This window comes from Impatiens glandulifera, chromosome 9 (genome assembly GCF_907164915.1).
Source record: "Impatiens glandulifera chromosome 9, dImpGla2.1, whole genome shotgun sequence".
In the NCBI taxonomy this organism is placed as follows: domain Eukaryota; kingdom Viridiplantae; phylum Streptophyta; class Magnoliopsida; order Ericales; family Balsaminaceae; genus Impatiens; species Impatiens glandulifera.
Window position 1 is genome coordinate 26,947,125 of NC_061870.1, and position 105,469 is coordinate 27,052,593.

General features: G+C 29.2%; 10 protein-coding genes across 11 annotated transcripts; 2 read left to right on the plus strand and 8 right to left on the minus strand.

Annotated features, from left to right (window-relative positions):
* Positions 1-11,680: 11,680 nt before the first annotated feature.
* LOC124914445 (probable 1-deoxy-D-xylulose-5-phosphate synthase 2, chloroplastic) lies at positions 11,681-15,160 on the minus strand. The gene is made up of 9 exons (XM_047454994.1): positions 15,026-15,160; positions 14,774-14,947; positions 14,034-14,198; positions 13,527-13,949; positions 13,163-13,436; positions 12,767-13,074; positions 12,405-12,686; positions 12,031-12,315; positions 11,681-11,939 (listed from the first exon to the last, which is right to left on the minus strand). Exons 1-9 carry the CDS (start codon positions 15,131-15,133, stop codon positions 11,793-11,795), a joined length of 2,166 nt encoding a protein of 721 aa, XP_047310950.1. The 5' UTR covers positions 15,134-15,160; the 3' UTR covers positions 11,681-11,792.
* Positions 15,161-16,893: 1,733 nt separating this feature from the next.
* Positions 16,894-19,159, minus strand: LOC124914184 (probable glycosyltransferase At5g03795). Its single transcript, XM_047454683.1, has 6 exons — positions 18,880-19,159; positions 18,542-18,811; positions 18,108-18,394; positions 17,803-18,035; positions 17,510-17,667; positions 16,894-17,420 (listed from the first exon to the last, which is right to left on the minus strand). The coding sequence occupies exons 1-6, from the start codon at positions 19,057-19,059 to the stop codon at positions 17,319-17,321; spliced, it is 1,230 nt and encodes a 409-aa protein (XP_047310639.1). The 5' UTR covers positions 19,060-19,159; the 3' UTR covers positions 16,894-17,318.
* Positions 19,160-19,373: 214 nt separating this feature from the next.
* LOC124916110 (rhamnogalacturonate lyase B-like) lies at positions 19,374-41,011 on the minus strand. The gene is made up of 19 exons (XM_047456844.1): positions 40,663-41,011; positions 31,533-31,599; positions 31,337-31,442; positions 31,086-31,172; positions 30,910-30,987; positions 22,212-22,336; positions 22,091-22,138; positions 21,888-22,010; positions 21,682-21,801; positions 21,461-21,596; positions 21,208-21,378; positions 20,957-21,115; positions 20,741-20,879; positions 20,604-20,680; positions 20,381-20,522; positions 20,133-20,289; positions 19,924-20,040; positions 19,709-19,835; positions 19,374-19,607 (listed from the first exon to the last, which is right to left on the minus strand). The coding sequence occupies exons 1-19, from the start codon at positions 41,009-41,011 to the stop codon at positions 19,374-19,376; spliced, it is 2,562 nt and encodes an 853-aa protein (XP_047312800.1).
* A 9,239-nt stretch (positions 41,012-50,250) lies between these two features.
* On the minus strand, positions 50,251-52,924 carry LOC124916111 (rhamnogalacturonate lyase B-like). The gene is made up of 13 exons (XM_047456845.1): positions 52,889-52,924; positions 52,692-52,814; positions 52,486-52,605; positions 52,252-52,387; positions 52,018-52,188; positions 51,778-51,936; positions 51,583-51,692; positions 51,417-51,507; positions 51,198-51,339; positions 50,965-51,121; positions 50,761-50,877; positions 50,566-50,692; positions 50,251-50,484 (listed from the first exon to the last, which is right to left on the minus strand). Exons 3-13 carry the CDS (start codon positions 52,596-52,598, stop codon positions 50,251-50,253), a joined length of 1,557 nt encoding a protein of 518 aa, XP_047312801.1. The 5' UTR covers positions 52,599-52,605; positions 52,692-52,814; positions 52,889-52,924.
* A 3,106-nt stretch (positions 52,925-56,030) lies between these two features.
* LOC124916112 (geranylgeranyl pyrophosphate synthase, chloroplastic-like) lies at positions 56,031-57,853 on the minus strand. The gene is made up of 2 exons (XM_047456846.1): positions 57,198-57,853; positions 56,031-56,472 (listed from the first exon to the last, which is right to left on the minus strand). The coding sequence occupies exons 1-2, from the start codon at positions 57,851-57,853 to the stop codon at positions 56,031-56,033; spliced, it is 1,098 nt and encodes a 365-aa protein (XP_047312802.1).
* A 795-nt stretch (positions 57,854-58,648) lies between these two features.
* On the plus strand, positions 58,649-61,457 carry LOC124916623 (senescence-associated protein AAF, chlorolplastic). Of its 2 annotated transcripts, none has more exons than XM_047457362.1 (13): positions 58,649-58,770; positions 59,106-59,477; positions 59,554-59,661; positions 59,736-59,809; positions 59,887-59,963; positions 60,034-60,105; positions 60,187-60,255; positions 60,333-60,379; positions 60,441-60,564; positions 60,648-60,716; positions 60,800-60,903; positions 60,976-61,051; positions 61,129-61,457. In XM_047457362.1, the coding sequence occupies exons 2-13, from the start codon at positions 59,131-59,133 to the stop codon at positions 61,288-61,290; spliced, it is 1,329 nt and encodes a 442-aa protein (XP_047313318.1). In that variant the 5' UTR covers positions 58,649-58,770; positions 59,106-59,130; the 3' UTR covers positions 61,291-61,457. The 2 variants fall into 2 exon arrangements, with proteins under 2 accessions (XP_047313318.1, XP_047313319.1); XM_047457363.1 differs by having other exon boundaries at positions 61,119-61,361.
* A 157-nt stretch (positions 61,458-61,614) lies between these two features.
* Positions 61,615-66,893, minus strand: LOC124916622 (DNA repair protein RAD4). Its single transcript, XM_047457361.1, has 13 exons — positions 66,723-66,893; positions 66,250-66,350; positions 65,664-66,035; positions 65,465-65,557; positions 64,952-65,044; positions 64,676-64,777; positions 64,496-64,545; positions 63,682-64,413; positions 62,988-63,198; positions 62,733-62,927; positions 62,503-62,658; positions 62,210-62,419; positions 61,615-62,141 (listed from the first exon to the last, which is right to left on the minus strand). Exons 1-13 carry the CDS (start codon positions 66,763-66,765, stop codon positions 61,761-61,763), a joined length of 2,739 nt encoding a protein of 912 aa, XP_047313317.1. The 5' UTR covers positions 66,766-66,893; the 3' UTR covers positions 61,615-61,760.
* Positions 66,894-72,035: 5,142 nt separating this feature from the next.
* LOC124915729 (ADP-ribosylation factor-like protein 8c) lies at positions 72,036-73,444 on the plus strand. The gene is made up of 5 exons (XM_047456494.1): positions 72,036-72,230; positions 72,415-72,496; positions 72,593-72,625; positions 72,703-72,986; positions 73,069-73,444. The coding sequence occupies exons 1-5, from the start codon at positions 72,193-72,195 to the stop codon at positions 73,190-73,192; spliced, it is 561 nt and encodes a 186-aa protein (XP_047312450.1). The 5' UTR covers positions 72,036-72,192; the 3' UTR covers positions 73,193-73,444.
* Positions 73,445-73,680: 236 nt separating this feature from the next.
* On the minus strand, positions 73,681-76,089 carry LOC124915728 (probable inactive receptor kinase At1g48480). Its single transcript, XM_047456493.1, has 2 exons — positions 74,605-76,089; positions 73,681-74,523 (listed from the first exon to the last, which is right to left on the minus strand). Exons 1-2 carry the CDS (start codon positions 75,914-75,916, stop codon positions 73,883-73,885), a joined length of 1,953 nt encoding a protein of 650 aa, XP_047312449.1. The 5' UTR covers positions 75,917-76,089; the 3' UTR covers positions 73,681-73,882.
* A 5,164-nt stretch (positions 76,090-81,253) lies between these two features.
* LOC124915730 (nudix hydrolase 18, mitochondrial-like) lies at positions 81,254-82,616 on the minus strand. The gene is made up of 5 exons (XM_047456495.1): positions 82,421-82,616; positions 82,216-82,333; positions 82,046-82,129; positions 81,829-81,957; positions 81,254-81,739 (listed from the first exon to the last, which is right to left on the minus strand). Exons 1-5 carry the CDS (start codon positions 82,489-82,491, stop codon positions 81,584-81,586), a joined length of 558 nt encoding a protein of 185 aa, XP_047312451.1. The 5' UTR covers positions 82,492-82,616; the 3' UTR covers positions 81,254-81,583.
* Between the last annotated feature and the right edge of the window lie 22,853 nt (positions 82,617-105,469).

The following is a 105,469-nucleotide window of genomic DNA, read 5'->3' on the forward strand; positions in this document are numbered from 1 at the left end:
ATGATCAATAATGCATTAGATGAAAAAATTGAATAGTTTAAACATAAGGAGAAAAGTATTTGCAAAGTTTAATCAGTTAATTATATATAATTGATTTAAATAACATATATATAAGAAAAATAAGGCTCCATGAGGACCATGACCATGATTATTCAAATAGCACGTGCCTGGTCCCGTGCTTTAAACCCAGACTGTGATTCTTCAAACTTAATTGGTCATTTTAAATGTCTTTAAATAATTGTTTGAATGAAGTTGGTTGTTAAATTATTTGACTGTAAATTTTGTTTGATATGTCCTCCTGTATTATTGATATAAACCTAAATTGATAAAAGTATTTAATTTTAATATTAACTTTGGTAAAATTGGTTTATAGAATAATATAAATTTTTATTTGAAAATATTTAATGTATAGATAAATTAAATATAAGTAAAATAATCACAATATAATACATATCATGATAAAAACAAAATCTCAGGTCTGAGGTGATTTGAATTTATCTAAATAACCACTTTTCTTATTATATATTATTTTATTTATTAAAATATTTAATTTATTAACTAAAATAAATTCTATTTTATAATATTTTCAAATATAAAATACAAATAAGCTGTAGCTATTAAAAAATAAATATTTTTAATCAAATAAGGATTTTTACTAAAATATCCATTCAATTTATTTCATCAACAATAAACATAACCTTTGTCAAACAAGTTAATATCATACCCAAAAATGTAAAGTGGTGAACAATGATTCAGATATGGATTGTCCTAATACATTTCTTTTAAGTTGGAACTTTTCAGAATTCATATAATATTCTTATCCTCATTTTGTCATTATCTTATATTTGTTCATAATCACTTTATTCTTATCTATATTTAGCTCTTATCTAGATTTAAATAATCCTTATTTAAATTTAATTTGTTTTTATTTAACAAATTTAATATGATAGTTTAAGTGGGTGCATTTTGTTAAAATAAGAGAAAATAAAAATAAGAATAAGAATGTGATTAATAAAGGTGTAGAATAAAAATTGATACGATTGATTGAAGTGTACCACTTGATTGAAAGTTTGCTAATAGTGTTTGGTTAAAAGAGAAATATTTATATTTATTTGTGGTATATATTTTTTTACTATTTAAATTATAATGTTAATTCATTTTAATTATGATTATTTTATATTATTTATTTATTTATTAATAATAATTTTGATTTATTTTTTTATTTTAGTATACTAAAAATAATAAACTAAAATTATAAATTTTTAAAATAAAAGTTTTATAAAAAAATAGATAAATGTATAATATGTCATTTACATTTAAGAAGTGCAGTTTGTTGCTATCCACGATAGGATACATTCATCATGCGAAATCGAGTTAAGACTTACTCGAATATAACAACTAAAATAAAAGAAAAAGTGGTTGAAAATGACATCAATCTTTTAGAGAATGGACAAACAAATCTACCAAACTTCATTCTTTTATCATGGTATCGACAACAACCTGAATACATTTTTTTTTTTTTACTTTCTTAGAAAGTTCGTTTTAAATGTACCTATAGGTGAAAATATGACCCTCCATGATCAGCTAACTAGCATTCCCCATGACAAATCCATCAACCAATTTGCTTGTCTTATTCCTCCCACTTTGTTTTCACATCAAACAATGTGTAAATCAAACAGAAATAAAGCAGCCTAACAAGTTATATAAATAGATTCAAGACAAAATGCAACACAAAAAAGTAGAAAAAAAAAGAAACTTAAACGGAAAAATTGATTATAAAATTAGAATCGACCTTAATCATCAATGTAAAAAATATACAAAATCACATTAGTTACTTTCACCACTACATTCACCACAAAACATAAAAAAATAGTGAAATGATGTAAATACAACAAAATCCAACATTTGATTTAGATGCAATTAATTGTTTTTTAAAAATGAACCAGTAATTACATTAAGTTGGAATGTGCACAAAAACCAACAAACAAAAAACTAACATAAATCGTCGATTTCATACATAATTCAAGGATTAGAAGATGGATGAACAAACTCAAGCACAAAAGACCGTCTCAAATGACTATGCAATGCGAATATAACTTCCACTTTCACAGGGTCCTTACAACAAATTTCAAGAGTTTTATCAACCTCCATTTTTGAGATATGTCGATACTAATTCATTCATCAACAATGCATCTTTGAAGCACTTAAAATTTCAGCAAGCATTTATCACAACAATATTTTGTGATGTCATTTGGTCACAAATGGACTCAAATTTGGAATTAAAGCTGTCTAATTTTGAGTCAATCCTTTTTGTTGAAAAGTTTTTAATTTTTTCTTCTTGTGCAAAGATTATAAATTTATAATTAAATTTTAATTTTTATGTTTAAAATTATAATAAAAATAATTTAAACAAATATTATCTATATTATTAAGATATAAGTTCATCACAACTTAGTGGGATAGTTTAAGGTCTTGTTTGGATAAGGGTTATTTTAACAAACTTAGGTTATTTGAAAAATAATGTTTGTTAGGTGATTTTGAAGAAATGATGATATTTTTAGGTAAAAATATTAAAAATGTATTAAAATAAAAAAAATAGTAATTTAGAATATGAATATTTTAATATTTTAGTTAATGAATTGAGTAATATAATAAAAAAGTAAAAAAAAAAAAAATTTAGATTTGAGTTATTCAAATAATTCAAACAAGTCTTAAGTCTTTAAAAATAAAATAAAATACTATTACAAGTTGATCAAGTTAAAAAAAAAAAGTAAAATTACAAATTACAAAAACTATATTGATTTTATTTTATTATAATTAAAAATTATTAATTTAAAAAATGGTCAAAAGGAATTATTAAAATTAAACCTTTAATTCAAATTTACAATGATGTTTACCTAACCCAACTTTATGTTTTTCATTCTCTTTAGAATAGTCTTATCATTTTAGAGTTTATTTATGTAGTTTAATCTCTATATAAACTTTTTATATTTATTCTTAACTAAATTCTAACCTTCTTTGATAATTTATTATTGATATTAAATTTATCCATGTTTATCTAAATTTTACATTATTCATATTTATTCTTCCCGGTACATAATTGTTTAATTTTTATTATATTCATTCAAAAATTCCAAAAATAATTTATTATTATTAAAAGTCAAAAAAATAAGTAAAATATATGTGCAATTATATTAAAAAATAATACTAACCATCTTTTTTATGTTAACACCATAAAAATTCTTGTTTCAAAACTATATATATATATATACTATAAGTGTTATTATATATATAATTGTTATTTTATTTTTTTAACAATAACATTAATTATTATTTTTATTAAAAATAATAATAATTCAATTTTATAATATTTTATGTAAAATATTTATTATAATATTATAAATTAAAATAACAAAAAATTATTCATTATTTAAAATATATTCATATTATTCTTTAAAATATAATTTTACTTATAATTTTATTATAAAATATAATATTATGTTGGGTTATACAAAAATAAAAAAATAATTATTTTTAATTTTAAAAAAGCTTATTAAAAACTAATAATTTTTTTAAAAATTAATATTGATCTTTTTTCATTAAAAATAAATTTAGACTTAATAATTGTAATGGTATGATATAACTAAAACCAATTCTCAATTGACCTCTCATTAATAATATTGTTACTTTTTATTATTAATTTATAATGAACACTTATCATCGTTTATTATTAATCTTCAAGTCCTTTATAATATCATTTTACTTATTAAATTTTTATTATAAAATATCTTATAAATATTGGATGAAAAATAAATATTAATAATAATTAAATAAAAAGAGTTAAATTTTTATTTTAAAAAAAGTTAATATTCATTTGTATTTATAAATTAATTGATCATTTTTTTGTCACCCAAATTAAGTTTCAACCTACTTTTGTTATCTTACTTCAAATATTATCTAATTGATCTTATTATTAATTTCGTTACCTCATTTTTTTTCGAACACTTACTATATTTCATTACCAAATTTTGAATTATTTAAAATATTATTTTATCTATTAATTTTTTATTATAAATATATTATCATGTTATGAAAAATAATATTAATAATAGTTAAATAAAAAAATAGTTAAACTTTTTATTTTTGAAAGAATTTATAAAAAAAACTAATATTCATTCTACTTTAGAAAATGATATTGATCATTTTTTGAACACTAAAAATAAAATCAAGATTTACTAATTTTGTGACATCGCTTCAAACATTTCTCAATTAATCTCATATTACTCGTTATTTCACTTCGAGTATTTTGTAGTGACATTTACCCTCGCTCATTACTATTATCGAGTTCTTTAATATGTTAGTTAATAATATGATTAAACAATAATATAGTTAAAATTTTAATTTAAAAAAAAATAATAATTCATTAAAATAAACTTCGACTTATTTGTGACTTCAAAGTTTAAGCAATCTTCAATTATCTCTCATTAAACTCCACTTTGAGCATTTTTTACCGATTTTATTCTTACTTTTGACTTTTCTTAATCGACATCTCGTATTATTAATCTCGTAACTAATACTCACTCTCACAATTCGAACTATAATCCCATATTCCTCAAATTCTGACTCACACATACTATTATAACTTATCTTTAAAAGATAATATTGATAATGGTTAAATAAAATTATAGTTTAATTTTTAATTTAAAAACAACTAATACTCTATAAAAATAAATTTCTAACTTACTAATATTGTAACCTCGTTTTAAGGACTCTTTAATTGATCTCTCATTAGGTTTTACTTCGATCATTTTGTACTGGTTTTATCCTTATTTTTGACATTCCCCAATCGATCACTCATATTACTAATTTCATGAATAATACTAAATAAAATATATTTAAAATTTAAATTTAAAAACAACTAATATTCCACCAAAATAAATTTCGACTTAATAATATTGTTACCTCATTTTAAGAATTATCTAATTGATCTCTCATTATAGACATCCCTTCGAGTAATTTGTACAAATACTTTTGACTTTTCCAATCAACCAGAAGCTCACACACGCATTTGTGTAGGAACTCACATATGTCATCCTACCCTTACTTCTAGTCTTCTCCATCAACCATAAATTCACACACGCATTTACGTAAGGACTCACATATGTTATATTATCCTTACTTTTGACTTTTCCATCAACCACAAATTCACACAAGCATTTACGTATGGACTCACATATGCCATCAAATTAAGTATGCATTCACTCTCAATATGAACAATCATTCTCCCATCCTTCAAATTTGTAATTCACACCCACATGCACCATCATTTTCATTTTAATATTTATAAATTCACATCACTTCACTTGAGACTCGAATTTTACTCTCAGATATGAAAGATAAACACTTAATTAGTATACCACATGTGGTTATTGAATTTAATTTAAATATATATATATATATTTAATCATTGTTATTGAATAATATATAAAATATATAATGAATAAGAAAATTAATTAATTATATAGATAATAAATATGAATAGAAATATTTTTAAAATTTAATATATAATTATACTAAATTAATTAAACTATTTAATAAATTATTTGAATTAAAAACTAAATTAACAATATTTTTAAAATATAAAATATAATTATTTTAAATTAATTAAAATAAAGGTTAAAATAATGGAATAATAGATAAAAGATATAATAAATAAAAGAAATTTAATTAATTATATAAGGTATAAAGTTATTTAAAAATTTTAATTAAAGACTAAATAAAAATATTTTTAAAATTTAATATATAATTATATTAAATTTTAAAAAAAAGTTAAAATAATGGTGTATATAATAAATATGGAGAGAAAGTAAAATATATATTTTAACCAAAATTAAATAATTATATTTAAAATAAATTTAATAAATAATAAATATGAATAAGAAAATTAATTAATTATATAAATAATAAATATGAATAGAAATATTTTTAAAATTTAATCTATAATTATATAAATTAATTAAATTATTTAATAAATTATTTGAATTAAAAACTAAATTAAAAATATTCTTAAAATATAAAATATAATTATATTAAATTAATTAAAATAAATGTTAAAATAATAGAATAATAGATAAAAGATATAATGAATTTAAGAAATTTAATTAATTATATAAGGTATAAAATTATTTAGAAACTTTAATTAAAGATTAAATTAAAAATATTTTTAAAATCTAATATATAATTATATTATATTTAAAAAAAATTAAAATAATGGTATATATAATAAATACAAAGTAAAAAATATATTTTAATTAAAATTAAAAAATTATTTTTAAAATCAATTTAATAAATATGGAGTAATAATCTAATTTTTTTTTATTTCTTTTAATTTAATTTTTTAGTTGGTGATTCTTCCTATTATTTTATAACTCGTTGGTATGATTCGCGGTTAACGGATTCTTAAATTTGTCACATAAAATGAGTTGTGCGTTGTGGTGCGAGGACCCGCTAATTTAGAGCTTTTAAATTTAAGCGTTATTATATATATATAATAAATATGGAGAGAAAATAAAAATATATATTTTAACCAAAACTAAAAAATTATTTTTAAAATTAATTTAAAAAATAATAAGACTAATAATCTATAAAAAACTTTTCATCTCATTTAATTTAATTTTGTAGTTGATGACTCTTCCTATTATTTAATAATCCGTTGGTATGATTCGCGGGTTAACGAATTTTTTAATTCGATCAATTTTGTCTTAAAAATTGGGTCGTGCGTTGTGGTGCGAGAATCTGCTAATCTAGAGTTTTTTAAACATAAGCGTTTACGCTTATTATATATATATAGATATGTGCTTAAATATAAAATATAACAAAATACCATGTTTTTAAATAGTTTTTCCTTAGTTTCTTTAATTAGTCTATTTTTTCATTTATCAATGGTGTAAGTCACATAAATAATCAGATAAAATGTAAAATATGATGATAAGAGTTAAAAGAAGAAAAAAGAAGAAAAATGTTGTCTTCTATCCGAGCATGCCACTTTCCTCATATCAAGTACTCCCGTGAGTGAAATTCTTTTCAACTCATGATCAAAGAAATTATGAAATGTCCATTCAACATGGAGAATGAAAAATATAAAAGCATTGTGCTTAAAGTATGATTTTTTTTTGAAAAAGTCTATGTACATTAAAAAAAAATAAAGTATGAAATTTGTAAGACTAATCTCTAACACTAATAAGATTAGGTCTTGTTTGGTTTTGAGTTATTCAAATAACTTAAAAAAATTAAATATTACTCTCTCTATCCTCTATCAAATCAATCAATTTATTAACTAAATACTAAAATATCATATATTTTAAACTTTTATTCTTTTATTTTATTTATATATTTTAATTCTTTAAGTATTTTTACCAAAAACAAATATTATCATTTTAAAAAAATCATTTATAGGTTATTTCAAAAACCCAACTAGTTTAATTCTTATTACTTGTGTTGATTCAATTTATGTTTCTTTATTTTTTGAGAACTTGATCTTATATTTATTTTTGTATATTTATTTTTGTATAGTTTCTCATTTTGAAATTGTTAAAACACTATTTTTAAAGAAGATGAATGTGGAATTGACGTCTAGATTGAAGATTGGGATTGATAATCAATCATTCTTACTCTTATCATTATATTAATCAAAATGTTTTATTTTTATAAATTATCTTTTAATTAAATATTAATACTTTTTAAATAATTTTCTCAAATAAACAAAATTATTTAAATATTAATTGTGTCAAGGCCTACTCCTAAGATGTATAGTTTACTACTTTAGTTTCTGAACTCTCCTTTATATTTTGTTTTGGGTGGGATGAGTTTAGTTCAATTTGTTTATTTAAATAATTCAAATATAAAAAAATAAATTTTTATTTTCTTATCTTTAATCACAATACTCAATTCATTAAATAAAAAAGTAAAAGATCTTATATTTTAAATTATTTTATTATTATATATAAATGCATTTGACATTTGAGGTGTTTTTATCAAAAATATTTTATATCTTCATGTTATAACACTAACCCTAGACCCAAATCCGAACTAGCTCAAATTATTTGAGAAAAAATATAGTTAACTCTTTATTACTATATTAATGTGTCCTCACTAAATTTTTTTCTTTCTATGTAACTATTATTTTTTCACCATTATTAAGTTCTTTAAGGATTACAGAAAAATATTTTTATTCAGATTTTTAATTGGACGTGAATTTTAGTCTTTTAAGCCCTACTTTTTTTAGTCTTGATTTTAAAAGAAAGCCTAACCTAATCCCCAAAACATTATTTTTTATTTGTGTCGGGTGTTTTAGTTCTAAGGTGAACAACATGATCATGTAGATAAGTACTAACATTTGGTTACTGTTGGCTCACGCATGCAAGTTGATATTGATAAGACTTAAGTATCTCTATCTGTTTTTAATAATTGGGTTGATATTTAAAATAAAAATCAAATTAATCATATTTTCATTATCTCATTTATTATATAGTTTTATAAAATATTTTATCATTATATATTACTATTATTAAAGATATTTTTAACCAACAAAATTATTACAATAATTCACTTATTATTAACTTTTATATTTGAAGGTAGAAAGTTAAAACGACACCCTAAAATTATGGTCTAAGCGGAAATCGAACCCGTGATATTTAATCTCTTAATAACCACTATTGACACTTAAATTATGTTTGGTGGATATTATTTTTAATATAATTCAAACTTATTTTTATAAATTCTATAATAATACTATAATAGTAGTAATAAAGATAATTAAATAAATTAAAATAAGAAGACTTTATTTTTACATATCTCAATTAAAGTAACTCAAGTGATAAAGAAAATTATATATAAGACATAAGTGATTCAAAAGATAATTGAATAAATATCACAAAGTTAATTCTCATTTAACACATTTTAACGTGTTAAATTAAAATGAAAGTAACTGTTACGGTGTGTTTTACTAACTTTCCATGTTCAAAATTAAAAATATATATTTTCATTATTGTAACAAGGCTAAAAAATAGTCTAAAAAATTAAATATTTTAAATTTATTTCTCACTACAAAAATAAAAAACTTTTTCATACAATAAACTAACTAATGAAATGTGTTTTGAAAAAAAGACTAGTATTAGATTTCTTGAAGTATTTGTTATATACACATTCAATATTATTATTTTGTACTAATTTAATTAAAAGAGCTTACTTTCTTTTGAGAAAATTATTTCAAAGTATTGTTGAGCTTTTAGTATGACATCATAGAACACGCGTGCATTATATTGAACATACAAATAATTATTAATTTTATTTACAAAACTTAAATAATTAGAGATGGTAATTGTTACAATAAATAAGTTATCCATATAAGTAAAATCAAATATACACTAATATTTAATAGATAAATTGAATAATTTAAAACAACTAAAAATAATAAGATGGAGTTATTAATTAAACTTATAAATAACAATTTTATATTATTTAAACAAATTAATATATATATATATATATATATATATATATAATAATAATAATAATAAAACAAGTCTATATTTTCAACCATATTATGTCAAGTTAAGTTATCATCTTGTCAAATTTGGTTATCTCAATAATTCATGTAGGGAAGGAAAATGACATGTCAAATTTGGCTAAAGTCAAATAATTTAACAACCGGCTTCATTCAAACATACAATTCTACATTTGATTGATATGTTTTTTTAAGGATTTTATGAGTATTAAAAAAAACATTTGTTAAAATAAATGGTTATTTGACATTTTGATATTGATGAATTACTAAAATATTTTTTATATTTAAAATTTAAATAAAAATAAAATAAAATATTTTAATATTTTAATTAATAAATTAAGTTATTAAATAGTTAAAATGGTAATAATGTAATAAAAAGATTTAAAAAAAAACTTATAAATAACATAAAAACCAAGTTCAAATGAGTTCTTATTCTTTTTTAAAATGGTCAATAAAGCTATTTGATTATTTTACTAGTTAATTATCTAAATCAATTATATATATATTTGATTAATTTTTTTTAATAGTTCTTAAAATTCCAAATTTGAGAGCTTGTTTGATCTTTGGTTATTTAGTTTTTTTTTTAAATTTTTTTCTTAAGAAATCATGTTTGATATTTAAATAGATAAAAGAGTGATTAAATTGTTGAAATGATAATTGAGTTTTGATATAAAAAAAAACTACTTATCAAACAAGAGCCCTGAGAGCTCATTTGATGTTGTTTGTTTAGGGATAAAAACTAATTTTAAAAAAATGGTCATTAAATATATATTACATAAATACTCTTAATTTGTTTAATAATAAAATTACAAAAATATTTGAATTAGAATAAAATCATCCCAAAAAAACTTATAATTAAATTATATAGTATAAATAGGTATAACACTATTGGTACAATACCATCTTATTATGATTCAATATATTCAATATATTTTATTTAATTTTAATGTTATTTTTATTATTATATATAATCATTTTAATTATATTTGTATACATATTTCAATATTTTTAATTAAAAAATATATATTTATTTTTATAATGATAATTTTATTAATTTTATTTTTCTATATTTATTGGGAAATTTGATGAGAGGATCATAATAAAGCCCTTATGTGGGGAAATGACTTAATAAAATTTATGGAAATAATCATTTTCCCTGTGTTATGACGAAAATACTTTGTCGCGTGACGCAACTGCACAGACGCGTCTCCCGACAGCACGCTCGTCAAGCGACAACACACTCAACAAATTAAGGTTCCTTCGCGTGACGCGACGCAGCGTGACGCGACGAAGGTATTTTTGTCCAAATATTGGGAAATAGTCATTTGCATTTGCATAATTTTTATTAGGCGCTGACCATCCCATTAAAGTCATTATTATAGTCATTTCATCAAATTTTCTTATTTATTTATATTATAAATAACATTATTTATTTTATATATTATTTTTATTTTAAGTTTGTTTTATACTTTATTATAATTATTAATAATATTTAAATTAAATAAATATAATTTACTATTCATATTATAATTAACTTTTTATAATTTAATTAAAATTATATTAATTATTAAATAATAACAATACAATAATTTATACTAATAAACAATATTATTTATAATAAATAAATAATAATAATAATAATAATTTTAAATTCATATTTATAAAACTTATACTACATTCTTATATTATATATCAATCACAAAATTATAAACTATATATAACTTATGCTACCTTATACTATTTATTCTTAGTTACAATTTATACTTTTATAAAACTTATACCCTATATAATTTGTAGTTTTATATTACGTACCGAACGCTACCCTAAAATAAAATAAATATAATTATTTATCGCTATTATATCAAAAATAAAATGAAATATTATTCGAATGTTTCCCAAAATGAAATATTATTAATATAATGAGGAAAAGCAATGGAAAAACTATTATTGGAATAGTCAGTTAGAATGTTGCTATTTCTTTTATTGCTAATTTTTATTGTAAAACTCTTTTCTGATCTTATTTTAAAAATTATGTTTTAAAGAAGAAGAAAAAAAAGCATGTACAATAGGATGATAATTTATAATATATGTTATTATATTGTTTAATTTGTAATCAAGGGAAAACCAAAATATGGTTTTAAACATTATTAAAAGTTCTCAATAAATCTAGGCCAACTCTTCTTATTCTACAATTCAAGAGATAAACAAGTCATTTGATCAAGACTACTCATTTGAACAAAAGCGCTTCTCTGGGCTTGCCCAACAATGAAAGAATCGTTGCACATATATGTGCAGCCGAGAGCCCTGCTTGGTCAAGCTGGTCCTGGGGCGACCCATGGTCGATGTATCTATCTGGAAGGACCATTGATCTTAACTGCAACAACATTCCAATACTGAATTAGAAATCGACCAAACAAACATGTGTGCTTATTGAAGTGAAAATGAAAGTTAGGTAGTTAGTTTACCTTTAAAGATCCATCAAGAAGACCATTTAAGCATAAGTACTGAGTAACATGAGATCCAAATCCGCCTATAGAACCTTCTTCGGCAGTCAACAATATCTCGTGTTCTTGAGCCAAACTCTTTATCAGATTGGTATCTAACGGCTTGCAGAACCTTGCGTCCGCTACAGTCACGAATATGTCTTGGGATCTTAGAATGTTGGCTGCTTCTACACATTGTTGAACAATTGACCCGAATCCTAGAATAGCCACTCTGGTTCCCTCCATCAATATTCTTCCCTTTCCAATCTAATTCAATTCAGCCAACCAAAACAAGATTAAGTTTTTATTTTACAAATTTAGATTTAGGGGTATATATGAATATGTATGCTGCTAACCTCAAGGGGAGTTCCTTTATAGTTATGAGGAAGATCAACTCCTATACCATTTCCCCTAGGGAACCGGAAACAACTGGGCCTATCATCAATTGCAGCCGCGGTTGCAACCATGTGCATCAGCTCTGCTTCATCGGCTGGAGCCATGACCACCATGTTGGGTAGACAAGCCATGTAGGTGATGTCAAATGCCCCACAATGGGTTGGCCCGTCCGCTCCAACCATCCCAGCTCGATCCAATGCAAACCGAACTGGCAGTTTCTGAAGGTCCACGTCGTGCACCACCTTTTCATACCCATAACAACATAAAATCAGTTCATTCCATCTTTCAGACTATAAACAAATAAAAATTGATGCCTAATTACCTGGTCATAACCTCGTTGAAGAAATGATGAATAGATGGCACAGAATGGCTTAAGCCCTTCAGCGGCTAAACCAGCAGCAAAAGTCACAGCATGTTGCTCGGCAATGCCTACATCGAAGCAACGATTTGGAAACTTCTTCTGAAAATAATTGAGTCCTGTGCCACCACCCATGGCAGCATGAATGGCCACAATCTTGTTATCTACCTCGGCTTCCTTTATCAAAGACTCGGCAAAGTACTGTGTGTATGAAAGTGTAGGGGATTTAGCCTTAAACTGCTTTCCCGTCTCAGGATCAAACTTCACAACCCCTGAAATGAATGAAGAGTTGTAATCAACCCAAACCCAAGAATGTCAAGATGAGTAAATAACCAATATAAGAGTAATGCCAACACTTACCATGCATTTTATCAGCTGCAGCTTCGGCTGGAGGATAGCCTTTTCCTTTCTCGGTTACAATATGGATTAAAACCGGACCTGGTGCAGGCATTTCCTTTACTCTCTGAAAAATGGTGACCAAATCTTCAATGTTGTGACCATCCACTGGACCGATGTAGTACAACCCAAGCTCTTCGAAGAGGGTTGATCCAGTTGCGCTAATCATACCCCTGGCGTATTCGTCAACTTTGGCAGCAACCTCGTGCGCTCCAGGTCCAATTTGTTTAGTCAAACTCTTTTTTTTTTTCAATATATAAAAAGAATAACATAGTTAGCAAATGGAGGTGATGATGTGTAATGTCACTATAAAGTTCGGGTTTCTTACTTTTGCAGCTTCACGAAGCTGTCTGAACTTGGTGCTAGCTTGGATTTTGGTTAAAGCACTACTTAAAGCTCCAACAGGAGTTGCAGGACCATCAAGAGTTGCAGTTGGCAAAGAGACTTGTTTGTTGTCATTAAGGATAACAATAAGGTTAGAATCTAGGAAACCCGCATTGTTCATAGCCTCGTATGCTTGTCCAGCCGTCATGGCTCCATCTCCAATCACAGAAATGACATGGTTGTCTTTTCCAAGCAGATCTCTTGCAACTGCCATACCAAGACCAGCAGAGATGCTAGTTGAACTATGCCCTGCCCCGAAAGCATCATGCACACTTTCATCTCGTTTAGGGAAACCTGCAAGTCCTGATGTCTTTCTTATTGTGTCCATTCTTGATCTCCTCCCTGTCAGAATCTTATGTGGATATGCCTGCACATTTTCAAATTTGTTCTTAGTTTTAACATTTTTTTGTTCAATTTTGGATGATGAAAAGGTTGGGCTGGGGGGGTTAACCTGATGACCAACATCCCAAATGATTTTATCATTTGGAGTGTTGAAAATATGGTGCAAAGAGATAGTCAGCTCTATCACTCCTAAGCTTGAACTAAGATGCCCGCCTGATTGGGAGACACTATAGATTATATCTGCTCTTAATTCTGCTGCTAATTGTTCAAGATCCTGAATCAAAACAACAATACCATAAATCATGATTCATGGTTTAAATCTATAACCCAAAACTCAACACAATCCAAACTCAAATTGAATACTTTTGAAAATGACATTTTGGGTTGTGTTCAATTCGATTGATTTGGATCATGTCAAACTACCCAATCAAAACAATTACTCTTGATTTTTTTTTTCTTAATAAAGTTTTTTTATCTTTCTTAAAATACTTTTTGATTTTTTTGTTTTGTTTTTTAAAGACCAAAATACCCTTTTTTTTCTCCCTTAAAAATAAAAAATATTTTAATAAATAAAAAGAATAATTATATAAAATTTCTTTAAAATCTCTACAACCCAAAAATCTACAAACTCTATGTAGATATGATAAAAAAATATTGAAAATAAATACTAATTATTCAATTCTTTTATGATGAGTTTACTTCCAAAATTGAATATGAATGTAATTTTAGTTTGGTTTGATTTTGAAATGTGCTTTAATATATATAAATAAATATATATCACACAACACAATCGGCGTGATTTGAGTCAAAATTCAGATTTCCTACAGAAAATGAGATCATGATCTTTACCTGAATGGAGAGATTCTTCATGTGAAGAGGAAAATTAATGGTGTCCAGTAAAGGTGTAGCTGGTTTATCACTCGAGAAATCAATCTTCCATCCATCTTTTTCTTTACTTATCATCGTCATCTTCGACCTTTCCTCTCCATGATTAACCTCACCTGCCGAAGCTCTTAATCGAAACTGAAACCATACACGATTCATTCATTAAAACCGATCAAAACATCACAATCGCTACAATAAAAACCGATAATGCATTACCTTTGTTCCATCTACACTGAATTGACTCGACCTACTTGAAAGTGATAGTGGCGAAGGAGATATCAATTGATTTAACCTAATCGCAGGGCACGAAACCGCCATCGCCATGTCTGAACTCTGATGAACCAGAGAAAGACGAACTGTTTATTGAGAAATAAAGAATTTGATTGTAATCAGAATAATTTATAGGACTTTTTAGATAGTTATCAATAATTATTTTTTTAGTTGGATGTCTATCACTATATTAATTATTTTTTATCTTTTTTTTTTTACCTTTTCTCTAAATTCACTGAATATATTATAAAATTATATCTCATTCTAAATCTATTCATTAATTAACTAATTAAAGTGAAAAAGGTAAAAAAATAAGTATAATTCTTTTCTATTTTTAAATATTATTTTATTTATATTAATATTTAAATCATATATATATCTTTAAAAAAATATAAATATTTGTCTTGGTGTCAACTGTTGTTGATTTTGATAATAAAAAAAATATTTTTTAAATAAAAAGTATTAAAATATAATAAATAATAATTTAAAATATGTTGTATGTGAAAGAGGGAGATGATGTTTGTATTATTTAAATAACTTAAATCAAATAGTGTATAAATTTAATTTCAAATTCTATGTATTTTCAAATAAAACTGTATAAGAGAATATAGTTGGAAAAGGGTTGGCATCTGAGCATCTGATAAAATCCAAAGTATTCGGAAAAAATAAATTAATATAAATATAATTGATCAGATAAGACGACGAGAAACTGAACAAGAATTTCCAATGTTTTGATGCTCTCCGACCTTTACTTTGGAATCTTCACTTCACTTGTGTCAATTAATTATAATATATATATTTCTAAGTCATTATAATACAATGTATGAGGAAGAGTACAGTCGATTTTGAGGATTCCTAAATACAATTTTAAATAGAACGTTTTATCACACAACTTAGTTCAAGCGAAATCGAAAAGAATCATGCTTATTGAACATTATATAACCGGTCACCATAAAAACGAACCTATAATGAGACTAGTTACAGGGATACTGAGTGGCTAAACATTTCGATGACCTAGGCCTCTTTATAAATAGCAATAGAACAAGTACGGAAAAGCATTAGTCAGGCTTAACTTGTTGGTCCAATCATCCTCTCGAATCTAACTGAGTTATGTCCGGAATACAAATAAATATTGATCTCGAAAAACCTTCTAAGATCCAGAAACAATTCAACTGGGACAATTTGATCATTTAGTGAGCGAGTGAATAAATATTGATCTCGAAAAATCTTCTAAGATCCAGAAACAATTCAACTGGGACAATTTGATCATTTAGTGAGCGAGTGAGAATAATTCGGTTCATTCTTGCTTTTAACTAAGGAAACCATACTCTCCCGAAAAAATTGTAACACTAATGAGATAACATAACATTATTAAAACGTTATTATAGACTTTTCGCACTATCACAATATATTTATATATAATTTTTTTTATCATTCCTAAAATAAATTACACATTAATCTCTCAATCTTATCGTGACATCATGCTAAATCTAATAAATAGTTCAGAATAATAATTAAAGATCATTATTTTTATTGTCATTATCTTCAAATAATTAATCATTATTTATATGGGGTTAGATTTTACAAGATTCTAGTCTATCTCCAAAGCTTGGGAAGAACTAGAATTTTCCTTCAAAGGGAAACATAGGAGAATGATGCAAGTGTGTACGATAATACAACCTTGTTGGTTTTAGAACAAAAGTTCATAATTTAAACATGTTCTATTTTTGAAATGAACATTTGGATGTAACAAGTGGATGATTGTCCATACCTTTCATGTGTCACGTGACACTCGTTGTTTTGAAGATGAATAATTGCAGTATCCATCCCACCTTCCTATAATGCAATAATCTTTTTTCCAACCACTTTGGAAAATCACACAAATTATAGAAAATTTCAAATAATCTTGAGTTTTTTGGATCACCCATGTGTAATATAATACATTTGATAGATACTCAGTATCCGCCGACAGGTTTTGAATGTAATATAAGATTGAAAGAAAGAAGAATAAGTCTTTATCTCGTGTTATATGAAAACATTGATTACGGGCAGAGGAGAAATGGATTTGAACATAGGGGGAGCTTGAGTTAATGTTTAGAACACTTTTCTTAGCTCAAAAGTTATCTGAAACTTTACTTTACAGGCCGCCCCCAACCCATAAACTTCAGTTGACGACTAATTAATGAAAGAATTTATAACTGAGGTTTATACACGATCGATACTTGTGCTTTCAAGTGAGTCAGTATTTGATGACATGATGTCGAATCCAGAGGTCATACATAACCATATGGAATGCATCGTATTTCACAGGAGGTGTATTCCATTGGTAATGTTTCTGAATCTGCCAATAAAGTACAAGACCAGTCAGTTGCTTCACTTCACTTCGCTAATTTCGACTAAGTAATAGATTATGACTCAATTGCTCTTTACCTTGACGAGATTATTGTGCAAGATAACAAAGTTTTCATATGGTATGTTCTTTAGAATCTGCTTCAGCTGATATACATCACTTTCCTTTAGCACAACAGCAAACTTTCGCCAGTCAAGTATGTCATTGAATGGCAGGTCATAGTAGTTGGACAATATTACTGTCACATCAAAAAACAGATAAACATTTGGAACATATATATATATATATATATATATATATATATATATATATATATATATATATATATATATATGGAAACAAAAGATTGTGCCATAAAAGAAACATAAATTACCAGGGATACAACCATAGTGGATTGAATCAGTAATGCGAGCACTATTGACCTGAGAACCACCAGGGCATATGCAAAATTTTGTCCTGTAAAATCTCTTTTGGTACACAAGATGCCCTGTAGCCCTGTTTATTCTGTTATTCGATATATCCAGTTCTGTATCGTTTTCCCATACACGTGCTAATATGACTCTAATCCTAGAATTTCTATGCCCGGCCCAAAAACCCAAAGATGTCCTGCACAAGACGTTCAATTTTTTTAGTTTTTAAGCCATAGACTCTAGAATTGTTTCACTTGTGTCTGAATACCTGTTTTCAGTATCATTTCCTCCAGCTGGAAGAGCAAATGGCTGCAAGACTTGAGGTAGAGCAATATCCTTGTGTGGAATGTATCCTACATCATAGCTTGGCGAGCACACCACTCGAATTGCATTTTTCACAAGAAGTGGCAATCCTTCAGTTGCTCTAACACCAACATCATGACAAGTCACAAAGAAATGATCTGCACCAAGGGTTCTGTTCCAATATGGATATTTTGATATCAAACTCTCCACATAAGTTTGAACAATTATAGTCATGTTCTCATAAGATGTTCCCTACAAAAGATCACACAAGTAGTATAATCATCTCAACAAACCCAAGTAAGACACACACAATACATAATATCTAAATAATATTATCAGATGTTCTAATATCAAATTCCATTGCCATAAATTCATCATATGGGTCGAGAACAAACCAACCTTTCCTCTCATTTTGTGACAGGATATGGGAATAAAGAAGAGATCAGCCTGATCTGGATCTTGAGTTCGAAAACTAGATTCTCGAATGTTCTGAAAGAAGTAGCCTTCACTAGCATATTTACCAGTAAGCTTCCTAGGGGTCTGATAAAATGTCTTTGGATCTCCATCAGTGTATATATAGACCTTGAATCTCTTCTCCATTTCAGCATAATTGAGTCTGAATACCTCCGGCGAATGATAAACGTCCGATAATTGTTCCGAATCAGCAACCTAAACAAACTAATTCAATAATTAGCAGCAGGAAAGAAACTAATTAATAAAAAGAAAGTAAATTTAACCTTAGGGTCGGACGCAATGAGTGTTCCTGAAGGAGATTGTGAAGTGTAGAGCGGAGGAGTAAGGGATCTAAGGGAAAGGTACGTGAATGAAACTAGGGTTAGGAGAGCGATAGCGAGAAGAGACCCTCGAAGAGACAGGACACCTGATGTCGGAAGTTGGGGGAATTTCACCGCCGACATTGACGGAGATCTCCGCCGGACGTAACTTTGTTTCTGATAAAGAAAAGATCGTATAATAATAATACACAACAGAAGAAAACAGAGTTCTCACTTGTTAGATCTGAACCTGTTTTGTTCCATTTTTATTTAAAATATTAGATTTAAAGAAGCTTGATACATTTAAAAAGATTTATTCAATAATAATAAAAATATGTATTATTTTATAATACAAATATAATAAACCAATATTAATTCTTCTATACATTATATATCTACCTCCTAATTGATTCTATATATAAACAATAAATAAATAATATGAACTTGGATGTGTGGTTTTATGCAGGGCCTTCTAACCGAAGATAGTCATACATGAATCCACTGAAAGGATTGTTGCCTACTGACTGAGTAAGATAAAAGGCATTTCTACCGGACCAAAGCTTCCATCCGGGTATCTTAAAACTCAACATCCTGTAAAGTCCATGAATCCCGTGTCTCGCTATCGCGTTATCTCTCCCAATCATTCTCGTCGAAAGATCTGCTTGTGCCAAGTTCGGATCATTGATACGAACCTTCAAAATCAATCAATCAATCAATCATTGTATTAATTAGCTAGACATTATCCAATTAATCAAAATTAAACACTTGTTTGTGTTTGTATCGTACTAATTACCTCCAATCGTGCTAGACAGGACGCTGCGAGAGCTATACGAAAGTAATAAGTTCCATCCTTATTGACATTCACAAGATCAAATAAAATTGTCCATGTTGCGGGCACATGTGAATTGTCAGCCTTTCTCCTGCATACATACATATATGTATAATAATATTATAACATATTTTTAAACAAAATATAAGAGTTAATAATATATATTGTTGTTACTTTACCTAGTAACATGAGCATAAAACCAGTCTTTAGAGTAATCACTGGTTCCAACAGTGTAGACGAGATCCTTCTCAGGGTATAAGTCACTGTAACGTTCCCATAATCCATATTGTCTAAACCTGTAAACAAAATAACATCAATCAAAATTGATCTTATAAAAAAAAAACCTTTTAATTTAATTTAATTTAATTTAATTGCTCTTACTACTTACTTGTCTTCTTGTTGTCCAAAAACAGGGTTGATTCGCTCCGGTCTTGGATCTGGCACGTAGAACTCAGCCGCGGTTCGATCTGGAACACCAATTTCCCACAAGGTCGGACCTGCCCGAACCGGCCAATACACAATGTCACCAAGCCCGATCATCCCACCTACAAGTAATTACAATTTACAAACATTTGAATTATGTTTGAATATTTGATCATCGAACTAATATTGTGGTCTAGCTAGATCAAGACATGCCTGGAGTAACATCGACTTGAATTTCGTAACGATAATCTCCTATGAATCCGGGGACCCATGCAAACAGATTGTAGTTCCCTGGTCGGACATTCTTTATTGAGAATTGACCATTGGAGTCGGCTTCTGTCCAAAATTGATATCCCTGTTAAGACAAAATATCATAAATTCTTAATTTAAATAAATAGTTAGCGACATCAAATGCATTATTACAAGTCCAATTAACCTTATTTTCTGTCTGCCAGGAGGTAGGTTCCCCTGGTGCAGCCAGACCCACATAAGCATAGCTTCCATTCATGATCCCTTGGCTCATATACCTAAAAATGCCAAGAATAAGATGTCTTAAAAAAACAAAAACAAAACATTGTTTTGAGATTGAATTAATATGGTACCAATCATGGACGAGTAATCGACCCCAAACCACCCCACGCTCCTTAGAACCGGGAAAACCAGACTCCAACCGCGGGAAATTGTATGGCCAGTTATTACTTTCTTCCAGCAACTGATGATGATCATCATGGTTATAATTATAAAAAATTTAAATAAAAAGTTATGTTTTAATAAAAAAAAAATACATACCCTGTTTTTGGCGTCCTCCCAAAGGGTCCAACCAGGGTTCTTAATGTCCTGCGAAACAGAGTTAAGGTAGATGAAGGTCGGGCCGAAGACCTTCTCCCATGGCTCTCCATCTGCAAACATCATTGACACTTCCCCAGCATAATGTGAACTAAAGAACACCTACACAAACATTAATAATTAATTATACAAATAATTAATTCTATTGATTTATTTCAAATAAATAAATAAATTAATTAATTTGATTTACTAACTTCTAAGCTAGTTGGTCCAACATGAGAACTAAGCTCTTGCTTGAGAGGTCCGCCCATTTTGTACTCATTGCTTGGCCTTATGACCCAAAAGCCAACAGCCGGGTTTGATGATACCCAACCGTGGACCCGGTTATCTTTTATATTACTTGAATATTGGTACTTGTCATCCACCTAATTAAAATGAAAAATGATATTTTAATATGCATTTATGGATTATAATTACCAATTAGATGAAATAAATAATCACATATACCTTGTCTTTAAAAAATGGGTTAGATGGATTGGTGAGAAGAACAGCCTCTGGATAATCAAGAGGAATTCCATGAGTTCGATCATTTTCAGTTGGCATAATTCCTTGTCTTGCATCCGATACGGCCATGTAACTGAACCTGAATGTCATTATTTAAATCGATACGATTAATTAATTAGGAATTAATTAATTTAATTAATAATGATTAAATTTCGTATACTAACAGTTGTTGGTTAAGTTTGAAAGCAACCCTTGTTTGGTCAATGCTCATAGATGGCCATCCTTGAAACCTTTCATATTTTGCATATGTATAAAACCCATCAACTCCTCTCATCATCACATACCTGTAATTAATTAAATTAATTAATCATTAGAAATATTCATTATTAATTAACATATATATTAAAAACTAATTAATTAATTTCCTAGCCTTTTGTCAATATTAAGAGGAAGAGTAACGCCATTGTCATTAGAAGGATCCCATGTCTTAGTAAAAGAAATCTCTATTTGATTATCATCTTGAAACACAATTTTATAACTCGTGCATTCCAGTCTGCATGTGCCATGCAAGTACAATAAAATAAGATTAATCAATTACAAATAATTTAATGATTTATATGTTGATAAACTTACTGATCGTATTGTCTATGTGTTGGTCTATTCCAAACCATATCCCAATAACTGAAAAAATAATAATTATTAATATCGTCGTCGTGAATTATGACTTTGTTATATATAATTTATTAATGCGTACCCTCTATTAGTGTCGGGGTTATTAATATCGTGTAGTAAATTGGAAATGTCATGGTACTGAATTCCAACAACTCTTCCACCAGGAGTAGTTAACGTCACTTGAACGTTGCCATTGTCTAATACAATCTACATATATTCAACATATTAATTAATTTAATTTGTTTGAGATAATGGTAAAGATTTCGATAGAAAGATTTGATTAATTACTTACGTAATCATTGCCGATATTGTGATAGCTTAGTGAAGGGGTGTTTGATTCTTTTTCTTCTTGATTTGTAATATTTTGACAGCTCGGTAAATTACTGATATAATTTTATAAGTATGATAAATTCAGAAAACTATATATAGAGAGATCAAAAGAGAGAGATCGAATTGGGAAAAAAGTACCTTGATTGGGCAAGCATGAAGAAATGAGACATAATAAGAATAGAACCTATTATAAAGATACATACTCTTTGATCTCTCTTCTTCTTCTCCATCTACAAAAAGTGGATATTATTGGTGATATTCATAAATGAATTGGCATATATATATATATATATATATATATATATATATATATATATAATCATAATAATGGGACTAGTGGAGAAAGAGGTCCAAATAGGAATTTTAAGTGCTACAAATTAAGTAAATACATAAAAGAAACAACTGCGTTCAAACATGGAAACCTTAGAATTATATGCATATTGAATATATATAATTTTTCTAGTTACCTTTTTTTCCCTTTTTTGTAAGTGGATTAGAAGTTTAGAATAGCTTCCTTTTTCTTTAAATGATTTAGGCTACTTCCTTTTTTAGTATATATATATATATACATATAATAACATTAAAAAGATAAAATTAAAGGTTGATACATGCCAATTATCATATTATTATCTCTTGAAGATCTATTTTTCTCTCTCATCATATAAAGATTTTTTTATTTTCCTTAATTAATATATTTTTTATTTTATTTTTATATATTATTCTTTTATCTCATAATCATTTTTATATTTATATACATAATGTTACATATTTAATTATTTTAATATATAAATATTTATAAATAATAACATTCTATAATATATTTTATAAATCACGTACATATCTTATAAATTAATAATAATCATTCATTTCATTTCATGAGCACACCATATTAATTATCTCTACTAAATCTATTTATAATTAATTATTTTTATATTTTCTCTCTCATTATATATATATATATTTTACTTTTTTTTAATTAATATATTTTTTTACTTTATCTTTCATTATTATATATATATATATCATTATTATATATATTTCTCTTTCATCATTAATTTTATATAAATATTTTTTTCAATAATCATATACAAATATATATGGTCTCACAATCATTTTTATATTTATATACATAATGTTACATATTTAATTATTTTAATATATAAATATTTATATTTATAAATAATAATATTATATATTTTTTTTTATAAATCATGAACATAACTTATAAATTAATAATAATCACTTATTTTTCTTTTCTAATTAATTTATCTTAGAATTATCATTTTTGTTGTGGTGTCTAAAATTTGTAATACTATTTTAATATTTTTATCATAGTAATAAAATTTATAGACATGTTGTTAGGTTTAAAAAAAATCGAAGAGAGAGAAAATGAATAATAAAAGTGCAACAAATAAAATTTATGTTTATTTAAATTATTAATTTAGTGAAGTTAACTTCAATTTTATTAACAATGTAAATAAAAATGAAACAAGCGCAAATGAGTGAATATAGATTCACTTTTATTTATAATATAAAAAAAAAAAACGCACATGAGTAAAACATGTTTCACTTCTATTTATAATGTAAAAATAAATTAAACAAGCGCATATAAGGCCTTGTTCGGATTAGGGTTTTTAAAAAAACCTAGAGAGGGAAAAAAGTAATGATTGGTGATGATTTTGAGGAGGTGATGATTATTTTGGTAAAAAGACTTAAAGGGTATTGATATATATGAATAAAATAAAAAATAATAATTTAAAATAGAGGGTATTTTAGTATTTTGGTTAATGAAACGAGTGATGTGATTGTTGAGAAATGATTGATGGGAAAACTGATTTTGGATGGGTTTTTTAAAAAACCTATAGAGAACAAGGCCTAAGTGAAGTTTGATTCACTTTTATTTATAATATAAAAAAAATGAAGTAAGCGCAAATGAGTGAAACTTGTTTCACTTCTATTTACAATGTAAAAAATGTAGTGAAACAAGCGCACATGAGTAAATGTTTTTTTACATGAATGTATAAATGAATTTACATAAATGTGCTTCATTTTTTATATTATAAATAGAAGTGAAACAAACTTCACTCATGTGCGCTTGTTTCACATTTTTTACATTATAAATAAAAGTGAATCTACATTCACTTTCAATTTTATTTACATTGTTAATAAAAATAAAGTTAGCTTCAACAAAGTAATAATTTAGAAAATTCCAGATAGACACCTTATTCCCAAAGGTAATTACACTTGATCATCCTCACCGATTTGAGCTCCCACCCGAAATTGAAGAAAAATGTGTCAAGGCATGGGAGTTTGTCATAGTTGGTCATTTTATGGGCAACATGAAAGCACCATTTGCTGAGGTTAAAAGAACGTTGATGGGTCAGTGGGAATCCTCTGGTCTAGAGAGGATCACAATCAATGATCACGGATTCTACTTTCTATCCTTCAGGAATGGAAGCGAAATAAAGTCGATCATAGAGAGCGAATATACTTTTATCAGGGGAAAAAGATTCAAGTTGTACAAGTGGAGCGAAGAACTTAATACTAATCATAGACCGCCTGAACTTGAACAAATCTGGGTAAATCTCAAGAATGTTCCACCACACATGTGCAACCCGATGGGCCTGGCCTATATTTCAAGCATTATAGGCAAACCACTTATGTTTGACCCAGCAATGGAAGGTTATGAGCGTGCATCTGTGGCCAGAGTTAGTGTCGAAATCCATCCAAGTAGCTCTCTTCCAATCAAACTTGAACTTAAAGATAGACTGAGAAATTTATTTGACATTGGAGTACAATACGAATGGAAACCAAATCGATGTATATGGTGTAGCACTTTCACACACGCTACGAATAAATGTCCAATCAATAATAATCTAAAATCGAAGGCCAATAACAACACTCAAGTAAGCGATATCAATGACTCTAACCAGGCTCAGGCTGAGAGAAATGTGAACAGGTCTGAACTTAACAGCAATGAACGCACTAAGGATGATAAGATGGGCAACCAAAAGCAAGAACAGATAAGGGTAAGGAAGAAGATAGGAAAAAGAATGAAGTGGGTAAGGGTACAAGCTGGCCCTACTAACGTTGATCATATTGGTCATGTTCAGGGCACCGGTCCTAGGGATTCTGTTTTCTCAAGAATAGGTCCTATTCAAAATGTCAGTCCTGGTCAGGGTATCGGTCCTGATAAAGCTGGACATAGACACACCGATCCTAGAGCTTCTCATAAAGCTACTGTTCCTAGCCATATTGACCATATTAAGTCTGGTCTTGGACTTGTTGATCATGAAACTACTCAAGCTACCGGACTTGCTACTACAGGTCCTGATGAAAAGTGTGCAACCATTGCTGATCCCGGCTATATTGGTCCTAATACTGGCACAAGTCCTATTATTGTGGATGATACTATTGTTGGTCCTAACTCCACCGATCCCAATACTGATCAAAGAACTGGTCTTGAAGTAACTACATGTCCTAGTTCTAAAGTTTCTGAAATTCAAAGATCTATGGGACGGGGAATACTTGGCCCATATGAAACAAGCAAAATTGGATCTGAAGGCACTCCAATAGGTCGTGAGTCTACTCTTCACAGTTCTAGGAATGCAAGCAGGAACCTAAAAAACAATGTCATCAAAATTCGAAATGACCTGACCCTTGGGCTCAGAGCCACCTTTCGAGATGATGAACAGGAGAATCTTGGAATAAATAATAAAGAAGCTCTTGAAAATGGACTGGGAAATCTTGGGTTTTGTGAAATCAAAAGATCAAGTGCAGAAGAAGACAATTTGGTCTTGAATAAGGCAGTGAGCCTTAACTCTGAAGTAGGGCGATTAAAAATCGATAACAAACATGAATCTAGTAGTGAAGAGGTTCAAAGTCAGAAAAAATCTACTAAAGCAGAACAAGATGAAAATCGAAGACAAAGCAGAAAGATCCTGGATCCAGAAGCTACTAAATCTATCACGGGAGAAGATGAGATCTACATGAGGCAACCCTCACTCAATGGCAATAGTATTCCATGTAATCAAACTGTAGCCATTGAGGATAGTGAGGCAAGTGATGCTTATGATTTCTCTGATGAAGAGGTCCAGGACAGTCTGGAAAGTCAGGAACCCAACACTTATATTCATTCATTAATATAGTGACATGGAACATAAGGGGACTCAATGACCCTCTAAAATGTAAAGAAATTAGGAGGATCATTGAGAATCAGAAGATCACTATTATGGGTATTATTGAGACAAAAGTCAAAAGTCGGAACGTTGAGAAGGTTAGCAAACTGTGTATTGATAGTAGCTGGGAAATCATTCATAACTCAAATGACAAAACGGGCAGAATCTGGGTTATTTGGGATAACAAAGTTGTTGAGGTGATGACTCTTTTTTCGAATGATCAAGCAATCCTGGTGGAGGTCAAAGACAGAATCACAAGAATCGTGTTTAATCTTGCTATTATCTATGGTAGCAACTCAAGCACAGAAAGAAGACTCCTCTGGAATTGTCTTAGAAACTGGATCGGTATTGATAAATCTTGGGCTGTCCTCGGTGATTACAACGTAACTAGAAACGAATCTGATCGTAGCCCAGAATCTGAAATTACTCGGGATATGATTGAATTTAATGACTGCATCAGAGATATGGGTTGTATCGAGCCTACCAATTCTGGGAACTTCTTCACTTGGTCTTCTACGAGAGGGAATGAACAAATTAGAAAAAGTAGAATTGACAGATGTCTGGTAAATGAGAACTGGATTAACCAATTTCCGAGAAGTCAACTTCATGTTTTGAATCCGGGTATATCTGATCACTGCCCGATTAAATTGTTCTGGGAAAAGGAAGAAAGGTTCAAAAGGCCCTTTAAATTTTTTAATTTTTGGATGGATAACGATAAATTCAAGGGTATCCTCGAAAGTGTATGGTCAACAGATGTCAGAGGTTCCAACATGTACAGGGTTTCTGAGAAGCTTAAGCTCCTGAAGAATCATCTCCAAAGCTTTGACAAGAAGAAGTTCAGCAATATCTCCAATAGAGTTCTGGCTGCTAGAGAAGAACTGGAAGAGGTTCAGAAAAAGTTATTAAGGGATGCTAGTGATGAACAACTCAATGAAACAGAAAGATATGCGCTTGAAAACTTCAGGAAGCTGAGTCTGCTTGAAGAGAATTTTGTTAGACAGAAATCAAGACAGAGCTGGCTTTCGTTGGGTGACAAAAACACAGCTTTCTTCTACAGAAAATGCAAGGCTAGAAACATGAGAAACAATGTGTACAGGCTGAAGAATGATGATGGTGAATATGTTCAGGGTCAAAAGGGTGTCCAAGATCTGGCTATTGATTTCTATAAGCAGCTTATGGGTACAAGAAAGCAGTATCAAAGTCACCTGAATACCTTGTATCAAATTATTGATAGGAAAATCTCTGCAGAAGATAGTCGCGAGTTGATAAGGGTGGTCACGAAGGTTGAGGTTAAAGAAGCTCTGTTTAGTATTGATGGGAATAAAAGTCCGGGTCCTGATGGGTTTAATGCACAGTTCTTCAAAGATAATTGGTCGGTTGTGGGTAAAGATATTACTGATGGGGTTCTGGAGTTTTTCAAAAACAGGAAGATGTTAAAGCAATGGAATACAGCGGTCCTAACCTTGATCCCCAAAACTGCGGTACCTGAGAAAGTACAAGATTTCAGACCAATTTCCTGCTGCAATGTGATTTATAAAATAATTTCCAAAATCATTTCTAAACGTTTTAAAAATGTTATAGGAAAAATAATAAATCTTAATCAATCTGCATTCATCCCCGGTAGGACAATCTCTCATAATATTCTTCTCATGCAAAGCCTATTAAAAGGCTACGGGAAAAAGAAAATATCCCCGAGAGTGGCTTTCAAAATAGATATCAAGAAAGCTTTTGACTCTGTTAGATGGGAAGCCATTCGAGACTTTCTGGTTGTTTCTGCTTTTCCTATGATTTTTATCGATTGGATTATGCAATGCGTTTCATCATCCTGCTTTGTTGTTAGCGTCAATGGAGTCCACAGAGGCTATTTCAAAGGTGAAAACGGGGTAAGGCAAGGGGACCCCCTCTCTTCTTACCTTTTCGTAGCTATCATGGCGATCTTTGAGAGCATCTTCGCGATGTTCCGAAAGAATCGTCCATACATCTTTCACCCATTCTGTGAGGTAGAGGAGGTAACACATTTATGCTTTGCTGACGATTTGTTCATTCTAGCGCACGCGGACGTTGATTCCATTAAAACTATTAGGGCTGCACTAACGTTCTTTTCTGAGGTAACAGGTTTAACTATTAATGAAAGCAAAAGTGTGGCATTTTATGGAGGCGTGAAGGACGAAACAAAACAGGACATCTTCAACATCATGGGCATCAAGGAAGGCAGATTTCCCATAAGGTACTTAGGAATTCCGTTAACTGCAAAACAGATCGAGATCTCACACTGCAAGCCGCTGATTGAAAAGGTAAAAAACACGATATCTAGCTGGGCAGCGAAAAAACTTTCTTATGCAGGGAGGATCGAACTTATCAAAACCGTGGTTATGGGCATAGTTGGCTATTGGGCGCAGCAAATGGTCATTCCGAAGAAGGTAATGAAGGAACTCGACACACTGATGAGAAACTTTATCTGGGGAAATAGTGGAAGAGGAGGAAAGAAAGTCAAATGGACCGCTCTCTGCAAACCGAATGACGAGGGAGGCATCGACTTAAAGAACTGTATCGAGTGGAACAAGGCTCTAACCTTCAAGCATCTGTGGGCTTTAGAGCGCAATCAGGAGTCACTATGGATCAAATGGGTGCATACGAGATTTATGAAACACGAAACCAGCATCTGGACCTGCAAAATTCACGAAGGTATGAGCTGGTCTCTAAAAAAGATTCTTAAACTAAGAAGCGATATTGCAGATCTTTATGACATCCGACTAGGGGACGGGAAAGGCACTCTATTCTGGCACGACCCTTGGTTTGAAAACCAGCCCATCATCGACAAGGAGCAGTTTCAAAATACTCGTATCAGAAGGGACTGCGCAAAAGCGAAAATCAGAGACATCAAATACGGGAATTGGAACTTGCTCTTGAGAAGAATTCCAGAAGGAAAAAGGATACTTGATCATATAAGTAACATACAACTACACGATAGACCGGATATTCATGAATGGAAAGCTGAGGACAATGGGAAGCTGGTATTGAAGAAAATATGGGAGGTAATCCGGGAAAAAGCGCAGAAAGTAGAATGGGCTCCTCTTGTATGGTCAACGAAGATTATCCCTCGACACCAGTTCATCCTATGGCTCGCCTTCTGGGAAAGACTCAACACACGTGATCGTATCAGTAAGTATATGAGCATCCCGGACGCGAGCTGTCTTCTATGCATAGGAAATGAAGAAACCATAGATCACCTATTCGGGAGCTGTTGTATTGCTTCGGAGCTTTGGGACAGATTCTATAAAAGCCTGGAGCTGATCAGTTTCCCGAGCGAATGGAATGAAATCAAAGAAGCGGCACTACTCAAAGCCAAGGGAAATAGATTTGCAACAAGCGTGTTCAAGTGCGGCTTTGGAGCAGTGGTGTATAACATTTGGCAAGAACGGAATGCAAGGGTATATGACAGAACCCGCAGGAGCATTGACGAGTTATGGAAAGATATTGTATCGGATTGCAGCGCCCTCGCGGGAACGTGGAGAGGAATTCCAAGCACGGAACAGAACTGGAATATCTGCAGGAACTGGAATTTACCGTTTTTTAAACTCACTAGAATTAAAAGCATTGTAAACAGATAATTCATTTACGTTTTTAGCTTTTATTCAGAATGTTACAACTTCAAAATCATTCTAGGCCTGTCTAGAATGATCTCTTAAACTCGTGGTTTTTTTTCCCGTTTTTGGGAATTTTTAATGAAATGACGCTAAGTCGTTTTCCCAAAAAAAAAAAAAAAAAAAAAAAAAAAAAAAAAAAAAAAAAAAAAAAAAAAAAAAAAAAAAAAAAAAAAAAAAAAAGTAATAATTTAAATAAATAGAAATTTTATTTGTTGCACTTCTATTATTCATTTTCTCTCTCATCGATTTTTTAAACCCTAGGAACATGTCTCCAAGTCTTATTATTATGATAAAAATGTGAAATAGTACTACAAGCTTCAGACACCACAACAAAAACGATAATTCTAAGACAAATTAATTTGAAAATAACTACTAAGTCTTATTCGTAGTAGCAACAACAACATTGTGCACTTATTGTAGAAAATCTCTTGAAGTAGTAACGAAACTAGTCATATCCGATATCTTTAACCGAGAGAGCCTTGTAGTTTTTCCTTGTCTAAATTGGGACGCTGGACCAATCGGAGGCAGTCATGTCAGAATCAAGAACACAAATAGCAGACGATTACTGTTTTAGACCTACACGACCATCATATCAGACATACGCAACCAACTGCACTTAGAATACCAGCAAAACTGCACCTACACCAGTACGAACTTGCAGCTTACACAAAAAGCTAGCAACCGCACAATCTTTGACTACAATCTTCAACCACATTGAGGCAACCAACCGTAAACTGCAGCTAAAATTAGACTATAAGTAGACTTGCACTTGCACTAGAAAGCCTGCAGCCTACATAATACCAACAGCCGCACGGCCTGCAACCGCACCTGCACAGTCTCACATAGTATATCAGTAGGTACTTCCATAAGTAGATGAAGAACCAACACCTACAACAGACCACAAATAGTAGGGATGAACTACGATTGCATCAGCAAAGTATACGACCTGCACAATACACAACAACTGCACAACCTGCAACCTACATGAGCAAACAACAGATATCAGGGATGAACTACACCTGCACATATTCAATGAGGGACTACTCCAGCACCAAGACGCCAGCACCTGAAACAAAACTCGACCAGCTGTAGTAGGCGAAATCTACATCTCTAGGAAAGGCAGTCGGATTGTAGGCTACACCCTCTAAAGATTTGTACCTGCACAGCACCAAAGTACAGACCGCACATGCACTAGGGCAAGACATAGACTATCACAATAAATTGTAAGAGGAAAGGCGACAAACAGACGGGTGTAGGAGTCTTTCGACCGCGCTAGAGGTAGGGCGACGAACCTGATGTGTCAAATGTGCAAGACCTGCGAATACGTAAAGAAATAATTGTTAAAGAAAACCGACATTGTAACTGTTAAGAAATATGAGAAGATCTTTTAGGGTTTTACCTGGTTAACAAACGGCTTCATCCGGACACTTTGTGAAGACGATTAAAATCAGAAAAGAAGATGAACACTCTCTTGCAGATCTGATTAACCCGAATCTCCAAAAGAAGACAAAAACTCGACTGACAATTTCTAATAGAGTAATCGTAGATGTATAACAACAAATCGCTACACACTTCAAGGGGTCTAATATTGCATTAACGTCATCCTAAATACCACAAAGAACTTTAGACGCCGCCCCATCAAATGCTATTTTCGCGAGAAGATGGTAGAGTAGAAGATTCGTTATAAAGTTTGAAAAATCGATGAGAGAGAAAATGAATAAGGAAGTGCAACAGGAATTTTTTTTTTTTTAATTATTATTTCAGTGAAGTTAGTTTCATTTTTATTACCAATGTAAATAAAAGTGAGAAAATACCATTCCGGCACAATATAAGGCGGAAGCAAGCTTAAATGAGTGATTGATTAATGTAAATACCTAATGAAAGTTGCTTCACTAGGTAACGTTTGCTTCACTCTTATCAGCGCTGTAAATACCTAGTGAAGCACCAGTGATTGATTATCAGGTAGTGTTTGTTTCACTCATTTGAGCGTTGTAAATACCAAGTGAAGCAAGTCTCACCAGTAAGCGTTTGTTTCACTCATTTGAGCGCTATAAATACTTTGTGAAGCAACCCTCACTAGGTAGCACTTGTTTTATCTTTTTTTTATTCTCTTGTAGGGTTACATTAATGTATAAATACTTTTACATTAAAGTATAAATATTTTCATATGAATGTGTTAGTGATTTTACATGAATGTTTATATATATTTAATATATAATTATATAAAATATAAATACCTAGTGAAACAAGTCTCACTAAGTAGCGATTGTTTCACTTATTTGAGCGTTATAAATACCTTATGAAACAACCATCACCAGATAGCGCTTGTTTCGCCTTTTTTTATTCTCTTGCAGGATTTATATGAAGGTATAAATACTTTTACATTAACGTATAAATGTTTCACATGTATTAGTGATTTTAATGAACGTTTATATATATTTAATATATAATTATATAAAATATAAAATATAAAATATAAAATAATTAAAATAAATTTATTTAAATATCTTGTAAATAAATTTTAACATATTTTGTTTTATAAATTTATTTAAATATTTTAAACATAATTTTTTTTAATATATTGTTATATATATATATATATAATATATAATTATATAAATTATAAAATAATTAAAACAAATTCACTAAAATATCTTACCAATAACATTAAAAAAATATATATATATATATTTAATATATAATTATATATTATTTATTTATATATATATATTTATATATATATAAAGTATGACATAATTAATACAAATTAATTTAAAATATTTTATTTACGATGTCAAATAAAGCCAACTACATATTAATTATTTATATGAACAAATGAAGCAAGCCTCATTCAGTATTACAATCAAATTTTGTTCAGTATTACGTTGTAAAATTTATATAAAAACAGAATTGTAATGTAAAATGGAGTGAATCAAAAGAACTTGAATTCTTTGTACTTCTCATTGACCCGGACATAAATCCGGATTCCGAATATCTCTAGCTTCTTTTCCACTGCTATTTAATTTAATAATAAAATAATAACATGTTCTGGTTTGATATATTTTCCTTTTATTACATAAATATTTTTTTCTCAATAATTATATAAAAAATATATATTATCTCATAATAATTTTTATATTGATATACATATTTAATTATTTTAATACATAAATATTTATATTTATAAATAATAATATATAATATTTAAATCAAATGTTTTAAATTAATAATAATCACTAATTCCATATGCACTCAACGGGAAATTTGATGAAATGGCCCCCATAACAGGGGAAATTCCAAAAAGGGCCCCCGCCTACTAAAGTTGGCAAAAAGGGCCCTTTTGCCCTGCGAAATGTCGGAAATACCCCTTCGGCGCCAGTTTTTACGCTCAAAGACGCGAATTACCAATCACGCGATTTAATCTAAATCGCGTGAGTTCATCACCGCGATTTAGAAGAAACGCGTGATTGGTAATTCGCGTTTTTAAATGTACGTGAATTACCAGCCACGCGTTTCATCTAAATCGCGGTGATGAACTCACGCGATTCAGATTAAATCGCGTGCATGGTAAATCGCGTCTTTAGTCGTATATATAATTTTTCGGCCCTAATTTTAAACAAAACCACCCCGATTCTCCCTCCCACTCCGACTGCGGCCGACTTTCCATTCCCACATCCATCAAGATCATCGTTCATCAACATCAGCGTTCCTCAACATCATTGTTCCTCAACATCATCGTTCCTCAACATCATCGGGATCCTTCCAACATCATCGTTCTTCAACATCATCAGGTCAGTTTAGGGCTTAAGGTTTAGACTTAGGTTTTGATGTATATTTACCGTTTATATTCATGTATATGGATGTATTTAGGGTTAAAGGTTTGTTTTTGATGTATATTATGCCGTTTCCTATGTATATCGAAGTTTTTGGGTTTATGGTTAGGTTTCGATGTATATTATACCGTTTATATTCATGGATATTGGTGTATTTAGGGTTAAAGGTTTGTTTTTGATGTATATTATGCTGTTTCCTATGTATATCTAAGTATTTGGGTTTAGGGTTAGATTTCGATGTATATTCTGCCATTTATATGGATGTATTTAGGTTTAGGGTTTGGTTTTGATGTATATTATGCCGTTTATAATGGATATTGATGTATTTAGGTTTAGGGTTAGGTTTCGATGTATATTTTGCCTTTTATATTGATAGATATTATAGTATTTATGTTTAGGGTTAGGTTTCGATGTATATTCTGCCATTTATATTCATGGATATTGTTGTATTTAGGGTTAAAGGTTTGGTTTTGATGTATATTATGACGTTTCATATATACTGATTGATTGTTGGTTTTCCTATATATACTGATTGATTGTTGATTTTCAATTACATGAATATTGTATGGTTAGCTATTGATGTATATTCTGCTGTTTGTAATGATGGATATTGTAATATTTAGATCAGGAGCTGCCGTTGTGGTTTTCTCAGTTCGTTCAACAAAATGGTATGTAATAAAATGGTTGTTAATAAAATGGTTTTCTCAGTTCGTTCAACTCCTTTTTTTTATAATATGCAGGCAACAAACACTGTTATGACCTTATGTCCCAATCAATTATCACCTGAAAATAATGTATGTTCTATTCTCTCTACTATGTCCATATTAACTAGTTTTGTATGTAATAACCATTATATTATTGTTTTACACAGTTGTTGATAGTTGAATTTGCTCGCACTTTTGGTGCAAGGGTGTCTCCGAAGTGGAGAGAAGATGTAACTCATGTTATTGCTTACACTGATCCCAATGGTGCATGCGGCCGAACTCAAAAAGTATTGAAGGCAATTCTGAACGGGAAATGGGTCCTTACTATTGATTGTGAGTCTCTGTTAACACGATTATTTTCATACATATGTCTGTTAAATTAGTTTAAAAATTGTTTTGTTTAGGGATAAAATCATCATTGAAAACCGAAAACTGTGTTGATGAGGAACCTTATGAGGTTAAACATGATAATCATGGAGCCCAAGGGGTCCTAGAAAAGGCAGACTTCTGTTGTTGAATAATGTGAGTTTGGTATTATTCCTCCTATCTGTACTTTTTCTTATTTTGCATGATAACTGAAATTATCTTCTTTGTTGGTTTTTCAGCGTTCGAAACTGTTCGACGGTTACATTTTTATATTTGTAGGGAATTTCAACACACTTTACAAACAGGATCTCATTGAGTTAATAGTTGCTGGAGGTGGTAGTATTAAAGAATCGGATAATCCAGATTATCCATTTGCTGAGCCAAGGGATGCGAAAACTATAATAGTATACTTCGAGATAGACAGTAGGTATCGATCAATTGAAAAGGATTTTGATGTTCTCCCCGACAATTGGCTTTTTGAGACAGCGGCTGCTATGTCATGCATATTGGATGAACATGTTGTTCCTCATACAAAGTTGCTTCAATCTGTTGCTGCTTGTGATTTGCAGCATTTGCTTACTTAATTTGGAGTTGTTTAGACTTATTGTTCTTCTTCTATTTATGGGTTATTTATGATATTTATGATATTTATGGTTTATAACAATACTTAATTTGGATATTTATGATTTATGGTGGTTTATATTACTGAATATTCTTCTATTTATGCTTTATTACTTATGTTAACAATATCATAACTTATCCTCATAACTCACGCGTATTGTGTATAATCAAACAACAAGGAACAAGGAACAATGTTGTTATTCGCCACATAACTCAAACAACAAGGAACAATGTTGTTATTCACGCATATTCGCCACATAACTCAAACAACAAGGAACAATGTTGTTATTCACGCATATTCACGAATAAACTCACGCGTTTTAGATGAAACGCGTGAATGCATTTCACATTAAAACGCGTGAGTTTATTCACGTGTTTTAGATGAAACACGTGAATAACAATTCACGTCTTTCATCGTATATATTATTTTTGTGCCCTAATTTATAACAAAACCACGAATCCTTAATTTCCCCTTCTCTCTTCTCTCGCTTTCGCCACTCCGACTCGACCCTCCCCTGAAGAACTCGACCACGAGCAGCAGCAGCGGACGACTACGACGACACCACGATACCCTGAAGAACTCGACCACGAGCAGCAGCAGCTTACCCACTACTCTTCGTTCTCAAAATGGGTATGTTTATTTAATATTTAAAATGCTATTCAAATAAAGTAAGGGTAATTTGTGGATGATTGAAATGATTTGATTAAATCTAAATAACCCTTCCTCAAACGAGGCCTTGATTTGGGTATTAGCTTTGCTTTAGTTCATAGAAAGTCTTATTGAGTTATTGTCTTGGAATTTGTTTATCAGTACGTTGTTTAAGTTCCACAGTTCTTATAGTTACAAGACCTTTTTGTTTAAGTTCCACAGTTCTTGAGTTATCTTGTTATTCTAGTATTAAGGTTTAGGGTTTGCATGCTGGCATAGTGTAGCTGATTTCACTCAATACTATCTTGTTATTCTAGTATTGAGGTAGAGTTTACTGGTATGTTTCGTGGAGATACAATGTTCCAAGAATTAACCACAAGTTTGCTTCAATGGACCTATTGGATAGGGAGCTCTTATCCCATTAGATTCATTGAAGCAAACTTATGGTAAAAAGTTGCGGCATTGGATTTCCTGAAACTCTACGAGCAAACTCTCCTCGGTTATGGTAATGTTGTTGAACTTTTTTCAATTCTTGTGATGTTGTTGAACTGTTTTCAATTCTTGTGATGTTGTTGGACTGTTTTCAATTGCAGCTCAAGTACCTGTACTTCTTTACTTTGATGGAGAGTGGAAAACTACGGATGATCTTACTCATTTTTCTGCAAAGTCAAACAGCGGTATGATTGTTCCCCAAAATTCTACTTATGCCCAATTAGTTGATCAAATTTATTCTGCTACCGATGTTGACAAATCTAGATATGATTTATTGCTTCAAGCCAAGTATAATGCTCCTGGCATGATTGCCAAATTTTCTTATATAACTGATATAAAAAAAGATGTGGATGTGGAGTTCTTTTTACATGAAGCAGTTTCAGTCCACAACCGCACTCCATTGTGTGTATCCTTAGTAGAGAAGTCACTACCAACTCAAGAAAGTGTAGCGGTTCCAGAAATTGATGACCCCGACGTCTTCCCGATGCAGCGTGAGGTTTTCTTTGAAAATGACATTGAAGATGAACATTTGCGTCTGAATGTGGGGGATGATGCTGATGATGATTGGGTTCCTATTACCCAACCTAGTAGTTCTGATTGGGTTCCTAGTACCAATCCAAATCCAAGCGGTTCTTGGGTTCCTAGTACACAACAAAACAATGTTGTTGTTCGTACTCAACCAAGCTGCAGTGAATGGGTTGCTAGTAGCATACCAAGTAGTGAAAATCCTTTACATGAGGCAGTAAGTACCGGAATCGGATTGGAAGTCGGTTCTTTGTTTGAGAATAAAAAAGAACTTCAGCTGAGGTTATATAAATATGCCATGACTAATCATTTTGAATTCAAAGTGGTGAAGTCAAAAAAAGAACTTTGGGTTGTGAAATGTTTGGATAAGAATTGCAAGTGGAGACTGCGTGCTGTCAGAGTAAATTCCTCGGAAATGTTTGAGATTCGTAAATTCGTAAAAGATCATACCTGTTCAATTGTGACGAGGCAAGAGAATCAAAGGCCAGCACCAGCATGGGTGTTTGGCGAATGCATGAAGAGCAAGTACATGGACCATCACCATGACCACATGCCCAAGAAAATAATGGAAGACATACAGACTACTTATGGAATAAAGTTGTCTTATAATAAGGCTTGGCGGTCTAGAGAAAAGGCCCTAATGGCGGTGCGAGGAACTGTAGAAGATTCTTACGGTAAATTGCCATCATACCTGTACATGTTGGAGAAGAACAATCCGGGTACCATAACAGACATCCAGACGGATGAGCACGGTCATTTCAGGTATATGTTCATGTCCTTAGGCTGCTCAATTAGGGGTTTCAAAAACTGTTGTCGTCCAGTATTGTGCGTCGATGCCAGTTTTCTTAAGCACAAGGTTGGAGGTCAACTATTGGTGGCGATAGCATTAGATGCGAATGAACAACTCTATCCTGTTGCATTCGGCGTTGTTGATTCTGAAAATAACAACTCCTGGACTTATTTCATGCAAAAACTTAGAGATGCAATTAGATTGGTTGATGATCTCGTGTTTGTATCTGATAGACACCCAAGCATCACCAATGCCTTGTGTGCTGTTTTTCCAGAAGCTGACCACGGTGCGTGCACATATCACATCAAGATGAATATTATGGCCAAATTCAAAACCGATCACTGCCACGCCGAGTTTGGTTTGGCTTCTCAAGCATACACAATCTTGAAGTTTAATCAGCATTTTGACAAGATCAATGCTAAGGACCCTCGTATTGCTATGTATTTGGCAGATATTGGGTTTGAGAGATGGAGTCGTGCATTTTTTTCCGGGTAAACGATACAATCAAATGACAAGCAATTACGCTGAGAGCTTCAATAGTCAAAGTAGGGAAGCTAGAAAGTATCCCATATCAATCTTAGCTGATTATTTAAGATTCACATTACAAGATTGGTTTAACAGTCGAAGAGAAAAAGCTTCCAATCACAATGAACGTTTATCTTCTTATTATGAAAAGTTCTTACGTGATCAAGCTGAGAAGGCCAGATTATATAACGTTCATCCACTTAACCGTTTCGAGTTTTATGTCCATGACGGTGAATCTGATTATAAAGTTGACTTGAGAGGAATGAGTTGTAGTTGTAGGGTATTTGATGTATCTGGTCTTCCTTGCACTCATGCCCTGGCTGCTTCCCGTACCCATAGATTGGATGCCTATGAGTTCTGCTCAAGGTTTACTTTAGATTATTTGCTATTGAATTGTTCTAACTTTATTTCTCACATGTTCAATTGTTATCTTTCAGGTATTACTCAAGTGAAATGTGGGTCAATGCTTATGCGGAAACAATATATCCAGTTTGTCATGAAGAGTATTGGGATATTCCAGAACATATCAAGCAACGAGTGTGCCTTAAACCACCTGTTAAGGTTAAGAAAGGGCGACCTCAAACAAAGCGTAGGTCATCCCAAGGTGAAATTCGTAAGGTGCCGAGAAGATGTAGCTCATGTGGTGGTCAGGGTCACAACAGGGCAACATGCAAATCAGTAATGCCTGCACCCTCTACTGCAAGAGCTGCAAGAGCATCATCATCTCAGCCGCCATCATCTCAGCCACAAACATGAATATTGTCTGTGCAATTTTGAATATTGTATACTGATTATTGTTGTTGGTTTTCGAATATTGTATGCTGATTGATTGTTGTTGGTTTTCGAATATTGTATGCTGATTGATTGTTGTTGGTTTCGAATATTGTATGCTGATTGAAAGTTGTATACAGATATTTCCATACAGGTTGGCCATACAGTGAGTGACTCACACATATATATTGCACAATGCTAATTCACGTGTATTGTAATATAATTCACGTGTATTGTAATATAATTCACGTGTATTGTAATATTACAATACGCGTGAGTCATATTGTAATACACGTGAGTTATGAATCACGCGTATTACAATACACGTGAATTATATTACAACCACGTGAATTATATTGGGATATTCCAGAACATAATACACGTAATACACGTGTTTACATAATTCACGTGAATTATATTACAATACACGTGAATTTCATGATACCTATTACAACCACGTGAATTATATAAACACGTGAATTTTATGATACCTATTACCACGTGAATTATATTACAATACACGTGAAATAATTCAGTGTTTACAAAACAATATACAACAATAATTCAGTGTTTACAAAACATGTTACAACAATAATTCAGTGTTTACAAAACAATATACAACAATAATTCAGTGTTTACAAACAACTTCATGGCTCTAAAATCTGGTGGTACAACCTGACTGTCCACTTTTCTCTATATACTTGCATATTCTTTGATATGCAATTTTCTAGACCAAGTTTAGCAGTCAGGTACTCTAAATACATTAATACAAAAACGCCACAGTCCCCACTCCATTCTGCTTTTGGTACTTCAGGGTGTGGGATTCTCTGAAATCTAAAAGTTTCATTTATCATGTTAGGATACCTGGCCATTTCAACTTCAGACATTGCTTTATGAAGGAAGGGCGGCAACATCTCACAAATGACTTTCATGTATTTTCCTAATTCTTCATCATTGAAAATTGTCTGATCGCAATCATAAACATCAATTCTCCATTCTTGCAATCGAATAACACATAGTACCCAGTGTAGGTTGTTGAGGTTGAGGGGGAAGTAAATAACATCAACACTGCTCCAACCGGGCATATGTTTATCTTCTCTACCCCAGTGGTAGTGGTAAATGACTTCAGAGAAAGTATGGCCAGCTGGTTTTTCTGGATCAACCGAGTCAGCAACAAAATCGTCATAGTATGAAGTAATCAAAGGGCCAAACTGGCAATCTAAGATGGTGAAATCCGCCGGGTACGACTTAGGGTAGGCGAATGCTCTTGCTCTTAGCAGACAAATTGCTGCATTCATCTCCACATCAGTTAGCCACTTATTTAACCTCAGAATTGTAGTGAAGAACTTAAGGTCTCCAATGCCATCAGAGAGTTGAACATTTTTAAATCTAGCCCCTTTCGCAAATTCTTTCTTGAACTCTTTCCTCAGTTGCTCATTACAAGTCGACATAGGATCGAGAACAATCGTCTTCTTTCTTGGACGAGGGACGATGTAGGGACTAAATAAAGCTTTCGACGTCGTCCTCTTTCTCTTAAATAGGATGTGGGATGCATCTTCCAGTACCACCACATCCTCATCTATCCGCTTGTCCTCCTTCTTCTCTTCCTTCTTCTGCACAACGAAATGATCGTCCACCTTCTTCTGCACCACCCTCCTACCCCTCTGCACCCCCTTCCTACCCCTCTGCACCCCCCTCCTACCCCTCTGCACCCCCTTCCTACCCCTCTGCACAACGAAATCATCGTCCACCTACAAAGAAATCATTGAATTAGGCAACAAAAGCCCTTCAATTAGTCCAAATGCAAGAATTGCATACCTCATCTTCATTATCCTCCACCCTCTGCACCCCCCTCCTACCCCTCTGCACCCCCTTCCTACCCCTCTGCACAACGAAATCATCGTCCACCTACAAAGAAATCATTGAATTAGGCAACAAAAGCCCTTCAATTAGTCCAAATTCAAGAATTACCTCATCTTCATTATCCTCCACCTTCTCTTCCACCTTCTCTTCCACCTTCTCTTCAACCTTCTCTTCCACCTCCTCTTCCACCTCCTCTTCCACCTCCTCTTCCACCTTCTCTTCAACCTTCTCTTCAACATCATCTTCATTATCTTCCACCTGCTTCTCCACCTGCTTCTCCACCTGCTCCTCCACCTGCTCCTCCACCTGCTCCTCCACCTTCTCCTCCAAATTCCCAACATTCTCCATTTCCTACAAAAACCAGAAAAGCACTTCAATTAGTCCAAATGCAAGAAATAGGCAAAGTGCGCGAATTGCACCAAATGCAAGAAATGCATACCTCAGTATTGTTTTCCCCATCTTGAACTGTCTTCTCCATTTCCAACAAAAGCCCATCCTACAAAAACCAGAAAAGCACTTCAATTAGTCCAAAAGCAAGAAATGAGCAAAGTGCGCGAATTGCACCAAATGCATGAAATGCATACCTCAGTATTGTTTTCCCCGTCTTGAACTGTCTTCTCCATTTCCAAATTGCCAACATTCTCCATTTCCTACAAAAACCAGAAAAGCCTTTCAATTAGTCCAAAAGCAAGAAATAGGCAAAGTGCGCGAATTGCACCAAATGCAAGAAATGCATACCTCGAAATTTTTTTCCCCATCTTGAACTGTCTTCTCCATCTCCATCAAAAGCCCATCCTACAAAAACCAGAAAAGCACTTCAATTAGTCCAAATGCAAGAAATAGGAAAAGTGCGCGAATTGCACCAAATGCAAGAAATGCATACCTCGAAATTTTTTTGCCCATCTTCAACTGTCTTCTCCTCCAAATTCCCAACATTCTCCATCTCCAACAACGGCCCATCCTACAAAAACCAGAAAAACCCTTCAATTAGTCCAAATGCAAGAAATAGGAAAAGTGCGCGAATTGCACCAAATGCAAGAAATGCATACCTCGAAATTTTTTTCCCCATTTTCAACTGTCTGCTCTTCATTTTCATTGTCCTCCCCAACAGTGGTTTTCTCCAAGAGCCCAACAATGTCTTTTTCCTGTCCATCCTACAATAAACAGAAAAGCCCTTCAATTAGTCCAAATGCAAGAATTAGGAAAAGTGCGCGAATTACACCAAATGCAAGAAATGCATACCTCAGTATTTTTAACACCATCTTCAACTGTCTTCTCTTCATTTTCATTGTCCTCCTCAACATTATTTTTCTCCACAAGCCCAACATTGTCTTCCTCTTGTCCATCCTACAATAAACAGAAAAGCCTTCAATAAGTCGAAATGCAAGAAATGCACCAATTATACAAATGCAAGGAAATGCAAGAAATACATACCTCAACTTCATTATCCTCCACAAGCCCAACATTGTCTTTCTCCAAAATCAGCACATCATTGTCTTCCTCCTGTCCATCCTACAATAAACAGAAAAGCCTTCAATTAGTCGAAATGCAAGAAATGCACCAATTATCCAAATTCAAGGAAATACAAGAAATACATACCTCAACTTCATTCTCCTCCACAAGCACAGCATTGTCTTTCTCCAAAATCACCACATCATTGTCCTCAGTGTTCACCTCAAAATCCCCCTCGTCCTTTTCTTCTTCATTCTCCTTCTTTTTCTCCCCTTGCTGTAGTTGCTTTAACATCCGTTTAATGAGAATTATGTCATCTCTCATTTCGGTTTTGATGAGACTTATTTCATTTCTCATTTCAGTTTTGAAGAGAGTCATTTCGTTTCTCATTACAGTTTTGAATTCATTTAGCTCCTTCGAAAGTTGATCCAATCTACATCTATCGTGGGGAGTTGTTGCTGTTGGAGTTGGGGGAGAGGATTCTTCGTCTTCGTCTTCGTCTTCGTCTTCTTCTTCTTCTTCGTCTTTTCTACTCGTGGCGCTCTCGACAGAATAAGAGCTGCTGGTGCTGGTGCTGGTGCTGGGGGTAGGGTTGCGGGTTCTTCTTCTTGTGGAAGGTTTGACTTTGGCTGGAGTAATTTGTCTTTTCTTCCTCATGACAGTTTTTTTATGAGGAACTCCATCGTCAATATCTCCAAATTTCCTCTTTCTGCAGTCAAGATCAAAAAGGACATCATAAACATTACCTCCCATATCTTCAAAGTCATCCCCAGCATATAAGATCTTCTCTTCTTCAGACAATTCCATTTTCTTAACAATCGTGCCTTGCAGGGCAGTGTGAAGATCAGAGGCAGTGCTCTTCCTCTTTGATTTGTACTGTATTATTCTTGGGCAGACAGGCTCTTCAGTTTGAAGCGTCGTTTTAATTGCAAGATTGGGGACAAACGTTTGGATCACCTCATAAGTCCACACTTGTAAGGCTAGTGCGAACCCATATACGGTATAAGAAACATCGACATCTTTGTCTTTGTCTTTGTTCTTCTTCCCCGAGGCGGCATCCTTCTTCTGCAGATACAGCTTCCTGTAGCGATCAAGGTCTTTGGTCAAACCCTTCATGGTTGCTCTAAAGGCCACCTTTCCCCATGGAAAATTGAGGAAGGTGTCGATGTCATCGACCATGCTGAAGAGTTTCATATTTATTATCCTCCTCGGGTCAAGGGCAAAGAGATAATGGGAAACAAGGTATACCAGCCCCAATTTCCATGCATCTTCCCTATCAGAGCAGGACAGGAATTTTGAATGAATGTCTCCTATTCTAATAAGTGGAATACGTTTAAAATATTTAAGAACCAAAGTTGGAGATGCTTCAACCTGGTTGAAAATTGTTTGCTCAGTAGGGAATCTCCCAAAATTGAGACCTGTAACCAATGCAAACTCCCTCATCCCGAAGCACAGCTCTTCTCCATTCACAAGGAACTTCATCTCCATAGAATTTGAGCTGGACTTCCTGAGGAGCATGTGGTGTATAATCATTCCTGAGAAACGCAGTAACGGGTGCCCTTTGAATAAGAATCTGAATTGGGTTTCCTCTACCCTTTCAGTTAGATTCATCTTGGCAAACTTGGCAGCAATATTTCCCATATTGGTTTTCCAGGATACCCTCCCAGCAAACTCGGGTATTGTAGTGGACTCCATCTACAAAACAAGGAAGAAGATGGGAATAAGCAAATCGAATTAACCATTGAGAAATGCTTGCAAATTTCTTAATAGATTAAGGTGCAGTAAAGGTGCAGTAATACATTAAGGTGCAGTAATGGACAGTTCTAAAGACATTAAGCATATGATGTGTCATTTCTTAGATCAACAACTCATCCTGTCTCATTGGCATTCAATTAAACGTAAAGCAGTAAAGCAGAATAAGAACAGACGAAAATGAAGCAGTAAAGCAACAAAACAGATAAACCCTAAGCCTACACAGTCAAAGAAAACACAGAAATACCATTTCTTCACAAGAACATAACAAACACGGAAATGTCATTTCTTAAACGAGAAATGAATGAATAAGCGTGAAATGCATGCATGCAGAATAAGAACATTCATACAATACTCGTCATATACACACTAAAAGCATTTACACACATCAACGAAACGAGAACCAAACCCTAAACCCTAAATACATCAATATAAATCAATATAGACGGCATAATACACTTATAAACCCTAAACCCTAACACTGAAAGCCCTAAACTTACCGGAATATGTCGAATAGACGGCGGAAAAAGACGATGATGTCGAATAGAGTGGAAAGTCGATGACGTTGAACGAGGAACGATGTTGAGTGAACGATGATCTTGATCGATGTTGAAGGAAGTCGGCAGTTGAGAAGACGTGGTTTTGGAAGTCGGAGTGGGAGGGAGAATCGGGGTGGTTTTGTTTAAAATTAGGGCCGAAAAATTATATATACGACTAAAGACGCGATTTACCATGCACGCGATTTAATCTGAATCGCGTGAGTTCATCACCGCGATTTAGATGAAACGCGTGGCTGGTAATTCACGTACATTTAAAAACGCGAATTACCAATCACGCGATTTAATCTAAATCGCGTGAGTTCATCACCGCAATTTAGAAGAAACGCGTGATTGGTAATTCGCGTCTTTGAGCGTAAAAACTGGCGCCGAAGGGGTATTTCCGACATTTCGCAGGGCAAAAGGGCCCTTTTTGCCAACTTTAGTAGGCGGGGGCCCTTTTTGGAATTTCCCCTGTTATGGGGGCCATTTCATCAAATTTCCCTACTCAACGGGTTCTCTTCCCCCTCAATTTATTTTTTTTATTCTCTTATTATGTATATTTTTTATTTTTCTTAATTAATATATTTTTTATTTTATCTCTTATGTACTTCTCTTTATCATTAATTTTATATAAATATTTATTAGTTTTTTTAATTAAATTTTTTTTAATATTATAGTATATTCTCTTTTATTATTAATTTTATATAAATATATATAATTTTTTCCATTTTCTATCTAATCATATATATATATATATATATATATATATATATATATATATATATATATATATATATATATATATATATATATATATATATATATATATATATATATATATATAATAACTCTTAAGATTAAAATGAAGAATTGATACAAGTTATTAGCATATTGATTCTTTCTCATAAATATATTACTAATTATTTTTATTTAATTTCTTTTTCATTATATATATATATATATATATTTCTTAATTAATATATTTTTTTATTTTATCTCTTAAATATATATATATATATTTCTTTTACATTATTAATTTTATATAAATATATTTTTTCTCAATAATGATATAAAAATATATATTTATCTAACTATTTATATTTATAAATAATAATTATATTATATAATATTTTTTATAAATCACGTACATATCTTATAATTACCTTTCACCTATATGAGTCTCTCTAAATCTATTTTTAATTAATTATTTTATTATTTTCCTTTTTTAAATATAAATTTTTTATTTTTCTTAATTAATATATTTTATTTTATTTCTCATCATATATATATATAATATTACATATTTAATTATTTTAATATACAATATTTATATTTATAAATAATAACATTATATAATTTCTTTTCTATGTTCTATCTCTTTTTATATATATATATATATATATATATATATATATATATATATATATATATATATATATATATATATATATATATATATATATATATATATATATTCTATCCCTCTTAAATAAGTTTTTTTATATATATTATAATATATTTTTATTATTAATTTTATATAAATATATATATTATTTTCCATTTTCTATCTAATCATATATATATATATATATATATATATATATATATATATATATATATATATATATATATATTCATTTTCATCATTCATTTTATATATAATTTTTTTTCACTAATAATACAATATAATTAAAAAAAAAAACTTTTTATAACTTATTAAACACTTATTATCTTATCTTAGAAGATGAATAATAATCATTAATTTTCATTTCCAATACTTTTTTTTTCTTTTTTATTTAAATATATATATATATATATATATATATTATATAATTATTTTTTTCTCTTCTTTTTTTATTATTTTATTTTTCTACCGTATATTATGTATTTATATATATTTATTTATTTTAATAAAATACCTTACTTTTATTTAATCATATAATATATATTATGTTCAAATATGTCATATAAATATATATAATGATATAATTTTAAATTTCATGTACCAAAGTTTTTTTTCTACCTAAATATATATATTTTCTAGATTTAACTATGGTTTAAATTTGATGGTACAATGGAAATGAAAGGGAGAGTGGGGGGATGCAAGATCTAAGTAGACATGATAACAAGGGGTTCCAGGGAACGAAGAATGCATTTCTGTTTTTATTTTGGAAAATTTTTTAATATATCTTTGTTCCGTTTAATTTTGGGAAATTCCCACAAAGCACCGTTTATAAAATATTTAAAAATAAATTATATAATAAAATTATATAAACAATTTTTTTTAATATAATACATTGAAACTTTACATTGTTATAAAGAAATTAACTTTTCACTCTTATAAAATATAATGAATAAATATATTAAAATATAATGAATAAATATATTAGTGATTTTATATATTTAATTGTGTTTTTTTTGTGTTTAAGGTTGAATTAGAGTAAGATCAAGACGAAGACACTATCCCGCAACGTCCCTGTTCAGTTTCCGAGAAAAACCGCCTCAACCGGGACAAGTTACTACGGGTGGTTTTAAATTGTCGTCCTTAGACCTAAGTCTTTGAGAGTGGTAACTAAAATGACAATGATGATTATATAAATGAGGATGTGAGACAAGATAATTAGAAACATTAAACAAATAAAATTCTAGTTTATTAATATAACATAATTCATTTATAACACTTATTTTGAATTAAATATTTATTATTTATTTATATAAACACTTATTTTAGATTGAATATTTACAGTAATATTTAATTATAGTAAATTTTTTAAACTATATCAATTTTTTAATATAGTATAATTAAATATAAACAAAATAAAACTATTAATATTTATTAAATTAAAATCAAAATATTAAAAAACTTTATAAATAAATAATAAAAATTGAAATTAGAATTAGAAACTCATATAATATATTTTATTTAAATATTATAATTTTATATAAAATAATATTTAATATAAAATTAATTTAATTTTTTTATAATATAAAAAAAAAATATGATTTAAAATGACATAACTTTTATTTAATTATGTATATACATATTATTTTTAAACAATTGTCATATATATATATATATATATATATATATATATATATATATATATATATATATATATATATATATATAAATATAAAAGATGCAATTTTAAAAATCGCATCAAATTTTTTTTTGTCTCAAAATAAAAATATTTTAATTTGTTTTAGTTTTTTTGTTATTAATTTTTATGCACATTTTCTATTTTCTTAATAATTTAGTTATCTTTCTGATATTATATATATATATATATATATAATTCTCATATTATTTTTCTTTATATATAAATATAATTAATAAAAAAATCTTCCTTAATAATTTAATTATTTCTTTCTCCTTATTTTTCTTTATATATAAAAACACATCTGTAACATATATTAAAAACATTTTATATTATAAAACAAATAATGATATGAAATTATATAACTTCTATTTAATTATATATATATATATATATATATATATATATATATATATATATATTATGTTTAAATATTTTCAAACATTTGTCATATAAATATATATAATAATAATGCAATATTAAATTTAATACACTAAATTTTATTATTCTCTCTAATTAAAATTACACAAAATATTATAATATTAAATTATTATAATGCTATAAAAATAAAAATTAATGTTAATGATACATTTTAATATATATATACAAATTTGAGATTTAGTGAAATGTGATTTAAATGAAGAATGATAATGTAGTATTATATATGTGTTATGAATTTTGAGATATGCAAATTATGATTTGAAAAATTAAAAAAGCAGTAAGAATATATTTTATTGTCTTCAAATTTTAATATTTTAAAATTATTAAATACTTATATATATATATATATATATATATATATATATATATATATATATATATATATATATATATATATAATAAATAGGTAATATATATTTAAAACATAAAACCAACCAAATATATTTAACATTATATTTTGATATTATTTAAATAATTAATAAATATTTTTTATTTTAATTTATTTATAATGTTTTAATATGATTGGTTCGTGTGTAACTTATTGTTTATATATTTAATTTTTTTCTAAAGTTTTCTAAATAAACAAAATAAATTTTAATCTCAACAAAATAATTTTTTGTAACTTTAAATATTTGATGATTTTAAAATATATGTTAATATTAAATTTTGATTTTTTTTATAAACTAAATTCATTCAAAATTATTAAATTTGAATATAATATTATTTTTATCTAAAATATTTATACTGAAATAATATTTTATTTATATATATATAGGGGTAATTTAAAGTAATATATATATATATTGGAGTATAATAGATTTTTGTCATTTTTTCACAATTTAATTAGATGATAATAATAATAAAAACAAGAATGGAAAGAATCTAAATCACACTATAATCTTCTAAGCAAACTCAAAATAAATATGGATCTTTTAAATAAAAATAGTTAAAAAGAACAAATTATGAAAAATTTTGATATAGAAAAAGTAATAATGAAAGATGGTTATAGATATAGATTAGATTAATCGAAATTTCTAATTAGTCAATTAAGCACAAGAAAAAAAAAGAAGAAAATAGTATATATGATGCTGATGTTAGGCCAAATTCTCTCTTTCTCTCCACCTGTATGTTATTTTTCCATATTTGAATAATCCATTATAAACAGTACTACTGTTTTTTCTGGTCATATTAACACGTTGAATTTATCTTTTTCAAAAAAAGTAACACGTAGAAGTTGATTATTTATTATCATGAATATAAGCCCTTGTTAATTTGGCACTACATTAATTTATCCTTTTTTATATTAATGTCAGGCTAGCATGAGTAAGAATCTTTATATAAGAGATGAAATGTATTTATTTTAGAATCGAAGTATAAAAAACAAATACTAGTTCTTCTATACATTATATATATACCTCCTATTTCTCTAATCATTAGCATAACAAGAGATACAAAAATAATGTATCCTCCTATTTTATTCTCTATATAAACAATAAATAAATAAAACCCTAAATTAATAAATAATATGAACTTGGATGAGTGGTTTCATGCAGGGCCTTCTAACCGAAGATAGTCATACATGAATCCACTGAAAGGATTGTTGCCTATTGACTGAGTAAGATAAAAGGCATTTCTACCGGACCAAAGCTTCCATCCGGGTATCTTAAAACTCAACATCCTGTAAAGTCCATGAATCCCGTGTCTCGCTATCGCGTTATCTCTCCCAATCATTCTCGTCAAATAATCTGCTTGTGTCAACTTCGGATCATTGATTCGAATCTTCAAAATCAAACCATTACCCAATTAATTAATCAAAATTAAATTAACAATTGTCAGTTTTTGTGTTTGTATTGTAATTACCTCCAATCGCGCTAGAGAGGACGCTGCGAGAGCTATACGAAAGTAATAAGTTCCATTCTTATTGACATTCACAAGATCAAATAAAATTGTCCATGTTGTGGGCACATGTGAATTGTCTGCTTTTCTCCTGCATTATAACATATTTTTAAAACAAGACATGATAAGGGTTAATAATATATATTGCTGTTACCTTACCTAGTAACATGAGCATAAAACCAGTCTTTAGAGTAATTACTGGTTCCAACAGTGTAGACGAGATCCTTCTCAGGGTATAAGTCACTATAACGTTCCCATAATCCATAATGTCTAAAACTGTAAACAAAATAACATCAATCAAAATTGATCTTATAAAAAAATTAACCCTCTTAATTTACTTTAATTATATATCTTACTACTCACTTGTCCTTTTGTTGTCCAAAAACAGGGTTGATTCGCTCCGGTCTTGGATCTGGCACGTAGAACTCAGCCGCGGTTCGATCAGGAACACCAATTTCCCACAAGGTCGGCCCTGCCCGAACCGGCCAATACACAATATCTCCAAGCCCGATCATCCCACCTACAAACATTTTTTTAGTTTAGAGCCTCAATATTATATAATTAATTCTTCTTAAACATTTAAGACATAAACATGCCTTGAGTGACATTGACTTGAATTTCGTAACGATAATCTCCTATGACTCCGGGGACCCATGCGAACAAATTGTAGTTCCCTGGTCGGACATTCTTTATTGAGAATTGGCCATTCGAGTCAGCTTCTGTCCAGAACTGATATCCCTGTTAAAACAAAATATGTTTTCTTAATTTAAATAAATAGTTAGAACAACAAATGCATTATTATAAGTCAAATTAACCTTATTTTCTGTCTGCCAGGAAGTAGGTTCCCCTGGTGCAGCCAGACCCACATAAGCATAGCTTCCATTCATGATCCCTTGGCTCATATACCTAAAAATGCCAAGAATAAGATGTCTTAAAAAAACAAAAGCAAAACATTGTTTTGAGATTGAATTAATATGGTACCAATCACGGACGAGTAATCGACCCCAAACCACCCCACGCTCCTTAGAACCGGGAAAACCAGACTCCAACCGCGCGAAATTGTATGGCCAGTTATTACTTTCTTCCATCAACTGATGATGATCATGGATTCATGGTTATAACTTATAATTATACAAAATTAAAATAAAAAGTTATGTTTTAATAAAAATTGCATACCCTGTTTTTGGCGTCCTCCCAAAGGGTCCAACCAGGGTTCTTAATGTCATGCGAAACAGAGTTAAGGTAGATGAAAGTCGGGCCGAAGACCTTCTCCCATGGCTCTCCATCTGCAAACATCATTGACACTTCCCCAGCATAATGCGAACTAAAAAATACCTACACAAACATTAATAATACAAATAATTAAATTTATTCAATTATTTCAAATAAATAAATAAATTAATTTGATTTACTAACTTCTAAGCTAGTTGGTCCAACATGAGAGCTAAGCTCTTGCTTGAGTGGCCCGCCCATTTTGTACTCATTGCTTGGCGTTATGACCCAAAAGCCAACAGCCGGGTTTGAGGATACCCACCCGTGGACCCGGTTATCTTTTATATCACTTGAAAATTGGTATTTGTCATCCACCTAATTAAAAAGAAAAATTATTTAATATGCATTTATTGATTAAATAAATAAATAATAACATACCTTGTCTTTAAAAAATGGGTTAGATGGATCGGTGAGAAGAACAGCCTCTTTATAATCAAGAGAAATTCCACGAATTCGATCTTCTTCAGTTGGCATAATTCCTTGTCTTGTATCCGATACCGCCATGTAACTAAACCTGAATGTCATTATTTAAATCGATACGATTAATTTATTAATTAGGAATTAATCAATTAATCGTGATTAAATTTCGTATACTAACAGTTGTATACTAACATTTGTTGGTTAAGTTTGAAAGCAACCCTTGTTTGGTCAATGCTCATAGATGGCCATCCTTGAAACCTTTCAAATTTTGCATATGTATAAAACCCATCAACTCCTCTCATCATCACATACCTGTAATTAATTAAATTAATTAATCATTAGAAATATTAATTATTAATTAGCATATATATTACAAACTAATTAATTAATTTGCTAGCCTTTTGTCAATATTAAGAGGAAGAGTAACGCCATTGTCATTAGAAGGATCCCATGTCTTAGTAAAAGAAATCTCTATTTGATTGTCGTCTTGAAACACGATTCTATAACTCGTGCATTCCAGCCTGCATGTGTCGTACAATGAAATAAGATTAATTAATTACAAATAATTTAAAGATATATATGTCGGTAAACTTACTGATCGTATTGTCTATGTGATGGTCTATTCCAAACCATATCCCAGTAACTGTAAAAACAAACAATATTAATTATTAATATCGTCGTGAATTATGACTTTGTTATATATAATCATTACGACGTACCCTCTATTAGAGTCGGAGTTATTATTATCATGCAGTAAATTGGAAATGTCATGATACTGAATTCCAATGACTCTTCCACCCGGAGTAGTTAATGTCACTTTAACGTTGCCATTGTCTAATACAATCTACATATATTCAATATATTAATTGATTTAATTTGTATGAAATAATATTTGTAAAGATAGATAAAGAGATTTGATTAATTACTTACGTAATTATTGCCGATGTTGTGATAGCTTAGTGAAGGGTTCCGTGATTCTTTTTCTTCTTGATCATTTGTAATATTTTGACGGCTGGATAGATTCCTGGCTTGATTTATGAGTTAGATAAGATCGAGAAACTGTAAATCGAAAGAGGGAGATCGAAGAAGGAAATAGGTACCTCGATTGGGCGGGCAAGAAGAAACGAGACATAATAAGAACGAAACCAATTATAAAGATACATAATCTTTGTTCTCTCTTCATCTTCTCCATCTACCAAAAGTAGATATTATTGGTGATAGTAATATTCATAAATGAGTTGGCTCTATATATATAATAATAATAATGGGACTAGTGGAAAAAGAGCGGTCCAAATAGGAATTTTAAGTGCTACAAATTAAGTAAATACATAAAAGAAACAATTGCATTAATCGAAGTTTCTAATTAGTCAATTAAGCACAAGAAAATAGTATACATGATGCTGGTGTTACTTGTTAGGCTAACGACTTGTTTAGGTCGTTTGCCCAAATTCTCTCTTTGTCCGTATATATGTTATTTTTCCATATTTGAATAATCCATTATAAACAGTACTGGTCATATTAACACACGTTGAATTTATCTTTTTCAAAAAGGTAACACCGCGTATACGTTGAATATTTATCGTGAATACAAGCCCTTGTTAATTTGGCACTACATTAATTTATCCCTTTTATATTAATTCAAATACATTCGACGTCAAGGATTTTTATGTTTGTATGATATGAATAGTTTATTTTTAAACTTTATGGACATACCTTTACATTAAACTATTAATGTCTACTATATAATATCTCATAACTTTCTTTTTTTAATGGTTTCTTTTTTAATTTTTCAACTTTATTTGAGACTTGAATTTAAGTTATTTATATTAAATTGATCAAGATTAAGTTTTGAATTTTGACATAAGAGACTTGAATTATCATAATTTTAGTTATTTAAAACTTTCTTTTAAATGGATGATTCTTATACGTGATATTTTCTTTCGTTTTTTAATTAATTTATCACGTTTATAAATTAAATAATATTTAGATAAGAAAACAAAGAAAAACTTATTTCTCTATAAATGGTGTAGGTTTGGGGAATGTGATAATGTGGTATGATGGCAATTGGGTAGAAACTCTTCTTCATTTTATTTTTTAATATGAATATTTTTTAATTTATAGATATGACAAATTAATTAAAAGAATAAGGTGACAAGTCAAGAAAAATGATGTATAGTTCGTTTGGAATAAAATCTTAAATGATTAAATTTATGATAAATTAAGGCATATACGATACAATTTAACGTTAACACATATTGTAAGAACAGTGTCGGCCCTGAGATTTGGGCTGCCCCAGTCAACTGAAAGATTTACGTACTTATCTTCCACCACTAAGGTACAACACTTTTTGTTTAAAATTATAACAAATTTAATAAAATATCTTACTAATTTAATAATTGGGTTGCTCTGGGAGTAGGCTGTCCTAGCCCAAGGACTTACCCAGAGCCGGCCCTGGGTAAGAATAATTAAGTTCTATTAAATGGCAAAACATAACAAAAAAAATGAAATCATATAAAGAATCGTATAAATACCTTTATTGTATTCAAGAAGCTATGTATTTGAATTTCTCATATGAAGGAGCTTCAATTTTTCAGATGACATTCTATTTGTCAAAGTAGCAATTTTAAGTAATTGTAGAAAGAAAATGGATCAACAACTTCACCAAAATGTTGATCTAAAATTCAATTTTATGTGGGAATTTAATTTGTATTATGTTAGTGATTTTTATTATGTGTTGTTATTAACATAAGAAGTTAACATAATATTAATTAATGCATAAGCTTACTTCCTCTTTTTAAGGACCTCCAAATATATTACTTAGCAAAATAAATAAATAAAAGAGTCTCAAATCTCAATAGTACTGTTATATAATTTAATTAACATTTTTCTTGAAAAAAAACATTAAAAACAATTGAAATTTATGTGCGACTAAATATGACCTTGATAAAAAACTTATTTTGACTTTGCAAACAGTTATGAAAGAAAGAATGAGCTTTTATTTGACCACAAAAGTTAGGCAAAAGACCAGAAAATTATTGTATTTTACCAGCATGCATATGCTTACAAATAAACTTATTTGTACAAATTAAAGAAAGTTCAATGTGTTTTTTTATCAATTGTTAAATAAATCTAGCAGACAAAAATTGGTGATATGAAGATGAACTACAAATAAGTGATTAAATAGGTGAAATAAAAATATATTTTTGTAAATAAAATATAAAATATATTTTAATTAATAAAGTTTAAAAGAAAAGATGTTGAATTATTATTTGTATAATCAAATCTGAAGAAGGTCTAAAAGTTCCATCATGCATGTTAGTTGGTTCTCCTGATTTATTATGGTTCTATTTGAAACTAATTAATGGAGTTGGATTTGAAAAAAAAATATTTTACTTACAAATTATATATTATTTTTAATAATTTATTGAGTTATTAATTTAAATGAAACAATGTTTTGATTTTTTTTTTAATTTAATTATGTATATATTAATAAAATTAAAAACATTAATGTTCCACCTCCAACTTTAATTGTTTTCAAATGCCATTATTTTTCTTTCATCCTTTATATCTCTTTTGTTTTTAATGTTTTTCTTTAATTTTTTTTTGACATAACTAAAAATAACAAATTTTGATAATATTAAAAAATATTTATTTTAATGGGGAGGAAATATATATATATATACATTAATGATTGATTATATAAAACCCCATAATATGCATTTAGTCATCTAATTAAGTTAATTTTGGCGATAAGCAATATAATTGGCCAAATGATACAATGGCGCCGCCTTGGCCGGATCAAAGCAACCCAGCTCGTCGACGGCCTGCCTAGCCAGCTCTCCGGCGAACTCTCTTGCCCCCTCGATTCCCATCAACTTTGGGTATGTGGCCTTGTCGCTTACCAAATCTTTTCCGGCAGTCTTTCCCAACTCCGATGATGACTTGGTGATGTCCAATATATCATCCACCACTTGAAACATCAACCCCACACACCTTGCATACTTCCTCACACCCTCTACCGCAGCCGCATCCCCACCACCTAAAATCGCCCCGCAAACCACCGCTGCTTCTAATAGCTTTGATGTCTTGTGAATGTGAATGTATTCCAAATCCTTTAAATTCACTTCTTTTCCCTCGCTACCTATATCAACTATTTGCCCAGCCACCAGACCTTCTGACCTACACTTACATATCATAAATTACATCAATATAATTTCAAATTAAGATTTAATAACTTTTTTTATATATATTTTAACTAGGTCACCCGCCCCGAATACTATAAAAATCATGTATAGGTAATATAATTTTGAATTCTAAGTCGACCCATTTAACTTGTTTAATAAACATGTGAAAATTGAATCGAATTGAAATAACTTAAATTAGATCCACTAACCTATTTACAAATTATAGGATTTTGTGTTTAATTTTTCATACTTATTTAAAGGATTTGTAATTTAACTTTATTACTATTTTGTGTTAATGTCATTTTAATCTAAATTAAAGAGACTGATATTATCACTACCGAGTTAAATTAGGTTGAATTCGAGTTTAGTGAAGTTAATCGGATCAATCAAGTCGGACTTGAATCAATTACAAATAAATAGTTCAGTTTCATATTAGAGATTTTAACCCGAATCATTAAACATGTCAAATTGATATTGGTATTGTTTAACCCGCTGCAAACTCGTAATGACCTTATTAGTCGACCCTAGTTCTTAAAGAAAAGAAAAATAAGGATTTGATTCACACTTTTAACCCTTTAATTAAATTGAGGTGGATATTACGATTATGGTTCGTGTATTCTTATATTAAATAAAAAAGAGAACTTAGTTTAAGGAGTTCTTCGGTTTTGTATCATATAAGCTAGGATGAGTGGGTAAATAAGATTTGATTAGAGTACGTACCCAACCGAAGACGCAAGCTCTACGATGGCTTGGACGACCCGTTCGGATGGTACATAGCGGGTGTGTGCCGCCACATGTTGGAAGGCTAGAGATAAAAGAGCGTCGCCGGCGAGAACAGCGGTTTCCTCCCCATAGACTTTATGGTTGGTGGGCTTTCCCCGTCTTAGGTCATCGTTGTCCATGCAGGGGAGGTCATCATGTATTAGAGACATGGTGTGAATCATCTCCAAGGCACATGCCATCGGCATGGAAATGGTTTCGTTTCCTCCGACCAATTCGCAAGCGGCTATGCAGAGGATGGGTCTTATACGTTTCCCTCCGGCAAGAAGGGAGTATCTCATGGCATCGTGAATCTTGAATGGCTCTTGAAGAGGAATTGATAAATCAAGGGCCTTGTTGATTTTTAGTCCTTTGGATTGGATGTAATCTTGAAAATGAAACTCATGATGATCATCTTGAGGTAGATTTAATAATGGCCTCCGTAATTCTTTCAATTTTGAAGTTTGAGAATTCGCAACATGAATGGCCTTAATGTAGAATTTTGAGTTGATGATATTGAGCATGATGCTGGAGCCTTTTCGGGTTCTAATGATGGGATCATGAAGAAATATTGAGCTCTTTTTTCCATACAAGTTTGGAATGAGAGTTGAGGCCATTTTTTTTTATCTTGAAGAGGAATATTTGTGAGTGATCATGTTGTAAAGATTTTGTATTTATATATGCTAGCTGTTTGATGAGAATAATTATGGAAGATGCATGATTATGCCATTCTGGTCGGTTTGTATTTTTGTTACTTATATTTTATTTGAATATGGTCCTTAGATTCCCATTTTGTTGTGGAATTTTTTAAGGTTATATTCCTCTGCAGAAATGCCAAATCTCCTACTCAAGCCTGCATTTTTTTTATTTATTAATATAAGTTATATTCAAAATATATTCATCCCATTCTTAATAATGACATCTATATCTAAATATTTCTCAAGGTTTTAATCATTAGAAGTTTAAAAACCAAAAATAATAAGAGTAGAAATTATAACTTTATAAGGTAACTCAAAGTTATAAATGAAAAAAAAAGTAGTTTTTAAAACAGCAAAAGTCAATTATTAACAATTAACTCTTTAAATAATGATGCTCTTGTTCAATTATTAAACATGGTAATCAACGACCAAACAAAACCCCAAAATGGAAACTAAACAGGCTTGGTTTGGTTTGGTTTGGTTGTGAGCCACTTCAGCATCCTTATCTTATCAGCTGTTCATGTTCATGTGATGTATTTTGGCTGCAATAGAACCCTCTACAGAGGAGCAAGAACTTGTGAAATTTCATTTTCATCTTTCTTTGTTTTGTATCTGTTGGCAATTGAGGGGCCACGGGTTAATTTGTGGATGAAATTGGTCTGCATCATTTGCATGGTCCCTCCAGGCTCCATCTCTTATGTAAGGTCTACATTTTACTGTACAATCTCTCTCTACCCTCTCACTCTCTACTAAAAGTCTAAAATAGTTAGCTCCAATCTCACGAAGTGGGTTCTGGTATCTTCTACATTGTTGTTCTTCGTATATTCCCCTTACGGGTAAGTCTCATCACTATAAATCTGCTTCCTTTCATATCCCCCGCCCTTTCCTGCTGATTTTCCACATGGGTTTTTCTTCTTATATTCTCAATCTCAGAGTTTTCAGATTGCTTACATCCTTTACTTGATGATGATGTGCCCTTTCTTTCTTTGGGGGATCTTTTGTTTTAGAATTTGGGGTTTTCATTTGATTGAATGTGCTGTGGTGAATCTTCAGTTTCTCTATTATATTGCAACATTGAGTCTAAATTACTCAATTGAAAACGTGGGAACTGTCTTGTATCATCTAGAATTTGACCTTCCCATTCAATTTGGGGTTTGTTTTCTGATTTCAGAAGCTTGTGTTAAATCAAATCATCCATGGCAATAACTGCTGCAACCAGTGTCTCTAACAGTTCCTTGGTTACTGAGAGTACACAGATGAGTAAATTAGGAGGTGGAGATCATAACCGTGCATTTGCTAAGTCACCACGACATATAAACTTTCAAGGCTCATTCCATGATGGTGATCAGCTAGGAAGAAGAAGAAGAAGACAAAGCAGTGGACACTCATTCTTAAAGTTTTCTAAAACCACCTTATGGCATGTATGTGGGAAGCCTAGGATTTCGTTCTTTTCACGATTGCCAACTATAATATGTCGCCAGAACACCACCGAAAAACAAGAATGTACAAGAAGTTATAGCGATTCAAATCCAGACTCGAAAAGGTTTAGCATCATTCTATTATAAAATCAAACCTATATATTATCAAGTTCACACTAATCCTTATTCAATGTTATATAGAGCACAAGATTCCGATGTCTTTAGATTAGAAGATGCATGCCAATTTATCTACAATGACGCCAAGTTTGTAAACGAAAGGGCTCGGAGTGATATTTTCTTGCTTTCTCGGTATTTTTCAGTACCCTTTTCGATATGCAGAGTACTCTTTTTGTGGAAGTTTGCTGTAAATCATTCTTTATCAGGAGTATAATGAGTATGGATGAACGGGCGCGTCAAGATGTTGCCATAATTGGGTCAGGGTTTCTCAAGCTCGACGGTATTTTGACTATCTTAATATTAATTACATGTTTGAAATGAAAACATTGGTGATTGTGTTGTTGCATTGTTTGTTAGCTCGTGCGAGAAAGGATACTGAGAAAATCGACACCAATGTGAAGAGAAAAGCTGAATTTCTTCATCATATCGCGATGGTATGTATGTATTATCAATATACTCTTGATCTTTTCTCTCTTCCTCATTGGATCAAAACCGCATGGACAGATCTTGAAAGAGAAAGCAGAGTCCAGATTGAAGAAAGCTGCTGACAAACACTGGAGTGATGGAGCATTGGAGGTTCTTCATTATCTACTCATTAATTGCTGATTATATATATAGTTAGTTAGTTAGTTCACCTGAGAATTGAAATCACTACAGGCTGACTTGAGACGAGCAGACTTCTTTGCCAAACAACGTGCTTTGGAAGATGCACTGACAGCATTAGAGGTAAGTTTCGATTATTCTAGTTATCAAGGATTTATGAGCACAAAGAAAAAACATGATTATTCTTGTACATGTTACAGTTTGTGAAGAACATCCATGATATGATGGTGACAGAGATGTACAAGTTGTAAGTCACCTTTCTTACTCGTTGTTTATAATATGGTTGCTTAACTGAATCCAATTTCCAGGAAAAGGGATTCATCTTCATCATCATCAGAGAGCATTCAAGGACATATAACTATTGAAAAGAATGGAAAAACACACGATTTCTTTCCTGGAGAAGTTTCATCTGATCGGATAAGTGCTATTCAGGTCTTCTTATGTTCTATTATGTCTTGAATGAATGATAAGAACATAATAATCAAAGGAAGGATTTTTTTTGGGTGGATTGGCAGGAAGCTTACTTGAGCATGGCATCTGCCTTTTATGAAGCTGATGGAATTGACTACACTGATCCAGAAGAGGTAAATTCGCAGAATATATATATATAGTTCGCTTTGGAAACAGAAAACCCCGAGAATCTCTATTTACCCTTATCTTGAAACAGCTTGAATTACTAGTTGCAACACTGATTGATCTGGACGCCATGGATGGAAAGAGCAGTGTGTCTCTACTGGCTGAATGTTCAAGCTCTCCTGATGTAAATACCAGGTAATAAGAACCATCTATAAAAACCGCCCAAAGAATAAAAGTGAACTGATATTTGTATATTTTTTCCTGCAGAAAGGCGTTGGCTAATGCTTTGGCAACAGCACCCTCTATGTGGACTCTTGGAAACGCTGGCATGGGAGCATTGCAGGTATTCTTATTAGGGTGTCTTTTTTACGTTCACTTGATAATAAAGTGCGATGAGTAAGAGTTGACAGGTTTGTGCAGAGATTAGCTGAAGATAGCAATCCATCGATTGCTGGAGCAGCGTCGAGAGCAATTAGTGAATTGGAGAAACAATGGGAAATAGAAGAGGGTGATAGCTGGAGGTTCATGATGAACCAGGAGGAGCTGGGAAAGGACTTAGATAGTGACCAAGAACGAACATGATCCGCTGGCTATATTCGGAAACTTTGTAGATAGCAGAAAAGCTTGCCCTATATAATTGACTATACTACCAGTGAAAAAATAAGCTCCACTAATCATACAAGTAATTAAAATGAATGTAACTTTTGCTTCTTTTCTTTTTAATCTCAGTAATGAATTGGTTTTCATCCTAATCTAGTGTTTTCTTGCTAATATGTATGGTCCAAGTAAAATATGCATTATTTTTACCTTAATTGTCTGTTCATTGGCCCATTTGAAAACAGAATGTTTATTTAGATTAATGAAAATTCTAAAACTTAACTTTAACTAGTGCAAACCTAGAAAATCTCAACAAACTATCAGGTAAATTTCTCATTCTATATTACTATTAGCTTTCAGAATTTGATGGTAAAAAGTCATGAAACATTGTTTTTATTCCAACAAAACACTGACTATTTCACATACATCAAACCAACCATGGCGTAGAATTGAGCTCACAACTCCTCCACTTGAATAGAAAACCCACAGTAACATCGCTTTGTTCGCATCCAACTCGTCTCATCATCCAACTCCTCATCTAAAACAAAGGCATGCTCATGTTCGTGCTCCTCTCCCATTTTCGCTAACAAATCACCTGTATTCGACTCCATCTGCCTGATTTGCTTGTCCTTGCATCCACCGTCATCGAAAACTTCGGGCTTTTTTGCAGAGATGTGTGTAGAGGTAGTATTATTATTATTGTTATTTCCATAGCGATTGTTGAGCTTTTGACGCGTTATGATGGATGAAAGAAGCTGATACCATCTAGAAGCAGCTTGAGCTTCGTTCCTCTTCTTTTCTTCCAGCATTCTTCTTTCTTCTTGTTCTGCATATGCCTGAACAAAAGATCCACCTCATGAATCAGTCTTTCCTAAAAGGAAAAAGGGTTTAATTTTATGCGTACCTCCAAGATTACTTCTTTGAACTCTGCACAAACCACAATTCCTTCAAATACAGGAAAAGAACGGCCATTACGGAACTCGAACCCAACCATAGCAGGCGCATAGTCAATTTCAAACCTCTTTGCAACAAGATGAACAAACCGCAGCCTCAAGTGCACAGTTCCTGGGGGTAGACACTTTTCGGACCAGACATCGACTTGGCCACGTTCATTCTAGATTAGGAAATATTAATGTTTTCTCAGGTATAGCCTATAGGTATATAGAAATAGGTTAAAAACATAAATAAAATTTTCACCTTTGGGACAATCCCATTGACAGCATGAGGCAGAATCAAAGGTTCAGTCTGCCACTTCCCATAGAGCATAACTTCTCGTTTACTAGTCTCTTCTTCATGGTCACCGCCTTCAAATGCTTGTGGCGGCTTGTTCAGTCTCCTTGAACATTTCAACACCTAAAAACATGTAAAATCGAAATAAAACAAATTAAACTTAAAAAATTACTCAAATAAAATGAAGATTATATAACCTTGGCAGGAAGCTCATTGGCTTTGAGTTGAAGCCCTTCACACAGCCATCTGTTTTTGGTATGTAGTATTTGCACGGTAGCCCGTGGGTAAACGGGCTGACCAGAACAGAACCCTAATACTGGACCCTTAGGATGTAGTATCTGATATTTGGTAAGCCATCTCTCAAGTGCATATAAGGGATGGTTTTTGTAAGCCTGCATAATGAATGGAAATCAAAGAAGATATTAAATCAACTAAACCACGAGTAAACCTACTTGCTGGTTAGATGGAAGAGGCTCAGTTAATGCTCGGGTTTCCAACTCCATGTCCTCAAGGGCGTTCCGATTCAATGCGCTTTCTTTTTCATGTCTAACTGATTCACCACCTGTTGCACGTGACTCCAGCTCCTTTAGTGGAGCCAATACTGCATTCCACCAATCAGAATCAACTCTTTGTGGTGCTATCTTGTACCATTTCATGCAATACCTGAATAATAAAGTATTCACAATATTGAAATGAGAATATTACTTCACAGCTTCATTACTTATCAATATTGAAGCTGCATATTGATTTTCGTAGGCCTATTTATTATTATATTTTATGATCCACCTCTTGATCCGTAAAAAAATACGTTTGTTATGTTTTCCAAAAATCACAATAATGGAGAAAAATATTTTTTATATCAAATGAAGTAAAAATCACACAAATCCAAAAAGTAATCTTTTAGATGGAATGGAACAAAAAATTACACTATAATCTAGATCATGACATGATCAAGAAAACAATCTTTATACAAAACGTTAAAAAAATAGCTTTAAAACTGGCTATTTTCAAATGGGATTGAAATTGTGATGGAGAATATATATTGTTTGTTTTTCAGAATTTATGAACTTAGAGAGGTGATGCAACAAACCAAATTTTGAACACATTAGTATTATCTATAAAACAAACAGATCCAAAATCAAGAACCTGCGAGTTATATCTTTGGCCCCAGATCCTGCAAAAGCAACAACATATCTCAAAGACGTTTTGCAAGCTGCAGCTGCAGCTTCTACTTTCTCTTCTCCATCTATAATGGCATTAACTACATCAATATGAACCCACTTTCCTGTCATGTTTTCTCCAGGGCAATAGACTTCTGCCCAATGTAGAGGAGCTCCAACTTTTCTTGATCCAATAGCAGTAGATATCCCCTGAGATAACCGCGTAGAATCTTCATTTTCATCCGTTCTTATTCTTTTAACAAGAGCAGCGGAATTTCCTGAGGGGTTTGAACTGCAGTCTAAACCCCCCACTGCTGTAGCAGAGAGAGCCATTTCCAACTGCATCTGATATTCCAAATCACCTTTTCTCTTTGGATCCCCAGATTTCTTGACAGGGAGTTCATCATCACAGCCTTCACAGGCTGCATTTGAAGCTAGTTTTTGCTGATTAACCACACAAGGTTCTTTAAATTTATTGGAGTTGCATAACCTCTTATTGTTCTTGGATCCACAAGTGTCTTTTGAAAAAGCTTCACTTGCATTGGTCCTATCATCTAATGAAAATTGTTTAACAGAAGAAGCAGATGCCTGATCTAATCTAGACACCATCAATGTTGCAGCACCAAATATGCCTTTACGAGCGCTTGCATGCTCATCAGTTGATTCAGACTTAGTAGTTTCAGGTTTCACTGGAGATATGTCCAGGATTGTCACAAATCTGAAAATTGGGTGCAGAATTAGGAAAGGGAAATAGAATGGTAGAATCTTCTACCTGATTCTGGGCAAAAAGAAAAAAGTACCTGGTTGTAAGGTTAAGAGCTCTAAACAATGCAACAGACAAAGCAGCAACCTGGAAACGAGGAGTAAAACATCAGATCATTTGAATATGAATCATCCAGTCCTTGTGAAATCAATAATGTTCTTATAGTTTAGTGCATTTATATTTCTAGATAATGGACATGGAAAAGACACATAAATACCTCCTCTGAAGTCCCTTCACGAGTCTCAAGAGCATGCACTAAAGCTGAACTAAATGATCGCTTTGAATCAGTTGTACCTCTAGCATGGAAGTTATTATGAAACTGCACAGCATGCAAAAACAACTAAAATTGTTAAGCATATAACATTCAAAAGAATAACCCAACAAAAAAAATGGCTGCTCTCAATATATTAATCAACCATAAAGGATTCATAAAGAGAATGAAGACAGTACACAAAAAGCAGAACCAAGAAAAGAGAAAGAGGTAAGGTCGTACCCAATGAACAACTGGAACCAAAGCCTTGACAGTCAATTTTTCAATCCTTGATATCTCAGACAATTGAGATGGTAAAATTGACAGTAGTGAAGCCTGTCATTATACAAAAAAAATTAGTAGTTAAATAAACTTTCATTCAAATATTTGGAGGAAGCAGACAAGAATAGGAAGAATTACCAACAAAAAAGTCGGCATTCATAGACTTTTATTGAAATGCTAATTCATAAAAGAATTAGTGGAATCATGGGTAGATCTCAAGTGGGTATTATTTTTATCTGCCGTTGAGGAAACTTCCAGGTCTTATTTGCAAATCATAAACCTTTTTTTTAACCATGGTTTTCTCCCAGGATCCTAGTTCAAGACTCTTTCCACTTGAGCGAGTGGTTGATGGTTATTGATTAATAGTATGTAATTATGATTGCAATCTCCAAACTATTCATGATATGATAACATGTAAAGGAGGAGGGGAGTGGTTTATTTAGTGTACATAATATATGATCATACACTATCAACCTGAATAAGAGGATCATTACAAGCCGCATCAATCAACCTTCCCCTTCCAAGTAAGCAAAGTAAATGGACCTTATGCACAAGCTCAGCAATTTCCTATGAGTAATTTGGAAACGGTATCAACTATTGGAGCAAGGAGCAAAGATTAACGAGAGGGCAGTAGAATTTACACTGCATATTTTTGTAAAAAAACAAAATTCACCTTTTCCTCAGTTGAAGCTCGACGAATAGTCTTTTTTGGGGTAGACTTTGTTGTTGCATCAAATTCTATAGTCATACACTTAGCCATGGATTCAGAATGCATGTCTGGAGAATTTGATGTTTTACAGGATTTCTCATTAGTTACAGCGGCAACCAAAGACTCTGAGTGATTCTTTGCAGATAGAAAAGTGGATGTTGACCCCTCTTCCCATTGTACATCCATTTCTTCTCCCACAGGTGGATTACTCTGGAAGCTTCCTCCTTCCATATTAGGTAACGCGTCACTACATGGTTCTTGTTGTAAACTGTTTTCTTTCATTTGTATATCTGGTTTCTCAGTATTCCTTTCTCCAGCATCTGAACTCTTTTTCATCTGAAAGACCAGTATAATAGATATTACGGGAAGGAAGTAATCAGTTCTCTACAAAAACCCTTAAATCATGAACAATAAAAGCTTAAAATGTTATCTTGGCAAGATAAACTGAATGGTCAGAATCATGCATAACACATCACTACGTGGTGGATAAAAAAAATGCAATAATATTCTACTAGGAGTGACAATCAGATCAGAATGAGAAAAGAGAAACCTTGTCTACATCCTCCCATCCTTGGTCTTTTTTCCTTGGATTGGTTTTTGCTCGTTTCAAAATCTTGCCAACAGAATCGTGTGATATTGCTGTAAGAGAACCTGAAATAGAAACACCATTGGAGGAATTTAATTTATGAGCACTTGATGCAACTTGGAAACTAGTCCTTTCTCAATACCCTTGGAAACTAAGAATATATTCGAGTTGTCAGAATGCCTGGTTTTGAAATGAAAACTAGATTGTTATAGGGTTTTAGCCATAACAGCGATAAATAGAGTGAGTGACACTAATAAGTTCCTAAAGCTTTCAAACTTCAAATTTCGCGCCCTATTTTGTGACATACAGAACATACTAGTGTAATTCGATTATGAAGATTGTTCTAAAACCCATCTCGTCCCTCTGATCTTTAACCCCATAAAAGAGAAAGCTTGTACAGCAGAACAAAAAGAAATGCATTGTCAATAACTTCTTACCATTTGTCTGATTCTCACGCTCGGCTTGCTTTCTGGTTCGCATCTTTCTTTGTCTTCGACTTTGACAGAGAGAAAGAGAGAGAGAGTGGGTCTTGTTGTTCGGCTCCCGGGAAATAACCGGTCAGGCGGGGGGGCAGGTTTCTTCACTGATCGGACGGACGATTTGGGCAAAGAAGAATGGACGTGTCCAAATCTGAACCTAACGACGTCGTAGGGAAGACTTATATTTGTTAAAAGAGTCCTCTAATTATTTGATATGGAAGAACTTGAAGACAAATTCATGAGAAATTGCCCTATGTTTCTTTTGTGTCGGTTTCGATTTCATAATTGTTTAAATATTTAATTATATAAATTTAAAAATTCATATTAAACTTATTTTAAATTAATTAATTAATTAAATAAAATTACCCAAAAAACAATATAATAACAATTAAAAAAACAAAAAATCAACTATTATATTAAAAAAAAAAGTGTACATCATATCATTAATTAATAAATTTATAGTGATTATTTGAATCTTTTGAATAAATCGAATATCCATATAAAATAAATCATTTTAATTATATCAAAATATTATATTTGATAATACTTTTTAATTATTATTGGGTTTATATATATATATATATATATATATATATATATATATATATATATATATATATATATATATATATATATATATAAGTATATTAAAAATGAACATAGTTTAAACACACTAAGAAGACATTATATGAAAAGAAAAAATAATAAACATTATTCAATAAATTAACGAACTCGTAATTACTCGAGAAGAATATTAACATCCTGATGGACTTTACTAGCTTTCTAGAACGAATTTTAATCAACGTCAAAATAATTTTAAACAACGTCATAATAATAGCATTATTAATGATACGCGGACGATTACTATCAATAAAAGTTAAAAATCTTCAACCACACAGTTCAATAAAAAAAATAATTTGAATATTAACCTAAATACGTATGTCTCTGTCATATTAGTCATATCAATTCGAATTTCTCAGTAACTACCCAAAGACCTGGGCATCACCCAATGAATCTTAGTAATACATCATAAAAGATTTTAGATATTATTTACCCTCAAAATGTAAAAGTAGGTGAGTTACTGATTCAACTTTTTCGTGACACATACAACAACGACTGACCATAATATAACATTTTTTAATGTACATATCATCCGTAAAAAATCACTGTGAATAACGCTTCATCTAAAAAATGAGATATTAGATGAAATCTTTGACTCCAAAAGTTTTTCCCAACAAAAATTATATAGAATCATCTTAGCGAACAATTTATAGCAATGCCCACATGGAAACTATCAATGTCTTGTCAACGCATAACGTCTTGTTCAGATGAAGACACTTACTTGCGTCCTACCAAGAGTAAAACTAGGGATGGCAACGGGTACCCTACCCGTCGGGTAGTGAAGTACCCATCCCCGAACCCGATTTTCATTTTAATATCCGACCCCAACCCGAACCCGAGGGTATCTCTATTTAGATCCCCATCCCCGATTTGTAGGGTACCCGATACCCAACGGGTACCCCATTACCCGATTAAAGTGTAAAATTATATTTATTATTATTAAAATGTTTAAAATATTTAAAAAAATATTTTTTTAATTAACATATTCAGACTAAAATAATTTTAAATTATTATAAATTAAATCTAATATCTTAACTAATATGTTATTACAAAATATAATTGATCAAAAAAATATTAATAAATAATGGATACTTAAACAATAATATCATTCATACTACATAATATAAATTCATTCATACTACAAAATATAAATAAATAAACTTAAAACAAACACAACAATATATACTTAATTAAACATAAACTTCAAAATATTCATCAACAAGACAGTTTTCTCACAAAAAAAAAAACACATTCTTCTTGAAGCGAGTCTTGTAGAAGTTACAAAAATGTCACATTTGTTGCTGCTAAAACGGAAGAAGAAATTACAAAATAGAGATCGAAGATTAAGTTAATAAATAAGTATAGGATTATAAAAGTTAAAGAACAAGCATGACTTTATTAAATAATAAATAACATTAAACTAATAATATTAAATTTTGAAAAACTCAAATGAAAACATTACTTACTTGCATAGTTATGTTGTAGATGTTGAACAAAAACTAGAAAAAATGTTGAAGATAGAGGTTGAAGAATAAAACTAGAGAGAATGTTAAAGATAGAAGTTGAGAATGTTGAAGAACAAAACTATAGAGAATGTTGAAGATAAAAATTGAAGTAAGGTTGAAAAAAAAAAAAAAATTAAAAGTCATGACTAATGATAGAGAAACAATTATAAGAATGATATTGGCGTGACTTATGGTTTTGGGTAAAGAGAAAATAAATACTATATTTATTGTATTATAATGATGGTTAAAATAATGATGGTTAAGAGGTGGAATTTGAAAAGTTATTTAAATTTTAACAATATATATATCCGGATATCGGGTTTGGGTTTCCAACACTACCCATCCCCGACCCCAAACCCGATCGGGTAACATTTTTTACTCCCCATCCCCGAGCCCGATCCCGAACGCGATTTTAAATACCCGAACCCGATCATCGGGTACCCACGGGTATCGGGTATACGGATATCGGGTATACGGGTATCGGGGATACGGGTATCGGGTATACGGGTACCCATTGCCATATCTAAGTGAAACTCTATTATGGGACGAACTCTCCCTAATGTTTAATCTCATTTTATATCTAATTCGACTAGCAAAACAACTAGATTGTGGATCAAATATGTCCTTAATTGTGTCATTTCTACGTACAACAATGGAAGAAAACTTGTTATACGTCGTAGTTAGATTTTTTACACTATACCAAATGTCGTCCCAAAAACTGATCGAATAACTATTCCCACAATGAATCTAGACATCTCGCGAAAACTTTTTCCACATAGAATAAATTCTCCTCCAAATATTACACCCCGCTCGATAATTATAGATTTTGGTAAACCAACTAGAACAATCATGATCATACTTACATTTGTAACCATCAATGTCCAAAGAATATTCGGTTCAATTACAAATTTATTATACAATTTTAATAAAAGAGTCTTATTAAAGGAATACAATCTTGAATATCCCGATCTCTTTGAGCTTTAAAATATTTAACATTATCTTAACTAACTAGATGACAAAACGATGAGTTAGAAGATCCTTACTAAAAATTTACACATTATTCTCTCCATTTTCATAGTCATATTCTTTGAGAGAATAAATAAAGATATCATATATATATATATAGATAGACATAGTGACAATACACTTTTAACGAGGAATAACAACCCCTTTTGAGATAGTTTACTTTTCCACCCAGTTTTATAAACTCATTTTTTACTCCTCAATTTTATAGTTTATCTTTTAAATAAATTTCGAGTCTATTGTTATTTCAAAATTTATATATATGGTTCAATTTACGGATTTTAAACTAACAATTATTTTTGGAGTAACTGAGATTCCAAAAATAATTGATTTCACAATTTATTTATTTTTAACAGTGAAAGTGATAATTAGCCTAAGTTAAAATAGTTTAGACTACTATAATATAATTTTATTTAAGTTTAATTATAAATTATCTTAAATAAATTATAAAAGAAGATATTTAAAGTTTTTTTTATTTTCTTTAAGCTTTTCTTAATTGGATTAGTTTAAGTTAATTATAATTAATAAAATTAATCGTTAAAAGGTATAGGACTTGTTCTTTCCTTATAGATTTTTAAAAGCATTTAGTTTTAAATTTTTAAAAACGGTTAGTTAGTTCTTAATCTTTTTAAAAAATAGTTAGTTTTTAATTAATTTATTTTAAAAAAAAGTCCGTTTGATAGGACAATAGGATTATTTAATTATTAAATTAGTGTAATATATTTTAGGCCAATAAGAATTGTGAATTCCTTGGTATGACATCATGATTTGGCATTTGCTTGGTTTACCCTCATTACTTGTCAATTTGAATTTAAATGTTAACTCTTTTCCACCTTCAGATGATCCACACTAGTGTCCCGGTCGGACCTTTGGTCGGATCAACAGTTTGAATTCATCGATTTAATTAATGTCTAGACTCTTAACTAATCTAACAAACTAAAAAAAATGTATAAATTAAAAAGATCTGACTTTTGAAAATATTAAGACCTAACCAACATTTTAAAAAATTAAAAATTAACTAAGTTTTAAAAAATTATAAAGAAAAAAGAAGTCATATTTTTAAGGACTAATTTATTAGTCCTAATTAACTTAAACTAATCTAATTAAGCATCACTTTTTATATAAGATAATTTATAATTAAACCTAATTAAAAATATTTTAAATAAAATTAAATATAATAATAATAGTCCAACCGTATTTTAACTTATATCAACTATCACCATGACATATTAAAAAAATTCAAAATTAACTATTCTTCAAATCTCATTTGTTGTAAAAGTAATTATTCATCTAATAATCTGTGCAATAAATCCATATATGAATTTTAAAATGATAATAGACTCTAGATTTATTAAAAAAAAATAAACTATTAAATTGGGGAGTAAAAATGAGTGTCTACAAGTTTACATTCCATTTTAGTGATAATCGAGTCTCAAAAAACTATGAATCGTAATTTAGCACACAATGATATACCAAGATATATTGACGGAAGATTACCGACTCTGTGAATCCCAACACATTTGTTAACCTCGTCTTTCTTTTATTCGAAATAGAATCTGAGAAAAATATGTATGACTTATTAAAACTAATTCGAAGACCGAACATAAAATGTTTTATTTCTTAATTATCAAAAAATTTAATTTATCAAGATATTAAAATATAATAAACTATTTGTATGAAATTTAAATTTTACATATTTTTTCATTAAATGTTTTATAAAAGTACTAATTTTTAAAAGTACGTATTCATAATTATCATCACATCACTTTTAAAAAGTACTTTTTCATAATTAATTTTATTTTTTATTTGATAGAAAATATATTATTAAATTAGATAAAAACCTTTATCAATAAAAAATTGAAAAAAAAAATTAAATTTTTAAATCCTATAAAAAAATTATCAACTTTTTTAACTATCATTAATATTAATTTTATTTTTAAATAATTATTATTATTATTATAATAATGGTAACAAGTAAGCTTTTTTTTGGTTACACTTATTTTATACTTGTCAGTGTTGCTTAATATGGGATGGGTTCAAACAATTCTCTGAACGGGCCGGCCCATCAAATCTCTGTCTCTTTCACAATACGGCGACAATTACCAGAAACAAACAGAAAAAAAAAAAAAAAAAACTCAAACTTGACTCCTCCCATTATTCCCAGTCGGCGAAGTTTCGTTTGCTTGGGTTTGGTTTCTGTCTTCTTCTTCTTCTTCTTGCTCCTTTTGAATCGATCTTTTAACTCTGTGCTTTCTCTGCAACTCTTCTCCAATCCAATTATGGGTTTGTGGGATTCGCTCCTCACTTGGCTCCGGAGGTACTCTTTAAATAAATTTGTTTTCTTTGCTGTATTACAAGAGAAATTGCTTCGATCACGATTCATTTCTGGAAATTGTCAATGAAGGAATGTGAGACCTCTAAAGGGTTTTATGTTTATCATCTTGTTTAATCCTTACAAATCTTGTTTGTTGTTCTTGGTCTTGATAAACCTGTTGTTTCAGCTTATTCTTTAAGCAAGAAATGGAGCTTTCACTTGTGGGGCTACAGAATGCAGGAAAAACATCTCTTGTTAATGCAGTAGCTGTAAGAATTAGATGATAATCTTCTTCTTTTACAAGCTTAGATGATGATTGTATTGGATTTGATTTTATTTGATTTATGTTATATGTCTTTTTTCAGACTGGAGGGTATAGTGAGGACATGATCCCTACTGTAAGTATAAGTAGTTTGTTTATGTATAAAAAATGGTGGAATTTAGATAGAATTTGACAAGTTGAAAAAATTGTTAGGTTGGATTTAACATGAGGAAAGTAACTAAAGGAAATGTAACTATAAAACTATGGGATCTTGGTGGGCAAAGGAGGTTTAGGAGCATGTGGGAACGCTACTGTCGTGGTGTTTCTGCAATTCTTTATGTAGTTGATGCAGCAGACAGAGATAGTGTACCGATTTCAAGAACAGAGCTTCATGATCTCTTGGAGAAACCTTCTTTAAGTGCCATTCCTCTACTTGTTCTTGGCAACAAGATAGATAAATCTGAAGCTCTAACCAAGCAGGCTTTGGTTGATCAGCTGTAAGTATATTTCTATCTATCTGTTTATCGTTGTTTATCGAATATGATTGACTATAGTGACTGTTCTTCATTTTGTTTGCAGAGGTCTTGATTCAATCAAAGACAGAGAAATCTGCTGTTACATGGTCTCTTGCAAGGATTCTATAAACATAGACGTTGTAATTGATTGGCTTATCAAACATTCCAAATCCCCCGCCACAACATGAGAAACCACACCCTTTCCTCTTTTCCAACATCATGGTTCTCTATAGTTGCTATCCCAAATGAATTTGTATTCATTGGACAGTATCCACAATAAAAACATACACACACATTAGTAGAAACACCCAAGATGAATTTGTTACATTTCAAGCAATAACTAATGTTGTTAATGTATGTAATGATTCTTTCCGTCTGTTATTTGAAGCAAAAATGTCATCTATTTTGTTGTTATTATTCACCACCGCAAAATCTTAGATCATTCTTTACTCGATAAACATGGAATGTTTAATGAAGTAAGTGTAGTTTGAGAAATTTGGGTTTTAACAAGGTTACTATAATAGTACATGTATACAATTGTTTGAGATTAACTATTTCTATGTGTTTTATTTTTGAAGGTTTTGAGGTTAATATGATTTATACTAATTTTGTAAAACAAAACAATAATGATGAGCATTATTAAATTAAAACCAATAAATATGAATTAATATCTATCTAATCATTAATGGTTCAACAATACATAAATTTAACAAGTTTAGTCCTTTAGTCCAAATATATAACAATGAACCGATCATAACATCTATGAAAAATGAATTCAAGAATCGAATATACTTTTCAAACCCCAGAAAAATATGCATGAATTATATAAAGAACAAACCACCCAAACAAAACAAACAATCAATCTCAAATCGAAACTACTAATTTACTGAATTCGCGACTGAAGATTCCGCCACCGGCCCAGAATCAACTCCGCCGCTATGTTGTCGCTGCAAACTAGACCGACATATATCCTCAATTTGTGCGGTCACCTCTGCAATCGATGGTCGCTTGTCAGGATACTGTGCAGCACAATCAATGGCAAGCTGCAGAAGCTTTACCATCTCTTCTTCAATATCTTCATGATACCTAAGAAGTTCTTGATCGAAAACCTCAGCCGTCCATTCCTCTCTAACCACGGATTGAACCCATCTCGGTAGATCCACTCCATCCTCATTCATTAAAGCATGAGTTGGAGCTTTACCAGTCAATAATTCCAGCAACAATACACCAAAACTATAAACATCAGCTTTCTGAGAAACCTTACGTTGATCTGTAACCTCAGGCGCTCGGTAGCCAGCTACACGGTTAGGTGCGGTCGCAGGCCCACCAAACTGAGCTAATCCGAAATCAGATACACGGGCTTCGTATTTTTGAGAAAGAAGAATGTTGGATGACTTTATGCTGCCATGGGAGACTGTAGATCCCTGTGAATGAAGGTATGTTATTCCTCTTGAAGCTCCAAGAGCAATGGCGGAACGAGTTTCCCAGTTTAATGGCGTCCGACCACCTCCTTTGTTTCCTGTAACAAGAACAGATAAAGGGTGTTCAAAACAATTCGAAAATTTGAAAGATTAATCATTTCTAAGACCGACAGACTGACCATGTAAGAGGGCGGATAAGCTTCCCATTGGCATGTAATCATAAACAAGAAGCTTCTCATCTCTGCTAAAGTAATAAGCTCTCAAAGGAACTAAATTTTCGTTATTCATTGCTCCAATGAATTCTATCTTCTCTTTGAATTCTTTCTCCCCCATTGTCGCATCTTTCAGACGCTTTACAGCAACCGCTATACCCATTTCCATTACGGCCTTATACGCAGTACCGAATGTACCTTTACCCAAAACCTCAGCCGATGCCTTCAACAGATCTTCCAAATCGAACTTACTATCTGGCTCCCCGAAGAATATTAGACTCTTGCTCTTTGATTTGTTCGTTGTTGCAAGCGCCGATACTGGAATGGCGGCGGCGGCGGCGGCGGCAGTTGAGTTATCGCCGCCTCCTTCTCCGATGGGTTTTACGGTTTGAGTTTCAACTTCCCTTTTCGCTACTGTCTCAATCTCGGCTTCCCTTGTTTTCTCGTTTTTCTTTCGTCGGCAGAGGAATAACAGCAAGAGTATAATCAGCAACAATCCGAGTACCGATCCGATTATGATTCCAGCAATGGCTCCACCGGAGAGTTTCTTTTTCTTTTTCCCATTTTGGGACTCATCGGTCGGCGTAACACCACCATCACCACCGCAAGAGGATAGAGGTGCGCCGCAAAGGAAGTTACCGGAAAACGCGCTGGCCGGTCTTCCCGCCGACAGCGAAGAGGGTATTGAACCGTTCAACAGATTGTTTGACACATTGAACTGAACGGAACTGTTAAAATTAAGTTCAGGAATCGACCCATTAAGCTTGTTATTCTCCACAAACAAAGTAGCCAAACGAGGCAGATTGTTGAAGGAAACCGGGATCTCACCGGAAAAACTATTAAAAGCAAGATTCAAACGAACAAGATCACGGAAAGAGAAAATAAAATCCGGAATTGGACCAGAGAAAGAGTTATGTTGTAGATAGAGATTACGAAGTCCAGTAATGGAAGCGAAATCCGCAGGAAGTGGACCTGATAAAGCATTGAATCGAAGACTTAAAGTACGCAAACGGGTCAATTTCCCGATAGAACCTACCGGAACTTGACCGGCAAGACCCATTCCAGGAAGTCTGAGCTCTACCACCTGACCAGCTTCGCATGTAACACCAGTCCATGAACACGGACTTGTCTGAGATGTGTTCCACAAAAGAGATCTACCCCCGACAGCTGAACGGAGAGACAAAAGCGCCGCCCTGTCTGCAGCAAGGTCCGTTTTTCCGGCCGGTAGAAATGAAAGAGAGAGGAAAAGAACAATGCTGAAAATCACACGAGGATCCATTATCGGAATCCACCCAAAGTTGTAATCTTTTGCTCGATCTGAAGCAGGGTTACGATAAAATTCAGTAAGCCCTCATCTCTGTCCCTTCTGCTATGGCTTCTTCCTCATCATCTTATGAGGAGAGAGAAAGAACAAGATAGAGACAGGAGAACTTACAAACTCACAAATGGCTGCCTTATTGTCTTTAAAACCCTAAAAAAGAAGCTTCAGCCGTCGTCCCCATGTGCGTACACTGTATCAAATTCTCAAACTTCCCAAAAAAAAAATGTTTTTTTTTAAACTATCTGTCATTTAAATTTACCACTCAATTTCAATATATTATTTTTATTTTTTTTTGTATACAAAGCTGACAGCTGATGTAGAAACGCTGGAATTCTTTTAAATTTTATTTTTTTGTTTTAATTTATGATATGTTGTTGTTTTTTATTGGGTTTGAATAAGTGATTGAGTAAACAAATGGAATAAAATTAAACTTGAAACGGGTTGTGATTAGTTCAACAATATTTCTACTATTTTTTAATTAATATTATTTTATACGTATTGAATAAAATTAAACTTGAAATGGATTGTGATTAGTTCAACAATATTTCTACTATTGTTTTAATTAATATTGTTTTAATTTGAATAACGGCTAAATGAGAAAGTTCTATTCTCAAATTTATAAAGTCAATGATGATATAATTGATTTCATTTTTATCAAAGTAGCCGTTACTACTATGGATATGGCATAATTTTTATACCGTTACTATGACAATGTAATGATTTTATTTAAGAAACAATTTTAGTAGAGCATCTTTATATATATTGAAAATATCATTTTATTCTTAAAGCATATTGATTTTGAAGTCATTGAATTTAATGTGATCACTATTTTTTTTTTCATTTTCAAGATATGATTTTAATAAGTAATTGGGTATTTGTGTGTACCCAATTTTAGTAAGAAAACAGAAAAAATAATTTGTTTTTTTAGCAAACTATATGTAGTATTCAACCAACAAATTTAAAGTTATTAAACCTTCAAAATAGATATAACAAATATTGAAAATAATTATCCTTAAATATATTTATTTTACTTTCACCTAATCATTGTAACTTCCAAATAACAACAAATACTTAATCAAATTTAACTTATCAAATACATTAAAGACATGAAAATTTGACCACAATAATATTAATCATTTTAGGGGTTAGAATCCTACCTAATCAAAACACTCTCAAGATAATATCATTAATTGTATCAAAAACCACATTCACAAATTACTCAAATACTTCTATTTCCTTCTAATTTTATTGGATATAATTTTGAATATATATATATATATATATATATATATATTCCAAATGTGAACACTCGAATCCATGACCCTAATAACACGAGTTATTGCACTGTATCACTGAGTTTTTACAATATGATCGAACTCAAAGTCATTGTTATGGTCTCTTTTTTTATCTCTAAAATTTTAGTTTCTTTTAAGCCTACTGGTCTTTGAGGTCCCTCATCGTCAAACTAGACATTTTGGATCAAGTTTAATATTGTTCCTTAGAGATTTCGTCTTTAGTAAATAGTCTTGGGTTTTTCAAAATATTAATTAAGATGCAATAGTATTATGGAAGAATTAAAAGTAACAATGATTTTATAACTAACGTTTATGTTTGGAGTCAATGTCTCTGTCGGTTACATAAATGTGTAGGTTTATAGTCCATTGAATTAATCTATGTTTGGTACTATATTATTATTTAATAATCAAATTATATCTCATCAATGTGACAGCAACATCTTAGCTGGTTCATTTACAAACAGAGTTTGTATCAACAATGTTATATAATAATAAATACATCCTTATTTGCTAAATAATATTATATATTTTATTATAATTTACCTAGCAAAAAGAGAAATCCATTTTTTTATAACCGGATTTTGTTTAATATATATATATTACAGGGTGGGTGTGACAGGGCAAATGAGTTAAGGATGACGTGTCGTTAGTGGCTTCATTAATATCTGACAACTGTGTTAAACAACAGGAGCCCCACCCGACCCGGTTTTCAAGCACATCTTTAATTTATTTGATAAAAAAGACAATTTTCGTCTTCCACCTTTCGATATTTTATTTTTATATTTTTGGTTTATTAAGTAAAATCTTTTTTTGTTTTTTAATTTTTTTAATTTATAATTTCCATATTAAAGTGTGCCTGGAAAGGTCATTGAAAGTAGTGAAAGCTGCCGTTTCATTTTTTCTTTTTGACTTGCATCTATAAAGCTAGATAAAATATTATTATTATTTTTTTTATTTTTTAACTTAAAAAAAAAAAAAAAAAGTAATAATAGGGAGATCAATTGCTACCACAAAAATAAAAAAAATTGATTATCGATTTTGTTTGAGTTGTTTATTAGTTAATTAGTTTTAACGGTTAATCAATTTTACCAATAATTTTACCAATTAAACGATTGGTTTTTGATTGAATTATTTTTTAACAATTTAGTCGGTAAATTAGTAATAATTTAATCTTATATATTTATATTAGTTATTTGGTAAATATTAGATATATTTTAAATAATATTTAATAATTTATATATATTAATTGTTTTTAAATTTTAAATTATAATTTGTATAAAACTATTATAAATATATAATTTAAATGGTTATTAAATATTATTATTATTATTTTATTTTTAAAATTTAAAAAAAAGTAATAATAGGGAGATCAATGGTTGCGACAAAAATTGAAAAATAGATAATCAAATGAACGCGGTTGATTATCAGTTTGTTTATTAGTTAATTAGTTTTAACGGGTTCCGGTTAACTGAAATTTTACCAATTAAACGATTTGGTTTTCGATTAAATTATTTTTTTAGCAATTTAGCCGGTAAATCGGTGATAATTTAATCTTATATATTTATATTAGTTATTTTGTAAATATTAAATATATTTTAAATAATATTTAATAATTTATATATATTAATTATTTTTAAATTTTAAATTATAATTTATATAGAATTATTATAAATATATAATTTAAATGGTTATTAATCTATAAATGAAAACTTTTAAAATATATTATATTGTTATAATAATATAATATATTATAATATATTTCTAAATATATTTATGAAATATTATTATAATATATTATATTATAAAGATAAAAAAACATGGAGAACAACATTAATTTTGATTTTTTTTATAAAATTTAATACATAATTTAAAATTTTAATTATGTTCACGGTTAAATCAGTTTATTAATCGGAATCGACCGGAACCAGTAGAACCAAAATCGGTAAAACCGATAGTAATACTAATCGGTTAACCAATTTGTAAAACAAGAGTTTAAACTGGACTTAACCGGAATCGTTTAACCGATTAATCGACCGGTTGAACACCCTTAACGACGCTGGCGGCAACGACTTCACATCAACCCACACCTTACAATTACGTGGAAAAAATAAGTCACAATGAAAAAAAAAATTAAATTGTAAAAAGTTAGAAAAAGAAATTAATGTTGGGAAATAATGTTTCTTTCTAAGTTTTTATATTTATAATTTTCTCTTCTTTCTAACTTTTTACATGATAATTTTTTTCACCTGTCGCCTTGTTTTATTTGGGTTTTTAAAAATACTCATTCAAAATCAATTTTCAAATCAATTACTTCTGAACAATAACATCACTCATTTCATTAACCAAAATAATAAAATATCTTTTATTTTAAATTATTATTTTTTATTTTATTCATATATATCTATATCTTTAAGTTTTTTTTTATCAAAAATAATCACCACTTCCTCAAAATCATCACCAATCATTATTTTTTCCCTCTTTAGGTTTTTCAAAACCCCAATCTGAACGAGACCTTATTTTATTCATGTGCTTGTAAATGTGGAATCGATGTAGAGTCGCTGCCCTCTGCGTCGCTCTCCCAGCGTCGCTCTCCCATTAGTTTAACCAATTTAATAAAAATATATAAACAAAGATATTTTAGTATTTCATAAATTTATCTAAAATATATAAATAATGTCATAGGTTTGTAATTGAGTGATTTATCTATGGCGGTGATCCTTCCTATATATCTCAATACTCTACTTATCATGTTTTATGATCAATTTCACATATCAATTTAAAGAACCTTTCTCATATTTGCAATTCTTAGTAATTGAGAGACCCTAGCAATTTTTTAACTTTTTATAACATTATGTCATGAATATTATGTAATTGATATTTGTAATGTCTATGACGACTGAATTAGCATAATTTTAGGAGTCACAAAAAACGACAATTCATTAAAAACTCTCTCAAAATCAATGATTTAACAATTGATTAATTAAAACTAAATAATTCCTCGAATTCATCATTATGATTCTCTTTCTTAATAATAGAAATCCCAAATAATTAATGATGAGAACCCAACAAATCCTTGTTGTCTGAAAATCAATCCTACCGATTTAAAGCCAATTCAGATCACTGTATCAAAGCATAACGACAGCCATTATTTGGTTGGTGCTTACAATCTGTTAACGTGGTCTCTAATTATTTCATTTTATTTTAATTCCAATCAACCCATTATTTTATTCTAAACGTCTAATTTAATCAACACTATATTATATACCACAATTGAAAACCTCCCATTCTTATTGATAATGGGTGACATTTCTTTTCTTTTTTTTTAATTATTTTATTTAACTCATCATATTTCCTAGAAGAAGAAGTCAGCCAAACTAGTGGGCTGAAGTAGAAATGGGCTGAACAGTTGGATGGGCCAAATTCAATTTGGTCAAACTAGGTTAATCTTTTTGAAAATGTACTTGTAACTGAAATAAACATTGTGTTTACAAACTCTGTAACAAGAAAATTGAGTCTTAAATAAAACATACATAAAATCTTGAAATTGGAGTTTAACTTAAGACTTTCATGTCTTTTCTACATTATGTTCTTCATTTGAGCTATCCTATTAGACTAATACAAATGAATGAATTTTGTAAATAAGCATTTTAAAGATTATTGGAATGCATTTAACCCTACTTAGTAATGAACATTAAACATAGAACTCATCTAATAATCTCATTAGTCTATAAAACAATTTTTGAACATTGGTTTGAGTCTTATTTATTAATCATGACTTAAATTATTACCCAATGAATCTTTTTGCAAAAAACATTTATATTTCACTAAGTAGGATGTCTGTATCCACTGAGTCAGCGTCACATGTAAAAAAACAAAAAATTAACAAATAAAGAGGGTGATATTTCATTTTTGTGTATCATGCGTTTAATAATATACTCCATTAGTTTAACATTCATTTTCAGTTCTGAAATTGATCAAAACATAACCGAGAAGAAAGCCATAGAGAAAGTGAATCCTTTTATTGGTGGGGGAGGGCCTATTGAGAAACATTTCTATTTGTCCTAATGAAAAAAAATAAACTGACCAAAGTTCAGTTTACAAACATGATATCATCAGGATTCCCAGAAATGATGTTTCCAAATAGTCCGTTATTAGAAAAGAGGCAACCAGTAGTTTCCTAATTACAAAACTAAAACTAAGTCAACATAAGAAACAACGTTCGAATTTCTTCTTCACTCGCCTCGACTTCACCTCGATCATGATCCATCTCGTCTCAGATGTGCAGGCGGCTTCTTCTATATACATACTCAATCTACAATTACTAATTTGTTTAGCTCATTGAGCATTGCACAACTTGTTCAACAATATCTTCCTTGACCATCATCTTTGGTCGTGCAGAAGACGAATTGAGACGATTCTCAAATTCCTCTAAAGCTTCTAACATCCACACCTGTTGGCATGCTTCTTTCGCTTCAGAAACACTCATCTGCCATACAAAAAACACAAAATTTATCATTAATTTTCTGTCACAAACACTATAATTAGAATGTGGATGGATCATGGATGTTTTTTTACCCAAATTCTTTGGCGAAACTCCTTTTCAGGCCACAAATCAAGCTGCTGCTCCACCAGCAAAGGGAACATGTGTCCTTCATGATCTGTTTCATTACTCTTGCTCTTGAATCTCCATTTCCCCAATCTTCTCTGCAAGATTTATAAGTCATGAATATATTAAACTTCAATCATCTCTGATTTCATACAAACACTTTAGCTATTGTATATAACAACCAACCTGAACAATACCCATAACTCCAGCTTCCTCCATAGTCTCTCTTTGAGCTGCATCTTTCATGGATTCATCTCTTTCCCATCCACCCTAAAGTAACCCATGTTCCAATTTCAGATCAAATGTTTCTACACTATTTAAAACAGTGTTTCTAACAGATATATGTATGTATGTACCTTTGGGAATAACATTCCTTTGCCCTGTCTTTGTGAACTTATGACAAGAACTTCAACTTCTCTATCTTCCTTCAAACATCCTTTACGTTTCCCTGCCTTATATCTGTAAGGAATACATCTGCACCAAACAATTGAAGAAATTAATCTCAGAAATCTATTCAATTTAATTAAACAATGTGAAAACCAAACAATAAAGACTACTAACCCGACGATAAGACGGCGGCCGTCGCTGTAACGCTGCAAATGTCTTCCGGTGCGTGAAACAAGCGCAACCATATTGCTGATCTTGAAGATTGAATCTTTAAAAACCCAAATCGAGTATTATGGGAAATAGAGTTATCGTTTTTTTATCTTTGTTTGATAGGATTAGAACTAGAAGGAGAGATTTAATTGATAAATTTCTACTCTTTCTTTCCTTTCTTGATCGTTCTTATATAAAGATAGATGAGAGAGAGAAGGCCAAATCAAACCGTCCAATAGTTGTTGGGAAAGGGAAATGTTGATCAAACGAGACGGGAGATCCCATCCGTTGATTCTCATGTGTATCGTGTCTCTGACACGTCACGTGCCGTCTTTATTACATTTTTCCAAACCACTTTTTCAATTTATTAATATTTATAGTTATAATAAGAAAAAGATAACACAACAAAACAAATATTATAAAATAAATAGATTAATCCCAATTTGATTAACCAACAAAAAGTTAAACTCAAAATTAGGGATTATTATACCTTATATTTGTGATATTCGAATTAGTTAAAAAAATAAAAAAGTTTGAAAAAATAGAAAAAAAAATATTTTATTTATATTTTTTCAGCCAATCAGATCTACATCATTCTCTCATGTATATTTTTTAAATTCTCTCTCGCAATCATTTCTCTTTAAATCGGTTCGGAGTGGGACATGTGAAGGGAAAAAAAGTACTCGATCGGATTCGGGGATTAGAGCGTACATAACTCAAACTCGATACCCGTTTATATTAATAATAAAAATAAAATACTTTTACTATTAATAAATATTGTGGCATTTCAAATATCCCACCATGACAAACATTATCTTCAATACATCATTTATTTTTGTTCTTATCCATAGTTCATTTTAATTTTATTTTTTAATATTTTTTTTTTATTATTCTCTTAATTACTCTTCAATTCTTTTTCTTTAAATTTTCTTTAAATAACAAAATTTTATTTTTATCATCTTTTTTCATTCTTTAACTTTTTTTTCAAATTTCATTCAAAATATTTATTCAACTTAGAAAAAAAAAAGTTATTATTCTCCTAACATTTACAACATAAACATAAATACGTAGGTAAGATAAATAATGTTTTCATTTGTTTTTTAATATTTCGATTTATTAATTTTAGAATTATTTTTTATTTAATAAAGCTATGTTTTCTTATTCTTTTACCTATGTAATCTTATAAAAGTTTAATCAGGTAATGGGATACCCGTCAGAGATCAAGTACCCGACGAATCGAAGATAGAAATATGAAGAAAGATACTCGTTGGGTCGGAGTCGAAACAGAGTTAGGTAAAATAATAATAATCGAATTTGAGGATGTGTAGTTCACAGATTTGTAGAGTATCCGAAATACTGATATCATATATCATATCTAAACTAAAAAATATAAAATTTTGATATAACAAATATTATAATTCTGTATAATTTTTTTAATAACAATTTAATTGAACTAGGGAAAAAATAATTTTATGATGGAATATATAATGTTATATATATATACTAGTTTGAAATATTAAAATTTATTTTTTATTTTTAAGTAATTCAAATTATAAATCTTTATTTTTTTAAAGTTATTGTCCATCTAATGTTATATTTATTCAATCTAAATATTTTTATTTCAAAACATTTTAGATTTCATTTCGAGTTTTTTTTAATTAAAGGTTACAATTTGTTGAAGTAAATCTTAAAATTTATTTTATAAACGTATGTAACACAAATTATTGGATAAATAATGAAATGTAGGGAAATAAAATAATATAAGGAGGTTATAAATCCGAATTAAAATTTATTGAATTAAAATTCATCGAACCCAATTCATCACAATCACCGTATTAAAAGTTCAAAAAGAAGTACAAAGAAATGTGAAAAATATTTTAATTTCTTCTCATCATATATTTTATTTTATATTTTTGTTATAAGGTTGAGTAATTTTAATTTGATATAAAATAAGTAGTTGTGATATGATTAATATGAATTAAATTTAAATAAATTAATATATATAAAATATATTTTTTTGTTTATTTAATTAATTATGATTTTTAAAATCATATATATATATATATATATATATATATATATATTATTTTTAAATGTTCATAAAGATTCGAACCTTCTTACACTAAATCAACAAGTTCAACATATTTTATACAAAAACTTTTATTAATAAAATAAAAGTACAACAAACATTGATTGAACCATAAATACTTAAATAATATTTTGACAAACAAAAATTTATGATGAGGGAAACCTCAAACCAAACCAATCACAAATAATCATCCTTGTTGGAAAACACCAAAAAAGAAACTCTTTAATAAGCAATAAACACTTTTTATGATAAATAATCCTTAATTAGTACCATAACTCTTGATGATGAGTCAAATAACCATTGTATGACTAAGGACCTTTTCAAAACCTAATAATCTTACATCAATCTTTTGTAATAAAATAATTTTAGTTTTTTTACTAGTGAACATTTCTTTAACATGCTTCATTGTTTTTAACCAATAAAATTAGTTAATTATTTTATTCAAACAATCAACTTTTATGATATAATATAAGAACTTATTCAATTTATTAAAAAAAAAATCAACTTACAATCAAACATCAATTTATTTACTAAATTACTCTAGTTAATCATATAACTCAATTCATTAACAAAATATATTAAAATAAATTATTTTTTTTATAAAAAATATTTTATCCTTATATATTAATACTTTTGAAGTCATATTTTACCAAAAATACCTAATCTTCTTGAATTACCACCCATCAATATATTTTTTAAACAAAATAAAGTTTATTTAAAATAAAATAAAAATTTACCAAACAAGTTCTAAAAGTCTGATCTAAAATATTAAAAATATATGATTCAAAATCCAATAAAAATATCTTAAATGAAAATGGGTAACTATCTAAATAACATTTAGTGAAAGTACATATTCAAAAGCTATGAAATAAAGTAATTATTTTATGTATATATTAAATGTTATTAAACCATGCTTTAACACATTAAAACATGTTATTTGTCCAAGGTACCAAGGATGATTTTTAATTCAGGTAGTCCCTAGCGGTACAATAATTTAACAATTTAAGTGATAAAAAATTAAAATTGAGTTTCAAAATATAAGACAAAAACAAAAAGAATTAATGTATATATAATTTAAAACCATTTATTATTTATTTTATTTGAATAAATAGACATTTTTTTATCAACTTTATAAAACATACTCTCTTTAGTACATATATAAATACATGGCTACCACCAACTTAATAAATGAATAAAAATATGGTATTTCAGCTCTTATATAAAACAATTAATAAAATATTTTTTTATTAATAGTAATCATATTTTGAAACAGTTTAAACAACTTTTATGTCGTCTGATCTCTCAAAAAGTATTTATCAACAATTAAATTTGACTTATTAAGAACGAGAAATAAGCTAACAATACTGATTTAATTATCCAATTATATATATAATTTTATAGATATTTTAATCACAAAATCCTTCTAAAAAACATCACAATTTTTTTGAATAATCCAAAAAGGATGATGCGGCTATGAAGAAAAACCAGCCCACAGAAAAGAAACATTTGGCTTTAGCTTTTCAAATGTGTAATGATTTCTCACTCCAAAGTCAATAATTTCTCAATTCAATAATATATTTTTAAGGAACAATAGAAGCTTATAAGAACAAAATTAATATTATCCTTATCCATTCAAAAACAATCTTATTTTGAATATGAAGAGATAACGAAGGTATTGCAATTATTAAAAAAAATTAGGCTTACTAAATGCACAAAAACAAAGAAAAATGTTTTAATTTAATAAAGTAATCCAATTGAAAGAATAATTCCTAAGGTACTAAAAGTTAAGAATTTGAATTTTTACTTATAAAATGTTTGTGGAGTACCAAAAAAAATCAATATTATTTTAACAATATCTTAATTAGTTATGATCAAATACATTTTCTAACTTTTGAAAATTTCAAAATAAATTTCTGTTTACATGATTATAACATTTATGTTAACCTCTAAGCTCTTTAAAAGATTATCTAGGGTAAATAGTCTTATCATTTTGCTAGTTAAAAAAAAAATTCAAATAAAATGATCAAATAAAATATTATTCATTTTTTATTATATATTTAACTATATACATTACCAAGCTATTTCCCAAATAACCAAATAACCCATAATCAAACAAGGCTTTCTTAAAAAAAATGTTTTTTAATTAATTTTTTTTATGTATAAAAAGATAAAAGGGTTAAAAATATCATTATATATAAGAAATGAAAATACTTTAAACAAAATTCTGGTGTATTCCAAACAATTTATCTCGATCTACTTGATAAGAAAAAAAAAATCCAAAACCATATATGCCTGTCTCACGTCAGGAAAAGAAACAAAAATAAATAATTTTAAAAATAGTTGAGTTTTTTGTCCCATTTAATTATTATATATTATTTTCTTAGAAAAAAATATATTTTATTTTAAATTAATATTATTATTCTTATTTTTCCACAACACTTTTAAAAAATATATATAAATGACTTATTTAATAGTTGCGGTCTCTTTGTTTTGTCATGCTTGAGGGACCCGCCCACATTATTACCTGACATTGTATTGTCAGATGTTTATTTTTATATTTATAAATAATAAAAAATTAAGAGGACATAAATGATTTTTTTTTTTATTATGAATCATGGTTTAATATTAATAAAACAATTATTTACTTACCTTATATGAAAACCCCCTCAAATGGAAACTCTTAAAACTCTATTGATCTCATTAATTTTTATTTTTATGATTTAAACTATTAAATTCTTTAATTTATTAATTAAAATATTTTAAATACAAAATTACACATTATTCAAAAAATGACACATGTGATACTTGATAACATCTGTAACACCCCCAAACACATATACAGTTAATTAATAAGCAATACTTAATTATCATGATCACTATCTATTAACCGTTAATGGTTAGACTAGTTTTATTTCAAACACTACTTATCCAATAGATTATTGACTATTAAATTAATTAATGTGTCGGTCAGTTAAAGGCATCAATTAATAATCTCGCAACTTAAAAAATGATTTGCATATATATATATTGTACTTTCTAGACTAAAAAAAAAATACAATTTTCCAATATATGAAATTTAAAATTAATTACAAAATTTAGAGATACAAGATCACTTCATGATAATCTCTATCCTTTTGAGAGCTTTTATTTTTCTGTAAAATGGCAATGGAATTTTTTTTCTTTATATATATATATATATATATATATATATATATATATATATATATATGTTGTTTTACTTGAAACAACTTGACACAAATAAGAGATTACTCTTTAGGGGAGATGCATATATGACATGGACGATAAGTATGCATATATATAGACGACAAAATATTCATGTGACCTAGCTAATCATCAATATTGGTTGTGGATCATATGAGGGGGTTAAATTTCTTAGATTAATTGTATTTCCTAATGAAATTAATTGTTAAAGTTCTTTTGGAATTTAATTGGGATGAGTTTGATTATGTCCTAATGAAATGACATTTTGTTATCTTCTGATAGAATAATTGATAGAAAACAAATAGTAAAATTTTCTGACCCATCATACTCATAATTCACAATTTAATTTTCCTCACATTTATCTAGGGTGGTCCAAAAACCTCAACATGGGAATGGTTTATTTGAAGATTTGAAAATCCATTAGTTCATAATTTTGTTCTTGGGGGTATTTTTCTTCACATGTACTACGTATAAGTCAATTTTGTATAAGGCATGGATGACAACGTGTACCTTTATTTATTGGGCGATGAAATATTCATTTTCGAACTCGATTTTCATTTTATTAACCGATCACGAATTCGACACCAACAAATAATATCTCTATTTCTATCTCATCTCCGATTTGTCGGATATCCGATCCCCGATGGGTACCCATTACCGATTAAATATTTTATAAAGGTTGAAGAAGAAGAAACATAAATTTATTAAATAATAAATTAACTTTAAAACTAGTAATATTAAAACACTTAAAATACAAATCAAAACATTACTTACTTACATTATGTTGAAAAAGATAATATCTTTATTTATTATTAAAATAAATTAGAATTAAATTTGAAAAAAAGTTAAAAGAATAAAAATTAAAGATGCAGAGTGAGGAGAGTAATAACATTTTATTATTAATAAAACTAGCGAGATTTTCGTACATTAGTACGCAACCATCTCTTTTTTACCGAGTTTTATCAACTCACTTTAGTCAAACAACAATATTATTCTCGCCCAACCAACCAATATATTTCTTAATCCGTCTTTATAATTATTACAAATTTACAACATATGAGATTCGAATTTCGATCTTTATTATATAAATTGAACACTTAACCATTACACCATTTAAGATTGTTAATTTCTTTTTATAAATTTATGTATGAATATATATTTTTTATATGACTAACAATTATATATAAAATAAATCATATAAGTGAATTTAAAATATTATTAGTTTAATTATTTAAAATGTTAAAGTTATATTATTAGAAATGTCATACATTTATCAATTTTGAAGTTAATTTTAAAATCTAAAGTAGTATTAACTTAGTTGATATAAAACTTATATTGTGAGGTTGTAAGTTCAAAACTTGTGTATATCACATTTTTTATTAAAATTTTTAAGTTTATAGGTGTGCGGGTCAACCCACGATCCGATTCAAGCATTCATTTACTCTCACATAAATATCCAAATTAACCACAACTCTCGACTCGACAATCCGGACATTTTAAAAATTATATATATATATATATATTTTGTGATAAAATATAAATAAAAACAAAACAAATCATATATTTATGAATAAAAATAAAATAAATGATGTATTTATAATAATGTTTGTCATTATGAACATTTAAAAACTCACAATAAATTTTAATAAAAAGATATTTTAATTTTAATATAGTCATGTATCAAGTTTGAGTTTTGGACACTCATCGTCCTCCCATGTCCGACTCTGAAATTGAACCCGACCACCCCATCGGGTATATAGAGTCACCATTGTTATCCTTAGTTTAGTATATTAACATGTTTTATTGTATAAGTTTTTTTTATTTATAATATATTAACATTTTTTTTAAGAAAAAAATTAATAAAACAATTTATGCTTTACACTTTAAGTATATGACAACTTTCCAAACTAAGAAACTCTATATGCATGATTACCTTTCTTGAATTAAATATCATTTACAAAAATAAATATATAAAAGAAAACAATTTAAATATGTCTGAGTAGAACAACTGAATTTAAATAAATAGATATCATATCTCAAGATTCAAGCATATCCTAATAATTATTTGAGGGAGATTCAAAATTGGACCATGTCTTCTTTTTTTTATTTTTCTTACTAATTAAGTTTGTCACAAACGATAGGCACGATGTATTGTCGACGACATAAATAAAAATGGGCCCGTTATATATATATATATATATAAAAGTATGTCACAATATTTATTTAATGTTTGTATCTCATTTAATATTGTTGTATATATATTTATATTTATGTATAATTCATTTTGACTCTAACCATGTGAATACCAGCTCATAAATTACACAGTGTGCCATCATTTTCCAACTTAACAATTAATGCATTCACTCTTAATTAGGGCTAGTTTGATCTTAGGTATTTTAAGATTATAATGATTTTCTTTTAAAAAAACTTTATTTGATGAAAAAATATGTTATTTGAGATTTGTTTAAAAATAAATATTTTCTGTATTTAAAAATTAAATTTAATTAAATAATTTGATGTTAAATAATATTAATGTGAATGTGAGAAAAAGATTTTAAAAAATCTAAAAAAACATAAAATCAAACAAACTCTTATAACCGGTGCATGTCTAAACTGTTTGCCTGTTTTAATAATATAATATATTATGTCGGTTAATGTAAAATTAATTAAAACACCAATATTATTTGCAATGTTTTAATCCCTTTACATTTGACTTTATATAGCATGATTAATGAGTTGCAAAATCTTTTTTTTTTCTATAATAATTTATTTCATTATTAAGATATTCCTCATCATCAGAGAGGATTTATCATTATGTTCCATATGGTATAATGTATTCATAAATAGATAGAAGTATTATTGAGTGTGGAAATTTTTTAATTTTTTTTTTTTTGGTCAAGATTAAGTAGTTTATTTTTTTCTGTAACGTGAAGACTCGAAACCATAAACATTTATCATCAAGATTAAGTATTATCGAGAAACAAATTTTTTATTTTTTTTATTTTTAGGTCTTCTTCGTATTTGGGTTATTTAAAAATTTAATAATTGATAATGATTTTGAGCAAGTGATTTTTTTTATATAAAAAATTTAAATGATAGTAATATACAATGATAAAATAAAAATATTTAAAATAGAATATATATTAATATATTTTTTAAATATTTTTATTAATTAATTGTATTTAAATAACCCAACCGAATATCAACCTAAACTCGATTTCCTTTATTTTTTCATTTAGTTCATATCGAGATTGTGGATCAATTAAGGAAGAATTCGTGAATACTTTGGAAAAGATTACGAGATAAATATTTTTTTTATAGGGGACAAGGGTGGAGCTAGAATTTGAAATTTACCCGGGGAGAAGAGTATCTCTTGAGTTACCGGAGTTCATGTGTTAAAATTAGAGAAAGTCGCTTGTAATAAAAGTGGATGAATTGATTTAGGAAAGGCTTGAGTTAGATTTGGGTCCACGGCGATTTGTCTTTGTGTGTGTATTAGGACCGGCCGGAATCTAGACCAAGTCTACATATATGTCTACGATGCGCCCACACTTTCAGAACTTTTGCTAATTTCTTACTTTTTCCTTGTTCCATTTCATCAAGTCTTTGTTTCTTAATTATTATTGAATACTTCACACAACTACCGTTTTTATTATTGCCAATTGGCAACTAGAAGCAATCATGTCCCTATCGAACCTCTCTACCTCTTTCCTAGAAGTCTTCAATTTTCAACCACATAATTATTTATTTTAAAAACATTTCAATAAGAAATTCAATTGGGTACATAATTAAAGCGGCAAAAATAGGTGTCGGGTTCAATTTTTACTTAAAACGTTTTAAATTGAAATGTTAGTAATGTTTGTGGTTCGTGTTAACTTTTTAAATTAAAAAACAAAAAATAAATAAGACTTACAAAAAAAACTACAATCAAGAAAGAAAATCACACCATTTATGCATTATTAGTGAATTTTCTTTGGATTCAATTAAATTATTTTCAAAATTTCAACCCCAAATCTACCTGTGAACGGTGAACTTACTGGTTAAACAATAAACTGATAAGTTGCCCAACCAAGAAATATCTAATTGTTTCAGAAAAATAACACCAGTCTTTTGCCGTCACTGAAGAGATTATCGATTATTATACCGGCTATTTAAATGTAAATATGGTTAAAATCCTATAAATGCCGGACAAACCTCAGCTTAAAAATATTTCTACAAGAGGGCCTTCTAGGATGTAACAAACATAGAGCATTCTCAATTCTTCTTATATATGGTTTCTTACTTTTTCAATGTCATTAGGGAGAAACACACATGATCTCACCTAGATATGACCATAGAGCTAACTAGCCTTTGGGGCTGGAGCAGACCTATCCCTTTAGAGTTTTCAAACTTACCGATGTCAACTTTTTACTCAAAATTAACCGATAATAATTATTTATGTACAATTAAGTTAAGACAACTAAGCATACGAGAAATATAAGTTTTTTTTTCTTCTATATCTAGGGACTGTGGCAGCTCAAAGATCAGGCCGGCTCTGAGTTTCGCTATGTATCGAGCAATTGATCAAGTGATTCAAGTACCGGTTTAAGGGTCTTTTGATCATTTTAAATTTGAGTGGCTGTGATCAATTGTTATTAAACTATTTATAGTTTATTTTTTCAGTTTCATCATAAATAATAATAATAGTTTGTGGACAATTTTGCATGAGAATCAAGTAGATTAATTCATTATTATATACATTTTAATCATAATCTCTAACTACCGTGAGTCAAAATAATTAGTAGGTTAATAATGGATGATTATTTTAATTAAAATTTAATGAAAGTGGGTGCATACATTTATTTATTTATTTTGCTTAGAACATCTCAGACTATTTATTTATTTAATTGTTTATTTTTATTAATTGAATGTCCTCCTCAACCGGCCTACTAATTATTATCTTACCGGACCTGGGCTTCTAGCTAGGTTACACACAATATTAAAATATTTATATTGGAAAAGGAATTACACAACATAATTATTAATTTTAACTCTAATTTTGAAAGACAATTGAGTAATTTTGCAGGTGAACTTATTTAGAAATGACTTATATATCTGTATTATCCTTATTTTAAAAAAAGAAAGAAAAGAAATAGGCACGTTATTTTGACTTGTGATTAGGGAGCTTCGATTTTCGCATCATAGAAGATGAGAAGAAGAAGTTAAAATTTGTGGTTAGAATTTTCATCAATTTGAAAGCCTGACATAATAATAATAATAAATAATGATTGAGAACTAGCCACACCAATATTTTTATGTAAAAGCTAACAATATAAATTAAGGATTTTTTTTATAACAAAGTGCTTATACCAAATAATTTATTAACTAAAATCATAAATAATTTTTTTATTTGATTCTCACTCAATATTTAAAATAGAAATGATATCATCTTTATCCTGCAATGATTCGTAACTATGGAAGTCGTTCTAAATACAATATAACTATATATAACTATATATATTAATACAATTTTGTAAATAATATTATTATATAATTAAGTTTATTTATAAACTTAATATAATGTCTATATATTAAACTTACCTTATATTATTTAATACAATTATTCAATACAATATTTCTTCCATCTTGTAATATAATATTATAGTATTGTTTTTGTTCTTTAAATACACCAAGTTATAGCTTACTTTAGTCATTTATAAAAGACTCTTATAAATTTATTAATATTATTTTTTCTTTTAAATATTTCAATTGATATTCATATTATATTCAACTATTATATCCTTAGAGTGTTTTTCGGTCGTTGTTTTATCGTAACATTCAATACCTACCTGTAATTTTGTTCATCATAATCTATTCATATGAGATTATTTACTAATTATTTAGTCAATACTCAGTCATCTTATCGTTAGATGAATTTTAACACTTAAGAGAAACATCAAATTTTTTCAGTTGTTTTATCAAAACATTCAACATTAATGAGATTCTACCTTTTTGGTTGGTTATTAGTCAACCCACTACTGTCTTGTTGTTGGATTGATTTTTAACATTCATTCAAATATTATTTCACCCTACAGTCATTGCTTATGAAATTCTATCTTCTTCATTGATTTATCAATGAATGAACTACTATAATGTAACTCGATGAATTTCAACACACTAATTTATCAAATTTGAAAAACTTAAAATCAACATTATTAGAATATAAGATAATATATGCAAGATATTATCATAATATTATAAATAGTGATAATATTATTAGAATATAAAATAATATATCTGTAAGATATTATAACAATATAATAAATTGCGTTAATATCAATATAATATTATATTATATTAATTTTCTAATAAACTAAATGTAACTGATATAATTTAATAATATGATTCAATAAACTCTCTTTTTATTCTGTCAAACATTTTAGAATCTTGTTTTCAACTTCAAAATTTGTAATTCTTTTTCATCTTTAGTTTGAGAATAAATGTTATAATATAAAATAATATATATGTAAGATATAATTATAATATTATAATATTATTATATTAGTTTTCTTTTATTATAATATTTATTATTAATTCTGTATAACATTCAATTTAATTTATTCTTCATATATATTATATTGAATTATAAAAATTATGCCTAATATATAGATATTATATTAAATTTATAAAAAAATCAATATAATAATAATATTATCACAATATTATAATATTGTGATAATATGTTACATATATATTATTCTATATTATAACATTTCTGCCCACTTAAGTTTTAAGACGAGATTGTAAAATATTGATTTTATATTCTTACAACTTAATAAACTCGGGAGTGTTGAAATCCATCAAATTATAGGATACAATTATGTGTTGACCAATAAACTAACGAAGAAGGTAGAATCTCATGTGCATTGATTATTGGGGAAAACAACAATCGAAGAACTTTGAGATTACTCGTAAATGTTAAAAATCCATCTAACAATGAAAATACACTGTTGACTAATAAACCAACGAAGAAGGTAGAATTTCATGGGAGTTGAATGCTGGTGAAACAACCATTAAAATAATTATATATGTTACTTGTGAGTGTAATTGAAATCCATTTAATGACGGAATGACAATACATGGACTAAATAACTAGTAAAAAATATATAATTAAAGTAAGACCAACAAAAATATGAGCATGGAATGTCGAGGTAAAACAACAATCGAAATTTTTTTTAAAAATTATATGATAACAGAAGAAAAATAAGAACATCAACTTAAATATTTTAAAAAATATAATAATAAATTTATAAGAGTTTTTATTAAAGACTAAAGTAATCATTAATAGTTTTTTTTAACTGACTAAACAACTAATACAATGTTAAAATGTAGAAGAAATTTTATTAAAGGTTATATAGAATATATAAATTAATAAAAAAAATAATATAATAATCTAACGATATTACTAAATATTATAATATTATGATAAATATATCTCCTTGTTTAGCTTCACTGCATTTACATCCACACAAAATAATTAATGACCATGACTTTTCAACTAACTATCAAACCAAACAGATTTAACTGCATTTTTTTTATGACTCAGATACAATTTTAAAAACATTAAAAAAAACCATATTTGTATACATATTTATAAGCTAATTTAACCTGCACGAAAAAATTATTAAAGATATTTACAGACCCTTAGGCTTTAAGGCGTGCACAAAATAACACAAATCCAAAATACGAGTCCATGTAAAAAGTAAATAGAAGACTTGCAACATATGATAAAGAAGATTAATTTATGAATAATTAATTATCCAGTTTGGCATCGCGGTCAAATTGTAAATATTTAATTATCGAGTCACATGATTTCTTCCACTATTTCACTTTTTCGACTACAAAGAAAATTTATGAACATTTATTATAATAAATAATTATGGTTATAAAAAATTTTGGGAATTTATTTTAGAAAACTTAACTAAAATAGAATTCTTGCACTATTTGCTTTCAAATTCATGGGCTTTCTGGACACTGGATTATTCAAATCCCAAATAGTTCTCTAATAGTATTAGTTCTGTGGGCCAGAATATAAAATATCTAGCCCGTTACATTTTGTTCTCCATATCTCGTATTTTTTCACATTAAAAAAGTAGTTGTATATAATTATAATAATAAAACAAAAATTATGTACACTAAATAAACATACTAAAGTATAAAAAATTGAAGAATAAAATCTATAAATGGATTTAAAATTCATATGTATATGTCAAACATCTTAAATCAAATCCCTTTTCTCAAAAAAAGAAAAAAAAACATCTTAAATCAATATCATAAGGAATGAGAAATTAACAAATATCACAAAAGGGTCACATATTAATCCCAATATACATTAAGCTCTAAATTCAAAACCTGATATAGGAATGGACACAAATCATTATCTAGATTTTCTACAATTAATATTGTATAGGTTAGCAAATGATTAAAACATCACATTTTCACACTAATATTCTTAAGCATATTGAGTTTATAGGTTTTCGCGATTCATTACCTCCAAAACCAAGGCTTTCATTTCGTTATAGGTATAATAATGTAATACGATAATAATATGTATAGTCTTAATGAGTTGTTTGGTTTACAAAATTATCTATCTACATTATTTATAAGCTGTATACATACATGGTATAAAATTGTAAAGTAATAGGTATAAATTTTACTAATTTTTTCTTTTTATATTTAATCATACATATAATTTTTTTTCTTCAATAAACCCTTTAATTTCATTAATATTTCTAAATCGAACGAAAGAAGAGGTGATAGTGATCTCAAGATCAACATTCCTAAATTGAATAAAAAAGAGGTAGTGATGAAATGGTGGTGAACGGAGTGAAAATTTTGAATTTTATATCTACATTAAGACTAATCTCATTATCTTAAGTAAACATGTTTTTACAATATTTCCTTATTTACAAAATATTAATTAAAATAACTTTTTTTTATCTGCTTAGAAATTACAAATCTACAAAGTATTACCACACTTAGTTTATCTAATAGGACACAAACTAAGTTTAATATAATTGATTTGATTTTTTACAGTTAATTCATACAAGTTAAGTTTCATTATATCTATTTTAATGTTTTTCATTCTCATTTATCAACTATAGAACATACATGAAAATAGTTTCTAGTGAAACTAGACATACATCATTTAGAAAGACTCCAACTATATGTAAATAGATATAATCAAGAATAATATAATGTGCATAATTTTTTAAACTATACAAAATTAACATGAATTTGTTGTTTGATAAATATGGTTATTATATTGAGAGATATCATTTTACATTTTATTATATTTCTCCCTCTATCAATCATATCAATCATGCACAACTTAAAATAACCACAATAAATATAATAATTAAACACAACGATGTTAAGAATGAATAAAATAGATATTCTTGGACGTTTATGCAACCTTATTGAGATGTCAAGATTATTTCACTCTAAAAGTGTCTTTAAAAAAAAATTGTTATATTTCTCTATATTCTAGCTTATCATATTAAGATAAGAAATGTTTCATTTGTGTCCATATTAATAAAAATGTTTATGAAGGGTTGAAAGTTGTTATATGGCTTCAAGCTGATCTTCTCCTTTTCAAAATTCTCATACAAATGAAATGTGGATTCTTTTTTTTTTAATAATTTTGTATGCACTAAATAAAATTGTTTAAGAGCTCTAAATAAACATGTATTCATGTAAATGTGAGAAAAAATATGAAAGCAAGGTATAAAAATCAAAAAGGACAAATTAAATCAAACATGCTAGAAGATTCCTTTCATGATATTATTTTCATCGATGTATTACCTGACTCAGAAGGTTCGGCTACTGATAATAAAGTTTTAAGATATACCATTAATAAAAATTCGTGCCTTCAAAATTCCTCGAGATAATATATATATAATATATATAACTATATATTACTACAAAATTGAAATTTTCTTATATATTTTATTTATTTATATTTAAACTACCTTAATGAAGTTAATATTAACCATGTAAAAAAAATATAAGACTTAATATATAGATAATCAAACGGACAAACAAAAAGAGTATATATAACTTTAATTATGCGAATCATGATATTAAAGCGAGTTCCTCCTAAAAGAAGCATAGAGCAATACCAATGCAATCTATTAATTTTAATAATACAACCCACTTATCTTAGTCACACAAAAAAGATAAAAGTGTTTAATTATATTTTGATCCCCTTTTCCAAACTTTAGGGTATTTTATAATTTATTATTTGTTTCATATAACTTTTAGGTACCTAATTACATATATGATTAGTATAATATTTTAAAAGACCAAATCACTCACTTATAAATCACAAAAAGATACTAAAAGTAAAATTGGATGGTTTAAATTAATTAGAGGGGATGGAGCCCCAAAAAGTATTATATATATGTCACAACTCTCAACACTAAACCAAATCAATGGTTGTTACTTGCTTATTCCCTTGGCATAATATTATATATTATTGGATCAAATGCTTTTCATTTATTCTCACGGTTCATCAAGTTTACCATATATGAATCATATAAAGTGGATTTTCCTTTTTACATGAATAAATTCCTTTTATCTTATCATTGCATAAATCATATATGAAAAAGAGAACATGTTTGATGCTACAAACAATTATGAACACAAATTATTATGTTTTGTTTGGAACCATTTTACTTGTCCCGTGAAAATCTGTTAAAATAAATAGTTTTCAGCATAGTTGCATCAATAATAATAATAGTCATGTTAGGAAAAAAAAATGAGACTATGAGTATATATCAAATAGAACCTTAATTAAAGGCATCCCTGGTCTCTAGAAGAAATGAAAATTTTGTCAAATCATTACCAGAAACGGTTTTTCTAAATATAACTAATATGTAACCATTAACAAATGATTTATTTGGTTCCAAAGAGTTAAACACATAACCCGCAAACATACTTAATATTTTAACCCTGTTTTGACGGGTTCAAACTCAAAACCTCACAAATAGACTGGGGTTATACATCTCTTGTTGCTAAACGGGACCATGAATGTGAGGTGTCATGTTAGTTCTCCTTTAATTAAAAAAAAACAAATAGTCTATTTAATAGTAAATCTGCCCAACGGTTATATGTCAGTACGATCCGAGATGCCCAACAGTTATATGTCAGTACGATCCGAAATGACATGATATTAACACACTACGACACAACACAATACTATTTCACACAGATATATACTGGACTTGACACAACACAAACACGAGTCAACACAAACATGAACTAACATGGCCACAATATTATAACGCGTCGGTACGACGTAAACATTAATCCAACACACGAGAATATGCACGTTACAAGTATTAGTTTACAAACAAATAATGGTAATAATTTAAAATTATAATTATATATATTGTAATTATAATAAATAATTTAACATTTATTAATAATAACTTGATAAATAGTTAATTTTAAATTTATTAAATTGATGAATATCATAAAAATTTAAAAATACACCAATAAAATTAAATTAATTAATTATATTTTTTAAAAGTATATATATTTAATAATTAAAAAATTATTTCTCACTAACATAATATCTAATTAATAATCTTAACATAGAAATCAACTAGTCACGAATGGAGCATTTGAATCATAATATTTAGAACGAGTTAATCACAGTACAGTTATATATGAAAACGGAGATAACATAATTGAAAATTTAATTAAGTGACACATGACTAACACAATTAGATTGGTAAAAAAAATAAAAAATGATTTATATATATAAGTTCTCATTTGAATTTTAGAAATAAAATATTTTAATATATTTACAAACATCAAATTAAAGGGGCTAGCTAGGTTGCTAGGTTTGAATAAATCTTTTTATATATATGTCCTCTACATAATTTTAAGCATGAACTGAGATGCATGTGGTGCGGAGATAAAATATAATTTTAACCAATCTGCTTTAATTTCTCACCATCCATATTGTTGTCGCCATTATACTTTTTCTATAGGTCAAAATAAATTAACTACAGGATTTGTTTATTTTAATTTCAAACACTAATAACTATGAATGAATTTTGTCTTTTGGGGTTTTCAAAATAATGCTTAATTAATTTTAAAATAGAATAACAAAACAATATTAAATAGAATGTCAAATTAATCAGAAAAAAATAAAATTGAGTAAATAATTCAATAGTCAAACAAATATTTATTTTGGAATAATTCTAACTACTTTAGTTTGATAATGATAAAGGATAAAGTTAAACAAACTGTACCAATAAAAGATTTTGAAAGAATTATTTATAAGTGATTTCTTTACTTAATGTTGAAACTTATTAAAGTAGCTTAAGTTTACAAAATGATGCATAAAAATTCAATATAACATGTTCAATTGTAGAGTATAATAGTAACTTCTTATATTTAAAAATTATAACATTACAATAAGATGCATATAAAAAACATTAGAATGACTTTTCCTGTATATATTTTTTTTAAGGTTGATATATATCATGATAATTTTGGTTAAAATGTAAAAATATATATAAAATGATAGAATATAATAAAATAATGAAGTAAAAATATATACAGATATTGAATTTTATTAAAGTAATATTTTTTTAATGTATTTTGTTACTAATATATAAATATACTAAGAAAATATTATTATAAATCATTAACTCTCAATTTTATTTTATTTTCAAAAAGGGATTTTTTTTCCTATTTGAGGATTTTTCTTGTTTATCTATCTATCGCTTAAATTTAAGTTAATATTTTCTTTTTCAATTTGATATTTTATTTAACCGGATTGAATTATCATGCTTAACTTTTGTAGTCGAATAAAAATCTAAAATGTTGATGAATTGTTTGTTTCTCGTACTCTCCGATTATCTTAGTGATCTTTTTTCGAGTAATTGTATTGATTCTTTTTAGAAGAGAAAAAAAAGGAACTTATCAAATTTGAAGTGTGTTTTATTTTAATAAAGAATTACCGTTTTTAAGCTTTAGGACCTATTACAAGTATTTCTCACTATTTGAATGCGTTTCTCATTTTTTTTTTCAATATATGTAAATAAATTAACAAATGACAATGTTTTTTTCGGCAATATTTACCAACATAATGATAATTGTCACACAATATATTTTGGTATAGATTTTTTCGACACCGTTTGATTGAATTTTCGGCTTGTTTTACTTGATAACTAATCGTTATAAAATTTAAAGAGTTCGTTTTTATAATTATTGAGTTTTTTCACTAAAATTTGTTTAAATCCAAACAATACTTCATACGCACACATCTATGTAACAATAGTCGTCCAGTATCTACATAGGGGTTAACTAAACTGAAGCCTAATTCAAAAAACTAATTTAATCCCTATTAATTACGTATATAATTTAAATTTAAAAAATATATTATATGGTGCCTCTTCTTTCTCTCTTTTCAACTTGTAACCTACTCTTTCGATAACATGTAAAATAATATAATTAATAAAGTGACGAAATATAATTAACACGCAAGAATTAACTATACCAGAAATATCTATGTACAGAGTCAACGAATCTGTATTGAAATTACTAAATAAATAAATACTCAACTGATCATTTATATATATTAAATTTCCCTTAGACAATTAGTTGCATTTTGTTACATCATAATCATAGACTATATCATATATCATATATATATATATATATATATAAAAGAAATAATACCTTTAATATAAATTAACAATTTATTACCAAAAATTATTTTAAATCATTATCGATTCATCATGCTGAGTTTAAAAAATATTAATATTTTATTTTAGTGATTATCTTTATTTAATATTTAATATATCAAATTTTATTTATTTAATTTATTAACTTATATAAATAATATATAAGAACATAACAGTCTTAATGTATTTTTTAAAATATTAATTTTGGATATTATAAAATTAATTTAATTATTAAATACTTAAATTAAATATTTTATTTAATTTATTTAATTTGATATTTTTAGATATTTAAGTAATTATGTACTTAATATTCAATATTCACACCAAATAATGCCAAATCTTTAAAATCTTCTTGCATATGCTTCATCCAAGATAAAATCATTGGCTCTTAAAAATTCTTTTTACAATAATTAGATGAAATAAATTTAACGAAAAATTAGGCTAACGTTTAATATCTTTCTACATGTAATTAATTAGGCTAACAAAACCCTAAGATAAAAATAAAATATGTATTAACTGTGACATAATATATATATATATAAATATATATATATAATTAAAGAATTTATATTGTTGTAAATCGTATTTATTGCTTGAGATTAGCACTTGTTATATAACTTTAATTATATTATAATTAGAATAATGAATATAAAAAATAAAAATGTGATGCCAAGAATAGAAGTAGCAAATTTCAACGAGTTGACTATGTAATGAAATATATATATATATAATAATTTCCCTTAATTAAATACTAATTAATCATCAGGATTAATCCATAATTGACCTTTATTTATTAATAATTACAAGTATGTCACTATCATGTACGTATAGAACATAAGGTAGCACGGGCGGCTGCCCTTTCACGCATATATATTTGATATATGGTAAGCTTGGCCTTAACCTCCATTGATCCGACGTACGTCCTTTCTGGTTAATTTAATTAAAATAAATATAATAATATTCTAGTTTCTTAATTTGACTAATTATATTGATTCCTAATTAATTAGTGTATGTATTAATTATGTACGCAGTTTAGCACCAACTAAAAGTCAAATAGAAAGTTAGCTTCACCACACAAAAAGAAGTGTTAGCTAGTAATCGACATTGATGTTTTTCACGTTTTTACCTAAATTTCTAAAATAATAAATATGACAAATAAGTCTATTAATATGAAGTGTAAAAAGATTTGTTATGAGTTATAATAGGGTCTTGCCATGATTTTTCTAAGATAAAAGACAAAAGTGATTAGATGTGAATTAATATAGCTTGTGTTGTCATTTACAAGGTTAAAACAAGTTAATATTAAACTTATTTTGAACATGACAACAATATGTAGCCCGAAAACCAAATATGTTATCGAAATCAGTTTAAAAGGTTTAAAAAACTTGACTAATCTAAATGCCAATAATATGACGATAAAAATTAACATTGCGAAAATTGTCTCGATTGAATGTTAAATTATTGACATGGGTTGTTTACAATATTTTAAAATAAAAGATAAAAAGATAGATACGTTTTTTTAATTTTATTAATTATGTCTTTAAGACATGAATTTTCATAAATATAAAAAACGTTACAAACTTAAAATTAGTCGGTAATATAAATGTAATAAGTTAATATAACAAAATTAATTATCGCGATAAAACATCAAATTATTGTCCACAGATAAAAGATAATAAACTCATTGATTTGATGTAATTTTTTTATAATTATGTCAATTTATATATATATATAGTTTTTCACCCGTGAATTGGTTAGTATATTACTTTTTTTATTCACAAGTATATATATATATATATATATAAAAGGAACTTGATTTATTATTAATCGTTATAAAATACATATCAGAATCTTGTCTTTGTGGTTTTATTATTTGTTTTATTTTTATTATATTTTAACCCAAAAAAATACAACATATTCAATCATAAAATCCCTGTAATATTTGTAGTAAATAATTTCTTTTCTCTATGGAAGTATTTACTCATGACATAATTAAATCAATTACTTATGTTTATTCTTTTCTGAATAGTGGTTCATATAAATATATAATTTTCAATTAATTTAATTCTAGCAAAAAAAATAACTATTTAAATTAATTAATAGTCAATACAAAATTTATGTGTCATAATGAGCTTCTTTTTTCAAATATTTATTTTTTTGATAACGCCTGTTTGTCTGTGATTATATACATATATTGCCTCAAATATCTGGTTTTATTTGAGATTTAACAAATATGTGTTTATTTTAGTTAGTTTTTTATTTTACCAAACAAGAAGATCTAATTAAATCATTCAAAATCCAAATAACATAAATCAATTACTATGTCATCTTCATTGATTGGTTGACAGCAAAGCAAAACTAGATGGTAAATTCATATCCATATAAGTAATTGTATTAATCAAACCCTATAAATAACCAGATTCGTATCTAATAGAAAACATTAAAGATTCGATTTTTATTAAGTGGAACAAAATAAATTTGTAATCTAAATTTATACGTAAATTATCGTTAAAATTTGTAATCTAAATTTATACGTAAGTAAATTTGTAATCCAAATTTATACGTAAGTAAATTTGTAATCCAAATTTATGTAAGTAAAATTACTTAAACAACTTACTAAGCAATATAGAATCAAACTAGTTAGACAATTTCAACCTAACTAATTATATAATATTCTAAAGAATAAACAATTTAATTACTCAAATGTTAGGTTTGCTACAAAAACCTTGTTTGGTGGGTGTTCTCCCAAAACCACTTTTAGGAAAGACTTTAACATTAAAATTTTGAATTTTCGTGAAATTATGAATTCAAATAAATGTTATCAATTATTCTTTTTATTTTATTTAAAAAATTACTTCTCTTCAAAACTCATATAAACAACCTCTAAAATTGAATTCTTGGATCCGTCCTTATATATATATATATATTGAATTTTAGTCTCTATTAGTAAATACACTTCCCTAATGGAGCTAATCCAATGAGTTCAATTATTATTTATATTTTATCTAAAAAAATATAGATATCTTCATAACTTAGATAAACAACAATAATACAAAAATGAGATTATTATATAAAATCTAGATGTACTTTCTTATTGGGAAAATGAGTTCAGCAAAAAATAAATATATGAAAAAATGCATAAATTATTATTGTGTATCTTACTTTTACATATATCTTTAGAAAGTTATATAAAATCTAATGTACACCAACAAATTATTTGATCCCAACATATAATTCGTTTTTAAATAATCAAGTAATAAATAAATAACATAATAGTTACTATTATCAGAAATGTTTAATTCTCTATTATTATTATTATTATTTATTTATTCATAGCCTTATTAGTAAGAATTAAATATTTATTTTTATCTGGTAAATAATAATAATAATTTTTTTTTTAAATGTTGTCAAATTGGAGTTTATTATTGGAGACAATAAGTGATAAAATAGGGAATTTGGGAGAGGGGACGAGGGAGGGAATGAGGTATCACTTGAAAAAAATAGTTATTTCGGTTAATTCGATTTTACCCATACATGCAGTACCTATATCCACTAAGGTAGCGCCACCTGTACAAAGAGAAAAAAATCAACAAATAAGGATGGTGATATCGATGCATCACTTTTGTGTATATATGTTATTTTATGAGTGTGATACATGCAATGCCTCGATTATTTTGATACTACCCATATAGGCATTGTCTGTATTCTACTCATAAAATGACACTTATATACAAAAGTGAATCATCACCCTCCTTATTTATTGTACAGGTGACTTAGTGAATATAGGCACTGCATTAAGGGTAGCATCGAACTAACCTAGAAAAATGATCAAAGTTGAATAGAAAGAGAAGAGAAAGAAAAATTGTTATTTTTTCAACGAATATTTTCTACCATCTCCCAAATATTAGAGAATATTTCTCTAATGTAGTTTGATTGATTGATTTTTGTTTACTTTCCCTA

Bases quoted from the DNA above. Each gene is read 5' to 3' on its own strand.
- LOC124914445 (XM_047454994.1), bottom strand. From the start codon at position 15,133: ATGGCGATGGCGGTTTCGTGCCCTGCGATTAGGTTAAATCAATTGATA. The intron at 14,199-14,773 runs GTAAAGATCATG...GTTTTGATTCAG, and splicing joins TGAAGAATCTCTCCATTCAG to GATCTTGAACAATTAGCAGC. The intron at 13,075-13,162 runs GTAAGTGTTGGC...CATTCATTTCAG, and splicing joins TGCAGCTGATAAAATGCATG to GGGTTGTGAAGTTTGATCCT.
- LOC124914184 (XM_047454683.1), bottom strand. From the start codon at position 19,059: ATGTCGGCGGTGAAATTCCCCCAACTTCCGACATCAGGTGTCCTGTCT. The intron at 18,812-18,879 runs GTTAAATTTACT...TAGTTTGTTTAG, and splicing joins TCATTGCGTCCGACCCTAAG to GTTGCTGATTCGGAACAATT. The intron at 17,668-17,802 runs GTAATTTATGTT...TTGATGTGACAG, and splicing joins CCACTATGGTTGTATCCCTG to TAATATTGTCCAACTACTAT.
- LOC124916110 (XM_047456844.1), bottom strand. From the start codon at position 41,011: ATGTCGACTTGTAATGAGCAACTGAGGAAAGAGTTCAAGAAAGAATTT. The intron at 20,523-20,603 runs GTTAATTGGACT...TTGTCTTAACAG, and splicing joins CCTGGCAGACAGAAAATAAG to GGATATCAATTTTGGACAGA. The intron at 20,290-20,380 runs GCATGTCTTGAT...AATTACTTGTAG, and splicing joins TCAAGTCGATGTTACTCCAG to GTGGGATGATCGGGCTTGGT.
- LOC124916111 (XM_047456845.1), bottom strand. From the start codon at position 52,598: ATGATGAGAGGAGTTGATGGGTTTTATACATATGCAAAATTTGAAAGG. The intron at 52,388-52,485 runs GTTAGTATACAA...AATGACATTCAG, and splicing joins TTCAAACTTAACCAACAAAT to GTTTAGTTACATGGCGGTAT. The intron at 50,693-50,760 runs GTAAGGTAACAG...GTTATAATGCAG, and splicing joins TTTTATGCTCATGTTACTAG to GAGAAAAGCAGACAATTCAC.
- LOC124916112 (XM_047456846.1), bottom strand. From the start codon at position 57,853: ATGGCCTCAACTCTCATTCCAAACTTGTATGGAAAAAAGAGCTCAATA. The intron at 56,473-57,197 runs GTACGTACTCTA...ATGTAAGTGTAG, and splicing joins GAGCTTGCGTCTTCGGTTGG to GTCAGAAGGTCTGGTGGCTG.
- LOC124916623 (XM_047457362.1), top strand. From the start codon at position 59,131: ATGGCAATAACTGCTGCAACCAGTGTCTCTAACAGTTCCTTGGTTACT. The intron at 60,106-60,186 runs GTTCTTCATTAT...AAATCACTACAG, and splicing joins GGAGTGATGGAGCATTGGAG to GCTGACTTGAGACGAGCAGA. The intron at 60,565-60,647 runs GTCTTCTTATGT...GTGGATTGGCAG, and splicing joins ATCGGATAAGTGCTATTCAG to GAAGCTTACTTGAGCATGGC.
- LOC124916622 (XM_047457361.1), bottom strand. From the start codon at position 66,765: ATGCGAACCAGAAAGCAAGCCGAGCGTGAGAATCAGACAAATG. The intron at 65,045-65,464 runs GTTGATAGTGTA...GTATAATGACAG, and splicing joins GTAATGATCCTCTTATTCAG to GCTTCACTACTGTCAATTTT. The intron at 64,778-64,951 runs GTACGACCTTAC...CATGCTGTGCAG, and splicing joins TGGTTCCAGTTGTTCATTGG to TTTCATAATAACTTCCATGC.
- LOC124915729 (XM_047456494.1), top strand. From the start codon at position 72,193: ATGGGTTTGTGGGATTCGCTCCTCACTTGGCTCCGGAG. The intron at 72,231-72,414 runs GTACTCTTTAAA...CTGTTGTTTCAG, and splicing joins CTCCTCACTTGGCTCCGGAG to CTTATTCTTTAAGCAAGAAA. The intron at 72,626-72,702 runs GTAAGTATAAGT...AAAAATTGTTAG, and splicing joins GTGAGGACATGATCCCTACT to GTTGGATTTAACATGAGGAA.
- LOC124915728 (XM_047456493.1), bottom strand. From the start codon at position 75,916: ATGGATCCTCGTGTGATTTTCAGCATTGTTCTTTTCCTCTCTCTTTCA. The intron at 74,524-74,604 runs GTCAGTCTGTCG...TTCTTGTTACAG, and splicing joins CTTATCCGCCCTCTTACATG to GAAACAAAGGAGGTGGTCGG.
- LOC124915730 (XM_047456495.1), bottom strand. From the start codon at position 82,491: ATGGTTGCGCTTGTTTCACGCACCGGAAGACATTTGCAGCGTTACAGC. The intron at 82,130-82,215 runs GTACATACATAC...GGGTTACTTTAG, and splicing joins AAGGAATGTTATTCCCAAAG to GGTGGATGGGAAAGAGATGA. The intron at 81,740-81,828 runs GTAAAAAAACAT...TTTGTATGGCAG, and splicing joins AGTTTCGCCAAAGAATTTGG to ATGAGTGTTTCTGAAGCGAA.